Consider the following 144,179-nt stretch of genomic DNA (forward strand, 5'->3'; position numbering starts at 1 on the left):
CAGAGAGGCAGAGTCTTCATTGCGAGTTATAGCAGTTTCCTCCGACTTTGTCTGGCGTTCTCTGAGAACCGGAGAAACGGAAACCTCCGACCGCCAACTCATTCTGTACCTAACCCGTTCTTACCTTACAACAGCCTCGAAGAAAACATTCATCTATAGGCAAATGTTTCACAGATTTTGATATGAGACAGGTCAAGATTTAAAAATTATGCATCTGGGAAGAAAATAAAGTGAGTTTAACCCAGTACGTGTCTTATCTGTGTCATAGTCAAAGGTCTAATAAATTAATTTTTCTTTACGGCGTAGCAGTTCACTATAACCGATACGGAGAATATTGAGAGAAACATCATTAAGAACATTTTTGAGAAAACAATGCTACCAGCTTCCATTAAAATTTGCCACCATGCAATCAGGTATTCACAGAAGAGCTCATCACGATTTTTTGAGATCCACTAGTCGATACTGGAACGAAAAATCACCTGCGGCCAGACTATTGCCTTACGACATCAGAGTCAAACAAGCAAACAATCACGTTAATGATGAAAGGACTGTCATTCACGTCTTCAAAGTCAGACTGGTAACAAAGTGTTAAAGATATTTTTTAAAATTACACCAAGTACCTGCAGTAAGCCTCATACATGTGTAGAATACGATAAAGCCGATGTTAAAGTCTTTTCAAAACCTAAATTTACAAAATGGTGCCATAGCTTCATGTGAATGGTTGCTACATTTGAATCAAGCTTCAATAGCGGTCTTTGCGGGATATGACAAATTTCAGTTTCACAGGAACACCACTGATAACAAATACATATCCAGAAAAACCTATGTAATGTGGAACGGATCACTAGATGTCACAAGATGTGGCTCCACCAGTGTAAAAGGATAAAAGGAGACTGGAAGTATTTTTTCAGTCGTCAGTCTTCGGACTGGTTTGATGCGGACCACCATGAATGCCTCTCCGGTGGCTGCCTTTTTATCTCACAGTAGCACTTACAATCTACGTTATCAACTATTTTCTGTATTCCAGTCTCTGTGTTCCGCTACAGTTTTTACCGTCCACAGCTCGCTCTAGTACCGTGACCCTGATGTCTAACAGATGTCTTATCATCTTGCCGCCTCTTCTTCTCAATGTTTCCCGCATGTTCTTTTGCTCTCCGATTTTGGGGAGAAGTTTCTCATTTCAGGATTTATCAGTCCACCTGATTTTCAACATTCTTTCGTAGTATCACATAGCAAATGCTTTGATTCTCGTCCTTTCCCGTTTTCCCACTATCAATTGTTTACCAAAATGCAATGCTGTGCTTCAAACGCACATTCTCAGACATTTCTTCCTCAAATGAAGTCCTATCTTTGATACAAGTAGAGTTTTGCCAGTGCTAGGCTGCTTTTTACTTCGTTCTTGCTCCGTCCATCATGAGATATTTTGGCTCTGAGCACTATGGGACTTAACATCTGCGGTCAACAGTGCCCTAGAACTTAGAACTACTTAAACCTAACTAACCTAAGGACATCACACACATCCATGCCCAAGGCTGGATTCGAACCTGCGACCGTAGCAGTCGCGCGGTTCCGGACTGAGCGCCTAAAACCGCGAGACCACCGCGGCCGGCCCATCATGAGATATTTTGCTACCTAGGTAGTAGAACTCCTTTACTTTATCTGTTTCGTGATCACCAATTCTTTCTCGCTGTTCAAATCACTGCCACTTCTAATTACTTGGGACTTTCTTAGATTTACTCTCAGTCCATATTCCGTACTTATTAGGCTGTTCATTCCGTTCAGCAGATCACGTAATTCGTCTCCATTTTAACAGACTCTGTTATTCGTCTGCATTTTCATTGAGGACAACAACGTCATCCGTGAATCTTATCACTCCCACTCCCACTCTTGCTTCTTCGACAAGAGATTGAACAGCAGGGACGAAAGGATATCTTCCTGTCTTCCTCATTTTTTACTCTGAGTGCTCCCTTGTTGGTCGTCCACTCTTATTGTTCCCTCTTGGTTCTTGTACATATTGTATATTACCTATCTTTCTCTATAGCTTACATCTATTTTTTCGCGATTTCAAACATCTTGCACCGTTTTACACCATCTAACGCTTTCTCCAGGTCGACAAATACTATGAACATTTATAAGTTTTGTTTTCAATCTTGCTTTCATTACCAACTACAACGCCAGAACTGCCTCTCTGGTGGCCTTACCTTTCCTACAGCCAAACTGATCGTCGTTTGTCACATCCTCCATTTTTCTCCATTCTTCTGTATAATATTCTTGTTAGCAAATTGGGTGCATGAGCTTTTATGCTGACTGTGAGATAATTTTCGCACTTCTCAGCTTATTCGAAAATGTATGGATGATGTTTATCTGAAAATCTGATGGTACATCATGAGCCTCATACACTCTAAACACCAACATGAATGGTCGTTTGCTACCAATTCTCCCTATGATTTTACGAATTCCGATGGAATATAATCTCTCATTGCTGCTTTATTTGACTTTAAGCCTCCAAAGCTCTCTTAAATCCTGACTGTAATACTAGATCCCCAATTACTTCCCTATCGACTCCTGTTTCTTCTTCTGTCACATCAGACAAATTATCCCCTTAAAAGAGGCCGTCAACTAAATTTTTTCATCTATAGGCTCTCTCCTCTACATTTATCAGAGGAATTCCGGTTAATATTAATACGCCTGCTTTTGGTTTCACCGGAGGTTGTTTCGACTTTTCTGTATGATTAGTTGTCAGTAGAGAAGCAATAAAACCAGAGTGGATCGGTCGTGAGATCTCAGTGACTCAGTACACCGGTAGTGATTGGATGTCACTTGAGAAACTAATCCATCAGTGACATTTCAACCCTTCTAAGGATGCCAAAGTCGACTTTATGTGATGTGACTGTCATGCGGAAAAGCGTAGGAACAATCAGCGAAACCAAAGGCAGTCAAACCTCATGTAATGATGACTTTCCGGCATGGCGGGAAGGGGGTTATAAATATCGCATGAAATCAGCAAAAGGAATTACTCGTGAGTTCCACGGCGGTAGCAGCTGTCCAACGAGCACAATCGCTGTGCGTAAAGAGCTAAGAAAGATGGAATTAGTTTCTCGTAAGCGTTGTTTGAGATGGTGTAATGGGCAACTGTACTGGACAGTGGACGAATGATTTAGAAGTGACGTGATGGAAACATCTGAGTTTGGCGAATGCCTGGAGAACGTTACCTGCCACCATGTGCTGTGCCAGCAGTGAAACCAGAAGAGGGTAATATTATGACGTGGGATTGCTTTCGTAGTTAGGGTGGCCCCGTATTAAGCAGAAAGGAAATGCCAAATGCGGAATGACTCGAACACTTTTACACCACTGTGTACTACATATAGTAGAACAGAGACTGTGTTTGTTTTCACCGGTTTAACAATGAATTCTGTCATAAAGCATCATCTACAAAGCAATGTTTTGTGGACCATAACATTGTAGAAATGGATAGGCCTACCTGGACTCCTGACCTGAGCCCTTTGGAATGCCTGTGGAGTAAAAAAAATAGACTTTGCTCCAGATTCCAACGTCCAACTTCAGTACATTGTCTGGTTCTGGTGCTTGAGGAAGAAAAGGGCTACCATTCCAACAGAGACATTCAGACACTTGATTGAAAGTGTCTCCAGCAGATTTAAAGCCATTATAATGGCGAATAATCGGTACAATACTTATTAACGTCCACCAAAAAGTGTCCAGATAGTCTAAGTAGGATGTTGGGATGTTGCTCTGATTTCATATGTCCTTAAACACTATTTGTTTTGGCAAACTTCACCTTCAATACTATTATTGCTTTCTCAATATACACACTGAATAATATCAACCTAACTATGGATTTCATTTCATGTCCTTCGTCTTACAGCTGTAGCCTAGTTTTTGTAACGCAGTCTTTTTTTTTTTTAGTGAAGACTTACTCAAGAGGTGATTCGGAAGTATTCACACCTGTTATCACTTTACCTCTTTTAACTCGCATTATTCAGTTGCTGTTAAAGTCTGGAAGAATTTAGCCTACGTCGTACATCCGATATACCATAACGAATAGTTGCGTCATGATAGACTCTGAAAAGGATCCCAATAATTCTGAAACAATGGTGTGAACTCCATGGATCTGGTTTATTTGCCTTTAAATTTTCTTTTATATTCCTTTCTCGCCGTCATTTCTCTGCTTACTTTCTCTAATATTATCTTCAAGCTAGTTCAACATTTATTAAAACCTGGCGCTTCTTGATTCAAGTATTTCCAGGACGCCCTTGTTCAAATATCGGTGCAGTCTTGCAGGTTTTGGTGTTCAGTTGGTGTCTAAATAGCTCAAGTCAACTGCTCACAGGATGGACTTTTATGTGTTACACCCTGATTTCCTTCATAAACAGTGTTCTGTTTGAGCTATGGCATTAATAACTGATCGCCAATCTTTCAACTGTCTGCGACATCACTAACAGCATGTAGTCTTATTCTGCAGGAAATAGTGTGGAAATTTTAAATCCATATAATTTTAGCTGCCTTGAGATTGAAGAATATTCGTTTAGTAGGATAATGAAGTGTATAACAGCGATTTTATGGGCCTGTTTCTTATTTGCAAAAGGGAGAGGTTGTATCTGGACATATAGCAGAGCGTTGTAGTTTTTGTCATTGACTTTCCTGGCGAAGAGTGCTGACTGTTTTGTGGTGATGTTTCAAATCTTCCAGTAATTGAGACATTTAAAACTCCATCTAACGCAAAATAAATTGTTATTCCTTTTTCTAATCCATACCGTACCCAAACCTGTTTCGATATTTGTCGTATTCAGTGGGTTGCATGGGGGCTTAATTAAATAAATAATTGAAAATATTTTTAGTTTAGTAACTGTATGTCCGATTACGTAAGTCTCGTAATCGGTTGGCCCTGACTAGTATTATTACGCTATCTGACTGCAACAAACAATGTAAGAAAATTTTCGTAAACACAGTTAATTAATTAAGTCCCCAGCAACTAAAAAACCTACAAAATCCAAGCACAAATGTAACTGTTCTGTATGTGGGAGTGTGACTCAACGCCCACATCTGGCACGGTTCTTTTCCAACAAGACAAGAATTTTGATACCAATTATACTGACGTGACAAAAGAAATTTAGAAAAACTATAATTACGCAAGAAAACCAAAATTCACTCTAATACAAGAACACGAGCCAGATGCTTTGTTGACTGAACCTGTAGTGACACATTATTTCAGATACACAACTAATAAAGGAACATTATAAATTTTACCTTCATATATATTGACGAAATGCACTCATTACAATAACATCTGCTATCTCTCCCATCAAATAACTGCATAAAACATGGAACACTCTTTACTACAACATCTTACTCCAACTTCACGACAACCACGAGCTCTTAACACACACTGTCCTCTACGAGCTCTCTGCTAGCACTGACTGCTATGAACTCTCGACAACCACTGACTGCCACGAACTCTAAACACGCACTGTGGAGGCGGCTTAATAGTACTCTTTGGCGCACTCTCTGGCGCAGTGGCACAGTGTAGCCACCTTTCATATGCCCCTCCTCCACAGGCCAGAATTTGATGGTATTTTTGCCAGCATTGGTGGTGAAAATACCACCAAATTCGTTCACAAAAATACAGACAAAAATAAAAGATAATATTAATACCTAAATATCACATAATTAGTTAAAAATTTTGGCTTTGCACTGACCTTACAGTAACCTAATATATAAAGTACAGTAGGCAATACAAATTCTTTTCATACACGTGGCTTTACATAATAGTTTACACAATATACAAAAAAAAACAGTTTATACAAATGTTCACATAAAATGCTTTCAACGATTAGTTAATACAAAAAAGAACACCAACAGGTAACATCTTTTCAGTAGAAGCAGTCCATCAGTTGCACCCAGTAAAGTTTAGCAGGTACACCCAGCAACAAGTCACATTAGTTCAGTAGAAGCAGACCATCAGTGGCACCCAGTAAAGTTCAAGAGGTACACACAGCAACAAGTCACATTAATTCAGTAGAAGCAGTTCATCAGAGGCACCCAGCAATGTTGAGTAGGTGCAGACAGCAACAAGTGACATTATTCAGTAGAAGCAGTTCCATCTGTGGCACCAGTAAAGTTCAAGAGGTACACACAGCAACAAGTCACATTAGTTCAGTAGAAGCAGTTCATCAGTGGCACCTAGTAAAGTTGAGAGCAGGTGCAGACACCAACAAGTGACATCATTTCAGTAGAAGCAGTCCATCAGTTTCACCCAGTAATGTTGAGTTGGTGCAGACAGCAACAAGTGACATTATTTCAGTAGAAGCAGTCCATCAGAGGCACCCAGCAATGTTGAGTAGGTGCAGACAGCAACAAGTGACTTCATTTCAGTAGAAGCAGTTCCATCAGTTGCACCTAGCAATGTTGAGCAGGTGCAGACAGCAACAAGTGACTTCATTTCAGTAAAAACAGTTCATCAGTTGCACCCAGCAATGTTGAGAGCAGGTGCAGACACCAACAAGTGACACCATTCAGTAGAAGCAATTCCATCTGTGGCACCCAGTAATATTGAGTAGGTGCAGACAGCAACAAGTGACTTCATTTCAGTAAAAACAGTTCATCAGTTGCACCCAGCAATGTTGAGCAGGTGCAGACAGCAACAAGTGACTTCATTTCAGTAAAAACAGTTCATCAGTTGCACCCAGCAATGTTGAGTAGGTGCAGACAGCAACGAGTGACTTCATTTCAGTAAAAACAGTTCATCAGTTGCACCCAGCAATGTTGAGTAGGTGCAGACAGCAACGAGTGACATTATTTCAGTAGAAGCAGTCCATTAGTGGCATCAGCAATGTTGATCAGATGCAGACAGCAACCAGTGACACCATTTCAGTAAAAACAGTTCATCAGTTGCACCCAGCAATGTTGAGAGCAGGTGCAGACACCAACAAGTGACACCATTTCAGTAGAAGCAGTCCATCATTAGCACCCAGCAATGTTGAGCAGGTGCAGACAGCAACAAGTGACATTATTTCAGTAGAAACAGTTCATCAGTTGCACCCAGCAATGTTGAGTGCAGGTGCAGACACCAACAAGTGACACCATTTCAGTAGGAGTAGTCCATCAGTTGCACCCAGCAATGTTGAGCAGGTGCAGACAGCAACAAGTGACATTATTTCAGTAGAAACAGTTCATCAGTTGCACCCAGCAATGTTGAGTGCAGGTGCAGACACCAACAAGTGACACCATTTCAGTAGGAGTAGTCCATCAGTTGCACCCAGCAATGTTGAGCAGGTGCAGACAGCAACAAGTCACCTCTCTCAGCAGAAGCAGTTCGATAAAATTCACTAGCACTGATCACACTGTTCATCAGAGTTTATGAGCAGAAATTAAACATGTCCTAGTGGCACCAATCATGAAGGAAAGGTACAAGTAACAGTCCATAATTTTTTTTTACAATCACTGATCACACAGTTCATCAGCAGAAATTGAACATGACTAAATGTCACACATCATGTTGAAAAGTGCAGGTAACAGTTCAGAATATTTATCTTCACTAATCAGACAGTTCAGGCATGAACAATAGTTTGAATGCACATACAAATGCTTTTACAGTAAGATACAAATCATAACAAACACACAAATGATGTCAGATAATTGTCCTATTAACTATTACAATACACAAATACCAGTAAACCTATAATATTCATGGGTGTCAGTGCAAGCCACTACAAACAAATAAATAATGTTTAGGAGATAGGTGGGTAGGATTAGGAAAGGAAAACACACAGAACACACTCACTCATCTCTCATCCACATTAAGTACTACTGTGTAACTGAATAGTGTTAATTGTGTAAATGAAATTCTGTCTAAATCTGATGTTCATCATGTGTATCAAGTAGTACTGGCAGCAATGTATAACAGTCAATAATAGTTAGGTCAACGTCATAGTCATCATGTCAAGACCAATGTTTGCCAAGCCAGATCAAAATGTACTGTTGCTGAACAACTGTCAGTGAGCCAAGATATGCAATTACTTCCTCTCTTCAAAAAAAAGTATATACTGCTTAGTGATATAACAAAGTGTGTGTATAGACTATCTTCCTTCTATTTTAGTGTTTTAGTCTGCTCTCTTCATCCTCCTTGTTCCATAAGACCAACAAAAAAAAAATATGCTCCTCACTTACTTTACCTCTTATACACCAAAACTCCAATAATCATACCTCAATAATACCTCTTCAATACGTCTTATCATTAATATCATTTACCTTACCTCTTGTCCACAAAAACTCTAATAATCAACAACTTAATATACTCTCAATACCTCAATAATACGTCGCTACATATAAACCTCAGCACCAATATCATTTCACTTCCATAACAACTCTTTCCTCTAGTCAGTCTCCTTGAACAAGTACAGATAAAATCCTAATGCAAACCTCATCATCTCATACAATCCGAAGACACATTGTCAACACACAACCTCTGTGTAATCCATCTGACCCAAATTTTCTACTCATTATAAATTATAAGATACATTTTGGTTCCTTGTCCATCATTAAATAAAAGAAATGCATACCTGACCTCTAACAGACTTAGTTCGAATAACTCTCAGTAATTAAGTACGATTACGGAGTGTGAATAATCATAATGTTTCACAGTGTGTACACCACTTCAAGAATCATAGCAGAAGCAAACATGTGGAGTATTTTTTGTGTCAAGTGTCACTTCCTATTTCAATTGCTCACGAAAATGCAGTGTAATAACTGTTAATGGTCTAAACCTAGTGTTGGTATGTCATGTCGTTAGCTTCCTTCCTATTAGCATAAAGTTATACAGCTTCCATAAAACCTCAGCTCATGTGACTTCTATGACTTTCTTGTACTAATGTTGTTCGTCGAATTATAGCAGTTCATTCTCTTATCTTAAAAATATAAGGCACTGCGTGTAAGCAAAACAAGCAATAGCGAGTAAATAGACCAGTAAAGAACAGAATGTCTACAAGTGGATGCAGCACAATCCCTACAACGAGGCTCTGCCAAGCGAACGATCTATAATTAATCCAATAGTGTGACCTAAACTCTATGTTTATACACAGTATATCAGCATTTCTATACACCAAATTAAAGAGCAGTTATGGCAACAAAACAGAAATGTGTAAATATGTAATCCATACAAAAAGCAGCAAACATATATCTTACGTAATAAACAGGTCATTAGCATCATATCAGCATAAGCAAATAAATGTTCATATGTCATCTTAGCAAGTAAACATGGAGGCGCAAGCAGATAAATCACAAGGTATAACTTACATACATAATCACAGTCAGCACAATTAATCAGGTTACAATTATGTAAATATGTAATCCATACAAAAAGCAGCAAACATATATCTTACGTAATAAACAAGTCATTAGCATCATATCAGCCTGAGCAAATAAATGTTCATATGTCATCTTAGCAAGTAAACATGGATGCGCAAGCAGATAAATTCAAAAAGTATAACTTACATACATAATCAGAGTCAGCACAATTAATCAGATAACAATTATAATTTAAATAAATAAGCACAGCAGGCACATAATAGAAAAATATGACATCAGTGAAAAAGCAGTGCAGCCAAGCGATGCATAATATATACAAGTTACAACCCAGTTCATTAATCAATAATTGTCAAAATCAGTAAATGTACGCAAGCACGTCGCTTCACAAGTAAATTCATAGAACATGAAATTAGCACAAAGTATGAATCACGTAATCGCGAGCAGCAAATTACGTCTAAAGTACGTACCTAAGTGGAAATTTGTTACCTGAAAATAAACTCAATTAATAGTTACCTTTTTTTTAGTTTATTAGTTTCTTCTTCGAAATTACATTCTTCCTGAAAATTTCTCGATAGCAAGTCGTCTTAACGTCGGACACGCACAGAATTTACCTGAAGGTCTTAAATATTTTATACAACCGTATCCTGCAAATACTGAAGGTTAATAACACAATTCAACAAGTCCTTATAGCTTTATACAGAATTTAGTCGGAGAAATTAGACTGTGTATTTGTTTACGTCTGTCAGTGTATCCGCACTGAGCGCTCGATCAGCTGTAGCCGCGTGACGTAGGAAGCTATTGTTCGCGGTCAACGACTGCCTTGTGCGGCGCGCAGACTTGACTGTTGCTTTGAGTATGTGCCGCCGCCAAAACACAGCGCGGTATCCTTGTACTCTCCGCATGTTTACATCTAGCTGTTGGTTCTCTAAAGTATGTCATTCCACAAAAATTTTAACGTTTGATATGTGATGTATTCCTTTAGAGCGCCGAGATTTAAGAGTTTCTACTTCAACAGTGTTATCATGAATGATTTTACGAATTCTATATGGACCGTTATAAAGCAGAAAAAATTTGCGACACAAGCCTTTTCCTTTGTGAGACAAACGGTGGGACTTAATTAATACCTTCTGACCAACTGACAAGAATTTTGAACGACCAGGACGCTTAGCTGATTTCTCTCTTCTAGCAGCCGCAGATGCAATATTTCGTAGAGCCAGGTTGACAACTTCAGAATGCCGCAGTTTCCGTGAAGGCGGAAAAGGAACTATTTCAGAAATGCGATTTGTTGGTACTTTATTTTTTAATATTAATAGAGGCGGTAAAGAAGTTGAGTCATTAGGAAGTTCATTCAGAATGTTTTGAAAAATATGAAGATACTGATCCCAAGTTCTGTGATTCTGATGACAATAAAGACGACACAATTTATTGATTTCCTTCATCCATCTCTCTGAAGCATTAGATTGAGGGTGAAAAAGTGAGATGAAGATTGGTTTAATTTTACGACGCTGTAGAGTACGAAGCCAAATTTTAGAACGAAACTGTGATCCATTATCTGATATAACCTTGTCAACATGACCAACTTCTTTAAGAAAATGTTTGAGGAAAGCATTAGATACTGAACGAGCTGTTGTTTTGCGTAAAGGTGTGAAACACACATATTTTGACGTCAACTCCACTGCTACGAAAATGTACGCAAAACCATTAGTAGAACGAACCACTGGACCAAACAAATCGACTGCAGCCATCTCCTTTAATTTCGCTGGAATGACGGGAAACAACGGTGCTCTGTGAGAAATCGTTGGAGGCTTAGCCATTTGACATAATTTACATTTGGCAAGAACAGATCGAATACGTTTTTCCATATTACTGAAGTAACAATTTTCTCGTAATTTGTGAAAGCATTTTCGGGGACCAGAGTGTGCATAAATGAGATGCGTATACCAAATCAATTTATTGACCCACTCATCAGGAATACAAACTAACCAAACGGAGTTGTCGACCGATTTCCGTTTAAAAAGAATGTCATTGCGAACTAAATAGCATCTAGTTTCTCTGGATCAGGAAGAATACCTTCAGTCGAAATAATGTGACCGACAAATTTCACCTGAGAACGACCAAATTCAGATTTTTCCAAGTTTACTGTAATGCCAACTTTTGCAAAGATACGTAATAATGAGTCCAAAATTTTGTTGTGTTCACTCCAAGAACGTTTAGCGATAAGAATGTCGTCAACATAAGAAGCAATATTGTCACGAAGATAAACAGGTAAAATTTCATTTAAACTACGAATAAATGCTGCTGAAGATACAGTAAGTCCAAACGGTAATTTCAAAGTCACTTTTGGGTAAAACAGTCATATCCGGTTATTGTTCTTACTCACTAGATAGATTGATAGTCGAAGAGTTCGTTTGACAGATGCAAAGAATAGTAAAAGAGTAGGCAGCGGTACAGAAAACTAAAAGAGAAATAGCACCACTACAGCTCGGGGCCCTATGCTCGCTACGGCACATATTCACTTAGAATAGTGAATCCCCTGAGGACATTAATAGCTGCACATAATTTCTAGTTTGTGACTTAATGGCAAATTTGGCGGAAGTGCGTACGTAGATTGATCTAGCCATGAACATGGATGTATGTCGTTCTTCGAATTGCGAAATATCTTAATCTTCCGAGCAGTTAAGAAGTGTTTATAGTCAAAGTTTTCGCCCCGTGGCGACAAAGACCTACCGTGTCTGTCCCGGTCCGAATGTCGATTATTGTAAAGTTCGCGCGCCTGGCGCTCTCTTGTTGCATCCCGTAAATGAAACAAATTATTTTCTTCAAACCCTTCTGCTACCTGTGATTCTAAATTTCTTCTGCTATCTTTTCCTTCGATCTGCTTGACTTGCTTTCGTAATGCCTCAAATTCCCTTTTCACGCGTTCATTAAATTTTCCCTGATTTTCAACATGCTTATTTATGTTCTGATACTCTTCGGTTTCTGCAAATGGTAATGGAGCTGTATCATCCGAATCTCTGTCCCCATGTAAACTAAGATTTGTCAGTTTATCTGAAATTTCCTCCACTCTTTCCGATAAGTCACCAAATTGTTCTTTCTGTTTATTTACGTCTTCCGTAAGTGTCGCGACTCGGGTTTCAGTATTGACACATTTGGTAGCTAGCTGTTCATATTGTTGTGTTAGGTTATTTAATCTGTCATTTGGTACGGATTCCTCGATTCTCTCAAATATTTCTTCCTTATCGTGTGCACGTTGTAAATTTAATTCTGAAAATTTTTGGACTATCACGCGATCTTTTTCTTCCTGTTCTCTGTCCTGTTCCTCTTGTCTGATTTCTGTTGAAATTAAACTATTATTGTGAGCATTCAAAATCGGTTGTACTTCTTCTCTACTTTCTTTCTTTAATTCATCTTTCATATTTTTGAAACATGTCCCTGTTCGTGAGCATAACTGTGTTTCCATTGTTCCCATATCAGTTTCTAATTCAGATCGGAACTGTGATCCCACTGCTTTCATCTCGGTTTTAATTGTTCCTATTTTTGAGCTTAACCGTGTTGTCATTGCTCTTAATTCAGATCCCAAATTTAATATTGCACTCATCAACTGCTCCATAGTAACTGGTTCGAAACTCTTTTCACCCCTAACATTTCCCACAAAATCGACTTCTTTCGTCATAGCTGTAAAGCTATCTTTGTTCGATACTATTCCAGAATCTTCTGTCATTAATCTCGTATTCTGTGAATTTTCTGATTGAGAAAAATTTTGAAATGGTTCCTGACTATTTTCCCGACTTATTACATTGTTTTCAACTCCATTATTCATCATACTGTTTTCCTCTGTTGGCGAGTTCGCCATGTCAACAATTTCGTCATTCTCACTATTCATCATTTTTGCCTGTTTCATTGATCGCGTAATCATTTACAAAACATAAAAAAAAATTCGTCACTGTTCGAAAATTACACACAATGCCTCCTTATCTCCAACAATACTATTCACACGAGATGTTTCCCTCAAACACGATCAATCGAACAATTGAAATAATTGCACTAAATCGTCACACGCGTATACAAGGCAATAAAAATTAAATTTTGAAAAATATCATTAGAAGAATGCCAATTACCAAATCTACACATGCAAAATAGACTACAATTAATAAACTACAAATCACTACAACAATACTACAGTCTACAATTTTCACAATCAGAAGAATCCAAGGGACGATCCGAAGCAGCGGTCGCCACGTGCATGGGGGCTTAATTAAATATATATGATTGAAAATGATTTTTAGTAGCTGTAGCTGTATGTCCGATTACGCAGTGTCTCGTAATCGGTTGGCCCTGACTAGTATATTTACGCTATCTGACTGCAAAGAACAATATAAGAAAATTTCCGTAAACACAGTTAATTAATTAAGTCCCCAGCAACTAAAAAACCTACAAAATCCAAGCACAAATGTAACTGTTCTGTATGTGGGAGTGTGACTCAACGCCCACATCTGGCACGGTTCTTTTCCAACAAGACAAGAATTTTGATACCAATTATACTGACGTGACAAAAGAAATTTAGAAAAACTATAATTACGCAAGAAAACCAAAATTCACTCTAATACAAGAACACGAGCCAGATGCTTTGTTGACTGAACCTGTAGTGACACATTATTTCAGATACACAACTAATAAAGGAACATTATAAATTTTACCTTCATATATATTGACGAAATGCACTCATTACAATAACATCTGCTATCTCTCCCATCAAATAACTGCATAAAACATGGAACACTCTTTACTACAACATCTTACTCCAACTTCACGACAACCACGAGCTCTTAACACACACTGTCCTCTACGAGCTCTCTGCTAGCACTGACTGCTATGAACTCTCGACAACCACTGACTGCCACGAACTCTAAACACGCACTGTGGAGGCGGCTTAATAGTACTCTTTGGCGCACTCTCTGGCGCAGTGGCACAGTGTAGCCACCTTTCAGGGTCTCGTTCTATTCCAAAAAATGTAAACTACGATGTACATTTTTTATTTCGATAAGCATGAATAAAATTAAGTATCACCTGTTACAGATTTTAGACCTAACATAGAAATTAATCAGGAGTGAAAATTTATATAAGTTAACGCTATCTGACTAAGCTGACAAAGATTGAAGAGCGGCATGACATCCATATACTGCAGTGGAAGAAAGAGGGTATTAACCAGAATTTACCTAGAAGAATTCAAACTTATATCCACATCATAGACCTCCCACATCTACTGACTGTGTATGTAAATAAATTATACGTTATGGCCACAATTTCTGCAGTGCAACTGCATCGATCATGTGTACCCTACGCGAGCTAATAACCTCAAAACCTCGAGTTTGTGTAGCAGGAGAAATTATCTCGACGACTCTGTCTCCACCAGCACGTGTCTCGATGTTCCATATCGACAAAGATCTGTAAACCTGAAAATTTTTCATAATATACCTTTGGTGACTGCTTAAGTCAGGCTGCTTCACCTTTGTTTTACATAAAATTGACATGAATGGGGTATATTTCGAAAGCAGTTCCCGCGTGAACCCTTTGTGAAGGTATGGAACTTGTGGGAAAATTCCTTAAAGAAAGACCATGGTGTTGTAAAATAATTTTGAAAAGTCGCAACTCTACTCAAACGCTGTATAAGATTTTTGTCTAAAAGACGATGTAGAAGGATTATAAATCAATGGAATCACGATTATGCTCAAATGCAATGTACTGACTGAAGCGCATGTAGATGATATTTAAAAAAATGTTCAAATGTGTGTGAAATCTTATGGGACTTAACTGTTAAGGTCATCAGTCCCTAAGCTTACACACTACTTAACCTAAATTATCCTAAGGACAAACATACACACCCATGCCCGAGGGAGGAGTCGAACCTCCGCCGGGACCAGCCACACAGTCCATGACTGCAGCGTCTCGGACCGCTCGGCTAATCCCGCGCGGCTACATGATATTACGCTTCAGGGATACATACAAGTAAATCGACAACAAGCCATTCACGCCAGATACAACTGAGAAACTGATATTATAAAAATTGTTAATAATTCCTAAAACGTCGTGTTACGACTGGAAGAGTACCGAAATAGGTCACATGACACCTTAAATGACAAAATTAGAAACTGATATCAATCCTCACGGGTTCTAAAGAAGAAAGAGTAAAGACGTAACATTTGTAAGCCAAATACAACTGCAGACTGTAAACTGGAAAGAAGCCCTATTCTCCATAATTTGGATTGACCACGAAATCCATTCTCATGTAAATTCAATTGAAATATCCAGAGCCAGGAAGGACATTAACAAAGTCCAGAATGAAATCAGTAGACCAAGCGTTTGTAAGATGAAGAAAATTAGTACTTCCAGAAGTCATAGCAGTAGAGTGCAGAATGACCCTTCCTGCTGTGACCACGAGGATTCCAAACCGAAACGTGTAACACAACATTCTGACTGGTCAAAGCCTGAGAAAGTTCACTCTTCTCATAAAGCAATGCCTTGCAAGTCCTACCTTGAGGTGCCCGGTTCTAGCAGACTGCAAGGTGGTCTTTCAGGCTGACAAGTGACTGTCGCAGCGCGCACGAACACGCTGGTTAAAGGTATTCGCTACAAAGCAGACACCTTTCGAAGTCTTGTATAACGCATTAAAGAAATAAAACGAGACGCACAAGCTTTGCAACGTGCGTGGATAAGGACTTAATAAAAAGGAAGGCAGAGTTTTAAGGTTCCAAATTTAACTGCCGAACACGGAAAACCGGTATCGGGAGCTTTCAGCCTCAGCAATAAATTAGAGGAAAGCACCCATAATTCAGTAATGTCTGATGCATAAGTTGTAAGAGAAAACAAGCATGTTTAAAAACTTTTAGTAGTAAGCTCATAATGAGTAAAGTCACAAATGTTAAATATCTTCGCAAGGTGCTACCTTTATATTCACGACAGCAATTCAGAATGGCAGGTGGTGATACCGGTGAAAAAATTCATGTTCTACCTGACCGAACAACTCTGGTATTATCCAAATAACGTCAAAGGCTGGGAGAAATCTCACCGGGATTTTCTCTTCATTCCTGAAATGTATCTCGAATGTACCTCCTTTCAAAAGATCCAATAAGTATAAAGGAAACGAGAAGATCATGTGATGAGCTATCCATCACACAGAACCTTCTCTTCATACCTACCTTTTACGTAACGTCTGTCACATGTGTTCACGAGCATGATGTGTTAAGTGCGCTGCGGATCTGTCTTGTCGGAACCACATACGTGAATGAATACTGAGTTGCAGTGCCTATGTTTTTATAATTAAAATGCAATGTTCCTTGACACGTATATATGTCGGAAGGTACATTGTATAGCAATTCTGAACAACAAGGCAGACACCGGGCAAGTGACTAACAATTAAAATTTGTCCTCTGTACAGGGTATATACATAATAAATAAACGGCGGCAATTTGTAGACACATGATTGACGACATATGGAAGTTTGGGTCTGGCCGTGAAGCATGTTGCGATAACATAATGGATGCCTGGCTTTAGCGGCCGAGCATTACGGACCTCCCACATTTACGCCTGCGAAGCGCATGTGAAAGTTTTGTTTACTTTCTGCGGCCTTTACTTGATCGCCGTCTAGTACTCCAGAGGAATGGCGAACCGACTCCATAAATCAACACAACTCTTCACGTTCTGCTGTAACTATACAAGACGAAAGGCATTCATGGTAGAGCGCTTTCTTTGTGGTGCAGCCAAAATGCAGGCAATAGTGAACAGTATGTTAAGTAACAGATGACGCGACTTGCGAGAAGATCCTTCGGAACACGCAGCAGCGGCTCCGTTCCTGCCAAGTTTATGGTAACGTCGGGTCGGTCACGCAGGATTAGGCCTGCGAACAACTCGCGTCTTTGACCTGCCGTTTGAGCTCCCCACGGCCGATGTTATGGACGTCTTTCGTCCTTATGCCACCGTTTACAGCAATGTAGCCTAACGGTGGGCACAGTTTCGAACGTATCTAGTCATCAGTGGCGTCCACCAGATAGACCTCCATCGTCAGGGGTCATCCTACCTCCAGATATGCGGCTGCTGCACGGTCGTCATTTACGGTTGCCGATCGCGGACTTGTTGAGGATGTGGCAAGAAAGGACCCGTTCGATCAGAATACCTCCAGCGTCGCAACACACAACTGCTAGCGTCTAACGTGACCCCCGCACCACAGCCGACGTCCCTTCCAGTCACCTACGCAACGGCTCTCGTTGTTGCCATAGCTTCGCATCAACGACTGGCTCCTGTATCGGCGCCCTAGATACCACCGCTGTACAACCTCCACAAATAAATGGGCGTGGCGACACCACCGTCATCACCACCTGCGGAAGTCGACCATGCCTCAGATGACCCGATCAGCAACAGTACCAATGACAGCCTTTGTCTTGGAACGATGCGACTCCCTCCTGTCTCCCAACGTGGAAGATCGGTCACGGAAGCAGGAGTCATCCAGCACCGTAAACGCAGACGTCGCAGGTCCCACATCGAATGCCTCGACAGCAAATCAGAGTTTTCGAACCGGAGAAAGCGTCCGTCTCTCTCGACGCTCCTTCATCAGTGAAGCGCCCTATATCGCCGGAGGGAATGGATGATGCACCAGGACTCCACACCTCCGCGTCGAGCGACTTCATAGAAATCGACCCTGACCCTCGGTGTGCACCGGAGCCACCGGCGGCCACGACCTCAACATACCTAACCTGCAACTCTGGAGGCTGGACGGGACGGTCTATGACCTCATTGTCCGTCCTAGAGTGTCTACAACGTGACACCGCACTATCTCCTACCACGTCGCCAATCATACCGGATTGCAACGATCAACACCAACTGCGTCAGTTCGCCCCTGAAATTGTCTCTTACGAGATATTATCTGGGCATCTGACGTTGACATTGCACTCCTGCCTCAAGTTGGCGGATACATACCATACACCTCTGCTGTGACCCCTTTCGCTGGGGCCTCACTGCATACGTTCGTAAACGAAGCCCCTTTACGAATCTTACCATGTTACGTAAGATCGTAAGTTACCATTAGATAATGGAGGTACAGAGTGACAGCCGATGACAAACACATCGCTGTTGTCAATGGCTACCATGATGGTGTAGTAGATAATCTGTACAGGAAGACTGATAAAAATATAGTAAAAAATAATTCAGACAATGTGCAAAACAAAACTACGTATAATCAAAATTTAAGACAAAATTTGTTCCTATTGCTCATAGGGGAAAGTGTCAGATAGAACAGAACGACCGTTTCAAAAAGTAACGTAAGGCCTGCGTTTAATACTGCTATCACATTAAAATAAAAATAGCGATTCAACATTGAGAAAGGCCAAGACAAATATACGAAAGCTGGAGTACAGAAATTACACTGTGGCCAGTGATTTTATGTTGCGCAAAGAGGTAGACCCTTTTGTTACACGGATCAAGGAGCATACCAGTACTCACAACAAAACGGCCATTGGAGACCACCTATGTTACAGGGAACATAATATTACAAATATAAGGCGCAACATGAAAGTCGTACGTAAAGCTCCTATAGGTAGGAGGTTAGACGTTTTAGAAAACTTGCAGATAGCAAAAGAAATCGTCGTCCGGGACAATCGTTGAACGATCTGTTAGAACTTAGTCAAACAACCTTTTTTACAATTGTTGATGAGCTGTTATGATTTTAATTAGGTCCAGGCGCTTATTAAAACTGACGATAGCTTCGACTATGCGCGTTTAGGCGTCGTATGTCAATAGATTCTTGGACTTCTTTTAGTTGCAAGCGTCACTAATGAGAAGAGAAATACTTGTCGATCTACCTAGACCTCGGGTTGCAGTGTGCTTAATGCTACTACAGCTATGTAGCCTTCACAAGAAATGTAAAGTACATGCAGATTGTAATCGATACAAAATTTAATTCCGTAATGAGAAGATTAGTGAGTAGTAGATTTCGTTCTACTGACGGTGATATAAAATTGTGCAGCTTACACTTATAACTTTTCGTATTCAATAATTTTTTGGTTGGTTTCGGTCACATAGCTCTTACATGTATGTCGTGACGTCTTATAGTAATAACTATCATGAGGCGTAGAAAGAACAGCCTAACTATCCGTCATACTGTATTTCACGACAGCACATTTGATACTAGTTATCTAAGGAGACTATCACTCGAAAATATGTTTGAAGAGTTAGTAATAAGAAATCCTGGGGTACTTTAAGAGCAGTTAAAAACCTAGGTGGGTTTATAAATACGTGTTTGTATCAAACAATGGAATGAATTTACCTATACATCGAGAGACGACGTGTTATATGGGTTTATGACATCGAGATTTCACCCAGTCGCCTCACGATGCATTGTGATAGGTAATCACGTTTATGTATCACATTAAAAAGCAAATAAATGTTAAACAGACAGATCGCGGGTTCAATAAGAGCTATTGCAGTTTCATATGATAGAATAGTGCATGGCGATTGAAATAATGGAAGAGAATTCACCTAGACTCGGGTGACGAGATTACATGTAGAAGATGGATAATGAGATCTCACCTACACGTCAAATGACATATTGTGGAAATAAGCTCGTATCAACAGCATATTTGTTAACAAAAACTGTAGAACATTATCTAAAGGACCATGTTGTTTGTGTAATTTTAGCCCCTGATTCCGAGCAATTGTGGATGTGATACAGTTAATGAAAATGATATTATTAGATATATACTATGGCACATTGATGATGCTCATCCAATGAGAATACCTATGAATATAATAATTATTACATACAGATATCTGTGAAAGAGTAGTAACATTAGATCTTGGATTATATTTACGAGCTCTTGTAACGCCAAGGGGCTTGTATTAGTGCGTTGATCATATCAAACAATGTAAGTGATTTCACCTGGACATAGTGTGACGAAATTGCAGGTATACATTGGATAACGAGCTCTCACTAGACGTCGAACGACGTATTGTGTAGGAGGCTAATACAAACTGGTTGTTCGTTAACAGAAATGCAAAACAGTAATTGTAGTTTCATTGGAAAATAAGCATGGTGTATAATTTTCCAGATGAATAGTGTCATAATGTAATAAATGCACCTTTGACTTCGAGTAGTTATGGATATTTTTGTGTATTCATTGCCAGTGTAGAGTCTTGTGCCATGGGAAGCAAGGAGAGTATGTTGTTTGGTGGATGGTATCCTACTTCTACAACACAACTGCACACATGTATTACTTAGGTTCTTTATTCATAAGAACAAGAAACTGCTTATTATCTTTTAGCAAGTTGTTGTGGTACAAGCTCTTCCGTATTCGTCCACATTAGCCTCACTCCTGGTGAAGTACAAGTCCCACTATAAACACTACTCTCGTAGCCGGTGATGTGAACTGACAGATGCCATCTGGAATGGTAACTCCTCTAGTAACTGAGCTGACTGCAGCTACGACTCTGACTGTAACTGACTGGCTAACTGCCTGGAACTGTGCCTTGGCCTCAGGTCCGAGGCGGCGATGTAATTACTGGTGGTCAAGAAAGTGTTGGTGGCGCTTTGCTTGCGAGTCTGTCTTTGGCCTCTCTCCCGATAGGTGTGCTTGATTCAGCGCCTATTACTGACCTATTACTGATCTCCTTGTAACCTCTTTGCTGACCAGTGTACTGGCGACAGCTTACACCAAAACATTCTTCCTCCCCGAAATGCCGCACCATTTGGAAACTAGTAAGTGGTGCTGATGTCTTATTGGATAAAACTGCTGAGGTCATCGGTCCCTAAGCTTACGCACTTCTTAATCTAACTAACTAACACTAAGGACAACACACACACACACACACACACACACACACACACACACACACACCATGCCCAAGGGAGGACCCGAACCTCTGACGGGGGGAGCCGAGTGGACAGTGGCATGGCGCCTGAGGCTTCGCAGCTACCCCTCATGGCTCCACACCTTTGTCATGTAGGGAGACTATGAACGACAACAGAGAGTGAAGCAGGACGCTGGACTAGAGATGAGCCAGGAGCCATGACTGTGGTGAATGGCATACTCCAGACTGTACCCTGCCATCTGGTTTGAGAGGCAACTGAGGCAACAGGAACATCCGACAGGAAGCTGCTGCCATGGCACACGTCTGGGCCTGAGGGCGTTTCCTGGGATGATGACAGCAATGGCGATGAAGATGGTGGGTGCAGATCCATGGGGTCGGCGAGTGGGGACAGAGGGACCGAGGGCGCATCGTCCAGCCTCTCTTCCTGGAGTGTCTTGGTGACGTCAGTAGGCAGCTATGAAGGCCACTCAGTCCTGTGAAGCCAGGAATCTGGGGGACTTAAAACAGCAGGATCAACGGGCAAATGTCATTCGTTAACTTGGTTCTGGTGGCATGGCTGAAACCATTGGGATCTGCAATGAAATACATAGAAGAGCCAATGTTTTCCTGGATCACGCCCCTTTCCCAGCGCCCACGGTTGCCACAAACCCTGAAAAGAATAAGGTCGTGCGGCGCAAAACGATAATTGCCGACAATTGGCGGCGCCGGATGCTGCATTGGGCGTATCAAGTGTAGCAGCGACCGATGGCGGCAGCCATGCAGAAGTTCCGGCTGTGATGGTCCGTCTCGTGGGTGTGAGTGATAGGAGCCGAGAAAGAGTTGCACCACCTGTTCTCGTGTGTGGGTGGAGTGGAACTTCGCCATCTGTTGTTTGAAAGCGCATAAGAAGCGTTGCTTCTCCGTTGGAATGGGGGTGAAATGGAGCACTTGTTACAAGATGAATGCCATTTCGTTCACAAAAAGTGCTAAAAATCAAGTGGAGTGCACTTTGCTGCATTATCTGACAAAAGTACTACTGGCAAACCTTCGGTGCAAAATATAGAGGACAGTGCTTGATTGGTGCTACGCAATGTCATAAATGCCATAGGCACAGCAAATGGAAACTTGCTAAAAGTGTCTACCACTAAGAGCTAACGAGTGTTCCAAAATGTTATTGCAAAATTAATCTGCACTCGTTGCCATGGCTACTGAGTCTTTGGCCAAAATGAGGATGTTTATGGAGCAGCAGATCGGTTTCTCGCGCGTGCATGACTCTGTGACATCATCCGTTCAATGTGGGCGTCCATACCCTGCCAAGTACAGTGCTGATAGGCTAACTGTTTAGTGCTAACAATTCCCCAATGTCCTTGTTTGAGCAATCACAAAACATTTTTTCCCAACTATTTGGGAATACGGACAAGCGATTGTCCACTGTCGTTTTGAACTAGAAACTTTCCTTTTACCGAAAGGTTATGCCGACAAGCAAAGAATTGGCGCACAACTGAGTTCTGGATACTGCTCAATTAACGAGGCCAAGACGTGCGAATGCAATGCAACAAAAGCTTGAGGCCTGGGTCTGCTTAAGAGGCCTGGGCAATTTTTCTTTAGTCCAAGAGAAAAGATTTCAGCAATTCTGAACACCCCGCGCATCGATTTGGCAACAAGATGTGCCAGATACATCAAAATCAGAGTCTGGGCCAGTCAGAAGGCGAGATAGAGTGTCTGTATTGCCATGCTCTGCCGTAGGTCTGTACACAATTTCATACTGATACAGCAAAAGCAACAAAGCCCATCGTTGCAATTTTTGAGCGGTGCGTGTAGGAACCGGCTGTGACGGATGAAACTAGTGCTGCAAAGGCTTGAGATTTTTCACTAAGTAGGAACTGCGGCCATACAAATCGTGATGGAATTTTTTCACACCATACTCAATAGCGAGAGCCTCTTTCCCTATTTAAGAATAATCACGCTGAGTTTGAGTTAACAATTTTGAGGAAAAAGCAATAGGCCAGTCCAGTACATCAATTCTGTGCGAAATTACAGCGCCGATTCTGTAGGAAGAAGCGTCGACTTGCTAAACTTCTGGCTTGGCATGGTCAAAATGCACTAAATATGTCACTAAGAAAAGCATTTTTGAGTTTCTGAAGTCCACACAACATGTACATTTTTGCGATGCAAGTGATGCAATGAGACTGCGATCTGAGCGGCATTTGGTATGAAGCAACACACAGAGGCACTATATGAGTTGTCAGTCGACTTAGAGAGCTTGTAGAAGCAAGAGCTATACTTTCTTTGTTCGGATGAGTGCCACACAGCACGCAGAAACGTGATTTTACTGGCAGATTCTCACCACTCACTTCATTTTTTATTACGTTTTTGTTCCGTAAAGCACGTCAGGAAGCAATATAGACATGCCATTATTATATGTATAACTTTTTCTAATTTTTCATGCATTCGATAAATCTTGAATAAAATATTATACAATAAATGGTGTAGTTTCAGAAAGCAAAAGTGATTGATCTATCTGAGTCTAGTCAACCAGACTTTGGTGAAAATGGTATGCAGTGGTGTAGTGATATTAACAAATGTTGCAATTGTTATTCAAATAAATCACATGCACATACAACCATCTATAATGATGTAAATATTTTCATAATCATTTACTGGATTTGTATAAAACTATTAGTGATCGGATGAGTACATTAATGTTCAAGAGTGATGAAATGGATGTACTGAAGACTCATTTGAAATATTTAGCAGACATATAAAAGGCAAAGCTTTAACAAAAAAATATTTTATTGTAAAGATAGCTGAGTTGTTAAGTATTGATTATTAAATAAAAGTAAGTAATACAAAGCGTAATGTTAATTTATGACTATAATTTTTAGGCATAAATCCCTTCCATATAATTTAAAAACAAAAAAAAAAACTTGATGAATACATGGAATCTCAGTTAAGATTTCATACAATACCTGTAAAACATAAAGATAATACATTAGAAAGCCTAGATGGATCAGTGTTAAAAATTTTTGGTTAGTACTATGCTGGGTGGTCCATTCATCATGACCGGCCAAATTTCTCACGAAATAAGCGTCAAACGATAAAAATACAAAGAACGAAACTTTTCTAGTTTGAAAGGGGAAACCAGATAGTGCTATGGTAGGTCCGCTAGATGGCGCTGCCATGGGTCAAACGGATATCAACTGCGTTGTTTTAAATAGGAACTCCCATTTTTTATTACATATTCGTGTAGTATGCACAGAACTGCCACTGTTTTAGTTGGACAACTTTTTTCGCTGTGTGATAGATGGCGCTGTAACAGTCATAAACATATGGCTCACTATTTTAAACGAACAGTTGGTAATAGGTAGGTTTTTTAAATTAAAATATAGAACGTAGGTACGTTTGAATATTTTATTTCTGTTGTTACAATGTGATACATGTATCTTTGTGAACTTATCATTTCTGAGAACGCATGCTGTTACAGCGTGATTACCTGTAAATGCCACATTAATGCAATAAATGCTCAAAATGATGTCCGTCAACCTCAACGCATTTAGCAATACATGTAAAGACATTCCTCTCAACAGCGAGTAGTTCGCCTTCCGTAATGTTCACACATGCATTGACAATGCGATGATACATGTTGTCAGGCGTTGTCGGTGGATCACGATAGCAAATATCCTTCAACTTTTCCCACAGAAAGAAATCCGGGGACGTCAGATCCGGTGAACACGACCAATACATCTGTCGTGAAATATGCTATTCAGTACCGCTTCAATTGCACGCGATCTACGTGCCGGACATCCATTATGTTGAAAGTACATCGCCATTCTGTCATGCAGTGAAACATTTCGTAGTGCCATCGGTAGAACATTACGTAGGAAATCAGCACACATTGCACCATTTAGATTGCTATCGATAAAATGGGGGCCAATTATTCTTCCTCCCATAATGACGCACCACACATTAACCCGCCAAGGTCGTTGATGTTCCACTTGTCGCAGCCATCGTGGATTTTCCGTTGCCCAATAGTGCATATTATGCCGGTTTACGTTACCGCTGTTGGTGAATGACGCTTCGTCGCTAAACAGAACGTGTGCAAAAAATTTGTCATCGTCCCGTAATTTCTTTTGTGCCCAGTGGCAGAACTGTACACGACGTTCAGGGTCGTCGCCATGCAATTCCTGGTACATAGAAATATGGTACGGGTGCAATCGATGATGATGTAGAACTCTCAACACAGAAGTTTTTGACAGTCCCGATTCCCGCGCAATTTGTCTGCTACTGATGTGCGGGTTAGCCTCGACAGCAGCTAAAACACCTACTTCGGCATCATAATTTGTTGCACATCGTGGTTGACGTTTCGCATGTGGTTGAACACTTCCTGTTTCCTCAAATAACGTAACTATCCGGCGTGTCCTGACACGTGGATAATCTCGTCCAGGATACCGACCAGCATACATAGCACACGCCTGTTCGGCGTTTTGATCACAATAGCCATACATCAACACTATATTGACCTTTTCCGCAATTGGTAAACGGTCCATTTTAACACGGGTAATGTATCACGAAGCAACTACCGTTCACACTGGCGAAATGTTACGTGATACCACGTACTTATACGTTTCTGACTATTACAGCGTCATCTATCACAAGGCGAAAAAAGTGGGCCAACTAAATCATTCATATTTCTTCTCATACTACACGAATATGTAATAAAAAATGGGGTTTGCTATTTAAAGAAAACGCAGTTGATATCCGTTTCACCTATGGCAGTGCCATCTAGCGGGCCAACCATAGCGCCATCTGGTTTGCCCCTTCAAGCTAGAAGAGTTTCGTTCTTTGTAGTTTTTTCGTTTGATGCTTATTTCGTGATATATTCGGCCCAGTTACTATCAATGGACCACCCTATATATTGGGGACATTAAGTGAGATTTTTCTCTCCATACATTATTATGTAGGCAAGTTATCATCCAGTATTTCGTTATTAAAAGTACCTCATAACATCATTGTTGTTGTTTTATGTGTGGCAATGACATTTTTTTACATGTCCTTATAACATAGATAGAATGTTTTATCGTAAAATTGTATGACCTATATCAGCAATTTCCTTTCTGTTGTGTAACATATTTAAATTCGCAAAATGCACCATGAGCTTTCAGACAGTCATACAGTCGATCTAAATTCCACACTTCTTGAGAAAATACTTCATTTCTTCCAGTTTTCATACATAGTGTATGCAGCATTACATGATCATACAATGATGAATCAATCAACAACTTTTTTTTTAGTTTGAAACGCAACAAATATGAAGTATGGCATAACGACATTGAATTTTAATAGTTCATGGTACCTAGCTCAAAGATTTTCCTACCACTCTATCCAGCTACATCTGTAGTTTGTAGTTCATAAAATAATTTGGAACTTTATTTTTCACTCATATATTTTCTCTTCTCTCTAGTTCATAATTAGGATCATATTTAACAATTGGTACAAGACTTTTCATATTTTACCTTTATTTGGTAATGTATCTTTCACTTCAATTCCAACATCATTACAATCAGCCAATCTTAGTATAGCATCTCCAGTGCTGGATCTTCATGTAAAGAGTACAGTAACATCACTGCCTTATAATATCTGATAACTCCACCCAACATTTCCAGTGTACATAGTACTTCATTTTTCTTCTTCATTACTTTACAATTACTTACTATATGTCCTCATATACATTTTTTATCAGTAACAGGTGATATTACAGTCAATAAAACTGATGATAAAATATAACGATGTTCAGTTCTGGATAAAAAATTATTCTTCTTTTTTATGGTTATGAAGTCAAACAGTTTTGTTACATAGTTATCAGTCTTATAGAATTTTCTATCAGATGTTGGATAATCTGTACCATCATCTTGTACATTTCTAAAATTCGTGTACAACTGAGAATGATTAGGGTAAACCCATCGATCAACATTATGTATGTTAATTACTGTATCCTTGCTGGGATTACTTAAGGTATTTTTTGTATTCTCATTCACAAGAAATGAGTAATACTGGTAGCTTTCAATCTTGTTCATTTATTATGAATAAAATTCTAAAATAACTGTTACATTAGCACCAGTAATCATTATTTTCATTAGTTATAGTTATTACTATATGCAGATTTTTTTTCTTGACTTGGTATAGATAAAGGGTGATTTGGTTCATATTTCATTGTCACAACAAACACTACATTAGGCGTGAATGATCCAATAATATTAGTTTTATGGTGAAAATGCTTATTATCCTTTATGAAAATGCTATCAGCTAAATTAAAATTTACGTTCTTTAATTCAAATGGAACAATTTTAGGAACATCATTAGCAATAGACATTTTATTGACTTAATAGTTCTATTAAATTCTAACACACTCAAAATACTATCTTTTATATCCATATAAAATTTAACATCACTAACAATTGTTACCCTATTTAAGCAATCATCTGGTTTAATTTTTTTATCTGACTTTCTTGTACCAATAAATTTCTCAAACTTGTTCTCACCTACATCTACATCTATGTAATTGCTATGCTATTCACAATAAAGTGCCTGGCAGAAGGTTCAATGAACCACCTTCAAGCTGTCTCTCTACCATTCCACTCTCTAACGGCATGTGGGAAAAACGATAACTTAAATTTTTCTGTGTAAGCCCTGATTTCTCTTATTTTATGCTGATGAGAATTTCAACAGAATGTTTTCGCAATCAGTGGAGAAAACTGGTAATTGAAATTTCATGAGAAGATCCCATTGAAACGAAAAACGCCTTTGTATTAATGATGGCCACTCCAATTCACGTACCATGTCTGTTACTCTATCTCCGCTATTTCGCGATAATACAAAACTAGCTGCCCTTATTTGTACTTTTTCGATGCAATCCATCAGTCCCACCTGATGTGGATCCCACACTGCACAGCAATACTCCGGAATGAGGCTGACAAGCATGGTGTAAGCAGTCTCTTTAGTAGACACGTTGCCCCTTCTAAGTGTTCTGTCAATGAATCACAGTCTTTGGTTTGCTCTACCCACAACATTATCTATCTGATCATTCCAATTTAGGGTAATTGTAATCCATTAGTATTTAGCTGAATTTACAGCCTTCATATTTGTGTGACTTATCGCATAATCGAAATATAGCTGATTTCCTTTAGTATTCATGTGATTAACTACACCCTTTTCTTTATTCAGGGTAAACTGCCACTTTTCGCACCATACGGATATCTTATTTAACCCTGCGGCACGCGCGCTTAAGATTGTTGGGTCAGCAGACGCGTGCACCACTCACTGCCACCTACATTTAAATATGAAAAAGCAGTTTTTTAAATTTATTGGTGGAATTAATTATTTGTTGTTTATAACATCATTGTTAACAGCAACTTTTAATATCATCTGTATACATATACGCAAGGTGCACGGGAAAATTAAAATTTTTACAGAATATCTGACAAAAGTTTCCAGGATATTTCCTATGCGCTGTTTTAATAACAAATTCTAAATAAATTAAAACCAGAGATATGATTCGCTTGTTTACCATTGTTAAAACAAGTTTTACAAAAACGTATAATATGTATAAAAACTTTGTAGTAATAATAAGGAATAAGGCAGTCAGTAAATACATATCAAAAATCACACACTTTCTTCCTCTGGAGAAGCTCTGCAATCATTATTTGAGACAACATTGTGGCAATGTTGCTTGCAAACGAATCTTTTGCGGCTACTGCAAGTGACAGTAGTTTTATTACTTTTTTCCCACCGCAAAGATGACACCTCTCTCATCTTCTTACAGTCTCATCGTGATTGGCAGGAATTGATTGATGAGGTGACAGAAATCCTTGAATATCTCGTGGTAGAGTAGAGAGCTGAGCCCTTTCTTTCAAATGGCAGTCCATCAGAGCCAAGGCCAGGTTTGTTAGGTAGGTTCTTCTTCTGAATATTTTCTCTGGATTGATTGCAAAAAAAAAAAAAAAAAAAAAAAAAAAAAAAGATAACAAAAGACCTGGGAATTTATCGAAGCAATATCCAAATAACGAAAAAACAATGCTAAGGGCCACCTTCTTGTGGTCCTTTGTGTTGAGTAGGATGTACACATATAATCCACAATATCGACTCCACCTTTTGTTGCATTGAAGTCCAAATTTACAACAGACTTGAATGTAGTGGTGTCGATTTCAGCAGTTTCATGCACTGACGACAGGAAAAGCACAGCCTTGTTCCTTATTGTTTGGCACAAAACAAGATAGAAGTCATCTTGAAATCCGAAAAGACAATTTCCAATTTCTCGCGATCTGTTGGGTAAAAATTCCGGAGGAATTTCCTTCTAGTTCTTTTTCAATGTTCCAATGAACGTTAGCCCATTTTCTAAGAGATGCTTGGCTACAGGGTAAGTTCGCGAAATGGGACAAGCATTTCGTCTATGGTTGTGAACTCCCCTGGACTGTAGTTATTTCTGCAGTTGTTCAGAAATGCTGAGTGGAGATTGCGGATGGCAGCAAGTTTATCAGTTGCTAGTCTTTCTTTTCTTGTAGAAGTCTCGTCAAACCTGAGTGACCGGAGCAAGAACAGAAAGCGCTTGTAGCTAAATGCTGCCCTTAGAATAATCATTCCTGTTCCATTTGATGCCCACAGTTCTAATACATTTGTGCGTCCTCCTTTCCGTACAGCAATGAGAAACAGTGCACCTAAAAGAGCCGTTATTTCAGAAGCAGAAGTGGTTTTGCCATCTCTAGCCCGTGAATAATTCACAGATGATCTCTTGTTATTTCTGTACTTGTATCTCACGATCAAACAATTTGAGAAAACTTTCAATTTCAGTTTAGCTTCTCTACCATTACGTTTCGGACCAGGTTAGGACTTTGATTACATTCTTACGTTTTGGTTTCCCTTGTAGTGCTAACGGATTATTTATCCACAAGTTTCTTGGTACTTACCAATATAAAAATGGCAGTCATCATGTGGCATTCCTTTCACTTCATTCCCGTCAACGCATGATTGCTCAGATTCGCTGGAATGATCTGCATTTTCTATTATTTCTGCTTCCTCATCGCTGTCAGAGAAATCTGCGTAATATTCTTCGGCAGATAATTGCAGAAGAAGACGCTCCATTTCTTGTGGTGTTAGTCCTTTCCTTTGTGCGGACCTGGGAGACAATAAAATAAGTCTAATACCAAAGCAGTGTTAAAAACTAAATAATCATTCACCCACAGAGTTGTAAAACAAAGCTTCTAATCAACAAAACATTCAACAGTGGTACGGCTACATGTACTTACATTACCGGGCGCGTGCGGTACGCAGTGCCGTTTCGGTGCAGTCATCCACTTCACAGATGAGTCACAGCTGTTATGGTGGGTATAATGAAGGCGCAGTAATGCAGTTAGGCGCGTGACTAAACAATCGAAGCATATCTAGCACCACTGTTGTGTGCTCGGCGCGCTGACGTAATTATTGAACGAAAACAAAATTGACGGAACTGTATGCTGCCACGCGCCTGCCGTGGGGTTAAATCATTTTGCAAGTCGTTTCGATCATCTGATGACTTTACAAGACGGTAAATGACAGCATCATCTGCAAACAGTCTAATACGGCTACTCAGATTGTCTCCTCTGTCGTTCATATAGATCAGAAACGCCGGTATTACTTCTGTTTAACTACATGACTTTCCGTCTATTACTACGCACTGTGATATTTCTGACCTGAAATCACGAATCCAGTCGCACAACTGAGGCGATACTCCGTAGGCACGCAGTTTAGGTTGAAGACGCTTGTGAGGAACGGTGTCGAAAGCCTTCTATAAAATCTAAAAATATGGAATCAATTTGACATCCCCTGTCGATAGCACATATTACTTCATGAGCATAAAGAGCTAGTTGTGTTTCACAAGAACGATATTTTCTAAATCCGTGCTGACTGTGTGCCATTAAAAAGTTTTCTTCGAGGTACTACATAATGTTCAAATATGGTATTAGATCCAAAAGCCTACTGCAAATCGAGTTTAGTGATATAGGCCTGTAATTCAGCAGATTACTCCTACTTCCCTTTTTGCGTATTGGTGTGACATGAGCAATTTTCCCTTCTTTAAGTAGGGATCCTTCTGCGAGCGAGTGATTGTATATAATTGCTAAATGTACAGCAATTTTATTAGCAGACTCTGAGAGGAACCTGGAGGAATATTTACTTCGTCTTCTTTGGTGAAGGAGTTTCGCAAAACAGTGTTTAATAACTTTAGTGGTACTGTCATCAGTGAGTTCACCGTTGTTATCGTGCAGTGAAGGTATTGATTACGTCTTGCCACTGGTGTGCTTTATGTATGATCAGAATCTCTTTGGGTCTTCTTCCAGATTTCGAGACATAATTTCGTTGTGGAAATTATTAAAAGCATCTCGCATTGCAGTATGCACTATGTTTCAAACTTCTGTAAAACTTTGACAATCTTGGGGAATTTGCGTTCTTTTAAATTTGGCATGATTTGTTCGTTGCTTCTGCAACAACGGTCTGACCCGTGTTGTGTACAATGGTGGATCAGTACCATTACATAATAATTTATGTGGTATATATATATCTCTCTCAATTGCTGTCAATACTATCTCTTTGAAAACATTCTATAACCTTTCTACACTTGCATGATCGGATCGGAAGGAGTGAAGACTGTTTCTTAAACAGACATTAAGAGTATTTTTATCAGCTTTTTTGAATAGATATACTTTGCGTTTCTTTTTGATGGTTGTAGGTGTCACGGTATTCAGCCTAGCGGCAACTGCCTTGTGGTCGCTAATCCCTGTATTCATCACAGTATTCACTATTTGTCCAGGATCATTTGTTCCTAAACGGTCAAGTATGCTTTCGCAACCATTTACGCTTGGAGTGGGCTCATGAACTAATTGTTCAAAATAATTTTCTGAGAAAGCAGTACAATTTAGGATGACGTTTTATGCCTGCCACCGGCTTTAAACGTATAATATTTCGAACATATCGAGGGTAGATTAAAGTCACCAACGACTATAATTGTATGAGTGGGGTACTTACTTGAAATGAGACTCAAGTTTTCTTTGAACTGTTGAGCAACTATGTCTTCCGAGTCGGGGGTGGGGGCGGGGGGTCGGTAAAACAATCCAATTAATAGTTTAGTCCAATTGTCAGGTATAACCGGTACCCATACTATTTCACACGAACTATCTACTCCAATTTCGCTACAAGGCAAACTCCCTCTGACGGCAATAAATACTCCACTTTCAACTGCATTTAATCTATCCTTTCTGAACACTGTTAGATTGTTTGAAAAAAATTTGGGTGAAATTATTTCCGGCTTTAGACAGCTCTCTGTACCTACAACTATTTGAGCTTCAGTGCTTTCTATTAGGGCTTGCAGCTCTGGTTCTTTCCCAACACAGCTACGACAGTTTACACCTACAACACCAATCGATTCTACAACTACCTTTGCCTGCCCACTTTCACACGGACGCCCTTCTGTTGTTCCCTGAGACCCTCTAACCTAAGAAACCGCCCAGTCCCTTCCACACAGCCCCCGTTACACTTGTTGCCGCCTCATGTGCGTAGTGGGCTCCTAACCTATTAAGCGGAGCCCGGAAACCCACCACCCGATGGCGCAAGTCAAGGAATCTGCAGCCTACACGGTCACAGAACCGCCTGAGCCTCTGATTCAGACCCTCCACTTGGCTCTGCACCAAAGGACCACAGTCGGTTCTATCGACGATGCTGCAGATTGTGAGCTCTGTCTTAATCTCGGAAACAAGACTGGCAGTCTTTACCATTTCCGCTAGCCGCCCGAAAACAGATAGAATCTGCTCCAATCCAAAGCGACACACGTCATTGGTACCAACATGAGGCACCACCTGCAGTTGGCTGCACCCTGTACTCTTCGTGGCATCTGGAAGCACTCTTGCACACATCTGGAATGACTCCCACCAGAATGCACAATGGCTTTCTTCCCCTCCATGGCAGCCATGTTGCTAAGGGGCCTCATTACGCGCCTAACGTTGGAGCTCCCAACTACCAGCAAACACAGCCTCTGTGAATGCTCAGACCTTGCAGGCAGAGAAGCTTCTTCTGGAACAGGGCGGACGACCGAATCCGGCTCAGATACATCGGCAGCCACAGATAACGCCCGAAACCTGTTCGTCAAACGAACTGTGGAGGCTCTATGATGTACCCATCAGAAAGTTTTTCGCTGCCTGCCAGACTTTGGAATGATCCCCACTCGACCTAGCGCGGTCACAGCACTGCACCGAACGGAGGACATGTGTGACGTGCTCGACGTCACTTGCATCTCCGCGTTCGATCCCCCACAGTGACTCCTTTAGGCAGCAACTTCAAGCTGTGTGGCGGAAGGCAACGCAGCCTGGAACTGTGAGCGAAGGGTCACCAACTCACCTCGCATCTGTACACAACAATCACACTTCCTGCCCGTTACTGCAGTCGCTGCTGTTTGAAGCTCGTAAAAATATGTAACAAATGGTAGGTGTACTCGCCTTATTAGCAGCGGAAAATCGAAGTGCTCCCTCAATGGCCGTCTAACTGACACTGAGCTGTTCTAACCAAACAAACATATGCCTGTACGATACGAAGGTCAATAGCAACGGCAGCACTATACACTACACTGTTATTGAAGTAAAAGATTGTGCCTAGTAATCAATCGAACACGCAAGAAATTATAAAAATAAAATAGTAACTACACAGACAACTGAAAATAAGTAGCTCCTGTCTGAAGCTCGTAAAATATGTAACAAGCGAATGGTGGACTCGCATTATTAGTAGCAAGAACTTACGGTGCGCTCTCGCTGATGGTCTAAGGTATATTGATCAACAGGAATTATTATTGTTTCATTATCACAATATAGTTTAAAAATTTGATGCGATATTTGGAGTTGAAAATGTAGTCTAAAAATAATCCAATTACACTTTTAAGACCATCTCTTGTAGAACATTTAATCTTTTTCTGAGCACTGATGAATTAGCACTCAGTCTATTATTCTACTGATTTATTGGTAGTTAAATGAAGACAAATAGATTTCCAAAACTAACAGTTCTGGAAAAGAAGTGAAAAAGTAAACATATTAAATTATCACTTACTTCTATTACATGTACTGTTATTCGACAATGTGGATGAGGTAAAACAATATTAATTATCTATAATTACGTTTTAGCACCAAGATGGTTAAAGTGGGGAAAAAACATTTACCTACATCTATTCACAAAGTGTATATCAAAGTATAAAAAATTTATTGGAACATAGAAAAAAGAAGAAAAATTAGATGCTGAAATAGCTACGTTTGTTAGTAGATTGCAATATTTGTCAGTCTGTCATTTTAGTCAAGATGACACAAATCTACAGCACATTTAATGTAAGTTCAGTTTTCGTGATTTAAGGTATGAAGAGTTGAGAAATATGTGCGGTAATTGTTGGAATGAAGAATTTGGTTTTATGACAATAGATAGGACATATAAATCAGACTATGGTAAATATAGAGGTACAAAAAAACATAAATGTCCAACATGAACACAAACATAAATAATGTATGTTTGCACATTATATACATGTTTGCAAAATATGACCAGCAGCATGTTAAAGAAGCTAAATGAATGAGAAGCAAAACTGAAGAAATGCAGGAAGACTTAGAAAATAGAATAAAACAAGAATGGAATGGGAAATATTTAAAAAAGGTCTACCAGTTATCGATGCAGTTCAAAAATTTAAACAAGGAATCGAAGAATAAGATGATGATGTGTTAAAAGAAATTGACAGAAACAGAGAAGCTGACAAACAAATGATTCATTATCATCAGCATAATTTAGAAGAATTTCACGGTATTCCACCAGTTAAGCAATATTAAATTTCACAGTATCCTTATGTCTTAAGTGAATCTTAAATACAAGGTGTATTGAAAAAATATGAAGAAGAAATTAAAGATAGAAAAAAATTAAAAGACAAAGACCCATGTGGAGTTGATAGTCTCCCATCGAGCGCCTCCCCAGGTGGCGGATAGGGGAATGCTCTCCAGATATGGAGGGTACTGGGGAAATAAAATACACAGGGTGGACCAAAACTATCAACCGAAATCCACTAACGTCTGCTTGGTATCCAGCAGTTATAGGTCAGCGTCTGTTCGCCTAGATGGTGCGGCTGCAGCAACCTTCTTGATCTCAACAATCGTCGTATTCCTCGTGATCTTTCCTCGGAAGGACCACCAGCAAGTTAGTTTTCAACTTGAAAACCAAACATGATGATAACACAAGGAATGAATCCACTATCCCGGGCACCAGTCGCAAGGCTGGCTTTACCTGGTCATCGGATTCTGGGGGACCAGGAGCATCATGTTACGCCTAAGGTTGAGAACCAGACGACGTCCAAATTATTACACACAAAACAAAGAAACTTCATCGGTACACTTAATACTAATACTCTTTTCAAACTGGGCAAGATCAAACATCTTACAGACGTGCTGCAAAAATTCCAGATCAAAATCCTTGCAATCCAGGAAACACGATTTACGGACGAACCATTTTGATACAGACAACTACAGGATCTACAAAGGAAAACCAGCAGTTAAAACTAATGAGAAAGGACAGTTTGGCACAGCATTTGCAGTCCACAAATCTATCAGTGACTCTGTCATTGACTTCCAGTCTGCCTCAGAACGTATATCAATGCTCTCCATCAAATCGGCCAACAAAGCATATACCTTGATCAACGCACATGCACCCACAAATCACTATAACAAGAAGAACCGCCAGAAAGTGGATGACTTCTGGAATGACCTTGAAGAGACGACAAACAAAATTGCCAAACACCATGTAATAATCTTGTTAGGCGACTTTAACGCACAATTAGGTAAAGAGAAAAAATACAGGAAAATCACCGGAATCCATACAGCTCAGAAGAGAACTAACAAGAATCGGGAAAGGTTTATAAGTTTTAGCGAAAATTTCGGCCTCGTAATCATGTCAACACAATTCAAAAACCCAACAAGAAACTGTATACTTGGAAGTCGCCCAACACAATGTTGGGTGAATTACAGATAGACCATGTGGCCATCTCCAAGAATAACACGGCAGAAATTCTGAATGTGAAAACGAGAAGAGGATTTTGTAACTCAGACCACCATCTTCTACAGATAAAGACCAGATTACAACCGAATAGAAAAAAACCAAAACTAAACAAAGTGCTGAGACCAGACCCCGAATACATAAAACCCAACAAGGAAAACATCTTACAGGAAATTAGTCAGACAAACACCACAAACTGGACAGAACTTGTGGACGTCCTCAAATCCACGATGAAATTGGGTCAACCCCCGAGAAGGAGAAAACACAGGTGGTGGAATATAATATGTGACCAAGCAATAGAAGAAAGGACCAATGCCTGGAAAAACTTCAATAGTCACAAAACATCAGGAAAATGGCAACAATTTCTAGTAATCTGAAAACAAACATCGAAAACTATTCGGAGGGAAAAAAGAAATTATGACAAACGGCAACTAGATGAGATAGAACAAGACTTTAAGAAGAACAACACCAGGAATTTTTATAAGACGTTTAAAGAACATATTGCGGGATACCAGCCACCAATCTTTGCTTCAAGATACCGGATGGTTCACTAGAAACTAACACGAAGCATAACTGCCAAATCCTCGCAGGCTATTTGAACAAACTTCTCAACTGCGAAAGACCTACAGAGGATATTCACTACGAGACGTCTACACCAAATCCTGACGCTAAACCGCCAACCATCAACGAAATAGTAGAAATTGTCAAGACACTGAAAAACAATAGAGCCCCAGGAGAAGATGGAATTATTGCAGACCTATGGAAACTAAAAGATGAAAGATTAATAGGAAAAATTCACAAAATCATATTAAACATTTGGGAAACAGAACAGATCCCTTCTGAATGGAAATACGCACTCATCCATCCACTCCACAAAAAGGGGGACAAAACTGAACCAAATAATTAAAGGGGTATCTCAATCGTACCGGTCACATATAAAATCTTATCAAATGTTCTCATGAATAGATTAGAAGAACAAGCTGACCCACAAGTAGGAGAATATCAGACTGGTTTTCGCAAGGGAAGATCATGCATAGAGCAGATCTGGAATCTGAAAATGATTCTCCAGATGAGAAACACCCGAAACACAGTGGTTACTTTTGTAGATTTTAAAAAGGCCTACGACTCAATAGACAGAGTAGCGCTCTGCAAGACGCTGGAAGAATTCAGCATTGACAGAAAGACAAGAGAAATCATTCGGGAAACATTAACTGACACAGTCTCCAAGGTTAGATTTATGGGGGAACCATTTGAAATCCAACCTGGAGTGCGACAGGGTGACGGACTTTCACCATTACACTTAAATATCATTCTTGAAATAATTATGAGGACGTGGGAAAAGAAGTCAAAGGAATCCAAATTGGCATTAGAAAAGATAATAGATTCAATGTGAAGTGTTTAGCTTTTGCGGATGACCTTACAATCCTCACAAATAATAGAAAAGAAGCCACTAACGCCATAGAGAAGTTACACGAAATTGCACAAATCTCATATGAGAAAACCCAGTACATAGAAAGAGTGCCACAAGACAAATTGCCTATTGTGACAACCCATGGGAAAATCGTACAAGTACCACATTTTAAGTGCCTGGGAGAAATCATCCAGCCATCAGGGATCAACCTAAAGGCCAATGAGGAAAGACTAAAAAAACTACAGAAAGCATATAAACTCACATAGAACTATTATAACAAAAGGTCTATATCCATTAACGCAAAATTGAGGCACTACAACACTGTCGAACTTCCGGAGGCACTGTATGCATCTGAAACAAAACAAATAGGTGGGCAAACTAGAAATCAAAGAAATAGAGAAACAATAAAGGAAAATTCTGAAGAAAATTTTAGGCCCAATACAAGAGCAAGGAATCTTGAAGAAGAGACCAACATCAGAATTATATAAATACACAGGCGAGATTACGGATACAATAAGGAAAAGAAGAATGAAGTTCTACAGACATATCCACAGGATGAATGAAAACAGAATTTCAAAGCGAATTCCTAAAGTCATCAACTCAGGCAGGGGAAAAACAAAATGGATAAAAGAAGTAGAAGAGGACCTCAGACAAACACACATAACAGTAAACGATGCAGAAAATAGAACTGAATTCAGGAACATTATCAAAAAACATAAATTTGACACCACAACACAGAAGAGACCAGGATGCAAATGGACAGCGGAGCGAAAGAAACAACACAGTGAACACATGAAGAAAACTTGGGCTCAGAAAAACCATAAACAATCATCATAAAGGAATTCAAGTTCAAACACTCTCTTAAATGGGGATAATCGAAAATAGTAATAATAATAATAAAAGACAAAGAACAAGAATATATTTTAAAAGTAAACGTAACTGAAAGAATGTTAGAATATATTAATCAAAGTGAAAAAAGAATTGGTTTAAAACCTGTTGGTATATTCAAATTAGTTGTTCAGTTAACAGCAGAATTTAAAGCAGATAAATTAACTACTGGTGACAGAACACATGAAGGGACAGATGGACCATCATCAACAGTGCTAAATAAATACTATATTTAATTAGATTTCTGAATAATTTACCACATACAGTTTGGAAAAGTGAAAAATATGGGAAAAGATTACTAAATACTTTGATTAACAATTACCATTTGAAATGCATCTTTCCAGTAATAATTATTGTGGTTTTGGAATAAGATTGAAAGAAAGACTACCTAGAGGTAATAAAGGAATTAATCCAATGGAGGAAGCTTGTAAGAAACATGGTATTACCAATATAGATAATAAAGTGAATAATCACTGGTAAAAGACTCAAAGTATATAATGAACTTAAGTTAGTTGCAAAAGAAGTAATGTATTCTGAAGATGTTTCAACTGGTGAAAAATTGGCAGCACCCACAGTTAGAGCCATAATGTATGGAAAACGAGAATTAGGAATCTGTTTGGATGTCGATGAAAATGGATGGAGTTTGTAAGAATCTTAGTACCTTTTACCTATATAAACAAATAACTTCAGCATTAATTACAAATTGCTACCTAGTGGCAAAACTAAACCAAAAACAAATATAATTAAATGAATTTATGAACAGTTAAATGGCATCAACTATTTTTAAATGATGTAAAAAAAAAGAGAGATAAGAAAGCAAGTGGTAAATTAATCACAACATTAGGTATACCTGTTGCAAAAAGTATTATTGAATATCTAACAAAAAACAAAGTAGGTTCTGGATTAACAAAACATGAAGCCAGATATAAATCATTTCTACTGGCCACATTACCAACTAAGCAACTATTGGTTCGCTAACTCCTGGTTCTGAAGCCATTGCAAATGCAACAATTAATAAAAAGAAAGCTGATAAGGAATTAGAAGAACAAAAAGGACATAATTTGGCAACGGTAAGGAGAGCTTGCACTGGACTGAAAGAAGTAAAAGAACAGCAAAAGTAATAGATCTCTATAAAAATCCATTAACTAATTTTGATGTAACAAAACTTGCTACTGAATTAAAAATCCATTTACTTTTGTTGAGTATTCATGATTGACGAATTACCCAATAATCCAAAGAATCTTGAATGTAGAATAGTAATTTTAGATAAATGTGATCATGTTAGTATACACTGGATTCGTTATTGTAAAAATACTTACTTACTTACTTATTTGTGGCTTGGGACTTATGGACCATATGCCTGCTCCACACTCCATGTTATCTGACTTGCACTGTAAATGAAATTTTGTTGTCTGCTGCGAGGCCTCTGATTAAGTGACTTCGTACAAGGCGTTTTCTATTTAACATTTAACTTTAACATTGTAACCTCATTCTAAGTCGCTGTACGTTTTTTGATGTTAACCTTTTGTGGGTCTGCCTAATGTTTTCAAGAGATTTATCTAGAACTGTTTTAATTATTTTAATTGCCTGGTTTTTAAAGAAATCTTAATTTAAAAAATTTTAATAACAGATAACGCTAAGGTCCCGTTTCTTGAAATGGTTTGCGGTTACTATAATTGTATATCAACGGGTGTCTTATTATTTCAGACACCTTCAGCTTTGTAATCAACTTTAATTTTCTTAATTGTTTTTCTAAGGGTACGTGGTATAACCAAAAAAGTATATAAAAATAGATGTTGTCGATCAGGAATAAGTGATGTTAAACGGGCCTAGTCTTTCCATTTAATTTCATCAGCATCCTGGTAATTCTCAGTTTTGTAGTAGTTGTAATTTTCTATTGGGGAAGTAGTTCAATCCAGCACTTCACGTTAGTACACCCTGTTTCCATTATCCTCATCTCAGCAGAACTATTTAAATCTACATTCACCAGAACCTGCTTAGTTTAGTAAATCCATGGATGTCTCTCTTCAGTTTTTACCCCTCCGTTATGAAATGAGCTAGTCCTTGATGCCTCACGATTTTTCCTGTCAACTGATTCTTTCTTTCACTTAGGTTGTGCCATAAACTTCTTTCTCCTCGACTCATGCTGTACCTCTTCATTGGTCGTTCTACCGAACCATCTAACCTTTAGTATCTGAATATAACACCACATATCAAAAGCTTACCTTCTCCTCCTGTCTAGATTCCAAATGGTTTCAGTAAAGAGCACCCAAGCCTCCCATTTATATTAGATCTTATATCTTTTTCTGTTTCAGAGAAATGTTTTCATATTGATATTCTATATTTTCTATCCTGTTTACTGCTACCTAGTCAACTTTCTGCCCATAAACCTCAACATCTCCCATCTCCGTATTTGATTCCAGTACCATTCTTCACCTTACAACCTATCAGTTCCGTTCAGCATTTCATAAGGCTGTAGCCTTCCCTGTGAGAATGTAATCTTGTCAGTTAAAGATAACCTTCTCCCTTTACTAAATTTTTCTTAGGTAACCTGTACTGCTCGCTCTATTTAGTGTGGAAGATAGGCAGCAACTATGTATCACTCCGTTTTCAACAACAACGTCTTTTTCAAGAGTTTTAAAAGAGCAGTCTGGTTTATGTACAAGTCTAATACCTTCAGCTTTTTCTAAATGTAGAAATGCTACAAATATATAGGTTATTGCGATTTCTGTACGACGGTAAACTTAACGAACAAAAAAGTCACGTTCACCCAAATAAAAACTACTTTTTCGCTTTTAAATGTCAGAGCAAAGGACATGGCTGAAGACAACGCTTAACTACACTCATATACAATAAGTTATGATTGTGTACTCAAAATGTTAAACGGACTTCTAAATATGACTAACTGAAGAAATATGTCTATAAATTGTCTTATGCATCCACTGTGAATATTTATAAAACTTTTATCTGTCTTCATTAGAAGCGTTTCTAAATAACCCAAAATTGAGCAGTACTGGCAAGGAATAGCAGTTAGTATGTTAAGTTCTCTTCGCCTGTCTTCTTAATGCTATTGTTGTGCAATATCCGATTATCACCGACAATATTTTAATTATTTAACTACTGTGCGAAGTTTTTCTGAACTACAAACGACATTGAAGAACTTTATATGAATAATAGGTGTTACATTCGCTGCAGACTTTCACCTGCGTTTGACCACGTAACATTAGTCATCTGCGTTGATGAAACAATTTCACTTTTTCATTAAAATTTAGAACGGTTAACATATTTATGACAGTCTAGAAGACTGAACATTCTCAATTAACATATCGCGACCTCAGATGTCACAATCACGAATAGATCTCTGCTTGAAGTCCATTAATGACAATTATTTTTTGTCTTTTGTGATACTGAGAAACAAATGACATTGTCCACTTTATTACTGGGCCCATTAATCAGGCGTTTAATGCTCCAGGTTATCAGTTTTATACCCCAAAATGATGCACATAATATGAATTGACGTTAGAGTTGAATCTTGCTGAACTAAGCACCAAACCGAGAGTCATAGGCAATTATTTAAGCTAAGCTATACTGCGTAGGGAAGTTTCATTAGGGTATAATTCCTGCTGCAGAGCACATGCTTCTTAAAGTTATCAGTACTGACACAAAAAGAGTTTGTGCGAATACACATAGATGAGTTTCACAGTTATTGCTCTATAGTTGTTTATCAGCTGGATACATATCTTGTTTAAAGGACTGCGATTGGAAAACAGACAAAAATATGTTTGTTTCTCTGCATATGATAAATTGAAAAAGCTTAATACCATGTTACAGATGCATGATCGACTGACTGGTGTGGCTTTTCACTAATCGGAGAAAAGTAACAGCCTGCAGTAGGATCCAATAAGATACAGATCAGCTGCAAACACTCTAAACTGACGACAGTTTTAGTCTGGTCTTACTCACAGAATTGTATTTATTTCACCGTTATCATCTTTGCAAATTAAAATTAATAGTTGAGATGCGTTTGAAGAATGTTTGTTACTTCTAGTGACCGCTATGGATGGAGTCAGACAAGTGGAGATGACAGCATTATGTGACCACGGTTTGTTCCTTTACAGTTGGCGCTTCTTTGATGTCCCGTATCATACTGAATTTTGTGTCCTCCCCACATTTGGAATCAATGAAAATGCGTAGAAGATTAACTTTTTCTATGATAACAAATACATTAAATAAATATTAACGTGATGGCTTTCTAGATTTCAGGAAAATCTTGTCTACAATATGTAGTCACGTGTTTTATATTTATATTAAATCGAGCACAAATCGGCGCCAATATGAAATATGTATTGAAACTTCTGAACTATGTACCCTTTTCCATGTTGCAAGTAATTTTAGGGCTGATGGTCAGCGTTCACAGAATTTCTCCGACAGATTGTGATGGTTCTGGAAGCGTCCACAATATTTTTGTGTAAATCGCAGTAAATTTGTAGCTGCGCAGAGGAAAGAAGGAATATTTCCTTATTCCGATGCACATACATTGGGGAACAGACGGCAATAAAACCAGACAGCGCAGTTTATGAGCAGCTCAGACAGTAAGGCGCTTCCGCTCGCGGGCTCTCGGATGCTGCCTACGTGTGTGGAATCCTCCTTCATCGCGAAACGCGCTGTATTGCCTCGATTCAGACCTGTCGCTCCCAGTAAGTAAAATGCGAAGAGGCAGACGACGATACAAAAGGAGAAGACTGGATTTGCTTTGTGCGTGCTAGGGAATCTCGGAGGATTTTTCAGTCGGTGCCTTTACAGTGGTCAGTGATTGTGCCTCCAACTCGAAGACGCTTTCTGTGGATGAAAAATAAGTTATCTTCTGAATTGTGGTTGAATGTAACTAAATATCCGCAGCAATTTGCCGGAGGAGAATTTTAGCATCTCTCATTATGAAATATGAGTAATATTCATGCCATTAAAAATATTTCATTTAGGGTGAAATGTCAGTGCATCATCACGATTTTTGTCAGAAAAAATGAAGCCACAAGTGACCGAGCTCTAGGTCCACCTTAAGTACACCACTGGTCATCTAAACTATAACATCTGGAAGACAGCATGTCACAAACGACACGATACTGATGCTCGTATTGGTCGGTATCCCATCACTGTAACGGTCATATGGAACCGACGGGGTTAAGAAGATTATATTCAATGATACACGCGATGTTAGAGGCCCCACTCTACTAGTGCCTGAGAGAATAGCCATTCTTTGCTTGGACGTGTGGGATACTACAGCCATGCCACGAACCTTGAATTAGGATAATGATAATACTGGACGGAGTAATGGCACCACGTCGTCTTTTAGACAAGTCCCAGTGCCGCATACAACAAACGATGAAAATATCTCTGTTTGGGAGCTTCGAGGAGAAATAACCTTTCCAGAATGCGTTCTTATCCTCATGATGGCACTGCACCTGGCGTGATGCTATGCTGCGCCATTGAACACACAACACGCTGACGTCTTAGAGGTTTCAAGGCCCTTGGCTCTTTGACGGTATCTTTCACCACCATAACACATGGTGCACATGCACTCCTAATCGACTTGTTATCTGGCCAGCAGATTCTCCACATCTCTCGATTACTAAGAGAATTTGGTCGTGGAGCGCCAATAGAAAGGCACGCCAACCCTAGCGAGATTTCTGGCACTTCGTAGTCAAAGGAGCAGGGAATGACGTACCATCCAAGCTCTGCTCCAGTTGATCGCCAACAGCATTAGAGCTGTTGCAGCTACTACATTCGACAGCTATGTATGCTAAATATCATTCACTGTAAATCCATTAATTACCTAAAAGCATAATCAAATATTCTTCCTACTGTTGCGACCCGCGCGTTGGGTGCACTTTGTGATCAGGAGGTAGAGTGTATGTAGATGTAGAGTAAGGGTAAATGGAGCAGTTTGTGCACGGTGCGTCATTGACACAGCGGTAGCTGTAAAACACTCTTTTATCACGGAAGTGTACGATGTTATAAGTGCCCTTTGAGCTGCAGTCAGCTGCCGAGCGTAAGCACACGTCATGGAGGCGTGCTTACGCTTATCAGGGAGTCGTGAAGTCGCCACTACCGGTCAGTGCCACGACTGCGTTTTGTTCTAGCGATGGTGACGGAGCGAGGAAAGCGCTGACCCTCCAGAAGTTCCGATGTGACGTAGAACAGCTGCCACCTCAGCACGCTGGAAGACAGCCCAGCATGTACCCAGATGGAAACTGCCGGCTATGATCCAGGATGTCAGTAGTCGTGATCGAACAAGATTTCAGTAGATGCTCACCAACAGGCCAGGAGGCTGTGCGGACGCGTTCCACCTCGACGGCGTGAAGACGGCAGCCTGCAGATCATCCGCAATAATCCCACATTGGAGGAGGCTTTGTCAACTTTCCGCTTATCTACAATGACGTCAGCCACCGGTACCTGAGTGGTCAGCGCGACAGAATGTCAGTCCTTAGGGCCCGGGATCAATTCCCGGCTGGGTCGGAGATTTTCTCCGCTCGGGGACTGGGTGTTGTGTTGTCATAATCATCATCATTTCATCCCCATCGGCGCGCAAGTCGCCGAAGTGGCGTCAAATAGAAAGACTTGCACCAGGCGAACGGTCTACCCGACGGGAGGCCCTCGTCACACGACATCATTATTATTATTATCTGCAATGACCCAGTAGGCAAGACGGGCAGACCACAGCTGTGGTATGTACCAGATTCGCTGTGTCTCATTACTGAAGTCAGCAAGAAAGTAGGTCTGGCCCTCATAGGTCAGCTTGTTAAAATTTCTGCGAAACTGAATAGACTGTCATTCTCTCTAGTTCTACCCACAATGACATAAAGGCAACACGATAGAAAGCTCCGAAGGCCTTTCTATTTAACGGGCCGAATCCGTGCCTATGATACGGTAGCCCTGAGTGTATGAGCTCATTTGTCCTCAGTTACCGGACCGGTCAGCTCTTTGGCTCGCTGTGGTAATTCAGAAATAATTCTGGATCGTTGATTTTGTAGTGGCGCTCGTTCGATGAAGTAATGTAGCGATATCTCACGGCAGTGCTTGCGTTTCTGTCAGCCTCGTTCTGGTGTCTCTTACATAGGCGGTACCTCATGTTCACATACTGAGAGGCGCACCAACTCAGCGCTAGCCTACTTCGTTCCGATCTCACCGAGTACAACGTTTAAGACATTTAACATCTACAGCAAAATCATTCTGCTGCGCATAGATTCAGTGAACATGTAATAATTAAAAGCTTGTTATTTTGTGTCCTTCTTGGTGTTACAGTCTTAATGGTGGAAGTATACGTTTAATCTCCGCTGCCGATCAATTACAGGAGTTAACAAACCTACCTTTAGTTGACAGAAACAGCGCCGATAGCCTTTACTCAGAGCATAAAAATCACCGTCTGCAGTGGTACACCACATCTAATTAACGGTATACATACCCTGCAACAATTGCATGCATAAAAAATTCCAATTATTTATGTATATGTATACACACAATTATGCGGTTAGCTAATTTCGACTATTTTGTTAGCCACATTTCTAACATCTGTATTTCGTGTATTTTCAAATCACTCTAGATTACAAGTAAAAAGTAGTCACATTGCGTTATTTTTAGACAGAATCCGCACTGCGGTGACATCTTTAGAGATCGTATTCTGAACTTTGATCTGTGTACAGCAAGAGTTACCATGTTGCTGTACACAGAGCGAAGTTAGAATACGATCTTAAAAGGTGTCACTGTAGTGTGGATCCTTTCGTAAAGTTACGGAATATGGGTACATTTTACTTATAATTTAGATTGATTTATAAATACATGAAACGTAGATGCTAGAAACAAGCTTGACAATGACGCTCAATCGAAATTAGCTAATCGTAAGATTAAATTAACACCACAATACAACCTACTACGAACCATATTTACGTTTATTAAGAATCTGGAGGCTGTGGATCCCTCCAAATACTATATGCTGTTGATTAAACTTTACAAAATTCTTGTTACTCATACGTCATATAATGAATTTAAATAATTAAGAAACTCCTTTATTATGTCCAAGGATTAAGAAGACCAGTCAAACACAAAATAGGACACACCACGTCTTTACATCAATAAAAGGACGAAGATATGAAGAAGACGCTCGAACTTCCTTTTCGGTGAAAGTCTGCTTCGTCAGTTAACATTTCTTTAAATTAAATACTTCACTGAAGTACGTATCATTTCCATTGAATAGTTGCAAGATTCCCCTGGCGTGTCTTACAATAGAAACTATGGGACCAGAACTTGATGTATGTACTTCTCGTCACTTGGGGATTTATTTCCGTTGAACTTTATCACCTTTATTGTTTCTCTGGATTACAGTAAAAAGGAGTGCCCAACTACATATTACCATTTCAATTATTTTATGTATGTACCGTACACACTGTGCACTTACGGGAGGAATAACTGGTCGTATATCGATATACTTCCATTTTCACATTAAATAACTTTAAATAGAAACTTATGACCTTATTTTTACATCACATATATCCTCCTTAGGAATCTTTATCAGTAGCCTTATAATACCATTACCTAACAAGAGAAGTACTTAAGTATTTCCTAACTGCAGACGTACCTGGATTCCACTGATCGTGTACAAAGCTTTAGAGCACACAGTCCATGAAGAGGCTACTGACTGCATAACCTCAAATAGCCTTTCTGTTTAACAGCAGTACAGCTCCGGAAATGTATCTCAAACATAAAAATCGATACTAGACGCGACTTTTATGCTCTTGTTATATTTACGGTTTTGGGTATTGCAACCTTTGACAATCTTTTTCCAGATTTCGAATCAGAAATGTCATTCACTCAGAACCGTCACCTGATAATAAAGTGTGATGCTCAGGATAACGAAATTTAAATGGAACGTTTTATAAGCCCGAAGGGCAGTCAGGCTCAAATTATTTCTTACCGATTCCTAAGTACTCGTGGCCAACTTATTAATCAAATAGTGAATTGGAGAATTCTTAAGATAAAACATTTAAGTATAACATTGTTTACCACACAACTTATATCTTAGAAACTAGAAAAGTATTCGTTTATACTGATCAAAATTACTCTAGGCAAACTGGCAGGGTGTAGTTAGGTGGAACTATACCACTGAGATGTTAAGATTTTCACTCACTTCAAACCCGAACCTGAACAATCAATACTATTCTTAAGGAAAGGTTTCCCCTTTAAACTAACGATAAGGAAATGAAGATGGAAGATCATGTTCAATGTATCATCTTATAAACGACATTTTATTTGAACAGCATGGCACAAAAGCCGTCCGTAACATGAGAGAAAAATTGCCTCCATCGCTTCAATTAGAGAGACAATTTTTGACGTTCACGTGGATCAGAAATCTTACACTAGAACAAAATGAACCGCAACGAGAGAGGTATTATACAATAACACAATTCGAAGTCGCTATATGATTCTTATTGTACTACAATAATTACATTTCGCTGATATGTAGTCGTAGCCAAAGGCTTGGTAAAAGCATGAAAGTCTTTGAAAATCTGTGCTGGTCATATAATATGACGCAGTGTGGTATTTTTTCCATTTCCGGAAGTCAGATCTGCACTAAGGGGCATGTACTTTGTTAAAATAGAAAAAGTGGAGTCAAAAGTGGCGCAGTGTCTGCGCACCCTCATGGAGAGTGATTGAGAAGAAAAATTTGGGCATTGAGAGAAACGAGTTCAGGTACTTGTGGAATGAAGAAGGCATTATTTTAAGGTCACCAAAAACTAGTTGGACTTAACTGGTACGTATACTCTACTAGAGCAGCAGTTCAATGTTTGCTAACATATCTAGTACACCAGTGCTTGTCATGTACACATCGTCGTACATGCCTGAGATGAAATTCCCTCGGGTTACTTGTTGACTCAGAAGCATTGCGCTAATACAGGGTGTTTCGAAAGGAATATACGCATTACAAATTATTATTATGTCTAAACTGTCGATAGATGCTCCTAGCCTCGGCCATTGGAGAAACGCATACATAGCCTAGTTTATTTTAATAGCCGCTAGATGTCAGTTGTCTTCTGTTTTGCTTGGTAATCATCATATGTTTAAAATGACTACTCCACAGCGGAAATCAGGAAATCATTTAGTGTCCTCGAGTTTGCGCAGTGCAATTTCGTGATTACAGTGCGAAGACGTTTCTGGTTAAGGTACGAAATTGATCCTCCGAATGGGTGGATCATTCGCAGGTAGTATCGACAGTTTCTAGATGCAGGATGTGTATGTAAAGGAAAGAGTCGTGGCCGCCCTCGTGTACCTCAAGAAAATGTTGCACGAAGTTAAACTGCTTTCCAACGTAGTCCTTCAAAATCAACTGCCTACAAGAACTATTTGGCGTGCTTTCAGACGTCGGTTGGTTATGAAGCTGTACGAGTTACAGTTGTTTCAAGCTCTGCGTCCTGGTGACAAGTGCAAAGGTGTAGCATTTTGTAATGAAATTCTTGATGCTATTGGCAATATAACACTTTCGCACAACGCATCGTGTTCAGTGATGAAGCGATGTAAGTGGTCAGGTAAACAAACACAGTGTTTGAACATGTACGAAATTCGCCCAAAGTCGATGTGTTTTGTGCGATATCCCGATCATCTGTTTACGGCCCATTCTTCTTTGATGAAAACACGGTTAACAGTCAGCAGTACCTTGCTGTGTTACAAAACTGGTTGTTTCCGAGGCTACACGAAGACAACTTCATTTTTGAACAGGACGGAGCACCCCGTAACTGTAATCGCCAAGTGCGTGAATATCTGAGTGAAACTCTACCGAACCGTTGGATTGGTCGTCAAGGAGCTGGCGAATTAGCAAGTCTCAGCTGGGCTCCACGGTCACCGGATTTAACACCCATGGGGTTTCGTTACAAATGGTTCAAATGGCTCTGAACACTATGGGACTCAACATCTGAGGTCATCAGTCTACTTGAACTTACAACTACTTAAACCTAACTAACCGAAGGACATCACATATATCCATGCCCGAAGTGCCTAGAACCGCTCAGTCACACCGGCCGGCTCGGTTTCGTTACAGACAAAGTTTATGTGCCATTACTTCCACAGCACCTAGAAGAGTTGAAGAACCGGATCCGTATTGCCATAACATCTGTGGCGAAGGTGAGGCTTGGTATGAAGTCGGCGTTCCAAAACATCCCAAAGATGTTCTATAGGATTCAGGTCAGGACTCTGTGCAGGCCAGTCCATTATTGGGATGTTATTGTGGTGTAACCACTCCGCCACAGGCTGTGCATTATGAACAGGTGCTCGATCGTGTTGAAAGCAGCAATCGGCATCTCGGAATTGCTCTTCTACAGTGCGAAGCAAGAAAGTGCTTAAAACATCAATGTAGTCCTGTGCTGTGATAGTGCCACGCAAAACAACAAGGGGTGCCAGCCTCCTCCATGAAAAACACCACACCATAACACCATCGCCTTCGAATTTTACTGTTGGCACTTCACACTCTGGCAGATGAGGTTCACCGGGAAACCGCCATACCCACACCCTGCCATCGGATCACCACGTTGTGTACCGTGATTCGTCACTCCATATAACGTTTTTCAGCCGTTGAATCGTCCAATGTTTACGCTCCTTGCAACAAGCCAGGCATCGTTTGGTACTTAACGGCGTGATGCGTGGCATGTGAGCGGACACTCGACCATCAAGTACATTTTCTCACCTCCCGCCTAAATGTTATAGTAGTTGCAGTGGATCCTGATGCAGTTTGCAAATTCTGTGTGATGGTCTGGATACATGTCTGCCTATTACACATTACGACCCTCTTCAACTATCGGCGGTCTTTCTCAGTCAACAGACAAGGTCGGTCTGTACGCTTTTGTGCTGTATGTGGCCCTTCACGTTTGCACTTCACTATCACATCGGAAACAGTGGACCTAAGGATGTTTAGGAGTGTGGAAATGTCGCATGCAGACGCATGACACAAGTGACACCGTATCACCTGACCACGTTAGAAGTCGGTGAGTTCCGCGGAGCACCCCATTCTGCTGAGATGGCTGATATGAAGTACCTGGCAGTAGATGCCAGCACAATGCACCTAATATGAAAAACGTGTGTTTCAGGGGTGTCGGGTTACTTTTGATCACATAGTGAATGTATCTCATAGCTAGCATGTATAACGATGTATACATATACTTTTGCCATCTACATCTCCTTCTAGTTTCATGAAAATCATTCCCTGAAGTCTTAACATATGCCCTCTCATCGTGTTCCTACCTTTTCTTAGAGTTTTGCCACATGTTCCTTTTTTTGCCTGTTCTGCGGAGAACCTCGTTATTTCTTATTAGTACTCCTAGACACGAGGCCCACGCCTACTACAGTACTAAAAGTTTATATGCCAACTAGCTCTGCAGATGACGAAGACATTGATGAAATGTATGATGAGATAAAAGAAATTATTCAGGTATTGATGGGGGACAAAAATTTAATAGTCATGGGTGACTGGAATTCAAGAGTAGGAAAAGGGAGAGAAGGGAACATAGTAGGTGAATATGGATTTGGGATAAGAAATGAAAGAGGAAGCCGCCAGGTAGAATTTTGCGCAGAGCATAACTTAATCATAGCTAACACTTGGTTTAAGAATCATGAAAGAAGCTTGTATACATGGAAGAACCCTGGAGGTACCAAAAGGTATCAGATAGATTATACAATGGTAAGACAGCGATTTAGGAACCAGGTTTTAAATTGTAAGACATTTCCAGGGGCAGAATGGACTCTGACCACAATATATTGGTTATGAACTGTAGATTAAAACTGAAGAAACTGCAAAAAGGTGGGAATTTAAGGAGATGAGACTTGGATAAACTGAAAGAACCAGAGGTTGTACAGAGTTTCAGGGAGAGCATAAGGGAACAATTGACAGGAATTGGGGAAAGATATAGAGTAAAAGAAGAATGGGTAGCTTTGAGGGATGAAATAGTGAAGGCAGCAAAAGATCAAATAGGTAAAAAGACGAGGGCTAGTAGAAACCCTTGGGTAACAGAAGAAATATTGAATTTAATTGAAGAAAGGAGAAAACATAAAAATGGAGTAAATGAAGCAGGCAAAAAGGAATACAAACGTCTCATAAATGAGATCGATAGGAAGTGCGAAATGGCTAAGCAGGGATGGCCAGAGGACAAATGTAAGGATGTAGAGGCTTATCTCACTAGGGGTAAGATAGAAACTGCCTACAGGAAAATAAAAGAGACCATTGGAGAAAGGAGAACCACTTGCATGAATATCAAGAGCTTTGATGGAAACCCAGTTCTAAGCAAAGAAGGGAAAGCAGAAAGGTGGAAGGAGTATATAGAGAGTCTATAGAAGGGCGATGTACTTAAGGACAATACTATGGAAATGGAGGAGGATGTAGGTGAATATGAAATGGGAGATATGATACTGTGTGAAGAGTTTGACAGAGCTCTGAAAGACCTAAGTCGAAACAAGGCCCCCGGAGTAGACAACATTCCATTAGAACTACTGACAGCCTTGGGAGAGCCAGTCCTGAGAAAACTCTACCATCTGGTGAGCAAGATGTATGAGACAGGCGAAATACCCTCAGACTTCAAGAAGAATATAATAATTCCAATCTCAAAGAAAGCAGGTGTTGACAGATGTGAAAATTACCGAACTATCAGTTTAATACGTCACAGCTGCGAAATACTAACGCGAATTCTTTACAGACGAATGGAAAAACCGATAGAAGCCGACCGCGGGGAAGATCAGTTTGGATTCCGTAGAAATGTTGGAACACGTGAGGCAATACTGACCCTACGACTTATCTTAGAAGAAAGATTAAGGATAGGCAAAACCTACGTTTCTAGCATTTGCAGACTTAGAGAAAGCTTTTCATAATCTTAATTGGTGTACTCTGAAGGTGGCAGGGGTAAAATACTGGGAGCGAAAGGCTATTTACAATTTGTACAGAGAGCAGATGGCAGTTATAAGAGTCGGGGGGTATGAAAGGGAAGTAGTGGTTGGGAACGAAGTGAGACAGGGATGTAGCCTATCCCCGATGTTATTCAATCTGTGTATTGAGCAAGCAATAAAGGAAACAAAAGAAATGTTCGGAGTAGGAATTAAAATCCACGGAGAAGAAATAAAAACTTTGAGGTTCGCCGATGACATTGTAATTCTGTCAGAGACAGCAAAGGACTTGGAAGAGCAGTTGAACGGAGTGGACAGTGTCTTGAAAGAAGGGTATGAGATGAACATCAACAAAAGCAAAACGAAGATAATGGAATGTAGTCGAATTAAGTCGGGTGATGCTGAGGGAATTAGATTAGGAAATGAGACACTTAAAGTAGTAAAGGACATTTTCTATTTGGGAAGAAAAATAACTGATGATGGTCGAAGTAGAGAGGATCTAAAATGTAGACATGCGATGGCAACGAAAGCATTTCCGAAGAAGAAAAATTTGTTAACATCGAGTATAGATTCAAATGTCAGGAAGAGGTTTCTGAAAATATTTGTATGGAATGTAGCCATGTATGGAAGTGAAACATGGAAGATAAATAGTTTAGACAAAAAGAGAATAGAAGCTTTCGAAATCTGGTACTACAGAAGAATGTGGAGGATTAGATGGGTAGATCACATAGCTAATGAGGAGGTATTGAATAGAATTGGGGAGTGGAGGAGCTTGTGGCACAACTTGACTAGAAGAAGGGATCGGTTGGTAGGACATGTTCTAAGACATCGAGGGATCACCAACTTACTATTGGAGGGCAGCGTGAAGGGTTAAAATCGTAGAGGGAGACCAAGAGACGAATACACTAAGCAGATTCAGAAGGTTGTAACCTGCAGTAAGTACTGGGGGATGAAGAAGCTTGCACAGGATAGAGTAGCATGGAGAGCTGCATCAAACCAGTCTCAGGACTGAAGAGCACAACAACAAAACAACTCCTAAATTTCAACCTACGTATATAACATCATATCTCAAGAACATGTGTACTGTTGTTTTTCGGTTCTCACATAATCCACGCTTCACTACCATGTACTGTTCTGCTCCAAACGTACCTCTCAGAAACTTATTCCTCAGATTAAAGTCTGCATTTAGCTTCCTTAAAATTCTTCGTTATTTGACGTCTGTCATTTCCGCTACGCCGTTCCCACACTGACTGCTGCTCAGTTAAAGGTGGCACGTAAACACGACGAGTCACTTCGAAAGTGCTGTTACCTACGTATGACTTGGGACATTGTTGGAAGCGGCTCTCGTGAGACGTGGAGGGAACGCTAATGTTCTGTCGACAGTTCATTTTAATTGACCAATGACTGAACTGTGACAGGCGACACGTTTTATATCCCCGAATTTACACTTATATCCTAATCTAACCAGAACTTCATGATGAGCAGTGTATCTGAGAAAACGGCGGTCAAAAGCCTGAGTCAAACTTATTATTGGCGCTCGCCTTGTTCATGGCTATTATAGTTTACCTCCACGAGCAAACTGAAGACACAAATAATTCAGTTTCAGCGTTAAAAACAAATTGTAATTTCTTGGGTTCCTTGGTTACGTGAAACTACCCCCGCACTCTTAAACGAGTTGATGCTTTACAATCCCATCATCAGTCCTTATTTTGCACTATGTTGTAGTTTGTAGGTGGCGGAGGAAGATTAAAAACGAGATGACAATGATAGGAAGAAAAAGTAGCACCAAATAATAGAAAATTATGATTGAAAAGGAAACATCAAAGGGTTAGAAATGAAAAAGTTACATTTAAACCAATTAACTGATTAAAATAGTTATCGAAGTCATTTTTATAACTATTTAACAGTAACAAGTTTCAAAGCATCAGGTGAGATACGAAACAAAGACTATCCATATATCAGCAAAGTTTCCTCGCTAGTATGATTCACCAGCACTTTGCATTACATTGGAATATTTCTGACGCTGCTGTACCAGTCGCAACGATGATTTGCTGTCTTGAAGTAAGTAGGCTTAAGGGAATGTCGTAGAAAGTTATTTAGTGTAGGCCAGATTCAGTGACGACAATAACAGTATATGTGACGCTGATTCGTTTCTTATGGTAAAGGATCCAGCAGCGTCTGGGTAGTAATTTGCATGAAAGTGCGCATTTAGTTGACAACGTAATTGTGTGTGTGTGTGTGTGTGTGTGTGTGTGTGTGTTTGTGTGTGTGTGTGTGTGTGTGTGTGTGTGTGTGTGCACATCGCGTATGATGAGAAGCGAAATAAGGGACAGATCCCGGTTTAGAAATTCAGACCCATCTTGGGATAAGGCCGGCTACGAATTGAAAAAGATTCGACCATTTGTTGTGACAGTTTGGCTTCGTCGAACAGTTCGGACGTAACGTTGAGCGTTTCGATTGTAGAAAACCAGTTGCAAAGCCTTAAGTGAAAACCAACAGGTAATTTAATAAGATTTATAGTACAATTCTTATGGCCAGAAATGCTCTCTTTGCCTGTGCTACTCTATTTCTTAAATTCTCCTCTCTCGATCAGTCGCGTAGTTTTCTTCCCTGGATGCAGAATTCGTATACCTAACCAATCAGAGATTAGATTAGATTAGATAAGATTAGTACTTGTTCCATAGATCATGAATACGACACTTCGTGATGATGCGGGAAGTGTCATGTTAATAAAAGGTGTTTATACAAGATATTACATTACACAAAACATTAAATGACACTTAATATTTTTAATTTTTTTGGAACCAATATTTATGACCAGTTCACCATTAATCTCATTTCTGTTACTCCTCATTACTTAGGTCTATCTTCGGTTTACTGCCAATCCATGCTATGTACTCATTAGACTGTTCATTCCATTCAACAAGTCATCTAATTTTACTTCATTTTCACTTAGGACAGAAATTTCATCAGTGAATCTTATCACTGGTATACTTTCACCACATTTCTTAGTAACACCTTTGTACTTTTTTCCGTCATTTCTTCTTCGATGCATAGACTGGACACTAGGGGCGAAAGCCTGCATCCCTATCTTGCAACCTTTCTGATCCGAGCTGTTAGTTCTTGGTCTTACGTTCTTATTATTCCTTGTTAGTTCTTGTGCATATTCTGTGTTACCCGACTTTCCTATATTACTCCTACTATTCTCAAAATATCGAACGTTTTGTACCATTTGGATTGTCGAACATTTTTTTCCAGATCAACAAATTTTATAAATATGTCTTGAGTTTCCTTAAGCTTTTATTTTATTATCAAGCGCAGTATCAGTTCCGCATCTCTGGTGCCTTTACCTTCCCTAAAATCGAACCGATTGTCACTTAACGGCTCCTCAGTTTCCTTTTCATTTTTCTGCATATTATTCTCATTAGAAACCTGGATGGATGTGCCGTAATCTGGTTGTGAGACAGTTCTTGCACATTTTTGCCCTTGCTGATTTGGGAATTTTATGGATGATATATTTTCAAAGGTTTAATTGCATGTCTCTAGTCTCAGAAGTTCTACACGCAAACTTCAATAGGTCTTTGGTTGTCACATTCCCAAATGGTTCTAGAAATTCCAACGGAAGGACATCTATCTCTGTGCCTCATTTGATGACCTTCCACAGAGCTCTGTTAAACTTTACTACGAGATCTCCTATGGCTTCCACATTGACTTCGGTATCTTACGGCAGGAATGGTCGGACTTATTTTAAGACGTAATGGAATAACTTCCATGGCACCAGAGGGAGCTGTAGGGTGTAAAAATTATAGAGGAAAAGAGATCTTGGAATACATCCAGCTAATAAATGACGCCTAAGTTTCAAGTGCTACTCAAAGATGAAGAGACTGGCACAGGACAAGAGTTGGTGGCGGGATGCATCAGGTAAGTCAGACCAAAGGTTGGTTCAAATGGTTCTGAGCACGATGAGACAACATCTGAGGTCATCAGTCTCCTAGAACTAAGAACTACTTAAACCTAACTAACCTGAGGACATCACACATATCCATGCCCGTGGCATGATTCGAACCTGCGACCGTAGCGGTCGAGCGGTTCCAGACTGAAGCACCTAGAACCGCTCGACCATTCTGGCCGGCAGGCCAAAGGTTGTTTCGACTTCTCTGTCAGCAGGAATTGTCTTCACAAGGGCCTTTCCTTTTTCAATTTCTTCACATATTTCCTGCAGCTATTTCGTATTGGCTTCTCTGTACTTCCTTCTTACTTCATTCTTAAGTTAATTTAGTATTACAGAGAAGAGCGGAGAGTTACAGTTGTACAAGAATAACAAGATAATTTTTTTTACAGAAAGCAGGTTAAAAACGAGGTACCTTGCGGTAGTTATTAGAAGACTAGCTCTAGAGCTGCATCAGACGAGTCTTCATGTTGAAGACTACAGGAACTACAACTGCCTTACATTGCTACGTTTCGGTCTGTCCACGAACATTTTTTAACTTCCTTGTTCCGTTGATCAGTTGGAATGTTTCTTCTGATCTCCAAGGTTTGTTCCCTGTTACTTATATTGTACCTATTTTTGTCGATCCAGCTTCCGTGATTGCGCTTTTTCGGGGATTTCCATTTCTTTTTAACTGAACTGCTCCTACGACATTAATTACCGCTGCACCTACAACCTTAGAGGGCATCGAAGATATCTCATCGCTCTTCAGTCGTTCACTAACCCACTTCCTTACACAGCGATTCTTCCGAAAGATTCTCTTAAACTTGAATCTACTCTTTATCGTTACGAAATTTTAATCTGTTTATACATCTGCTTTTCAGCATTAAAATGCAAAATGTAACTTCAGAATGTCTGTCTGACGATGACGTAATCTTGTTCGAATCTTCCCGTGTCTTCAGGCCTTTTCCTGCTACATTTTCTCCTCGTGTGTATTCGCAATTATTAGCTAAAATTTATTAAGATAGTCTATTCTCAGTCTCGTTCTTACTACCAAGCCCATATACTACGTAGAGTCGTCCTATTACTGAGCTTTCCACAATATTTCGCCGTCTGCTCTGCTTACCTATTACCCTAGACTCATTTGACCAGAATTCATTTTTCTTTAGTTCAATGACCGTATTATGATTAGACTTGGCCTTTTGATTTCTCTTTTCAGATTTTCTAATGTACCTACCAAGTTCAAATTTAAAAACATTCCACATTCCAGTCATAGAGTTTTACTGTCTAGTGTTTTATTCACTGTATTTCGCATGGGTACCTCCTTCCTAGCAGTCTCCACACAGAAAGCCAATTGGGGGCTTACGCAAACATTTTGTCATTGAAGAGATTACCCGGACACACTTCAGTTAAAGGAACGCTATGTGTTTTTAATGTAGTGTTTCCATTGCCTTCTACATCCCCTACCTTTCATCGCTGCTGAGTATTATGCGCTTTAGATCTACATTACCACCCGAAAGGGAAGAGATTGGCTCGAAACTTAGCCCGCTCACCTTGGAAAGCCGTAGACTGAACGAGTGAGACTTCTTTTACCGGAAGTCTTCAGCGCCGTTAATTTTTATTCAAAATTTAAGCAGAGACTGGTATTGAAGAACTTTGGACGCGTACGTACTAATCATAGACGGTGCCCATACACCAAGGTCTAAGAGATGCATTCAGTTCTATATATTGCAGTTACCCTCGACGCGTAATCTCCGTACATGTAGATTTTCAGCCACAGGAAAAAGGTCGGCTCCCTTTGAAACACAGTGTTCACGGGCAGCGGAGGAATCATAAGAAAAGCTCTGATGAAACTGTGGGTAGAAAGTGAATATTTTCTTTAGACTGGGTGAAAATCGTAGGGCGTTTACCATCGACATCAGATTTCAAAGCATCAACAAACAATTATACTACTCAGTTAGCGTACACTAAACAAATGCATTTAATGGTGCTGCAAAATTTTGTAAGGAAATAACCACCAAAGAAACTGGAAGATCCCTATTTCATTCGAGGGGGTGAAGGGGGAGGATTTGATGAGATGAGGGGAGTGGCTACGGAAGTGGTAGTGGTTGTGATAGTGCGAATATGCCTGACGCCACAACAGCCTGTTGAGAAGTAGGAGAGAAAACTGTGTCATTATTGCCGTATTACCTTTATGATTAATGTTAGAGTTTGAGGCCACTAAAGAACATTTTCATAATGCGTTCGTTCACATTTTCCATTGCGGGTATTTAGAGAGCAGTGTCGAAGATGTGCTTAATTGATCTCACAACAAATTGCTATTAGTTACTCATCACATATTACTTTGCTGATATTAGTTTACAATTTTCGGGTAGAACTAGTCTTGAAAGGGGATTGTCCTGTTTGCCATGACAATTTTCAAGACGTTTTGGCCATAAACGTGAATGAAATTGCCAGTTTGATAAATGCACTCAACCTCTGTAATATCGATATAATCATATTCATTGTATGACTGTGAAAGCAGAGAAGATGGACAAAGGGAGTCAGTAATAGCAGAATGTGTTGGACAGTCTAGCAACGTACTTCGTTTGAAAAGGATGGGAACCGGCCTGCCGTGTAGTGGTGGCAACGTTATTTAAAAATTACTTTGTTCTAATATTCTGAGAAAAGAAAATCTTATCATATTAATGGCAAAATGTCGAAAGACCACTTTTCAAGGCAATCCTTTTCTTTTACATTTTTGTAACTGTATAGCTTCTCATTGTAACAATATTGCGAGTGGTTGAAGTCTACCGTAGAAATCTTATAATACAACACAAGTTTTTGTCTTATAGTTGAAACAAGTGACAAGGAAAGTAAGCGTACACCGAAAAAAATTAAAAATTATTTGGGTGTGAGAACGTTATGAAAAGGTGTATTGTTATCATAGCTTAAGGGGAGACGGAAGGCGTGTGGGCTTGAAAAATTCGATTTCTATATTTTAGCATATTTGAAATGCCTGGTCTTTCCTGCGTGAAACGGTTTTTGTTTTATATAAATACGACAATTTTTTTCGTGAGATATGATGGTTTTCCTGTGCAATCTGGCATTTAAATGCCACGCCTTCCTTTTTGCACCATGCAGAGATAATGCACAGCATTCTTTTAGTCCTTGTATATTATTTCATGCTTCTACTGTTCTATCGCTTAAAAGCTTCCTACCCTGTATCCACTATCTATACTAGTTTTTCCGATCGTGATTGTTATTGTTATCGACAGTTAATGGTTGTACTTAGCGAAATTTGTTGTGAGTTATGTACGTGTTAATTAGTATTTTCTTTGGTTCAGCGTGTTTTCATAAAAATGCTGCTAATAAAGAAATTCTCGCCTAAATTAAAATTCAGAGGAAATCAATACCTAAATTGAAATTCAGAGAAAAACAATACTTTAAGGTAAATGAGGTTAGTGGGTCAAAGGACCCAAGAATGTTAGACATACAGAAAATCAGCACATCAAGAAAGAAACTGCAGTGTTGTCAAGGCATTTCCTCCCAGTCAACTTGTGGAGATGAACGTTCGTTTGGAAATGTTATATTAAACCTTAGCATGTTCTGTGATTTCATTTCCAAAAATACAGTGTGAAGAACATGTGGTAGTGACGTATCTTTCGGTGGGAATCAGCATCTTCGTAAAGGGATTATGTCAAACCGGACAATGAGTTGCACAAAATGTGGTGCAGTTGCTACAACAATGACATCAAAAACAGCAAGTAATAATTTATATGAGAACAGAAAAAGGCAAGTTTATGGTTTCAGAGATATCGATAAATGGATGGAAGCAGGCAAACTCTCACGTGCATTACTTGACATTCCAAACCCTCCTACAAAATTTATGACTTAGAATAATGTTGTTGGTACTGCTGTTGCTGAAGTTTGTAACATCTCAATGAAGGAAGCAGCTGAAGAAGCACTCAAGGAAAGCGATGACAGTGAAAGTGGTGATATTTGTGCATGTTTTGATGGCAGCTGGAAGTAACATGAACACGCTTCACTAAATGGTGCCGTGACAGCTACATACTAGCAACGTAACTGATGTAGAGATTCTAAAGAACATAACTGACAGTTGAATTATACTGGTCCAAGTGGTGGGATGGGAGTAGTAATTCTCAGGATTCTAATCGTTCAGTGGAAAACAGGGGTGTCAAATACACACAGTATTTAGGGGATGGTGACAGCAAGGCTTATGACTGGGTATGTGCAGAAAAAAACTATGGCCCTGATGTCACAATTTCTAAATTAATGTGTATTGGGAATGTCCAGAAGAGAATGAGGTCCAGTTTGAGAAGATTATAGAAAGAAAAGTCAAAAATAGTATTCTAAGATGGTAAGAAGATAAGTGGTAAAGGTCGCCTGACAAATGTAAAATAGATTACAGGGTTATTATGGCTTGGCCGTAAGAAGAAATGTAGAGAATTTAGAAAACATGAAAAAAACTGTATGGGCTATCTTTTTCCAGAAGGTTTCCACAAATGAAAATCCAGTGCACTGTCTTTGCCCAATTTATCCTGACATTTGGTGCAAATACAGGAGAAGTACCAGAAATGACCACAAACATTCGTTACCTGCATCAGTAATGAATGAAATTAAACCCATATTTAGAGACCTTTGTAAAGATACCTTGTTGAAGAAATGTCTTCATGGGAAAACCTAAAATTTAAATGAATGTGTGAATTCTGTCATTTGGAACCGGTTACCGAAAACTGTATTTGTTTCGCTCACAAACCTCAGATTTGGAGTTTGCGATGCTATTTTATGCTTCAGTGATGGTGTAATTAGAAAACTGGATGATTTGTAATTATTGGGCATAAGCTCTAGTGGAAATACTGCAAAATCCTTGGTGCAAATGGATAAAGAGAGAATCTGCAAAGCAGATATTGCTAATTTAAAATGCACAAAAGAAGCCAGACAGAAAAGAAGAGTGACCAAGAGAAGAAACGAAGATCAGTATTAATCAGATGATGCTCATTATGGTGCAGGAAAAGGTTGGTGGTAAGTAGTTCTCAGAAATAACTATACTAGAATTGCAATATTAAACTACAAATGGATTTTTCTCAAAATTACATATTTTTACTTTCAGGTAACATTATTTGCTAAACTAAGAAAAAAGAAAATTGGTCAATTTGTACTGCAGATGGTAATAAGCTATCACAAGTAGATTGGGAACCACCAAGCAATCAGAAAATGTTTTATAATAACTAATGTACAAAAAAAGTTAAATATTACTGGTGACAGAATTTGTTTTATTCAAAACCATAAGAGGAATGTTCATTTTACTTGTAAATTGAGGCATATATGCAGTAAAAATTTCATTGTTTTATCACTTACAGTTTTTTGAAAAATGTACCTATTCAAAGGGTACAATGTCATTGGCAGAACAGAGATACAAATTGCCTTCTGTCTCTCCTTAATGAAGCATAATCAAACTTCTAGTCTTTTGTTTTATCAGTCATTGATATAGTTTCCTATTTTCATTTACTTCGATAACTGTTTGCACACTAGCACTGCACATCTCGAGCTGTGTTGAGGAACATTTACATGAAAATTGGTGAGATACCGTATTGCGTTACACATCGCAAATACGATAGAGGAAATTTTGGTTTTTGACAGTTACATCACCATTCCTAATAGCAACAGGTTGCAGAGCGGACGAGCGTTTCGTGCGCACAGGTGTATCAATACATTTAATTACCATCAAAGTTCATGTCCATTGCAAGGTGCAGTGATGTCAAAGTATTTGTGCAAGGAATATGAGATGAGTGGCTTGAAAGCAGTATAAGATTTCACTGATAGTGCTATCTCGTGAATTTTCAAGCAGTTTTATCAGATAGTCAGCTTGTAACCTCCCCCTCACTTATCGACCTTAATGACAGTGAAAAATTAAACCGCATCTACCTAATGGGAATTTGGGAAAAGCAATCATCACCGAAGTTAATCTGTCGGTAAAGAAGGAGGAAAGGGTTACATCTAAATGAAAGGAAAAATTCAAATGAAACTGGTGGAAATTAATTTTGAAAAGGGGTAAAGTTAATAAAGAAAGTAAATGTGCGGCCGTTACGTTAACAATTAACTAGCGGTAATTAGATATTTGAGGTTTGGGGGAAATTACTGTCGCCAGTCCTATGGACTATTACTATAGTAACTGATAAAGAAAGGTTATTACACATATAATTAGCACTAGAAGCGTGGCAACTGAAGGTTGACACGTGTAGTGTGAAAACTGAAAGTTTGTCAGAAGTAATAAATTTCGCTACACTCTGACTTAATTTAGCAAAAGAATAAATAAAAACCGAAAAATTGAAAGTTAATTTAGTGACTGAAATTAATAGTGAACTTTGTTTCTGAAGCGCATCGAAATTCAGTAAAATACGGTTAGTCTTGGGCTACCTCAACTACCATTTCAAAAGCTACTTGAATCTACGCAATTTAGAAATAAGAGATTTAACTTTGGACTTGAATTAAATGATTCTGAACAATTAACAATAGTAAAATTTAGTACATACCAAGCTGAGCTGCAGTCACAGGTAAGCTAAAATATGGTAACAAAACTCGCACTCTTAACTTCTGCTTGTATAATCTAAATATTGTAGCCAGCTATGAATACTTTAACTGAACTCTGAAATTAAAGCAGTGAAATGGAATGATATTACTTTAATGCTGGCGTATGAAATTCAACGACACTCGGGTTCATTCCAGAAAAGGAAGGGACCCTACTTGGTAATGCGATTGAGACAATGAGCAACAAAGGTTCATGCTACGTTGCTGTAATTTAGTGAAACAAATTTAACAGTTTGAAACGCTGAGGTCTGCCATACAGCTCTAAAACTTTACGTTCTTCCAGTCTTCCTTGTTGGTTGATTGAAGGTTTGAAGTCGTCGATCGAGGAGGTGGCGACAGTCACCCATTGTCGGCCGTCGCTGTTGCAGAAGCTGGATGTTGGCGCGCCTTCTTCTCGACACGGTCACCAGGCGAAACGGGCTCTTGATGTGCGCCAGCTAATGATTCCCGTCCGCGACACCGTGTCAGAAACTATCATAGAAAGTCGAGCGCAATTCCATGCTGCCAAACCCCAAAAGCGCAGCAACTCGCGGGAGCGTCACACAACACACTCGCTCCACTGCACTACTCCAGCCAGACTCCCTCTGCTCTGCCCGCGCTCCACGCGGCAGAGTTAACCCTCTCAAAGATCGTAAACACTTTGGTTCTCCACACGACCTATCGATGTAATGGTTGATAGCATAGTTTTCCCTAGGCAATACCCAGCGTAAAAATACAAATAATATTTACAAATCAAACCAATTGTACATCGAGATAAATGCATATATATATATATATATATATATATATATATATATATATATATATATATATACAAAAAGTAAAACAATTACAATATATACAGACACAGAAACGTCATATCTTCAGGTAACAAAATAAGGAAAAAAATTTATAGTACAATAGATGGAAATAGGAGGATATGCATTTCCGGCGTTACAAGCTGCGTTAATTTTTATATCCATTTGCTCTGTAATTACAATAACAGATCTGTTCAGTGACTGTTTGCAAGACTAAAGATAAAGATTAACAATATTCAGGACCAACATTTTGATCTGAGTCATTTTGTTCTGCAGTCAGATTGCATATGTAAATCTCATTGAAAACTTATATCTGTCTGGCAGACGAATTGCTTGATGTATCGATTAGTCTGAATTTCACATCGTTCAACGTGAGCTCCACATATTTCCATTCAAAAGAAAATTTTAACCCAGTTCTGTTGCTTTACTCAGTGCACTGGACTGAAAGCCGACTTTGCTTGCAATGTGTGGTAGGAACATGGAACTTTTGGTGTTAAAGACGTGAGAGTAACATTGTTAATTCTTGGTGCATTTTAATCTGTGCGTTTGACCTGCATTGGGCTCTTTTTTCCAATAGCTTATGTATTGAGATGAATTTAATGCGTTGTACAAATATTGAACTCAGTTCTCTTATGAATCTATAACTTATTTAAAAGTTCTTAGTAAATAAGCTGCTTGCATTTTAATAGTGGTCTCACCAGCTTAGCATAGTATTTCAGCTAAGACGTATGTTCAGCAGATAAATGTATGTTCAGGTTAGACATTACATCATCGATGCCTTAGGCGTAATTTCTAATCAAGACTAAGTTTATCATATTACTTGCATTTCTTTCTGCGTGAAAATAGCTTCAGAGAGCTTATTTTGGTGCTAGTAGTTATATTTTAGGCACTAACTTGATGAATGTGTATGTGCAAAATAATCTTGGGATAGAATTCTTTCGTTTGGAAAGAACTTTGTGAGACTTTAAAAGCATCAAAGATGTAGAAAACAATTTGAGGCTCTGTTGTGTTTTGACACAACCTTGGTAGTCAGATCAGCCAATGAATGTTGCCATCCACTGGTAACTACAAGCTTAAATCAGTAACTGATTTAACTTAACGTATAAAATTTGGAGGATAGTATTTAGTGTAAGGCTCATCTGAGAGCTACATGTTGCTAATCCAATGATTACATTCCATAACAAATGGTGTTTATGTAGAGTATCTTTGATAGTGGTTCTCACTTTCCATAAGAAGTTTACCTAGCTGTTTAGCAGGCAACGTTCGTTTGGGATTGTAAACAGCTCTAAAATATTTACTTTACAGCTTGCACTCACGTTTTTCACACCAGTCAGATAAAAAAAGGGCACTTTTTTGTGTTATGGGGCGCTTTTATAGACTTGGAAATAATTTTGTGACATTTGACATGCATCACCGGTGCAGTAAATCGATTTCAGGCTTTGATGTGTCTTACATAATGGCATACCAATCATTTCATCAATGCAGCCATTTGTTCAGAAAGACACCTAACAGGAACGTAACGTTAAAGTTTATTTTATTTATGGTTTTCGAAGCTTTGTGGAAATGTATTTAAAGTAAACCTTATGTTCGACTACTACATATTACAATTTTTTTAATTACATTGGATAAACAAACTTCGACTACTAACCATTTTTGGAGAGTACATTGTATACTCATTATAACATATCATAGTTCATGATATAGAGCTTTGGAAATGCGGTAGGGAGCTGGTGTTGAGTGGAAAGGTGCTGAGCCATAATGAATTTATTAAATTTTATAAAAGCACTAATGAATTTATTTTTAAAAAGCAGAACTCCAAGGGTAACATTAACAAATTGCCTCCAGAACTTAAAAGACTAAATTTCACTAACACAACTGACAGACACCTCAAAACGGCTAAGGTATAAAATCACATACTTTTAGTAAAGAATATTGAATAAAGTAAAAACAAATTTACATGACAGACAGCAAAACATTTGGTCAAGTGAATGTCACAAATATCAACCATAGGCTATTGCCACTAATTATCGAAACGCCAATGCCTTCGAAGTAGCGAAAATGACTGACAAAAATGTGGTTAAAATTTATGATAGAGGCAGGACCAGAAACCTTCATTAAAAATTTCAGTCATGGTACATATGCATTTTTAACTAGGCCACAGTTGACGAGAGACATAATCACCTAACCTGTAACACAAACAACTCTTTAATTATTTAGTAAAAATTGAACATACAAAAGCAGAAAAGTACGAAGGAAACTGACTTGACTAATGAGGCATAAACTTTTTCTTCAGATTTTTTGGTAGGTGCAAACAATTTAGTAAGCAGCTCGAGCTCGTGATACTAGCCAATAGGTAACTATAGGCATGACTCAGAAATAGGGCCGCTAGACTAAACAGTTTTCACTGAATAAGTACAATTCACAAATAAGAATTTCATCTGCTTTCTATACCCTTAGATTCTAAAATCAGTTTGGAATAGTGACAGCCACAAGCCCACACACTGAAAGAACCAAACTCAAGTAGTACCAGGCAAAAATCTTCTTAAGTAACAGATTTATATATATAACATCGGCAATCACGATAAGGGGTCAAAATAGCCACCATGCGACACCAATTGACGTGCACACTAATCGGATGCTCACGGTGATTCCTCGTAAAATCCAGCGCTGATTGACAAACGCTTGCTTAGACGGCGCCGAGAGAAGGATGTAACTGAGGTTACGCTTAGTCAGAAACCCACGGGTATCATCAGCAGATGCCACCGCGTCCAGTACTTCCAAAGCTGAGACCGGACTCCAACCTGGCACCACAATGGACACAAACTGGCCGGCTGGAGTGGCCGTGTGGCTCTAGGCGATACAGTCTGGAACCGAGCGACCGCCACGATCTTAGGTTCGAGTCCTGCCTCGGGCATGGATGTGTGTGATGTCCTTAGGTTAGTTAGGTTTAATTAGTTCTAAGTCCTAGGCGACTGATGACCTCAGAAGTTAAGTCGCATAGTGCTCAGAACCATTTTTTTTTTTCACACAAACTGTTTGCAACTTCAATACTAATACTGTGCGTCCTGCCGAAACAGCATTTAACGACTAATGTTCACGGATGCGACCAACACTCTGCCCCGACAAATCCGCAGTAAGCAGAGGCACAACTCTAGCTTACAGGCCACGGCAGACGCTTGACCACAACAAAACGCCACCTCCCTTGCGCTCTTCGCCACCCGTGTCACACACTGTTTTTCTCCAGGTCGCCACAGGTCTTAACTACCGACTCCTCCGACCTGCTCTCTACCGGCGACAGTAAAGCTCCATGCGCTCTAGTGGCCACAGGGATTCCAAGATCCGCGGGAATTACGCGAAATTAAACGTGAGCGCACCGCACAATTCTCCCCGCTTAAGCTTGAACAGTGAGGAGGGTCAGTTCGATTCTGTTTCACAATCCTTGTTACCCTCGCCCGCCTTGAGTTGGCTTAAATGGGCCCTTACAAGTTTCTGGGAAGACGGATCCTGGATCAGAAAACTGACAGGGGTGATAAATCTTATGACCGTGTAGGGCCCGACAAACCTAGGAAGCATTTTAACAGTGACCTGAGCACCTTTACTTTGTACCCAGAAACTCTTCAAAAATACAGTACTACCCACTGGTAACGAGACCAGACACCGTCCCTGATTGTTGTAAACAGCCACACTATTGCGCGCCAGCTGAATATTTTTCTTAGCAGCCTCCCTATTTTTCGTATCACTATCCTCAAGGGGCAAACCATTGATCCCCCTTAAGTTAGAAACATGAGAGTTGATAAGAAAACAACTTGGTAGTAGTCTCCTTGTGGGCCTCTTGCACACCAGTATTCAAAGCCAAATTTAACCACCCAATAGATCGATCCCACTTGGTTTGTGAGTGCGAGTGGAAGATGGTAAGCACCGATTTCAAACTGCGGTTCACTCTCCCAGGGAACAAGGGCTGCGGGAATGGTTGGTAAGTGAGATATCCCAATACCAAAACAGAACCTTTTAAATTCTTTTGAGGCAAATGCAGGTTCATTATCCCTCACTAATACTTTGGAAGGACCAAACAAGACTAACATCCGAACCACAAGTTAAATAGTGGTTCTCGACACTCCTAACTTGCTCGGCATTAACCACACAAATCTAAAGAAGCCGTCAACCATGACTAAAGTTTCCATGCCGGGTGCATGCCAAGGGTCCAAGGTAGACGACCAAAGATTTTGTCCGCGGGGTTTTGCTCCCTGGTCGAAGTTAGTTCAACTTTATTCATATTCTGAAAGGGTTTCACTTTACAACATTCTTGGCATTGGCCCACTAACTTTCGAACCTGGGCCAGGTAAAGTATTGCTTTATCTTCATGATTGTGTTAACACCCAAATGACCCCCACACAAGGACCTATGAAAATACTGACATACAGCCGGCACATACCCCTTGGGGAAACAACTTCTTTGCCGTCATAACGAGTCCTAAAACACAGAATTGCCCTTTTAACGGAATATCCCGGAACATCCACCCCTTTCTGCAGCTTGCACTTTATGGGAGGTAACTGAGGATTCTGATCCTGCTGCTATCTCAGATCGCCATGAAAGACCGGAGCCGGCCGAAGTGGCCGTGCGGTTAAAGGCGCTGCAGTCTGGAACCGCAAGACCGCTACGGTCGCAGGTTCGAATCCTGCCTCGGGCATGGATGTTTGTGATGTCCTTAGGTTAGTTAGGTTTAACTAGTTCTAAGTTCTAGGGGACTAATGACCTCAGCAGTTGAGTCCCATAGTGCTCAGAGCCGTTTGAACCATTTGAAAGACCGGAATCTCTTTTAAAGCTGCTCCCACACAAACATTCTCCTGGTCAAATTTGCTGGATTTGCCAGAATCGTCTTCAGAAAACAGCCGAATTAGGACATCGGCCACTTTATAGTCCATGCCTTGATATGACGCACCTGAAAACGGAACGCGGAAATTCTCGCCGCCCACCTGGCTATGGGTCCTGTTTTCCGTGGCTGGGCCCAAACCCACGACAGCGCTTGGTTGTCGGTCTCGAACAGGAAAGATTTATGTTCAAGATAAAACTTGAATCACTGCAAGCTGAATAACAGCGCTAACGTCTCTAACTCATACCGAATATTTCTTTTCCTTAGTGGACAAAGATCTCGAGGTATAGTCAGTTGGCCGTCTTTCACCTTCGTTTTCTTGCAAGAGGAGTCTGGCTATCGCAGAATTAGTAGCATCGGTTTGGAGAACGAAATCCTTTTCAAAATCAAGTATGGCTAAAACCGGCACATTAGAAAAGAGACTTCCAAGCATCGAAGGATACTTGCTGAGATTCACCCCGAACAAATTTCTCCCCCTTCCGCCTCCGTTGATGAAAAGGGGCCGCCAAATGTGAAAATTTGGCACAAATTTTAGAAAAAAATTAGTCATCCCGACGAATCTCGCAACATCGTATTTATTCTGAGGCACCGGAAAGTGATGAATGCCTTTGTTGTGTTCTTGATCAATTCTTACTCCGTTGCCCGAAACTATGTGACCCAACAAGGAAACAGCAGGCTATCTTTGATGACGTGACCCTTAACCACGCATCCCACAACTGGCCTTACACCTGACCTACCTGACCTAAACGACGTAAGTGTTGCTGAAAGTTCTCGCTGTAAATCACGACATCGTCAAGATAATTATACGCACACTTAAATTTTAAGTCCCCCACCACAGAATTTAAGAGATGGTACATCACAACAGCTCCCGTAGCCAAACCAGAAGTGTCACTATTATAATTCAGTTTAATTCCAGTCAGTACAAAACGCAGTTGAGGGCTTTAACTACTCCGCTAACGGTATCTGGTAACACGCTTGATTCAGATTCAGGATAGAAAAATGCTGTGTACCTGAAAACCAGGATCATGCAGATCCGGAAGCGGGACTGATTCAAAAATTACGTGGTTCGAGTGGCGGTAATCAACCACCTGACAGAACCCTTAACCCCCGGACTTTGCCACTAAAAATGTTGGAGAATTATACGGTAGGTGAATGGACGAATTACCCCATTGGCCAATTGCTGATCGATTATCTTGCGAAGTTCTTTCATTTCATGGGTTGATAATCGTTAATGGGATTGCCGAACTGGCATCACATCCATTAACCGAATGGTGTATCCAGTCTTATTAATGGCGCCCAACCTATCAGTGAGTATTTCCCGATGCTAATTTAACACCTGTAAGAAAGCATTGACCCTCTCCGATTCAAAATGCGAAAGCTTAAAGAAGACCAGTCTTCCGTCACAGCACATTCGTCGTGATCGCTGATTATCACATAATCGCTATTTGCTTCCAGGAGAAAATTTAAACAATGTCTCGACCAAGGTAATTCAACATGGAGCCGGTACCTTCAAAGAAATCACACCTCAACAATACATCGGTACTCAAACCCTGTACCACCATAAACTTATTAGGCCATGACCACCGTTCGATCTTGAGATAGAATAACACATTCCGTACGACTGAAATTACCCGCCATTGACACTTCGACACCTAACTTGGGGCTTTTGGAGCTTAGGAAATTTATTAATTCGAGAAAACCTACGATTCCAAGATTCACTAAGTAGCAAGATGCTGCTACCAGAATCTAACAACTCGCAAACCGGCTCAAGGCTTGAAGTGGCAGATTTCCGTAGCAGAAGCTTTGATTTTATAGTTCCTCTTAAGTTACTCAGGCTTCCGCAGAAACGTGAACCCTTTTACCGTTAGCTCTTTTCCTTTCTCTCGGGGTGCCGATCATTCACGCACAAAATGTCCAGGCTGATTACAAAGATAAGAAGTACCCGACTTCATGCGTCTTCACCCTATCAGACTTTCTCTATTGACAGATCTCTCACTTACTACGTTAGAATCATTAGGCATAGGGCCCCGCCTCTCATCATTAAATCGAAATTTCTCTGTCTCAGTAGATAACCCATCAAGGTCCGAAAAACTTGGCAGTCTCTTAACGAAAAGCACTCGCGACCGATCCACAAGACGCATTCCTTCGATAATATTGTTCACAACTTCCAGTTCGGAAACTTTAGGACACAACTTTGAAACTGCCGTTCTAATTTCCTCAGTATACCGGGCCAAACTCTCCTCAGGACCCTGGACACGATAAACATACCGATTAATGAGCTCATACCGAAACCTACAAGACGAACTATTTTCTAACAACTTTTGTGTAAACTCTGTGAGTGATGTCCACCCTGCAATAGCGTCAGCAATTGCTCTGCTAAGTTTGCCCTGGGGTAACGGATATACAGCCTGAAAAATAACAGTATTAGCAAGTTGTAACACCCTGCCCTGAGTCTGCAAACAAACTGTTAACCTCAACAAGGCAACAATTTTCTCATTTGTCTTCATACCAAAGTTAGAAGTGCCCTGCCGTATAGTCAGAAGAGGATTAGGTAACTTACTAAATAATTTCCAATTATGACAATTATCCCCCTCTGCAGTACCAACTACCTTAGATCCGATACCCCTGGGATGAGAACCCTCTTCCTTGGCCGCATTCACTTGCCAGTTCAAGACTCCCGTCTACCTGAAGCTTAGTTACTTTACCCATTCTTTCAATAACTGTTTGCTGCTTAGGGTCTGAATTAACTGCATGAAGGTCGACAACGCGATTAACGAGAGACACTTTTGCACTCGTGGACACACTGCCCTGCAATAACTGAAGGTTATTTTCCCCAGGCACAACCATCTCAAATTTGATTTGTTGTTTTGTCAAATTCCAAGCAGTAAATTGGTTCACACGAATTTGATCATAAAATTTTACCCTTACCACTAGACAGAATCAAAACCCTACCACTCTTTTACAATCACGCTCTTCTAACACTGTAACGCGGTAGGGAGCTAGTGCTGAAAGAAAAATTACTTAGCCGTAATGAATTTATTAACGTTTCTGAAAACACTAATGAATTTATTTTAAGAAAGCAAAAACCCATTAACATTAACAAATTGCCTGCAGAACTAGAGAGCCTACATTTCACTAACGCAACTGATAGCGAACACCTCTAAACGGAAACAATAGAAACCACTTCCTTTTAGACTTTTTCTGGTGCCTTTGTCCAGCATTGCCGCAGGATCGGCATGGTTATGGTCGGATTTGGCATGGTTAATGTAAGGGGTGGCCGGATAAGAAGATATGAAGACAACGTGACACCCAGTCCCTGAGCGGAGAAAGTCTCCGATCCAGCCGGAAATCGAGCCTCTTTGCACGGCACTCCGCTGTGCTAACCACTCAGCTACCGAAGCTGACAAAATCACTTCGTTTTACTAAAGAATATTACATAAAGTAAAAATACATTTACTTTACAAACAGCAAAACATATGATCAGATGAATTTGTCACAAATATCAACCATCGGCTATTGTCAGTAATTATCAAAAACCCACTGCCTTCGAAGTAGCTAAAATGACTGACAAAAATGAGGTTCAAACTTACGATGATAATGGCGATGGCAGAGGCAATACCAGTTGCAATAATTCCTTCTCCTCTGCTAACACAGGACGGCGGATGCCGCTACCACAGTACTAGAAACCTTCATTAACACTTTCAGTCATGGTACACAGACGTCTTTAACTACAGTTAAGTAGACATACTATCACCTATCCTGTAACACAGACGAATCGTTAATTATTTAGTAAAAATTAAACATACAACAAATGCAGGAAAGTACGAAGGAAACTTTTACTTGACAACTTAAGCATAACTGAAGTCAAGTAGTACTGGGCAAAACCTTCATAAATAACACGTTTACATATATGATAACGGGCAACCAGGATACGGAGTGAAGATAGCCAACACGCGGCACCAAATGGCATGCACACCAATCGGATGCTCACCGTGATTCCTCGCTAACTGCAGCGCCCATTGACAAACGCTTGCTTAGACAGTTCCAGGTGATGGATGTACCGAAGATTACTCATAGTTGTAAACCCACGGGTATCATCCAACAGACGACACCGCGTCCACTACAAGCAAAGGTCAGGCCGGACTCCAATCCAGCACCACAGCCGGCCGCGGTGGTCTAGCGGTTCTAGGCGCGCTGTCCGGAACCGCGCGACAGCTACGGTCGCAGGTTCGAATCCTGCCTCGGGCATAGATGTGTGTGATGTCCTTAGGTTAGTTAGGTTTAAGTAGTTCTTAGCTCTAGGGGACTGATGACGACAGTAGTTAAGTCCCATAGTGCTCAGAGCCATTTGAACCAGCACCACAATGGACACAAACTGCCTACAACTTCAATAGCAGAGGACACTCTGAATACTGTGCGTCCTGCCGAAGTAGCTTCTAATGAGCAATGTTCACTGCTACGACCAACACTCGGCCCCGTCAAACCCGCAGTGAGCAAAGGCACAACTCTTGCCAGCACGCCACCTCACTTGCGTTCTTCGCCGCTCGTGTCACACTCTCCTTTTTCCCGGTCGCCGCAGCCCTTAGCTACCTTCTCAATAGACGTGTTGTCTACCGACGATAGTTACGCTCCATGCGCTCGTGTGGCCTTAATGATTCCAAACTCCGTGAGAATTACGTGAAATTAAATGCGGGCGCATGGTACAGCTTCCAATGAAATTTATTGATGTGACTGATCAGCCAGCCTATGAAAGATTTTTGAAGAGACCAATGAATGGATAGTTCGCAACAAGTTCGTCATATCAAGCAGTTCAGATATATTTTTAAATGTGTGAGGTATTTTCTATAATTGATACAGGTATTTCATGTTCTTTTGCCCACAGTCCAAATGTGGTTACATTGTAACTGTTCCATTCATTTTAATTACTTGGCTCTGATTGTAGGAGACAATGGTGCTACATTATGCAGTTTATGCGCGCGCGCGTGTGTGTGTGTGTGCGTGTGTGCGCGTGCGTGCGTGTGTGTGTGTGTCTGTCAAACATCTTTGCCATTTTATCTGAACTCGTCAATTCATGCCTGATTTTTCTAAGAAGCTGTGACTAGATGGAAAGGAGAGATGAGGAGTGAAAATGTGACTCTTTTATTATTTAGTTTTCACACCAGCACAGTTGGACTAGTGTCACCATCTTGGATTTATGATTGGCTGTTTCATTTTAATGTTAAATTGTGATGAGATACAGGGGATGTGACATAGAACCTGATGGGGGGGGGGGGGAAGGGGTTTTGGAGTGTGGGAGGGGAGGAGTGTGGTTAGACGATGTCGTTGTTGCACATGAAAACTGGCTAGCCCATACGAGCAACCAAGACACTCTTGAATGTCACATCGACGCCGTCTTCAATTGTGAGGTCACTGATACAGCACATTTCTGTGCCTCATTCAACTGTGAGACAGTTATCCCCTATGCCAGAGTTAGCAATGTACATTACACCGAACGCAACTTTTCATAAATGTCGCCTTTTACCTTACAGAAAATACTGCCAGCCTATTTCATCCCATCTTCTTATAGTTCGGTTTGTAACGTACAAAACGATATATTTGTGATATTTCAAAACTCAGCGAAGGGTTGTTCCACTAAGCTAATACTGCAGAGAGTAGTAACGAATGAAATGGAAATGGTAAAAGCGCACTTGTGTGTCATACGCGGAACTATTCAGCAGTTACAGTGCCATATTGATTCTTTAATTTCGTTATTTAGTGAATGGATGAGTGAAAGATGAGAAAATAGGGAGATTTTCATCTGCTGCCCTAATGCAAAGGTTTTCTAATCTTCAGTGACTCACATAAACCATGTGTTCGCTGTTGTCCAAAAGCTCAAACATGTGTCTTCGAAAGTGCCCTCTATTTGGTGTTTTCACGGTACAAATTGAAAGCTACTAACTGCCACTCACTATCTCAGATAATTCTTAATTCAAAGTAGACCCTTTAACGATGCGGGAGAAGAAGATTAATTACAAGATAATTAGTTTCTTGCCTTTTTACAGTGCATCATTCGTCTTTCTAATTCAGTGAAGGTGTCATCATAACAATAATATCACGTAAACCATGATCCTTCAATACAAATCGGCCAACTTTTCACCACAGTGTGCTCACAGTTCAGTAAGCAGGCGAAGCTCCGAGTTCTGACTTCGACTGACCAATCGTGACAGCCGACCGCCATGTCGTCCTCAGCCTACAGAGTTATTGGATATGGTACGGAGAGATGTGGGTTTAGTACATCGCTCTTCCAGCTGTTGTCGGCTTTATTGACAGTGGAGCAGCTACTCCTCACTTAAGTAATCCTCAGGAGATAACATGTGGCTGACTCTCCTGTTCCTGCTCTCCTACCAAGTAAAAATCTTTGGCAGTACCCGGAATCGAAGCTGGGTCCTCTGCGTAAAAGCCAGGAATGCTGACCACTGTGCAACAGACGCTAACGCTTACAATTTTGTGATAATTCCATATTAAAAGGAAGGTTCAGTACGGAATATATCTTGGATATATGTGTAAGAAAGTTAATTTCCCCTCCTACAGATCAGATAATGTTTACGTCACAAACAACAGGCCCCTGATGGGATAGCAGTATTTAAAGAATTAAATGTTAATTTGTTGTGTGGTATGTGTATATTCGGTATGAAAGGAAAGAAAATGGTATTATGTGCTGATTTTAATTTAGAAGTACCAATTGAAACTGTATTCAGAAATTAATGTTTGTTTACGAGAAATAATCCTGGCATACGAATGCATCACAGAAACGTACCCGGCTTTGATGTCATGTGTATGTCCATCTGAGAGTGTAATACACGTTGTCAGCCTCCGGAACTGAGGGATGGAATCCATTCGCGTGAAAAAATATCCCCTCGGGTGTCAATCCTTTTTCAAAGAAGTCGTCTGATGTGATTGAATAATGTTACGTAAGTACGCGTTCAGAAAATGTTCTTTATAATCCGCTAATACTTAATAACGTCCTGTAACCCTAACGACAATCGGTATCATCAAAACTGAATAAATTGGTGGCGTTAATTCATATTACAATTCTCTCATCACATTAGTGCTTCTAAGAATATAGGTAACAAATTCGTCTAGCAATCTGCCTTACGTTGTACATATACGAACTATGAATGAGATAAGAAATGTTCTTCGAAGACAAAATTATACAGACTACAGATTATTCAAAACTGAGCACCTTGAGATCAGAGAATAACGGTAGTAAATGTATATTTTAAGCTAGTCTCGAATGTTTAGTGCATTTGAGGCAAGTGATTGCAAGCGGTGTCTCTGTATTGATAGTGGTGGAGTTATCTTTGAAAATCACGCACGGTAGTGTTTGCTGTGTCCTTGGTGTACTTTTGTACTTTTTCCTATGTTGTTACATGCGGAAGTTGGTGAATTAAACTCCAGTAGGAACTGACGAAGAACTGGATGATGGTAACGTAATTGCCAGTCTGGCTGGGGAGACGTATATTTTGGACTACCTAAAATTTGTACTCTGTTATAAAACGTGCATTGAGACTGCCAGCTGCTACTTTGGAGAGTTGCCGAAGTTGTGGCTATAAGAAACGGATCATGTTAACAAAAATCTTAATACTCTGTTACGACCATTAATACGAAGGGGTGAGAAAATGGAACACTTTCAGCCGTTCTTACGATGTTATGTGTTGTGTAGCTACCAGTTTCGGCGCTTCAATGCATCTTCAGGCCTTAGTTGATGCTGAAGGGGTTATCACGATCGATGTATAAGCTGCATCAGTGGTCGACATAACTGCTTTACGCAGACTGTCTGTAACTGTGAAGTCGTCTCCAACCAATGGCTGTAGGTGTTTCATTTTCTTACAATCAATGAACGGCCGTGGTCCCCCAGGCCTCCACTCAGACGGATGGACATAAAAAATTTTAATAAGTAATTTCAGACTCTTCGGTTATAGATCGTATGCGCTGTGCATAATTTAGGCTTTTATGTGGCTCGTCAACAATTGATAGTAACTTTTTTTATCAACAGTCTTTTGATTTCATAAGGCCCGCTACAGCCTCGACACCTATGCCAAACTCATCATCTCTGAGTAGCACTAACGCTCATCATCTTCAGTTATTTGTTGCACGTATCTCAATATCTGTTTTTACCGGCTGAAACTCCCTCCAGTACCACGAAAGCTATTCCACAACGCCTTACACAAGTTCCATCATCCTGTCTCTTCCTCTTGTCAGTGTTTTCCACGTATGTGATCCCTCATCGATAATGGGGAGAACATCCTCGTTCCTCATCAGCCTATCAAATTTTCAGTGTCCTTCTGCAGTATCTGACCTCAAACACTCCTTTCCGTTTCTCTCACAGTCCACCATTTACTTCGACACAATCCCATGATCAATACGTACAGTCTCAGGAATAGCTTTCCGAACTTACGTGCCTTGCCAGTCTCATTGAGACATAAGTGCTGTGTTTGATACTTCTTGTCTTCTTTTGGCCATAAATGCCCTCTTTGGCTTTGGTAGTGTAAATTTTTATGCTGTAAACTCTGCAACATATTTCCTTTATCCTAAAAATTCATCACTCTTACATTCCTTTTCATATAGTATGTTTAAATGTACATCACATACCCTCCCGATAATGTGCATCAATTTTTCCCTAAGCGTACTGCTACAAAAGTATTAACACGTGAGCTATTCGTACCATATCTTTCAATAAGTAGCAGTTTGGTTTACCGTTCAGACGTCTAAAAACACCTCGCTTGCGTGTCTGGCTGGTTTATATGACAAAGATAAATTACCCCAAGATTTTAAATCACATCTTTGACTCGAATCGATCTTAGGACTTAAGAAATATGACATGGAGTTTATCCCTTCGTGTCAGATTTTCCGTTATTGTACTGAGGATTTTAAGTGGAAGTCAGAAAGATATGATTTTGCCTTCGAAACAAATAACACAATTTACAATTTCACTTTCTGACACCAGGGTCGGCTTCACTCATCAAGTCTATTTTCAAGTGGTTAAGGGCCTAGTGTAATGGATGTACACAGACTACTACTGTAACCTTCAGCCACGTTGTCGTGAAGTATATTTCCGTGTACATCCACTTATATACGACGCTAGCCACCGTATGGTGCGCGGACTAGACATTTATTCTCTTGTTTCACTGGCCAATAGCGCAGAGGAAAACGACTATGTCTGCGTAAGAACCCTAATCTTATCTGAATGGTCCTGACGAAAAATGTGTGCTGGCTGCAGTGGATTCGTTCTGCAGTCAGTCTCAGGTGGTGGATCTCAAATTTTTTTTTTTTCAACAATGCTCCTCGTAAAGATCGTCGCCTTCTCTCCAGTGATTACTATTTGTGTTCCCGGAGCATCTCCGTAATAATTGCGTGTTCTTCTAACCTACCGGTCAGAAATCTAGCACCCCCGCCTCTGAATTGCTTCGATGTCTTCCTTGAACCCGACCTGGTGCGGATCCCTAACCCTAGAATGCTAAACAAAGGGTTGCACTAGTGGTTTATATGGAGTATCCTTTACAGATGAGCCACACTTCCCTAAAATTCTCTCAATAAAGAAGGCAACCACTCGCTTTCCCTACTACAATCCTTACATGCTCATTTCATTTCATATTGCTTCACAGCGTTACTCATAGATATTTAATGGACGTGGCTATGAAGGAGCACGCTAATAATGCTGTAATGAAACATTATACGTTTCTTTTCCCTGCTCATCTACACTAACTTACACTTCCCTATATTTAAAACTAGCTACCAGTCATCACACCAATTATAATGTAGTTTGTCATCTTGTATCCTCCTACAGATAATTAAGGACTACATCTTCCCATTCAACACAGCATCATCAGTGAAGAGGCCTGCTCACCGCCAGACCATTTAAGTATATAGAAAACAAGAGCGGTCCTATCACATTTCCTGAGGCACTCCTAACGATATCAGTGTCTCTGAAGAACACGCGCAGTCGAGGACAACATGCCGGGTTCTGTTACTTAAGAAGTCTTCGAGACACTCACATACTTGGGGACCTATTCCGTATGCACGTAACTTTGTAATAGTCAGCACTGTGGCATCGTGACACATACTTCGCACAGATGTAGGAAAGTGGAATCCGCCTTTTGCCCTTCATCCATGGTTCGCAAGAGCTGATGTGAGAAAAGGGAAAGCTGAGTTTTGACCAAGAAATGCATCGAAAAATCGTTATATGTGGACAGAAACTTTTCCCTCTCAAAAGAAATTTTATATATTCGAACGCGTAATATGTTCAAGGATTCTGCAGCCACACGATGTTAACGATAATTGTATGTAACTTTGTGGGTCCGTTCTTATACCTCCTTAGATACAGCAGTTACATGAGATTTCTCCAGTAGCTTGAGACTTTACGCTGGGGGAGAGATTCGCAGTAAATGCAAGCTAAGCAAGAGCCAATGCTGTAAGACCGAACAGGACCTGGCGACCTACTTGCATTCATGTCTTTGGTTCAAATGGCTCTGAGCACTATGGGACTTATCATCTGAGGGCATCAGTCCCCTAGAACTTAGAACTACTTAAACCTAACTAACCTAAGGACATCACACACATCTATGCCCGAGGCAGGATTCGAACCTGCGACCGTAGCGGTCGCGCGGTTCCAGACTGAAGCGCCTAGAACCGCTCGGCCACTCCGGCCGGCCTTTCATGTCTTTCAGTAGTTACTTTAAACTATGTCCTCTATACAGGAGTCTGTGCGATAGTCAAATAACAGTATGTCTGTGCGATTCTCCTCCGTGAATAACTTCCTAAATTCATAATCTAAAACTTATGCTTCACTTTTGCTACCCACTACCGTCACAAACTGGTCAACGAGTGACTGGATGGAAGTCTTAGAACCATTTGCTGATTTGAAGTAGGACCGCAATTTCTTGGGTTCTGGGCAAGATCTAGGGCTAACGTATATCGGTGGTAGTTGTTGTAAACTTCTCATACTGATCTTCTTACAGGCGCATGAATATCTATCAACGTTTCCCTGTCGTCATTTGCCCATTATCTTTTGAATGCCCATAGTATAGGAATTAAATTATGTCAGTTAATTATCTGAGGGGGATGCCAACAACTGTCTATGGCCCATTCTAGCAGAAATACTCTCATAGCTTTTTCGATTTATTTATTAACGTTGGTAACCCAAGTCGCTATGATAATATCATGGCCACTAATACCTGTCCGCATACTGATGCTGTCGAGTAGGTCAGGCCTGCTTATAGCTACGAGATCCAAAATATTTCCATTGGGAAAGGGCTGGCGAATTACCTGCTCAAGACAGTTTTCGGAAAACATGTTCATAAGAACTTCGCAAGACTGTCTGTATCCCCTGCAATGAATCAACGATGCCTTACCGTTAGTCTATTACAATCGGCAGGTTAATGTCCCATGAATGGTCTGAGTAATGTCGCACTACTGACCATCAACTTTCTGTTAACGACTAAAACCGTCGCAGCGGATTTGAGTATCCTGTAAAAACATGGAAAAATTAATTTTATTTAACCAAGACCTGTTCTACGTGACCAGATAAATTCGCTATCACACTTAAATTTGACCTCAAGAGACAATGCTTTTGACAACTGCAATGAACACACTCCCTTCTATGGAATATAATATGTCTTTCAGATATACCTTCCATGAATCACTAAATATCTCAGAGCTTTTCACTCCGAGTTTAAGCTAGCTCTCGTTCACAAGAATGATTTGAGAGCGAGAAATTTCCTGGAAAGCAGTATATTTGGGAAGTTTGTTACGGATACTTCGACAGTCTACTGATAGAATAGTAACAGACGAAATGTCTTTACTCTGAACATGGTCTGATTTCACTACCTGTAAGTCGTCTGCCGACAGTTCATTACAGAAACTCAACCTACCGCCTAGCCTAAGAAACCGCCATGAGCACTCCACAAACTCTCTGCTACCTGAGTTGCTGCTTTCTTTGTGTAGTGCATCCCTCTCAAGGGGGTCTACAGTTCTAACCCTGATAACACATGTCCAGAAATCTGCAGCCAAGACTGTAAAAGCGTTGACAACGCCTTTGGATGACACCCTTCACACAGCTATAAGGCAAAGGACCCCGATCGACTCTGGGAACTATGCAGCAAATGCTAGCACCCTGCGTGCGAGCCCATCAGCCTTCACCGCCTCCGACAGCCGACTGTATGAACTGGGGATGGTCACAGGACTCATGTAACAGGCATCGTCTGTGCCGACGTAAGCCACAACCACACAATGAATACATCCAGCACTCTCGATCACAGCAAACAAGGCCTCGTCCACATCTCGGATGAGGCCCCCTGGCAGACATACCGAATGCACATTCGCTCGCTTTCCGGCCCTGAACGCTGTCCACCTAAAAGGCGTCAGAAGTCGCCTGACGTTGGAACACCCAGTAACTAGTAAACCGCTCCCTCCGTGTGTTTTCTCAAACCTGTCGACTTGTTCATTCACAAGATCTGGCGACCATCCTCCACAATGGTCCTCCACGTCGAGCGACGCGAACGCGTTACCAGCCACATACCACTCATCCTGTGGGGGTGGATCCACCACGTCCGATACACTGGGAGGTGTTTCGGCAGCAGAGACCGTGGGTAAAACAAGCGAAAACTGAAGTTTCTCATACCAAGTCCCGGACTCTCCGCCACCGCCACGTGCCGAGCCAGCAGCATGAAGTCCACTGACCGTAGCCAAAAGCCCGTTCAGCTGCGCCCGTACACAGCATGCACACATCCCACCCATCTCAGTATTACAAACTTAAGAACTGACAATAAAAGCAAAGCGCAGACTAAATCCCAAATAAGCGACTTCCTGACCTCATGAGGTGTCACAAGTGGAGGCTGACGCCTTATGAGCGGTAAATCTGCCGCTCATAAGAAATGAAAATTGCATTACATACTGCCTGACAACACTATATAGTTCCTCGAGAATAAACCTCTTAAATGGAATACAAACATGCAGGAAATTTAAGAAAAACGCAGAAGAAGTTGAATAAGTAACTTCCCGCTTTCCAGGTGCGTACCAGATGGCAGTAGGAGTCTGACTGACGCCTACTAGGCTCAGAACGGACTGTTCCTGGCTCTTCAAAACAAATAAGTGAATAACTAGTGCAGAATTGACTGTCTGGATTTACACCTGGTTACAGAAAGCGAGAATAACAATCGATGCACTAGGAAACCAGAAAACAAAGTCTAGGAGAGAGTCGTGCAATTTCTGCCGTCTTAATTTTTGGCTTCATTGTTCAACTGTGGTGGTTAAGGGCAATATAGAACACTATTTTCTCAAGACATGCTCTAAAAACATATGAGCATAAAGATTTTCTTCTTATTTATAGTACGTAATTAAACCGAAACTAAAAGAGTAACAATTACAAGGCTTGTAGAAAGTGTCTGACATTATAGGCCATAGTCTTTTCTGTAATAAAAACGATTGTTAATGATACTCTGCAGTTATACTCATTAAATAATAACAGGACACATAATTATGGGAATGTCTTACTATTTAGCTCACTTGACCAGTGTCTAGCCCACTGTTGTACAGAGACAGCAGATGTTGTTGTAGTAGTCATCTTCAGTCCGAAGCCTGGTTTGATGCAGCTTTCCACGCTACTCTATCCCGTACAAACCTCTTCATCTTCGAGTAACAATTACAACCTACAACTCTCTGAACCTCCTTACTCTATTCGTCTCTTAGTCACCCTCTACGATTTTTACCACCCTAGCGTCCCTCCAGTACTAATTTGGTGATTTCGTGATGCCTCGATCCCTTCTTCTAGCCAGGTTCTTCCACAAATTTTTTTCTCCCCAATTCTGTTCAGTACATCCTCATTAATTACCTGATCTACCTGTCTAACGTTCAGCACTCTTCTGTAGCACTACATTTATAATGCTTATATTATCTTCTAGTCTAAACTGTTTATCGTCCACGTTTCTCTTCCGTACATGGCTCCCCTCCATACAAATACTTTCAGGAAAGACTTCCTGACACTTAAATCCATACTCGACGTTAACAAATTCCTTTTCTTCGGAAACGCTTTTCTTGCCATTTCCAGTCTACATTTTCTGTCTCCTCTACTTCGACCATCAGTTATTTTACTGCCCAAATAGCAAAACTCATCTATTACTTTAAGTGTCTCATTTCCTAATCTAATTCCCTCAGCATCACCTTTCATTCGACCACGTACCATTATCCTCATTTTGCTTTTGTTGATGCTCATCTTATATCCTCCTTTCAAGAAATTGTCCGTTCCCTTCAACTGCTCTTCCAAGTCCTTCGCTGTCTGACAGAACTGAAAAGTGATGGGCAAACCCTAAAGTTATAATTTCTTCTCTTTGAACTGTAACTCCTGCTCCTAAATTTTCTTTTCTTACCTATAGCGCTTGCTCAATATACACACTGAATAGCAGCGGGGATAGGCTACAACCTTGTCTTACTCCCTTATCAACCACTGCTTTCCTTTCGTGCCCCTCGACTTTTATAACTGCCATCTGGTTTCTGTACAAATTCTAAATAGCCTTCCACTTCCTGTCCGTATTTTATCTTGCACACCTTTAGAATTTGAAAGAGAGTATTCCAGTCAACATTGTCAAAGCCTTTCCCGAAGTCTACAAATCCTATGAATATAGGTTCGCCTTTCCTTAACCTATCTCCTACGAGAGGTCATAGGAGTAGTATTGCCTCGCGTGTTCATATATTTCTCCGGAAGACAAACAGATCGGCTTCTACCACTTCTTCCATTCTTCTGTAAAGGATTCGTGTCAGTATTTTGCAACCGTGATTTATTAAACTGATAACTCTGTAACTATTTCACCTGACAGCACCTGATTTCTTTCGAATTGGAATTACCATATTCTTCTTGAAGTCTGAGAGTATTTCACCTGTCTCATACATCTTGCTCACCAGGTGGAAGATTTGTATCATGGCTGCCTCTCCCAAGGTAATCAGTAACTGTAACAGAATGTTGTCTACTCCCAGGGCCTTGTTTCGACTTAAGTCTTTCAGTGTTTTGTCACATTCTTCACGCAGTGTCATATCTCTCTTCTCAGCTTCATCTAGACCTGTTCTATTTTCTTAATATTGCCCTCTAGTATATCTCCCTGGTATAGACCCTTTGCGTACTCCTTCCACCTTCCTGATTTCCCTTTTTTGCTTAGGACTGGTTTCCCATCTGAGATCTTGATATTCATACACGCGGTTCCCTTTTCTCCAAAGGTCTCTTTAACTTTCCTGTAGTCAGTATTTATCTTACCCCTAGTAATATACGTCTCAGCATTATTACATTTGTTTTCTAGCCATTCCTGCTTAGCCATCTGGCACTTCCTGTAGATCTCAGTTTTCAGACTTTTGCATTCCCTTTCACCTAACTCATTTACTGCATTTTTATATTTTCTGCTGTCATTTATGAAATTCAGTATCTCTTGTGTTGACCACGGCTTCCTCTTAGTCCTTGTCTTTTTCCCTGCTTGATCCTCTGCTGCATTCTCTGTTTTATCCCTCAAAGCTGCCCATTATGCATCTACTGTATTATTTTCCCCAGTTCTTGTCAATCGTCCCCTAATGCTCCCTCTGAAATCCGCTACAACCTCTGTTTCTATCAGTTTAACCAGGTCCCATCTCCTCACATTCCTACCTTTCAGCAGTTTCCTCAGTATAATATGCAATAAATTGTGGTCAGCGTCTACTTCTGCCCCTGATAATGTTTTACAATTTAAAATCTGCTTCCGAAACCCCTGTCTTACCATTATATAATCAATGAATGCAGCTCCATCATCTTGTGGAGTATGGGACTACGGCTGTAAACGTTCAATAAAAACAATACCAATCGCCGTTATATAGGTTTATTTCGAGGTAAACGGTTCCGACGTTTAACTACGTCATCTTCAGGACTAGAAATAAACCTATAAAACAGCGATTGGTATTGTTTTTATTGAAGATTATATAATCAATCTGAAATCTTGCGGTGTCTCCATGTCTCTTTCACGCATACACCCTTCTTTCATGATTCTTAAATCAAGTGTTAGCGGTGATTAAATTATGCTGTGTGGAATATTCTACCGGGCGGCTTCCTGTTTCGTTCCTTTCCCGCAGTCCATATTCACCTGCTATTTTTCCTTCTCTTTCTTTTCCTACTGTCGAATTCCAGTGTCCCCTGACTGTTAAATAGTTTTAACTATCTGAATAATTTCTTTTATCTCATCATACATTTGTTCACACTCATCATCTGCGCAACTATTTGGCATATAAACTTGTACTACTGTGGTGGGTGTGGGATTCCTGTTTACCTTGGCTAAAATAATGCATTCACTACGCTGTAGTAGCTCCGCGTTCCTATATTTTTTTATTCGTTATTAAACCCATTCCTACATTACCCCTATTTGATTTTGTATTAACAACCCTATATTCACCAGACCTGAAGACCTCTTCCTCCTGCCACCGAACTTCACTATCTCCCGCCGCGCGGAGTGGCCGCGTGGTTAGGGGCGCCATATCACGGATGCGCTGCCCCTCTCGCCGGAAGTTCGAGTACTCCCTCGGGCATGGATGTGTATGTTGTTCTTAGCATAAGTTATAGATAGTTTAAGTGGTGTGAAAGTCTAGGGACCGATGATCTCAGCAGTATGGTCCCTCAGGCATTCACACACACACATTTCACTATCTCACACTATACTAACTTTATCATATTCGTTTCCTTTTTAAATTTTCTAATCTACCTGTCCGATTAAGGGATCTAATGATCCACACTTCTATCCGCAAAACGCCAGTTTTGTTTCTTCTGATAACAACATTCATTTGGGTAGTCCCCTGTTTGATTTTGTGTTAATAGCCCTATATTCACCAGACCATAAGACCTGTTCATCCTGCCACCGAACTTCACTATTCCCACTATACTAACTTTAACCTATCCACTCCATTTTTATATTTTCTAACATACCGGTCCGATTAAGGGTTGTAATGATCCACACTCATATCCGCAAACCGCCAGTTTTGTTTCTTCTGACAACGACATTCTTCTGAGTAGTTCCTCACCAGAGATCCGAATGGGGGACTATATTACCACCGAACTATTTTACCCAAGGGGATGACCTCATCATTCAACCATACAGAAGAGATGCATGCCTTCCGGAAAAATTACCGCTATATTTTCAAGTGGTTCAAATGGATCAAATGGCTCTGAGCACCATGGGACTTAACATCTTAGGTCATCAGTCCCCTAGAACTTAGAACTACTTAAACCTAACTAACCTAAGGACATCACACACATCCATGTCCGAGGCAGGATTCGAACCTGCGAGCGTAGCAGTCCCGCGGTCCCGGACTGCAGCGCCTAGAACCGCACGGCCACCACGGCCGGCTGCTATATTTTCCCCTTGCTCTTAGCCGTTCGCAGTATCAGCGCAGCAAGGCCGTTTTGGTTGATGTCACAAGGACAGATCAGTTAATCATCCACACTGTTATCCCTAAAACTAATGAAGAGGCTGCTGCCCCTCTCCAGGAACCACACGTTTGTCTGGCCTCCCAACAGATTCCCCTCCGTCGTGGTTGCATCTACAATACGACTATCTGTATCGCTGAGGCACACAAGACTCCCCACCAACGGCAAGGTCCATGGTTCATGGGGGGAATATCACAAACAAAATACAAAGTATTGTCGTGATCCAAACATCCAAAATGTTCCGAGCTTCTGCATATTTTATACAGCACACAGCCTTCTTTAAATGGTTCCAAACACGCAATGCACTTCTCAGTCTCTTCTGTTGATTCATCATTTTCAGTAAATTCCAGATTTTATTCATCTCTTTTAATTGGCTTTGCATGGTTACCATTTGCGTCATGATTTTACTTTCTAATACCCGAGTTATGTTCATCTTTCTTCAACTTCTTTTGCTGTTTAATTTTTTCTGATTTTAACCTCTTCTCTTTGGTGGTTTTATTTCTCTTTTTGAATTGTTGAAAGGGCTTTAGTTGCCTCCCTCGTGGTCATTTTTTAGAGTTAACCCATCCGGCAGATCCTTTCATGCACTCTTTATTATAATTTCCTCTCACTTTTCTCTCGTCTTTCACCATTTCAATGTAAATAGAAGTAAAGAAGTATAAACTATAATTTGGAAATTCCAATTACTACTGGCCGATACTGAAGACGGTTGGGTGGCCGGTTCAAAAATGGTTCAAATGGCTCTGAGCTCTATGGGACTTAACATCTGAGGTCATCAGTCCCCTAGAACTTCGTACCACTTAAACGTAACTAACCTAAGGATATCACACACATCCATGCCCGAGGCAGGATTCGAACCTGCGACCGTAGTGGTCACGCGGTTCCAGACTGAAGCGCCTAGAACCACACGGCCACACCGGCCGGCTGGGTGGCTGGTACTGACAAACCCGCAGTGGGAATACTCATATAGTATGGTCTTTTACAGAAATAATTATGAAACGTTTATTATATGTCATAACTTACATAACGTAGATTCGTGAAATACAGCAACTAAATTGATCAGTTATCTTAATAATGGGTACCACAGGTCTCAAAATACATTCCCTGCGCTAACAACTACAGCAACACTATCATGCACTGAAGATGGGAAGAAGATTTCTGACTCCAGTGTTCACGGATAGACAAGCTTGCTTCTGCTTACTGAACAGTTCGGACATTTGCAGACGGAATGGGACATCCTAATAGCTGCCGGTAACCTAAGCCGGCCGATACTGCACGACTCTGCCCTAACTACTTCAATGATCTTCTACTCTTGCAATGTTTGCAATGGATTTCCAGGAACCGAATTTTTAACATTTCATTCCCACTGACAAAGGTAAATGCAGAATTCTCCTTACCCTACTCTGGAGATACCCTCCAAAATGACGTACATTTTTCATGTTTTCGTTGATGGGTACGTAATCTGTTACGGTGAAAACTGAGATAATACAGTATCCGAGGAAAGGCAGGCCGTTATTAGCGTGACTGTTGAAACGCATCTAGGTCCAGTCGCTGCTCTTTGTGGATATTGAAATTTGCGATCAAAGCCTGGCAGTGTGTGGGCGCCGATTCATTAGCTGGCAGCCTTTTATCTTTCCTAGGCCGGCAAGACCGGGCAGTGGGCGGCCGGGATATTATGAAAAATGAATAATGCAGTTAGGGTGGCCTGACGGCTGATGACTCCACCCGCATCCTGTTGCTGACAGCAGCGCAGAATTTCCGCCATTAGGGGCACACGAAGCGATTGACCGCAAGGTGGACACATAATTACCTTTGTAAAGTGATCAGCGAACAAAATCTATCACTGGAAGTGGAGAACTGTGCTTGAAAGCCAATTACTGTTGATTTAATCATCCTGAATTTTAGTCAGGAACTTCCAGGAACTTTTAATGAGGAACTCTCGTATACCATGGTGTATGCGCACATAATGGATTTTTACTTGACGCTCAAATGACGTTGTCGCATCACTCAGTGTAATTGTATTGGTTTAAATAGTGTCTTCGTTTACTGGAGGAACGGTAATATAAATCACTTTCGAGCAAACTATGTTAAACCGACGAAATATGGAGAGCGTACTTCGTGCTGGGGGCTTATATACAAGCATGAGTCGAAAGCTGAAAAAACTAGTAACAGTTAGTATTTCATTCGCTATTCAGTAGTCTAATTACGTTGTCTTATGTTTCTGATTTTTTGTTTTTGTTTTGAACTCCGGCTCAGGTGTCGTTCGGTGGTAGAACCCATGTGCTCTCCTCTCGCTTCCCCACACAACCACAAAGTACTGTAACAAGTGTAAACTCAAATAAGGTGGCCTTGCAGCCTCCAGTCAATTTGAGGATCGATTGAGTAAAACTTGTCGCGGTGGCTGTGACGCAATCAAGCCTGATACACATTTTAAACCCACTGGTGCCGTTGGCTACCGATAGTTTCGTTTGTATGTAAAAATCTTCATGTAAAACATGTATTTACTAAAAATGCATTGTTTCATGCTTTACTCTTTATATTTTGAGTAATTGTCATAATCGTGAAGTTTTAAGATGAAAATATATAAGTTTATCTTCACTACGTTTTGCTAAGTATGCATCATTTATTCGAAACAATGGCTTTGACAGCGATATAAATCATTTAAAATTCTTGGCTTCAAATGTAGTCTCTGTTCTTTGCTGCATTTCGTGAGAAGAGTTGTAAGAAGGCAGTTGGATTTTAGTAACCACAAGAAACAGTCAAGTTCTGTTGTAAGTGTTGTAAAGTGTAGTCATGTTTTGTATGTAGTTAAAGTTTGGAAGTTTATGTTTGTAAATTCTATCAATCATTTGAGTCAAGCGTTTGAGAATATCCGTGTTAAATGTGTCAAAACCTTTCATTTTGTAGTTAGTGTCATAACGAACATTTAAAATCCGGAGAAGCTCTGCTTTCTCCAGAAATAAATTACTCGAGAACATCATACATTTCAAAAGAAGACAATGAGGCCAACAGCAGAACCCAGCAGGTAACAAAATTATAGTAGCGGAATATGCTAATGAATTTTTTGCTTTTCTCTATTGACTAAAGGTTAAGTCATGACTCTATCAGTGATGTTACTTGCATGTCTTAATTTTTCGTTCTTCTGGTGTATTTCCGGAATTACTTTGTACCTACTACGGATTTGTCTTCTTCTATCTCATTCATAGATTGCCCTTTTGTCCCTAAACTTTCCTGGAACAAACAGGTGTTACATTAGAACTGTTCGTCTTGTCTGTATTTCTTCAGATCAAATAGATGCTGTAATGATTACTTCTTCATTCTCATATTAATGCAGACCATCGTTTCATTAAGTATTTAGGTGATCATCCTGTTGTACGTCTTTTGTGGGGTACAACACTCATGTCTCACATTTTCTAGAGCCACACCTGCCTTGTTTATTATCCGTTGCACAACACCCTGTATGAAATACATTTGAGCAGTTGGGGGACGATCTCACTACTGCCCAGTCTAACTGATCTGTATCGTATGTCAAAAGCTCAGATGTACCCTCACACTAATGGCAGGAAGTAGTCTACAAAAATTAACAGATACAATAATAACGAAAAACGAGTACTGAAAAACTTGAAGCATGTGGAATAATGAAATACATTGTGAAACACTTGGAAAGTGTTCCAATTTATACCTGAAAATTATGTGCTACCCCTTTATGACACGTCTGAACACTTTCAAGGTTTATATCTTAAGAAATATCATATGGGCTTGATACATTACTTTACTTCACCTGCTCTGCTGAAAGCATTACTAGAGCAGAGTTGCAGTTTATTGGCAGAGATTGCCACTGTTCACGCAAACATGATGTTGCAGACAACAGAATCGTGGCTAGCTATGGAGACAAAATTAGAGAATCTTGCATTATACGGTATACTGCGAAGTGACTAGCCTTTATAAGTGAATGATTTTGCAGTATATTCTAGTGTCTAGTTTTGTATGGTTTTCTTCAGAGAGTGTTGAAATTTGGCGGTTTTCCGTGATTTCTCCTCCTATACAGCCTTGTAACTAACAAAGGAAATTTATACCATTACGTAAAATAACGGAACAAAACGCCTCAACGATATGTGAGAATGTAAAATTGTTTTGCATTGTACTGCAAAGAAGCATCTATAGTCCTGAGGAAAGTCCTTAATTTTCATTACATTCTTTCTCTCTTGCTTCGGGGATTTACCTCTTCTTGCAGAAAAGATATGTCATAAGCAACAATAGACAGCGTTTCCCTTCTTAAATAAAGTAACAGCATTCCTACAGAATATAACAGTTTGTTTTGCGGGTTGTTTCAGTAAATTTCCATCTCCATTTATCCTTCAAAATATGCTGAATGAACACGAAACCCAAATCATTCGACAGAATGAAGCATTTCCTGAGACAATGTTAATTAATTCAAAACACATAACTAAGATCTATTACTTCCCTGATGTTGCAGGCTTATAGGAATTTTAAAAATGGAAAATTTAAGTAACTTTTCTATCCTTCACTGAAAATTTTATCAGAATGTGCTATTAATTTAATCATAAAGCATTTACCTCGTTACTTTTCTTCTTTCATTGCTTAATCTGTAAAACACTAAATTCATTAAAACAAGTTTCAAAGCTTTTTACGTTCAAAATTATTTCTGAAATAGCTACATTCCTATAAATGACTAAAACGATTCTCTAGATATTTGTATAATTGTCCAAAATCAACCTGTAGCTCCTCGAAATAAAAATCCTAGAAACTCAAAAATCTGACTGAATGATAGGGAATATCAAACTTTTTGATGTCACAGTTTGAATGATAATTTATTGTTCAGTACAGAAAGGTTCCATGACAATATGAGTCGGTAAGTCATTACACAAAGTTAGACCGATTCAAAACACACTAAACAATACAGTACGAGATTCTTATATGTTTGTCTCACTGTAGAAACAAAGCTATTCCGTTGCATCGACCGAAGGAAGCTGTGCAGAAACTACAATGGAATCTTTACTGAGGCAAAATTTTGCCCATTCTTAACTCAGTGGAACACCTTATCGAAATAAATTTGGATTTTTTCATGAAAACATAACAAGCATGATACATACAAAAGACGAAATTCCTTTGAAACTGAAGGGAATTGAAAAATCGAAAGGCTGTACTACAGCTGTATTATGTGCAATGAACCATCATTTGGAAGTCATATTTAACAGGTGGACCTAAAAGGATAACAGGCAGTATCAAACTACTGCAGGCATGATATCAGGAGAAATGGCTATACACATAAAAAGTGGAATAAAATTCCATTCCATAGTTATAATGAGTACGGTTGTTTTTTTAGTTTTGACGTCCATAGCCACACAAAATGGCAATTTTTAACCATCACCAGCTGTTAGTAATACTTAGTGGAAGTAGCTAGGAGGTTACTGTATGTGCCTATTACATTATTAATTTCATCTTGGACAGCAGTGATTCATTACGTTTTTCAGGTCTGTGTGGGTGAACTCATTCTTTGTTGGTTGACTGAATTGTCTGATGATTTAACGAGAAGTAAAAAAATTGGATGAGTATTTACTTAATTCTCGCGGCGTCTGTTTGTGTGCAGGAAAAGAGCTCAGTTGTTCATTGGATTTCGGAGTCACGTGTAGAATAATAATTATTATTCTTAGAAATTTATTTTCAAAGATGAATTTCACCGTGTAAGTTGCACGTTCTCAACGATTTTCCAAGACAAATCTAGCCGGTTAGTTTAAGTGAGTCGTACACACATCTGTGAAGTTGTTTTGCGCATGGAGCGTTCTTTAGACCATTGTTCATAGAATACCCTACTTCATTAATCCCCTATTCGTCTTTTTTTACTAAGACTGTGCCGGCCGCGGTGGTCTCGCGGTTCTAGGTGCTCAGTCCGGAACCGGGCGACTGCTACGGTCGCAGGTTCGAATCCTGCCTCGGGCATGGATGTGTATGATGTCCTTAGGTTAGTTACGTTTAAGTAGTTCTAAGTTCTAGGGGACTGATGACCATAGATGTTAAGTCCCATAGTGCTCAGAGCCATTTGAACCATTTGAACTAAGACTGTATCAGTTCTCAGAGCTGCTAGTTCCGCCAGTGACTGGTTACATTGAAACTTCGGGAGCTGTTTCCAAAGGAAAGTCCTGTAAAGCGTCGTAAATAGTCTCGTCCGCCTTAGTTAAAAGTTAACAATTCACTTGTGACCTAAATACTGTTGTAACAATTATTGTGGATTGCAATAAAACATTGTGATTAGTCTCGCTAATAGGAAAGTACTGTATGCAAGCATTAGAATCATAGATATAGAGTTATATATTATTATATATATGATCTAAGTTCTTTTCAGTACTTGTCACAATCTCTGGTGGGTGCAAATTCCCTCACGTAACGTTAGAACTATTTATTTAAACTTTTCAACGGTGAAGTAGGTGCGGTCGGGAGCAGTTGACTGGAGGTCGGTTTGAACAGATTTGGGTACGGATTTCAGATGGAAGAGTTGGCAGAACCTTTCAGAACGGGGATGACTGAACGCCCCCGATCGCTGGTAATAAATGCAAAATATTTTGCAGCGTCCATTAGTACTGAACTACAGTACAGTTGCTAATAAACGGATTAACAGGTATCATTGGCAAATGACTACCGAAATTCTCGGGTTCGCATGGTTTGTTCATTCCCGTTGTAGTATTTCGACTACCCTCTCCCATTTACATTTTCGTATTTTACATTTTACTAGTAAACGGTACTACACTAGGATATATTTTTGTGTTGTCCTGGGTCCATCACAGTTCTCCATACTTTATCTGCACTACGGACAGCATTTTCGGGAGTCGTTTTGCAGTAACTTTCTCTGCTCCTATGCATCACACTTCCAGTATTACTTAACTTCGCATCCTGAATTACTAGAATCTATCCTGTTGTTACTTTCTATCGCCGTTTATGGCTCTTATCGCTTTCTATACGTTTCTTCATTCGAACCACATGGAGGATATTCTTGCTTCGTATTCACTTGGAGAACGATTACATCTTGACCATTTATACCGTATTTCAGACTTGATTTAATGATTAAAAAACTTTAATTAAACTACAACATCCGAAACCTCGAGTCAGAGAATTATGGATGACATTTGATATAAATTCATTACACTCTGAAACAAAGTTCTGAAGTACTAGTACGACGCTCAAAGAGTCATAAGTCTCGTATACATGACACTATGTATAAACTTTAATTGTATTCAGTCTGCATCCCTTGAGCCATTCGTTACTCTGCCATAGTTATGTATAAAGTTATTTCGTGAATAATCTTACATTCAGAATCTCTATAATGATGTAAAATTCTTAATATCTATATTTTGCTGAAAATTTAAAAAAAATAATGGATTATTCCATAATATGTTATTAGCTCAGATCTGAAATAAATAGACTAGTTATATACAAAAAATCACATACATATACATGAAATATTTTCAATTAACGTTACTAGGTATAATATAAGTTTTCTTGAAATGAGCAATTATTTCCATTTTCAGCCAACATTTTTATTCGCTTACATACAGTATTAAGTTAGTTGCACTTCCATGCCCTTTGTATATATACACGCTCATGTCTTTGTCGAATTCACAGTTCATTTACGGTTACTTTCATGTACTTCACTATTACTTGCCAGGTGTCTTCTGAGTATAAAATTTCTTCAAGTCTTGATGGGACTCAGCTCTTTAAAGCTTGGAGTTCCTGGATAAACCAGCAAATACTTCTTATTATTTCGAAAGGCCCCATACACAGAAGTAGCACTTCTTATTCCGTCTGTAATGAGGCACGTAGGTATGTCCTCAAACGCATCTTTTGTCCAACGTAAATTGTTGTTTGTGTTCGACGCTTAGGTGCTCTAATAGAGACACCTTTTGATGTATTTGCATAGCCAAAGTTATTACTTCCACAGGATTTACTTGGCCCTTGCGGATACGCAATGTTCTTCCATGTATTACATATGCTGATGCACACTGCTAAACCGCAGGACATGGCAGGCAATTTACGTTGTGGAAAGGGGCCAAAATAAGCAGCTGTCAGTTACACACGAACATACAACCTTTTATTTGATCAAACATTACAATAGCCAAGAAAATTTTACAGCTTTAGTTTTGGAACTTAATTAGCGGCTGAATGCGCAGTACAGTCTCATGCCTTAAGGGCAAGACCACATTAATTTAAAAACGGCTGAAAGCCAACAACTTAAAGCTCAACCAAAATCAGAAATTTAAAAGGCAAAGCCTTATCTTAAAACAGTTCCTTAATTAGGCTGAAGGCCCAAGGAATCTGACACTTTAAGAGCAAACAACTTAAATTCAAAATCGACTGAAGGCCCAACACTTAAGACTCAATTATATTAATTTTTAAAATGCCAAAGGCTCTACGTAATAAAGTTCTTAAATTAGGCTTAAGGCCGAAACCACCTGACGCCTTAAGGGAGAAACAACCTTAATCTAAAAATCGGCTGGAAGCCATACAAGTACAAACAACAAGAACAAAAGACAAAAGACAGTAAACCCAATGGCGCACGGAAGTTCCGAGGGTCGGCCTGGAACTCAAATACAAACGCTCGCTTAGGTGAGAAAAGCTGTCGGCCCAACCGTTGTCGATCCGACGACAACCCAACCGACAGACAGTCAGCAGACCCACCGACAAGCTGACCACCGCTTCGCCTGACCAGCACACAACAGGGAGTTCAATGGAACAACGTAGAAGGTATTTGCGCTCACAACCAATTATACATTGAGCTGTCAAACTACACACGGTGCTGGACAGCGACAACATGATGAGGAGAATACACTGCCTGAATTTACGTCAACGGCCAGGGCAGGTAACCGGAACGTTAACGGCCACAAGCAGAAGATGCCGCTGGTGCACTTCAATTCAAATAACCAAGTACAGTTAAACTCCACCGGAGGGTGGCTAAAATTTGCTAACTTGAAAACACACGTTGTTGCTCGCGGGAATATCCCACCAGCCGACAGCGGACTCCAAACGCCACAATGTGAGCAGTCGTGACTTGCTGGTAGATTACCTCAAAACTCAACCTTCATGTCCAGGATCGGTGAGCCACGAACCTCGTAGCAATGGGAACAACACCACACACTCCGACACTGCATAGAGGCCGCCAGCGGGCCTGGACAAACCACGCGCCGCGGAGATTTCCTCCCTGCTCCACGTCATCCTACCAACTGCCAAGCCCGGAAACGGTGAAAAGACCCAATATACGTCAGCCGATGAGACCACCAACCGAACGACCAACGAACGGACGTCCCGCTCCAACCTCCCTCCGTGGGGCAGTTCATGTGTGTCGCCAGCGGCCTGCGAGCACTGCCTATCTGCGCCTCACCGGCGCTCCGTCCCCGACCTCACTGCTGCTGCATCCCGACTGCACTGCTTGTCCGTCTCCAACGCACTGATAGACACACAACTACCTGGAAATACTATCGGTCGCTCCAGATGTGGTATGACAGTGCACTTATCGATACGCGCTGCTGCTGCCGCTCACGGGCAAGTAAGACAGGAAGTTAGTGATGCCAGTAAATGGAATAAAAACACGAGGCTGCAGTACCGTAATAGAAGATGAGAAACAATAAATGGGATGAACGCGTGCCGTACACGTGTCATATACCTTTCCTCCTCTTCAATATTTCCCCTGTTTACCAGCTCTTCTTACTAAATCTATTGAAGTTACAGCTCTATCGATCCTGAATGTTACTTTCCCCTTTTTGAAACCCAATTATGCGTCCTCCTCTAGGGTCCATTCTACTCTCGAAATGGAGTCGGCCCAATTCCTTACTGCCGAAAACGCGCCTTTCATTGTTGCAAATATAATCAAGACCTTAGAGAGAGTATCTAAATTCTCCTCTGAAATATTAACCGGGTTTTTTCTTACATCCAATGACAATTTAGATTCCAACGTTCGAAAAACTTACCTTTGTGGAAGCGGATCGTCCCAACACCTTGCTTTATTCAGATATTTCTCAAAGTACCAGCATAATGTGCAGTTCCTAAACGAAATTGGTTCCGGATTGCACACTTCTTTCCTAACACGTTCCTGTACTCCCCTGGACCAATATTTTTCGAGGAATGCACGGTCAAACTGCTCCTAAATTTCGCATGAATCTATGGTCTCTGTGCCGGCCGAAGTGGCCGTGCGGTTAAAGGCGCTGCAGTCTGGAACCGCAAGACCGCTACGGTCGCAGGTTCGAATCCTGCCACGGGCATGGATGCTTGTGATGTCCTTAGGTTAGTTAGGCTTAACTAGTTCTAAGTTCTAGGGGACTAATGACCTCAGCAGTTGAGTCCCATAGTGCTCAGAGCCATTATGGTCTCTGTCTCTCATTCCATTACCTCGGTAATATACCGTGAAAACTGAGTATAAACACCACTGGATTTGCTTCCTTTTCATCCTTTAAGAACAGTTGGGACTGTCCGTGTTTTATTAACTCTTCTTCCATTATTAACATTGCCTTGCAAATATTAGTGGCCGTGATGTGCCCTGAACGAACTTTCTGTTATTGCCGATCAGCTGATGTTACCGTTCCTCGGTTGTTTGCGAACTGTGGGACGAATTCTGTTGCTCAGTTAGACTTTCCTTTACTGCTCCCCTGCATTTGTCCCACTTCTCCGCTTGTGTTCTCCGTCGAATCTGATGTATGTATTTTCCAGTCCAAGAAATCTGAGCTGATTCAGCCTTTGACTTCTTATAGTTCGCGGCTTATAAAGCTTTTATCAGGTAAATTATCTCCCGAGAAGTTCCCGACTGCTTCAGATATGCTTTTATTTACTGCACGCACTGCATAACTTGTCTTTCCTTTGTCCTAGCCCAAGCATTTATTTCCTGCGAAAAAAATGCTTACGTACATTGAACTTCTATTAGCTTTTCGTTTACCTGACACAATCCCATTACCTTTTGTGCACTTTGTTCAAAGTTTCATCTACATCTACATCTACATTTATACTCCGCAAGCCACCCAACGGTGTGTGGCGGAGGGCACTTTACGTGCCACTGTCATTACCTCCCTATCCTGTTCCAGTCGCGTATGGTTCGCGGGAAGAACGACTGTCTGAAAGCCTCCGTGCGCGCTCTAATCTCTCTAATTTTACATTCGTGATCTCCTCGGGAGGTATAAGTAGGGGGAAGCAATATATTCGATACCTCATCCAGAAACGCACCCTATCGAAACCTGGCGAGCAAGCTACACCGCGATGCAGAGCGCCTCTCTTGCAGAGTCTGCCACTTGAGTTTGTTAAACATCTCCGTAACGCTATCACGGTTACCAAATAACCCTGTGACGAAACGCGCCGCTCTTCTTTGGATCTTCTCTATCTCCTCCGTCAACCCGATCTGGTACGGATCCCACACTGATGAGCAATACTCAAGTATAGGTCGAACGAGTGTTTTGTAAGCCACCTCCTTTGTTGATGGACTACATTTTCTAAGGACTCTCCCAATGAATCTCAAACTGGTACCCGCTATACCAACAATTAATTTTATATGATCATTCCACTTCAAATCGTTCCGCACGCATACTCCCAGATATTTTACAGAAGTAACTGCTACCAGGGTTTGTTCCGCTATCATATAATCATACAATAAAGGATCCTTCTTTCTATGTATTCGCAATACATTACATTTGTCTATGTTAAGGGTCAGTTGCCACTCCCTGCACCAAGTGCCAATCCGCTGCAGATCTTCCTGCATTTCGCTACAATTTTCTAATGCTGCAGCTTCTCTGTATACTACAGCATCATCCGCGAAAAGTCGCATGGGACTTCCGACACTATCTACTAGGTCATTTATATATATTGTGAAAAGCAATGGTCCCATAACACTCCCCTGTGGCACGCCAGAGGTTACTTTAACGTCTGTAGACGTCTCTCCATTGATAACAACATGCTGTGTTCTGTTTGCTAAAAACTCTTCAATCCAGCCACACAGCTGGTATGATATTCCGTAGGCTCTTACTTTGTTTATCAGGCGACAGTGCGGAACTGTATCGAACGCCTTCCGGATGTCAAGAAAAATAGCATCTACCTGGGAGCCTGTATCTAATATTTTCTGGGTCTCATGAACAAATAAAGCGAGTTGGGTCTCACACGATCGCTGTTTCCGGAATCCATGTTGATTCCTACAGAGTAGATTCTGGGTTTCCAAAAACGACATGATACTCGAGCAAAAAACATGTTCTAAAATTCTACAACAGATCGACGTCAGAGATATAGGTCTATAGTTTTGCGCATCTGCTCGACGACCCTTCTTGAAGACTGGGACTACCTGTGCCCTTTTCCACACATTTGGAACCTTCCGTTCCTCTAGAGACTTGCGGTACACGGCTGTTAGAAGGGGGGCAAGTTTCATTCGATGTCATCCTCCTTTAACTAAATATCTGAGATTTCTTGATTTATTATCTGTATTACCTGCGGAAAACTCTCCTGCGCTTTATTTAGTTTAGCTAGCTCCTGAGAGATCTAGTTTCTGCACTACTTCTGAAACCTGACTTGAAACACCTGCGACTAGAGACTTGAGACTACATCACCGTTTGTTTGGTTGACATCTCTGTTTGTTTGGTTGAGATAGCTTCGACAAGAGTTACTATAAGCGATAAATTTTGCAAAATAATAGTCAAACTGTCTACCTCTCCTCGATTAGTTCTGGGTAATGGGCAGCTACACCTGTATCTTCTATTGCTTATGTATTAGCTAGCCTTTCGTTCTCCATTTTATATTGTTGTCTAGTTAGTACCATAATCCTCACTAACCTTCTCACTTATCCAATAATACACTTCCTTATATCTTTCACTATTATAATTAGCTTCGAGGTACACATAGATAGTTATGTAAAATTTACATACATAAAAAACTTCAGTACCTAAACTAATCAAGAGAAAGAAGTATGATATTTATTACACAATTCTGTGGAAACTACAGGTTCCAAGTGTACTATTTCTACTCAGTGCTGATAGCATTAGTGTTCAAACTATTCAGATCGTGCAGAAGAAAAATTCCTATGAATGAACCTGCCTTTCTGATGATCACTACGACTGAAATTCGTTTGTGATTGATCTGGCTGCTCAGTGACTTGTTATTTGTATCCACCAGATGTTTACATGGATAACAATATATCTGCATTAGTACATCCACGTCATATACATACAGTGCATTGAAAATCATTAACTTCTGTTTGATTCTCATATAAACACATTTTTATGTATTTCTCACTTTGTTGTTATCATTAAATTCTTTTTTCACCGTTACTTTAGTCTACACTTCTTCCTTCTCGTCGTCCTGCACAAAGTCTACATTCTCCTCTATTGTGCAGATCGCTGTAGGTTGAGCTCATTCGTCATTGGTTGACTGACTTGTCTGATGACTGAGCTAGAACTCAAAAAGTACGATCAGTCATTACGTGAACGTCACGGTGTCTCTTCTTGTGCCGTAGCAGAGCTCAGATGTCTATTAGATTTCATAGGTCAAGTACTTACGTGTAAAACAACTATTCATCTTCTTGGAAATTTGTTATCAAAGATAAATTTGACCGTGTTAACTGCAGGCTTTCCCTGAGTTTCCATACGTATCTTGTTGCTTAGTTTACGCTAGTACTTACGGGTCACCGAAATTAAACTCCAACGTACCTTTTATTCCTTTGAGTGAACATCGCTGTATTTGGTTAGTTATTTACAGTTTAAATCTTTCTTTTACAGTCGTAATTTATTCCTCTTTCTATATATATTTTAACATAAAAATGTCAGTAACTGAAAATTACAACATGTCTGCCGTTAGCAATTCACGATCCCATTTTGCACGTATCTATAATACGCTGTCCCCTCTGACATCTCCAACAAAAGTAGTTTATTATGACTGTTCATCCGTAACTCATGGCTTATAGCAACACGGAACAATCACGCGTGCGACACCGATTTGTTAGGTGTCGCACTCGCAGTAGAATATAATTGTGTTCTTACACCATTTTACTCCAAGACAACACTTTCAGTTTGTAACCTGTCTTTTCCTCACCCACAGGACGTAATCTCCCCTTCATAGGCAGTCTCATGATGTACCACACTGATTGTACTAAAAGTACTGGTTGGAGGCATTGTTGTCCAACTTCGTAGCCTTCTCCATAATAATAATGGAAGTTAAATAAAACACATAGATTAAATTATCTATCACTATTGCACTAATACAAGCTGTCTTAATGAAACAGTTGTGTACTACGTAGTAAATGATTTACCTGTCTATGCTAGTCATGGGGCAGCAATAATCCATGTCCATTAGTCATGTTTAGTTAAAGCAGAGATCAAAGACAAGCGCCAGAATCTTAACTTCTGACTCAGCTTCACCATTCAGAGAGAATATACTACATGAACAATGGGAGGATGTTAACTAGGGACGTACAAGAGATGAAAATTAAATGTGTCTCTAAAAATATATTTTTACAATGTTATGAATCCATTTTTCCTTTAAATTATTCCGGAGATAAATGAAGTGGAAATGGAGAGGTAATTGCTAGCATTCTTTCAGTATAAAAATCTAGCATGCCACTGGGAGGTATCAGGCAGAAATCAAAGTCTTGGAAATGAGGTACATAACTTCCAGTTCACATGGTTGCTCATATTAAGCAGTCTTTTTATTTCAAAATGTAGATGATGTTGATCTCTAGAACGAGTCAGGTTACATAAATGCTTAGCATGAAGTTGAAGATAAAAACAGAAGCGGGGTATCACAAAAAGAATGAACAGACTTTTTTTCAAATCGACTGATTTTCTTCTGCCACATATAATCACTTAAAACGTATCAATACAAGAAAACCAATCAGGAAATCCAATCATATCTCCCCCAATCTGCTCTCATCACAGCAAGGTTTGTAGCAGCTGCAGTTGACCCTGTTAACTGTGGCTAGTTATGGAACTTTAAACAAAAGGAGCTAACAATTGACCAACAGTTACCTGGCGCTATAATTGTGTATTCACAAGAATGCTCATAAATAAGGAAACATGAAGTGCTTTTCAAGCAGAACAATCTGCATTAGAATGGCAGCGTGGATTACACGAAAAGGCACCAGATAACGAATTTCAAAGGTACTTCCAGACCATTGAAAGCAAATTTGACTACGCCTATCCACAGAACACCAAAAAGTGTCCTGCAAGCATATCATAATACAGGTAAAACTAGTGAAAGAAAAAGTGTGGTATATAAATGAACTGGAAGAATTAGAATGCATCACATTGGTAGTTACATGATCGCTTCAAAGCACAAGCTCTAGTTCAAAGAAAATGTTTCACCGTAAATATTTACAGATGTTTTCGAGTGCGTGTTTAAAGAATAATAGAATAATACTTGAAGGAAAACGATGATAGCTTCACTGAAGGAGCTCACAAATCATATAAAGCAGTCGGTTGTGTAGCAGCATTACTGGAACAGGCAGATGAAAAGTGATTGTACTTGAATGGAGCGTTAACATGTTTGCAAATTCCATCGTGACCCTGTAGGCAGCTGGAGAAATAATTTGGTCAAGAGAGAGAAACAACAAATCCTCTAGTTTTTGCCTTAGTCTGTGCCTGCTACACAGAAAATGTAATTGAAGCTTTACAAACTGAGAGAGAGCCTTTATCATCACTCTTCAATAAGCATAGCTAAAATACCTGACATATCTCTAACAAGCGATATTTATCTTCAAAATCTGGAGATGCACTGTTTTCAACAGACTTCAGCACGCTTTCAGTATCATAAAAATAATTTACTGTCGCAGGAAATGTATAAATGTTGACACGTTATTTACTGCTGCTCTGTTACAACGCTGCAACTTCCACCTTTCCGTTAATAAACACAGAATAACGCCACTGAGGTACAGATCATAGTGTGTCTACGTTAACAAAAATTACATTCTCTCTCTGTCTTTCTGATAACGGTCCAGAACGAACAACAGTTAATTTTATGTCCCTCTCCTGCCCCCACCCCCTCTACTAAGTGAAATATATCAGTTTACTTTCACTTTCATGTCATTCAGCTGATTTCACACTAGCATTCATGTCTTGCTGAAGGTTGTGCTGCTTACAGACGCATTCGCCTTGCTTCAGGCGATTACCGGAAAGCCAGCTGCGATGGCGGATATACAGCCAGAAAACATCAATGAGACCCATTCTTTTTTCATTACCGGTCTTTTGAGATAAACGGTTAAAATGCGTTCTTCCTTCTCGTAATAGCAGCGTGCTGTCCAAATATTACTTTCCAACAGGAAACTTCAGTGACAAATACGTAACAGCACAACAGGTAACAGCACAACGGTCAATTTTAATGTGCTTTTTAAAAACAGGAAACATTGGAAAACATTATACAGCCACCTTCATAATAATCTTGTCAGGTATGTTGTTGGATTAGTAAAGGAATGACCTCGGTGCTTTACAAAGAATTACTTTTACAAAAACAACTGGCATACGTGATTCAATTAAAACAAACAACACATTGCAAATTTATCATCATTTATTTATGTGATGTGTAGGTACAAAATCCTTTCTGGGTCTTGCGACGAGGAAGTAATTTATAAGCTTCGCGCACATGTAAAATCGTAATACGTTGCTTTAATTTCTTCTTGAGATATATAAAATTCCTTGGCAAAAAAGAACACAGCACTTGTTCCCGATGGTTTAAACAACTACAGGCACATAATGTGTTAACTATGACTTTCAAGTGGCACACATATTCACATAACGCACTCGCGAACTGAAACGTCTTACAACAAACGGCCCATTACTAGAGACGTCACGTTTTCCAGTATGGCCTCCGTGCGTAGACGGCGTTGGCTTACCACCGTTTTGGAATGTGATGTCATTGCAGAAGTATGTAGGCAACCCTCAATAGCCCTTTTATTTCATGTCAGTGGTATCGCAAGATTCAATACCGCATTTAACCCTCTGGTGACCAGTGGGACTTATCCGTAACTCATACAAATTTATTTCCTTGAGTTCACAGGGATACGAAAGTCCTTCGTCCGTGTGGTGTTGCGTTGAATGTGTCAAACGTTCGGAGGAAGAAGGTCTCATTGTTCGGCGTATAGTGTGCGAGATACCGTTTTGTTATTTCAGATGCTGATTGTTTACCTTGTGTTTTGAAAATTTCATGTAATTTTTGATCATGTCAGTAACAGATAATCATAGTAACGCTATTTATAGTCTTTCTCTACACTGTCTGCTGGAAGTACACAGCTTTGTGGATATATTTATTGATAAAACAGTTTCAGATTCGTTTAGTGGTTTTGCCTTGCGACCAGTGTGTGTACAGAGTTTCTGTTTGTCCCCCTTTTTGGTATATGTGTCTAAATTTTTACATTTATATATTGTCTTTCGTGTTGTAGTCCTATTTCATTTCCCTTGATCTGGTATGGAATGGAAAAGTCCATAAACATATGGTCTATTTTTTGGTGAAGAATGCTTGCCTTCCCCTTCTGTTTACATTTCTCTCAGTTGAAAGCTACATTACGAAAGCAAGCCGAAAAGGGCTGGACATATTTTATTTCATTATCACAGTTTCACATTGTTAAATGTCTACTATTCCAGCGTCCAAAAGAGAATAAGAAAGACAATACCACCATTTGAGTCATCTAGTGGCAATCGCATATATTTCTCACCTATAATTGAACCGGACCGTAGCTCCTATTACGGCTGTATTCTCTACTTTGGTTGAAAGGCAGGATATAACTGAGGTTCTACGACCGCTATCTTCACTTGTGGCTGATCATACTCGTATATCATTCGTGTGCTGAGCAGTTGGCAGAACTGTAACGGGTTTATTATCTTTAACTTATTTGACATAATAATAGTACCTACAATCCTCTTTTTATTGATCCACATCCCTGTTGAAAAAATTATTTTAAGTCGTAATATATGGTATGTCTCGCTGGAGTTGAGGAGTAATACATTTCGGGAACGATTTCATCCCCCTCGATTCCAGCGAGGCATATACATACGACTGACAATAATTATAAAACTCTAGCCGACAATCAAAATTTGGAAACACAGCCTCGTTCAGCATCCATTCAGAAACAGAAAACTAGTTTTTAGAATAACCTGACAAATTTTAATTAATTTACTTTCGAAAGGGTGGGTGCAAAGTGGGTTGGAGTTGGCATAGCAACGCTTCTGATATCCTTGATATTTGACGTAGTCTTCTTTGCCTTTGATAATTATGAGTACTATCAAAGATAGCTTTTTCCGAAATAGCCTCACGGGTTTTAAAATTCTCCCATCTCATACTACTTGACTTTAACTATTTGTTTATCGAACAGCTATCGTTTAGATGGGCGATTCCACATATTCAGACCACTATGAAGAATAGTTGTTGGCAGAGCATCAGGCAGCCGGATGTTTGTATAGAACATTAGAACATCTAGAATGTCTTTATTGACTTCGTAAGAAAACTTCTTCGAAAATGTCGATCGATCGTACATGCCGCTTACCTTCGACTGGGGATATGACATGTTCCACAGAAAACGATGTACCTCGCCACACTGCTAGAGTTGAGCAAAAATGCTTTTGACAACAAGGCCACCAATTTTAAATTTAACACAAATCAACATTTGTTAAATCCTTCATTATGTTTTTGTTTTGTTTCATGCCCTCCGACGGAAGTGGTTAGAAAAGTTAAATTCGAGTTTTTAGGTATCCAGTGCATGTATCGACAAGAGACTTGAGAAAGTCCAGGTTGCGCAGCTGCTCTCACTAGTTGTGGTTACCCAGAGGAAAGATGGAAGATTATGGTGTGGCGTCCCGTCGATGAAAAGTCGTTAGACACGAAGCACTTCATCGGAAACCACGGAAAACTAAAATTTCTATTGCCAGATAAAGGTTTGTATCCCGCAACTCCCAAACGCAAATGCGATTGCCCTGGAAGTTAGGTTGTGGTGATAGCGGTTAATATTCGTTGCAATGGTGACTGTTTTGAGGCGGCCCATATAGCCAATCAAAACTTTCGTAAACAGCACGTACCAAAAATTGTATTTATTTATAAATTTTTTAGAAAGATAGTTTAAGCAGACAGCTTATTTGTCTAAAGATATGACTTAAACAAAAAAGTTTTAAAGAATGAGGGATAAAAGGCTTACAACTACCTACCAAACATCCATTCGAAACCACAGCGAAAAGAGTGTACCATTTAAAGATATTTCATACTGACACAGGGCAGAAATTACGTTTTCATTACTAATTGAAAATTTTGTAGAACCACTCTCGCGTTGTTCCTGATCTTTCATTTACTATTTTTGTGGGATCCTTAGGTCGATGCACGTGGATTTCAAGATCTACCAGAATATGAAGGCTAGAGCGCTTCCGTTCTACATGCAAAGTTTTCAAGTATATTGAGATGACAGAGATAACATGGTCCTCATTTTTAAGATGCAAACTCAAGACGCTGCTATTTTTGTAAGTATGTTTTATAAATCGAACTCTGTCTGTATTACATAAGGACAATCACAAGTAAGACTCACTTGTGATATTACAGACACATGGTCTTGTAGCTCTTATGACTGTGCTTATAAAGCTCGGACGGTAAGGGACTATGAAATCCGAATCAGGGAACAAACGACTAAAATAGTAGCAACGAGGGTTTTGGTTAACTATATGGGTGTCGAGGTGTGCCCATGTGGCTCAGTTTTCGATTCGGTAGGTGTACACTGCGTGAGTTTCATAACCACATTTTGATTTTATGAAAGAGCTGTGCACCAACAGATACAGCTGTACCCACTCTCTACCCACAACTTCCACCACCTGGATGGCCCTCGTTTGATGTACTGCTACTGTAGGCTGTTCTATTTTCGTTATAATGTCGTTATTTGACACTAATGATCACTGTTGCCGATGAAACCTAGTGGTGTTATTTCTATGTGAGTATTTAACCAAATAGTGATCTTTACGACACGTGGTTATTTCCTGTACATTAAATTACGCTCATGTTTCTGGAATTGTACCTACATATGCTACTATCCTTAGATTTAATTTCTCTCTTCATTTGCCAACTTCCTTCGATGGTTGTAAATTTACGTTGCTTGGATAACAATGTACTAAGAGGAAATTATTTCCTGTGCCTGAATTTGTATACAGGCGACTAATGTATGTGTGTTTTATTATATCTATTTCAATCATAAGCATTGTGTTATAAAAAGTAGATTTTTCGTGTGAACTCATGGATTGGTTCCCACCACCTTAAGCTACCTGGCGTTCCTTTACAGGTTTCCCTTCCCTGCAACATGAGATCCGACTTTGTGTGTAACATAGTTGTTAAAAATAGCACTCCCTCTTCAGGCCACGAGTGGCCTACCAGGACCACCCGACCGCCGTGTCATCCTCAATGGAGGATGCGGATAGGAGGGGCGTGGGTTCAGCACACCGCTCTCCCGGTCGTTATGATGGTATTCTCGACCGATGCCGTTACTATTCGGTTGAGTGACACCTCAATTGGCATCACGAAGCTGAGTGCACCCAGAAAAATTGCAACAGTACATGTCGGCCTGGATGGTCACCCATCTAAGTGCCGACCACGCCCGACAGCGCTTAACTTCGGTGATCTCACTTGAGCCGGTGTAGCCACTGCGGCAAGGCCGTTGCCTGTAACATAGCTGTAGCCTTATGTATTTTATGTTGTGTCGGCTATTGTGGGAGCCTGCAATGACACAAACAAGGAAGAAGAGAAGTTTCGATGGCCAGTGCCGGGAATTCTAAATTATCTGTATATAACACTTCTTAATTAATAGTTTTAAAAAGAAAAGAAATATAACTTCTCGTTATGAGGTGACTTGATGTGCTCCTGTGCCTCCTACGTGCAATTAAATTTACCCTCTATTAGTAATCGCAGAATGCAGGCTAAATATCGTCTTCCTGTTACTCAGTACTGATGCTCTCCAAGTCTGCGACCGAATTGGAGCGACCATTAATGGGCTGCTGGTCAAGTCAGCGGTGACAGGGGCGCTGAACTCTGTCTTCCTGGAGGTGTGGCGCTGCCAATGCTCTCCATTGGCGCTAGGGTCAGCAACTTTACGATGCTGCTTCGTGGCGTTGGGCCGGTCGGTGCATTTTAGGGCTGCACGTTTTGATATGACGTACCGGGTGATCAAAAAGTCAGTATAAATTTGAAAACTGAATAAATCACGGAATAATGTAGATAGAGAGGTAAAAATTGACGCACGTTTTTGGAATGACATGGGTTTTTATTAGAACAAAAAAAATTTAAAAAAATACAAACACTCAAAAAAATGTCCGACAGATGGCGTTTCATCTGATCGGAATAGCAATAATTAGCATAACAAAGTAAGAAAAAGCAAAGATGATGTTCTTTACAGGAAATGCTCAATATGTCCACCATCGTTCCTCCTCAATAGCTGTAGTCGAGGAATAATGTTGTGAACACCACTGTAAAGCACGTCCGGGGTCGTGGTGAGCCATTGGCGTCGGATGTTGTCTCTCAGCATCCCTAGAGATGTCGGTCTATCACGATACATTTGTGACTTCAGGTAACCCCAAAGCCAATAAGCGCACAGACTGAAGTCTGGGGACCTGGGAGTCCCAGCATGACGAAAGAGGCGGCTGAGCACACGATCATCACCAAAGGACGAGCGCAAGAGATCTTCCACGCGTCCAGCAATATGGGGTGGAGCATCATCATGCATAAACATCGTACGTTCTAGCAGCTGTTTATCAGGCAGGCTGGCGATGATGCGATTATGTAACATATCGGCGTACCTCTCACCCGTCACGGTAGCAGTTTTCTGTCCAGCGCCAACTGTCGGACATTTGTTGAACTTTTTTTTTTTTTGTTCTAATAAAATCCCATGTCATTCCAAGAATGTGTGTCAATTTTTACATCTTTATCTACATTATTCCGTGGTTTATTAAGTTTTCAAATTTATACTGACTTTCTGATCACCCTGTATGTATGTTTTGAAATTGCGCACGATCTGCAGGTCACATCTCTGTCTTTTTCGTCGTTTTTAAATCTTAAGTAGGAATGCCCTCCAGTACTACCACCTGGTGGCCCAGTTGTCTTCCTGAACATCGCAACTGCCGTAAGGATTCAGTTTCACTCTGTCTTATGGATAAGACTGATGACTACATACCTACGTATGACGAGTTCCCCCGAACCTAAGATGTTTTCACATTCTGTTTCAACATACTTCAATATTTTAGTGGTCAAAGTACACTATTTGTTATTTGTTGTTCCATATGGAAATTTTTTTCAGATTAATCTGATGATGATGTTTACATCGAATTGCGTAATTAGAGAAAAGAGTCACCACACATCCTGTGATATCCATGCCACCGAGGTGGCTCAGTTTGGATAGAGCGTCTGCCATGTAAGCAGGAGATGCCGGGTTCGGGTCCCGGTCGGGGCACACATTTTCACCTGTCGCCGTTGACGTATGTCAACGCCTGTAAGCAGCTAAGGGTGTTTAATTCATTGTAATTTCATTCTAACGTGCTGGATGGTCACCGATGGTATCTGTTCTTTCGGACATGTCCTAAAGAACAGATATACATATAGTGTTAAGGCTCACCGGCCACTTGACCATCTTCTTCTTCTGTGCGAATGCACGAACAATGCCCGAACTCTTACAGGAATCGGCAACGCGTCGCAAGTAATGAATATAATGGGCGGGGGCACTACGAATGTAGTGCGGGACAATACGTTGATAATGTGTGTTTCGCGGGAGACGTGCCAGAGATAAATCCCTGCAGTAGCGCTATCCCCAGTGTCCTCGGTGGCTCAGTTGGACGTGTGAACCCGTGGTCTAGCGGTAATCTTCGTGCATTTTAAAATTAAGCCGGCATGGTAGCTCAGCGTGCTCGATCAGAGGGTTAGACGACCTCTGTAATAAAAAAACTGAGTGACTGGACCAACGCTCAATTTCAACGGGTGTCATAGGACGCCCGCCCCGAACAAACACAGCGAAGAAAACCGAACGAAATTACATTAAAAAATTAAAAAAAAAAGTGGGATAGAGCGTCTGCCATGTAAGCAGGAGATCCCGGGTTCGGGTCCCGGCCGGGACACATATTTTCATCTGTCCCCGTTGACGTACGTCAACGCCTGTAAGCAACTGATGCTGTTTATTACATTGTAATTTTTACTGCCAGTCCATGTTCTGTACTGATCATATTGTTCTTTCAACAGGTCCTATACTATTTCTTCTCTTTCATTGAGAATACCACTCTCATTTTATGATATATCTCCCTTCAACTGTAATACTTATCCCCCTCCTAAAGGTTTATATCGTTGCCGTCGCTACTTTTCAATGTATATATTTAAGAGCAGGGGCAAGAGCGTATGTGCATGCATACACCATTTTTAATGGCCAGCTAAATATTATTTCTAAACGTCCACCGTCCTACCTGATAACAAAATGTTTCACCTAGCAGATGTATGCTTCCAATTATATGTGATTATGCGCTCTCTTAAAGTACCTACAATTGTATATTTTCAGGCATCATTCCACTGTACATTAAGTAAAAGCTTGTTACTTATTTTGACAGAAATCACAAGTTCGTATACAACTAAGTGGAGCATCTGATTTAATTCCCCAGGAAACGAGCCCTACTTAATTATCACTTTCTTCTTCTTCATGCTACAGTAAGCGAATGAGCTTTAAATACCAGCAGGAGCTGTGATCGATTTTTTTGGTGCTTTGCACGTCTCATCTGATATTCTGTGTAGTTATTCCATTCATGCGGCGTGCCCTTAACACCACAAACAATCTATAATACGTAGTCGATCGTAAAATTTAATTATCTCACAGCAGTCAGAGCGAAGGAAACACGCTATATGTATATTTAAAAAATTTGAAAGGGGATTATCTTTTGGTAGTTAATAATAAATGAAACAATCAAGCAATAAATGGCTTTTTCTAGTGGTCATAAAAACGCCAATACAATTCGCGTTACTTTAAATTTTTTGCCAGTTTTGCATGATGTATTGAAAACACATACCGGCTGTGAAAGACAGTAGTTTATTTATGAATTCCACCAGCATTTGCATTCATTGCAGCCGATCGCGTGAAAATGAGGTAAAATCATATTGCATCCCGGGGAGAGAGGCGATAACAGCTCAGTGGGGAAGCTATTTTTCGCTTAACTCGCCATCAGCAATGCGAAATGAAAAATAATGGCCAGTATTAATGTACAGTCAACCTTCTCACTACATCGCAGACTGAATCTCTAGTTGGTCTCTCAGATTTCTATGCTGACCATGATTTCCCTCGCAGATAATCATAATTACACGCTTCTAACCAATCGAAACTTCTTCATCTATATTGTTACTTATGAAACCAATTGTGTGGGCAAAAATTTATTATCGTTTCGAAAATGGAAGAGCTCTTTTGAAAAGTGGAGTAGCTGCTAGTTGTTAATGGTAGTTTTATATGTGGACTCATCTGCTCTGCTGTGTCGTATAAGATACTAATATAAATAGTGTAACCTCCTAATAGTAAACAGTAAAAAAAATAAGTATAATAATCACATTCAGCGTAATATCCCAACAGAAAAAATATACCTTCCAACAGCAAAAAAATAAGTTGTGTAACCTCCCTACAGAAAAAAAAAATAATAACCTCCCAACAGTAAAAATTATAATTATATCATTCACATTTAGTATAACCTACCAACAGATAAATTCCGTGACCTACCAATAATAAAATGATTAATCTCTCAATAAAATTGCGGCTCACTTATAACCTTGCAATAATTGACTGTGAATTTAAACTGGTAAATTTTGGACGTCAGCAGTGCTGCGTCATGGCCCTGAAAGATCATTCTGAAAAAACTGAAAATTCTTACCTCAATAAGGTCGCCAGATAACTCGTATATATCTGCTCCTATAACAAATTTTTCAGGCACAGCCCAGTGCAATGCTGGCCGATAGATTTGTCATGTATAAACAGAAAAACAGATTTTTCTTTACAATAATCGGGATGAGTATGGATTGGAGAAATTAGTAAATTCTTTAAATAGAGATGAATGATTGTCAAAAGTTAAATTTTATAAGAAAGATTATTATTAAGAGATATTTTTTATATACATGGGACTTGATATAAGAATAGTACATATGCACGAGGCTGCTTTTACCTTATACTACATCGCTCAGGCACCGCCATCGCTCCCCACGACCGGCCCAGCCAACTCGATACACACGACTGCTAGCTACTACTTACTCCTACTGCTACACAGTTCCTACTGCTGACAACACTGCTCTCTGGTCTGATATTCTCTTATATCTTACATATCGCAGGCAGCGCGTGAGCAATCCATCGAAATTACATCTGCTCGAGTGCGCTAGCAATAAATTCCTTAATGCATCGAAATTATATCTGCTCGAGTGCGCTAGCAACAAATTCCTTAGTCATGGACCTCTTACAATAGCTAGTAAATTAGCAATGATGAGGACAATGGGAGAAACACGATATTCAGTTCTGTTCAACAAATAGTCGTGCTGGCAACTGATGTAGCATAAGAACAGAGGTCGGCAAAGAGTGTAGAATTCACAAATCTCCGGAAGCACACATTAATGAAAAGTTGAAGTGGAAGAAATTTATTACTGTTATCAAACAAGTTTAACTACATTTGCTCTTCGTATGAATGCTAGCCTTGGAAACAAACGAATCGATCTTCCGTCATATTTTGCATATTTCAACTCAGTAATACCTTATGAAACTTTTTTTATAGAGTAACTCAGCAACAGAAAGAAATTATTAATAAGCTAGCAGTACGAATAATGTATAGCGGTGTCCACCTGTGGTCGTCAAGTAGGAACCTTTTCAAGGAGTTGGGCATTTTAACTGCACCATCACAGTACATGTATTTGCTAATGAAATTAGGAAATTAAAAAATTAAAAGTAGTCCATCACAAATTTAGAACAACAGTGATTTTCAAACATCCAACACTAGAGGAGAAAATAACCTTAATTCTCCACTATTAAAGCACTTAGTGGCTTAGAATGGAGTTAAATATAGAGCAACAAATTTTTCGATCATATGCTCAATAACATAAAACGTCTGACGGGTATCAAAACAAGTTGAAAATCCAGTTTAAAATCATTTCTCCTGGACAACTCATTCTGTTTCAGGACAACTTTATAAGTAAAATCTGGTAGCCTAAAAAAGTAACCCTTGCTTCTTAGTGTAGTTGCTTGTGTATAAATAAGAACTAGTGCGTTCATTAATGTTAATACTAATTATCAATACGAATTCCGTAAACTGACTCGTTCCACACCATTTCAGTAAAACAGCCTTTGAAATGATCTGCGCAGTATGTCGCTAACTAACTGCATTTAGCATGTAGTCTCGGATACAGGTGTCTGCCATGATGATGTAGTGTCAGTTCACTACGTGTAACGTACAACCCAGTGTCAATTATGTGGAAAATGAGGTGTCATAGCAAAGATGATCTTACAAAGGAACTTGAACATTTCGTAATTTTGGGCTTCGTAATACAGATTTACGGTCAATGAAAGAAATTTTTTTCTACAATTCAGTTATAGCCATACTGTCCCTGAATTTAAAATTTTCCCGGCGAATGTTCGAAGAGAGTGCGGGACTGCAGCCGTTCGTCGTAAACTTGATCATATTTAGACTGGACGCCTGCCAACTGCCTTCAGGTGAGCCAGCGAAGACTGACGAAGACGTTCTACGCACCGCACTTAACAGCGCGTTGAGAATATTGCCGCGCATGCGCAGTCCCGGCGACAGATGGACCACACTGCCCTGCGGGCTGCGGCAGCGCCCTCGCTGGTGGAACTGCGGTGTTGCCCGCTCGCCGCAGCCGTCGGAGTATTGTGGCGTCTTCATCCGAAAGAAAACTCAGGAGATGACGGGATTCTACGCATTATCCAGCTGGTAACTACTGTCACGGTTCATTAGATTTTCCGCGATGCGTATTTCAACTGATTCTTTTGTAATGGACTCCCAAAAAGATGTTGCTGTGGCCAAAATTAATGTTCTGTCATGCTCCATTGATGTCCGAGTTCCGCAGTTGCAGACTTGCTGGATCGAAAAAAGCGAGTGGCACGTTATTTTCGGTCCAACGTTCTTCCAGTGTGCGTGTTCTTTGTCCTATATAGGGCAGACAACATTAGCAAGGTATTTTGTAAATTCTCGTCTTCTGCAAAAACCAATTATCCTTCAATGATCCCAGCACGTCCGAAATCTTCGATCGTGGGTGAAAAATCACTTTTACTAGAAAACTACTAAGGATTCTTGATAGTTTGAAGGAAACATTTCCAACGGAAGGAAGAACTGCAGGAGATTTCGATGCCGCTTATCCTCCATAGCCAATTCCTGGAGTTTGGTTATAGCTGAGAATGCCCCTGTTAATCTGCCATGTGGAGAATACATTACAAACTTTCTGTATGCTACACTTTATGGGCTCTGTATACAAGGGTTTTGAGCACACTCATGATGTGGGATGTGTGATGACAACTTGAAGGCTGTAAGTACAAATAAGTTTGAGCGGATTTACGATAAACGGAATGTCTAAAATAGCCGTCAATCTTCCGTCTAACCAAAACATTCAAGAATGAGTTTGAGCGAGGTGGCGCAGTGGTTAGCACACTACACTCACATTCGGGAGGACGACTGTGGAAACCCGAGTCCGGCCGTCCTGATTTAGATTTTCTGTGAGTTGCCTAAATCGCTTCAGGCAAATGCCGGGATGATTTCTTTGAAAAGGCACTACCAACTTCCTTCTCAATCTTTCCCTAATCTGATGGGACCGATCACCTCGCTGTTTGGTATCCTCCCTCGAATCAACCAACTAACCAGTAATGGGAGACAACCATCTTTCTCTAACTCCATAGTAAGTAGAATGTTCTTATGAATGGAGTTAACATGATGTAAAAACACCAATAACATATCTTCTCCGTGGGGTCACACTGAGAAAGTATCATTGATATATCTCAAAGAAACAGTTGGTTTAAGAACCGCTGATCCCAGTGGTCTTTCCTTAGGATGCTCCACCAGGGAGACAAGGCGCTGCCCATGATGACGATGTCAGTCCGTTCAAAATATCCTTAGTTAGTCATTTATAATGTAGTATCTCTTTTTAAAAAGGTTCCTCTTGCTGATTCCTTGGCACTAATTGGTAAACAGATTCAGCTGACATCACTATGACCCCGATAGAACCCAAGTGGGAACAGCTCGAACGTCATCTCCATCCCATTGCTAGTATCCAAGACATCAACGACGAGTTAAAATTGCCTCAGAAGAGGATACAACAATTTATGACACCTTTCCGAGCCGAATTAGTGTTCGTATCCAGGCCAAAGGGTGTGTAACGTCATACTGATAAGTGGGTTCATACATCCAAGTCTTTTGTGAATTTGATTTTCTTATGTAATCATTGGAATTGCATCAAATAACCTTTCAAATATCAATTATGGGTACTGCGCTATTTTTGTCAGCCAGCACGTGTAATATGAGGCAGATTGCAACAGTAAGCATCGTCATGATGAAGGTTCGTTTATCGTGTTTCCTCATCACGTTGGTACGACATGTAATAAAACATTTATCCATAACAGTTACTTTAGTTGTATTGTAATTGTAAGTCTCAGAGATGGTTGCCTGAACAGAAAATGTCTGTTACACTGCATTGGCAGAGGACAGTAACATGTTTTCTGAAGAGTTGTATCTGTCGTGTACAACTACTGTCATATGGCAGGTTTACCTGTCATTTGCTTCGCTGGCTTGGTTGGAAACATCTGAATTCGTAGATTATTTATATCTCCATTTTAGTAGCACTCCATTTACCTGCACAGGTTTGCAGCATGTCGCAGCATGTCTTAGCCAAGAGAGACTGTTTCATTTCTAGGTTCCGCTTCGAACAGTAACTGCAGAAAGAATCTAAACTGTTTTGATAATCAGAGTGTCATCAGTAATAGCTGATCAGCCTGGTCATTATTAGTGACAGTGCTGTGTAAAACGCCACTCTGGCGTTTCATTTTTTTATGAAATTTACAGCTGTAGTGCTGTCTATGTCCTGCAACAGGTAAAGCTAACTTCTCTAAGAAAACTTTTCTAGCTAATCAACGTGTCTCACACACTTACAATAATTTGTAAATTTATACAAATTATGCCTGTAACTATTTCCTCTCAAGTGTCATGAGAAACTTGTAAAATCAATAGCAATCACAATCATAATTATGATGAAGCCAAACATTACGACCATTCCCCGCCATGAGATTGATTGCCACGTGGTGGCGTCCTGGCTACATGACAATGCAACAAAAACACGTAAGTGGATCTCAAACAAATGGGAAATCATTCCAGTGACGATACAGGCTGCAGTTGGTGCAATCCACTGATATAAACGACTCTGACAAAGGGCAGGCTGTTGTGGCCCTACATCTGGGAGCAATGCAACTGTCTTGAGTATGTATGCAAAGTGGATAAAGGGCGATGAAGCCACTGGGTGGCGACAAGATGTCGGACGTCCAAGCTTCATCACAGAACGTGATGGTCGGAAGCTTTCCTACTCCGTAAAGCACGGCAGTACAAAATCTGTGGCATATCTGACGGCAGAGCACAGTGCTGGTGCAGGCACAAGTGTTTCGGAATACACCGATCAGCAGACATTGGGCTCCACAGCAGATTACGCATACGTGTTCCCATGTTGTCCCGACTACATCGTCAGTTGTGGCTGCAGGGGGCATGGAGCCATCGCGACTGGATCGTGGATCAATGGAAACGCGTACGTGATCGGCTGAATCACATGCACGTTCGCTCGACACATTTACTGTGCCACGGACGCAGGACTTTCACCACGGCTCGCTGGAACTTCTAGCAATAATGCAGTCATCATGACGGCTGTGTACTACGTGTACATTATGGTAGCCTAGATAATTATTCGTGTCACAAGTCAGGAGTCGTGCTACGGTAGTTTGAGAAACATTATACTAAATCATGATACTGTCTTCACCACCATATTCACCTGATCTGAGCTCGGTGGAACACATATTGCACTTCATCAGGCCAGCTGTGCACCCACTAACAGAGAGAGCATAATTTACTGGAGTTGCGTGACCTGTGCGTAGGCATTTGGTGTCACAAACCTCCAGACGTAACAAGGAGTTTTTGAATTGATGCCACGAGGAATCGCTGATGTGATCCGTACCAAACGTAGATCAGGGGGCTATGAAGCAAACGATCATAACATCTTAACTCATCAGCATAAGTAAGCTCCCACTGTGTATAACAAATGATCATAACGCGGTATGACCACTCAATTGGACGCCACTTCAGTGACATGCGCACCCCTTAGATAGTGGTACCAGGCATATTCAAGAGATCACACACACAAATATGATCATAGACCGACGAAGCTCAACAATGTGCGGTAACTAACATTTCCAGAGCGACAGTGCCGGTCGCTAAGACGAACATCGGTCTGCGATTTGTTTATGACGTTCCTGCCTATGAGAAAATTGTCATGGCTACGTGGACGTACGCGTAGAGACTATCATAGCCTGTTGTTGCTCTACGGTCTCAGTCATTGCATTGTGTCTGATTGATATAGTTATGCCCGCCCTCAAAAAAGCAAAATCCTTATTATTCCATTATATACAACAGGAATCTTATCTTTCTATATCAGGAACACGACTTTGGAATGACAGTCTGGAAAATCTTTGAGAAGTTGCTGTCCTTTCCAACTGAAAAGGACGGTTAACGATCCATTTTACAACACGATAGACATCTCTTGCGAAAATTTGTCTGCAACTCACACTACCTCGATGACTCATTAATGTTCTCCTTAACGAAAACGATCAGTGTGGATCGCAAATAGTGTTCGTGATGTAGGCTGATTTTTTTTGTAGAATTACTATAAAACATCATTATTGTTCTAGTTATACCTTCAAAAACATGAGATTACTATTTCAGAAGAGGTACTGTCATTCCAGTCTCCTCCACTGTCATCATTCGTACTGTTTCGATCCATTTCTGCTCATTCCAGTGTCCTCCGCAGTCACCATTCGTACTGTTTCGATCCATTTCTGCTGATGTTAAACATGGCTTCAAAAGCGCTAAGCAAAGTACCCTTAATGCTAAATATAATCTCTTCTCTTATAGCTATTATTATTATTAGTAATAGTATTACTGTTAGTAATATTATAACGTTGGACCTGGTGGTATATTGGTAAAGTGGGTACATAGTAACCGAAACGTTGCGGCATCGCATGCCGAAAGAGAGAAGGAGATTTTTCAGTCTGCCTTTAACTTAGCCTTCATTTCACCATAATATGAAGATCTACCAGGACGTTACGTAGTTCTGACTCCGCATTAAAGTAAGGGGCTGTTTTCCCCGGTAGATCACTGGAGCAGGGCAGAAACACACACTACAGCGAAGTGACATCGAAATGAAATACTTGCACCATGTCGTTGAGCCACTCGAAACTATAATAATAACTACTCCGATTATTATTATATTCACTTTTAGTGTTTCTACTGACAATTTTCTTCATGATAATATCCAATAGATAATGGCACTACTGTACTCAGATAACAATTGTCACTGGATAGTTATATGCACTTGCACAGATGGTTGTAGAATCGCGTACAGTAGGTACAAAAGGGCAGTGCATTGGCGGAACTGTCATTTGTACTCAGGTGATTCATCTGAAAAAGTTTCTGCTTGATTATGGCAGCACGACGGCAATTGACAGAATTCGAACGCGGAATTGTAGTTGCATATAGCCTCATGAGACGTTCGATTTGGGAAATCGTTGTGGAATTCAATATTCCGAGATCCACAATGTCGAGAGTGTGCCAAGAATACAAAATTTCAGGCACTACCTCTCATCACACGCAACGCAGTGGCCGACGGCCTTCACTTCTCTACCGAGAACAGCTACGTTTGCGTAGAGTAGTCATTGGTAACAGATAAGCAACACTGCGTGAAATACCCGCGAAATCAATTGGAACATACGGTGAACGTATCCGTTAGGACAGTGTAGCGAAATTAGGTGTTAATGGTGTATGGCAGCAGACAGCCGATGCGAGAGCCTTTGCTAACAGCACGACATCGCCTGCAGCGCCTCTCCTGTGCCCGCGACGTGATAGGTCGGACCTCGACGAATGGAAAACCGTGGTCTGGTGAGATGAGTCGTAATTTCAGTTGGTACGAGTTGATGGTAGAGTTCGAGAGTGGCGGAGACCCCACGAAGTCAGCGGAAGTTGTCAACAAGGCACTGTGCAAGCAGGTGGTGGCTCCATAATGGTGTGGGCTGTGAAACACTGGAATGGGCTGGGTTCTCTGGTGCATCTAATCCGATCTTTGAATGACAGCTGTAATATTTGGCCACTTGGACATCATTTTCAGCCATTTACTGGACTTCACGTTCCCAAACAACTGCGGAATTTGTATGGATGTAATCACACCATGTCACCGGGCCATAACAGTTTGCGATCGGTTTGAAGAACATTCTGGACAATTCGAACGCATAGTTTGGCTACCTAGATTGCCATACATGATCCCATCGAACATTTATGAGAAGTAATTGAGAAATCAGTTCGTGCACAAAATCCTGCACCATTAAGGCTTCCACAGCTATGAACGGCTATGGAGGCAGACGACTGAATATTTCTGCAGGGGATTTCCAACGATTTGTTGAATCCATGGCAAGTCGAGTTGCTGCACTATGGCGGGTAAATGGAGGTCCGACACGATATAGGGAGATCCCATGACACACAGACAAAAAATGGCAAATGTGTGTGAAGTCTTATGGGACTTAACTGCTGTGGCCATCAGTACCAGTCCCTAAGCTTACACAATACTGAACCTAAATTATCTTAAGTACAAACACACACACACATTCCCGAGGGAGGACTCGAACCTCTGCCGGGACCAGCCGTACAGTCTGACTGCAGCGCCTTAGACTGCTCCGCTAATTCCGCGCGGCCATGACACATAGATATCGAGAATTTACTGAAATAACTTTTGATATTAGTTTCTGTTCCCACGCAGGTTGTTTCAGAATTCTGCGATAAATCTTCAGGAAAGAATTCCTCACGTATCAATAAGAAAAAGGTCCAGTAGACATGGGCTCTGAACTTGATACGTCAGGAGCGAAGAACACTTGTTTCTTTTCGATACTGTAAAACACATTTCTTCTACTGCATGCTCTTTGCTTTCCGTATGTTGGGGGGAGACTGCAGGGACCAAATCAAACTGGAATAAACATAGGCTTTAAAATGTGTGCCTTAAGACCGACGAGCACTTGGTTGAATAGAAGAGATGTGTTTCACTTCAAAAATGGCTCTGAGCACTATGGGACTTAACTGCTGTGGTCATCAGTCCCCTAGAACTTAGAACTACTTAAACCTAACTAACCTAAGGACATCACACACATCCATGCCCGAGGCAGGATTCGACCCTGCGACCGTAGCGGTCACGCGGTTCCGGACTGTAGCGCCTTAAACCGCACGGCCACTCCGGCCGGCTGTGTTTCACTTATTCGAAAATCAACAAGTGCCATAACACTTAAGGCACGCTAATTAGAGGCAGTGTTTACTAGACCTTTTTCCTGAAGTGTTGCCATCGCGTTTTGAAACACTCTGTGAAAGAGATGGCTTAAAAACTCTAATCATCTCAGGCTAAATAATAAAATAAAATAAAATATATACAGGGTGTTAGAAAAAGGTACGGCCAAACTTTCAGGAAACATTCCTCACACGTAAGTAAAGAAAAGATGTTACGTGGACTTGTGTCCGGAAACTCTTAATTTCCATGTTAGAGCTCATTTTAGTTTCGTCAGTATGTCATGTACTTCCTCGATTCACCGCCATGATTTCATACGGGATACTCTACCTGTGCTGCTAGAACATGTGCCTTTACAAGTGCGACACAACGTGTGGTTCATGCACGATGGAGCTCCTGCACATTTCAGTCGAAGTGTTCGTACGCTTCTCAACAACAGATTCGGTGACCGATGGATTGGTAGAGGCGGACCAATTCCATGGCCTCCACGCTCTCCTGACCACAACCCTCTTGACTTTCATTTATGGGGGCATTTGAAAGCTCTTGTCTACGCAACTCCGGTACCAAATGTAGAGACTCTTCGTGGTCGTATTGTGGACGCCTGTGATACCATACGCCATTCTCCAGGGCTGCATCTGCGCATCAGGGATTCCATGCGACGGAGGTGGATGCATGTAGCCTCGCTAACGGAGGACATTTTGAACATTTCCTGTAACAAAGTGTTTGAAGTCAGGCTGGAACGTTCTGTTGCTGTGTGTTTCCATTCCATGATTAATGTGACTTGAAGAGAAGTAATAAAATGAGCTCAGACATGGAAATTAAGCGTTTCCGGACACATGTTCACATAACATATTTTCTTTCTTTGTGTGTGAGGAATGTTTCCTGAAAGTTTGCCATATTTGGAAACAATCTAAAACGAAAGCATATGAGTTTTTTAACACAAACTTATGTTTTTTTAAATGGACCTCTTATATTTTTTCTTCAGCAATCCATAGGATGACAAAGCACATACACAATAGCGTTGATTGCATCGCAATATTCCCATTACATCCCGAGATATTGAGACGCGAAGTTGACGCTTGAAACACCCGAATTGCGCTGCTAGCGCACGTCCCGAGGCTCGGGCATCAACCCCATGGTGCCCGTAATCGCAATGTGATTGACATGCGTAATCACACCTCCATACTTATCAAGAGGTCCGAAACGAATAATACGGTCATCGCGATTACGGGCAGCATGGGGTTCACGTCTGAGCCTCAGGATGTGCGCTAGCTGCGCATGTCGGGTGTTTCAAGCGTCAACTTCAAGTCTCAATATCTCGGGACGTAATGGGAATATTGCGATGCAATGAACGCCATTGTGTATGTTCTTTGTCATTCTATGGATTGCCGAAGAAAAAATATGGGAGGTCCACTTAAAAAAACATAAGTTTGTGTTAAAAAACTCATATGCTTTCGTTTTAGATTGTTTCCAAATATGTACATTCATGGGCCCCAGCCCTACATTGATACCGGTGAAAGTCGTTTTCCAATAGCTGTTATTGTTCCAGAGATATTTAGGTTGGACAAGATAGCTGGGACACCCTGTATATATACGTAAGTTAGCAGATTATCAGACCAGAAGAAGGAAGTATGAACCTAGTCTAGTAACGATTGGTTTAAGTTAGAGTTGTGGTTTCCAGACAAAGCGTCCTTGCTTCTTACATGAATGAACTGCTTGTAGCTGTCACCACACCCTCGTACTCCCTCGCCAGATGAGGCTGTTGTGCGCGCCATTTCTCAAAGGTCAAATCCGTGCCGGGGCGGCGCGGTGCTGTCCGGCGCAGGCGACATGCGGCAGGCAGTCAAGTCACGCCTCCCGGGAGTTGGAGCGCAGCACGGCGCACCCTGTAGCCTGGCCGTCGGCCGCACGAGGACCTCCTCTACCTTCGACCGCAGGAGCTTCCCCCCCCCCCCCCCCCATCCGCCGCAGGATTAATGGCACATCGGAACGCCGCACTCTGCGGAAGGAGCCGCTGACTTACGCCTCGCCGACTGGAATATTCACGTCCTGAAGACCGACCACGTGCTCCGGCACAGAGCTGAGGAGAAAATTCCGGTGCATCAAAGAGCACTCGTCGGTGAAACTGCAGAAAATATTTCAGTTCTTCTCTTGGTTATCAACCGAGTCTCAGCATGTCTATAATCACAGTACGTACAGAGGTTGAGGTTTCTCGCTTCGTCATTCTTGTATTAAAAATTCACAGTTTACTTGTGGCATCAAATCTGAGTAAAACTGAATCTTTCGATGCTATCCTCCGTCGTCTTCTTCAGGGTACTGTTGGTTTTCGTTTCTTATCATTTAATATCATTTGCTCCCTCTTCCCAGAAGGGTGAATGTATGCTGGCGGCGGAACAGTACTCCGCTGTGCAGCCAAAACAAATGGAATAAAGTTTTGTTACAACAATGACCGGTATACGGATGGTTTAAAATGCATAAAAGGCACTAAAAGTTGATAATATTTAAAATAACGTTGTGTGACGTTTAAAAACAGTGAGTTGCGAATAGTTAAATGTATTGAGACTTCACTACCACATGATGGGAGGGACCTGATCTTATGAGGAGCAAGGAGAACAGGGAGGGGTCATACCTTCAGAGTAACTAAGATGTATGTGAAGCTACGTCGTTTCTGTTGGTAATGTTGGGCGGAGAGGTACAGAGCGGGAGATGGCTGGTAGGAAAACATGGTAGTTGCGAAATCTATAGATACGACAAGGTCAAGAAGAGTGAAGAAGCAAGGATAGGTTGAGACGGGAGCCCCAAAGAGATAGGGAGTGCCGGATAAAATCTGATAGAAGGGATACATATCCGGGCAAATACCGTTGCCGTGAAAATTACGCTGTGAGAGGATATGGAGGGTGTGTAAGTGTAAGTGTTGCAGCACACCAGCAGTTGTAATTAAGGGGTACACAGTGAGGCTGTAGGAGTCGACTTTATGAACAATGAATAACTTTTCAGCTGCCAAGGTCACTAACATCATTTATTCATACAGATTGCCGGTTTTTGGAATTCTCTGTTGCCATCTTCGGATCTGCAAAAGATGAGATCGAAAATGCTAGGTCACAGCAACTAACTAAACAGCATACATAATTTTATCAGAGATTTGGAATACATAGAATAACAATATACATGTGGTTACATCATTACACAACTTCTCCTTCGGTACAGAAAAGGGTGCATTACAATGTATGTTGATGTTGGTATCGTGAGCTATACCAGAAGTCGGCCTCTCAGTTTCAAAATAACAGCTATCCACACACATGTTATTACGCCGGTTGCAAGTGCTGACATTCATCACCACTTTACAACTGACAGATAGCAGCGTAACGGCTTTCAGTGATACATAAGTACATTAGATGGCGCAGTGGTAGTTACAAATTGATTTCATATTCTCACGTTAGATTAAGGCATGAATCTACTATTCCATACAATTACATGTGCCTAAATAATTGTCATAACGTATACGCCAAGTCAATATTGTAAATTTTTTAAAAAGCCGTTTCTAAAATTCTGTGCTGAATTCATAAAACATACTTTATACATAAATATTTTAGAAAAATTTTTGAAAATATTTTACAGATATTCTGGATAATTATTTACCAAATTCTCCTTTACACAAAATCACAACCAGTATGGTAACCTTGCTCTCCATGTACAGCTAATGATATCGTATATAGGTTGTTCCTAATACATCCAGGAACAGCTCGACATCTACGGCCACAGGTATGAAATTGCATGGAATATACATTCAAAGTATGTGTACAACAATGGAGCCATTTGAAGTTTGTACTTTTGTTGTCGCTTATAATGATTACGTGAGCTTAAACCACGATAACAAGCCACTAAAGTCTAGATGAAATCTCGTCACCTGACGCCAATGTGCCATCTGATTATCTTATATCTGGATGAACACTGTTCCAGTATGTAATCAATGTGCAGTTACTACACCATGAGGGATTGCAGTCACTCTTAATATGAACTCATGATCTAGCATTACCAGCACACTCTTACATACGCCTGTAATTGTATGGAATAATACATCCATGCCTTAAGCTAAGATGAGATGATAATATCGATTCGTACTACCACTGCGTCATCTCATGTACTTGTGAGCACTTGTAATCGGCGATGTACTACGTGTATACATAGCTGTTACTTTAAAATTGACATGCCGAGTTCTATTAGCTCACGATACCAACATGGACATAAATTGTATATCACTGTACTGAAGGAGAAAATTGTGTTATTGTGTAACAATAAGTACGTTGTTACACTGTGTACTGCAAACCTTCAATATACGAGTAATTATGTATGCTGCCATGTTAGTTGCTGTGTCCTAGGTTTTCCGGTACTTCCTCTTGCAGCGCCGAAGATGGCAACAGAGAATTGTCAAAAGCGGCAATCTACATGAATAAATGATTTTAGCGATATTGTCAGTTACAAATTTCTTGAGTGTTCATAACACAGGGCTACTCAAAATGAAGGTACAGCTTTCAAACATTTACTGCTTCCGCACTACAAATGACAGAAACACAATTCTAGCGTTTCTGGAGACAGGAAATTTCAAATTTTTATGCATTCTATGTACCATGTGTTACACGACAAATATCAAAATGGTGGGTCATTTCTTGCCACATATGAATCAGCTGGTCTCTCGTTATCGAATTTACTATGCGATGTCACGGACTATAAAGAGTGTCCAGTGTAGATGGAATAAAAACACGGTCTTTTACGCAAACCCACAGATAAAAGTCACATGGTGTGAGTGTTTGAAGACCTGAGAGGCCAGCGTCGACGATGTTTATCTTTTGCTCCTCCTTTTCCAATCCACCGTCCTGGAATGGTGTCATTCAGGAATGTCAGGCATGCTTTGGGATAATGGAAGCAAGACTAAAGAAAACTCAAGACACGTTCACAGGATTTGTCGACCCGTAAATTGCGTTCGACAACGTAAAATTGTGCAAGATATCGGAAATACCGAGAAAAATAGGGTAATATATTGGGAGAGACGAGTAATACACTATATATACAAGAGCCATGAAGGAATAGAACGAGTGGACGACAAAGAACGAAGTGCTCGGATTATAAAGAGTGTAAGACAGGGAAGTAGTCTTTCGCCCCTGCTGTTCAATCTGTACATTGATGAAGTCATTATGGAAATAAAAGAATGGTTCAGGATTGGGATTAAAATTCAAGGGGAAAGGATATAAATGATAATATTCGCTGATGACATTGCTATATTGAGTGAAAATAAAGAATTACATGAGCTGCTGAATGAAATGAACAGTATAATGAGTAGATGATATGGATTGACAGTAAATCGAAGAAAGACGAAAGTGATGATATATAGCAGAAATGAGAACAGCGAGAAACTTAACGTCAGGAATGATGGTCACTAAATAGATGAAGTTATGGAATCTACTACCCAGGCAGCAAAATAATGAATGACGGATGGAGAAGCGAGGACATTAAAAGTAAACTAGCGCTGGCAAGAACGGCACTCCTAGCCAAGAGAAGTCTACTAGTATCAAACATAGGTCTTAATTTGAGGAAGAAACTTCTGTAATATACGTTGGGAGCACAGCATTGTACGGCAGTGACATGGACTGTGGAAAAGCTAGAACAGAGGAGAATCGAAGCATTTGAGATGTGGTGCTACAGAAGAATGTTGAATATTAGATGGACTCATAAGGTAAGGAACGAGGAGATTCAGTGCGTAGTCGGAGAGGAAAGGAAGAGGTGGAAAACAATGACAAGGAGAAAGACAGTAGAGGGCAAAAACTTGTATCGGAAGCAGAGATAGGAATACATCCAGCAAATAATTGAAGACGTAAGTTGCAAGTTCTACCCTGAGATGAAGAAGTTGGCACAGAAGAGGAATTCGTGGCACGCGCATCACACCAGTCAGAAGACTGATGAATGACTCAAAAAAATGAGATAATTTACTTACATAACTTGATCTTGAAAGAGAAATTGAGACGGAAGCCACGGTGATTTATAGGTAGAGGTAGGTATTGGTTGCGTTGGGAGTGGGTGGGTGGAATAAAAATACTAAATAACAAAATGAGGCTGTTAGAGACCTAGGGGTGCATTTCGTTTTAGGCTAGTCAGTATTATGGACGTGTTCTGTGTTTCAGCATACTGTCATGTGTATAGTGTTGTAAAGAATTTGAAGGGTTGCTGGGAAGGAAAGGGGGCATTCTTTTCGAGTCTTCGTTACTTTTCCTGTGGAGAACGTGTTTAATGTCACGTGATCTGACCCCTATTTTCAGTTCTGTCTGTCTTCGGTTGTCCAAATACTGGAAACTGGCAGCAAGGGGTGGGACAGTTTTTTCTGTACGTTCGTGGGCTGTAGGGAATAAGGCGCAGTCAAACTCGATATATTCCGGAATTGCGAGGATATCGGACAAGTAGAATGATAGTGGATAGTTTCACACGGGTTGTCGGGTAATGGATGGTTGTTGTGGAGGAGAGGTTAGTAATGAGTAGAGTTATTACTGGTGAGTCGGTGGGAAGCTTTCCAGTACTGGGAGTAGCTTACAGGGAGTGTATTCCGATGCCTGTCTAGCGCCAGCCTGCGGACTTTCTTAACGTTTAGTACGTTTCTAATGTATCTCTGTATTTGCTAGTGCCATGTGAATGTATTACATTCACGAATCAGACAAAAGGACCCATAAAATCGACGGGATTTCTGGAGTAGTAATACAGCTTGTGTAGAGAGACTGGTCCTGACTTCTTCTTCACCTTGACAGATTCCGATTTACTACTGCTGTTCAGTGAAGATTGTTTATGAAAGTGTCGCAGATACTGTCATGTGGCTACGTGTTCCGTAATGATCAACACAGTGTCCTGCAAGTAAATACGCAGCGGATACCTTCCCCCAGCTCGTGAATTAATGTGTAAAATTTGAAAGTACCTTATTGCACATATCACATAAAGATTATGTAGCAAAACGTTCACCTTAACAACTCGTAAACTATTGGAATTAAAACACCATTCACCAGTCCTTTTACTCCAACCCCTTAACAGCCTATTTCTATCCTGGACTATTCTGTCTCTGATATTATCTGGTAGATGGAGTGTATCTCTAAGGAAGATTCACTGATATTGCAGTTATGGGACACAAGTACACTTCAGTTACATACTCATACAACACAAATACATTTAAATGAATATGTAAACGGATAAAATATCCACAACTATTATTTAGCAAGAGCTACTGTAAGAGTAGCTCTGCGTTACGTTTGCTGTCGAAGATGAATATGTAGGTAGGCAGTTCAGTCTTGTTGTACGAGAATGTCTATTACAAAATTGGTTGCATATTGGCTTATTGTTGGTAGCAACTTAGATAAATCAGAAGTTGGAATATCCACGTTGGGAATCTTTGGTTATTAAACAGTGTATTCAATAAACGAGTAAATGACCCCTGAGTGATAGAAAATTGTCAACACAGAAGAATGCGTGATGACTTGGCTTGAAATAACGCAGCTGTAAACATTTCCGACTTCAGGTCATTCTTAACTAATTATGAATGCCTCTTTTGTTTCACGAGCACTATCTCCTATAATATGACTTCACAGTATTGAGAGAACAAAATTATTTCGCTTTTATCCTTAGTGTCCACAAAATATCGTTGATGAAATTACACTGAAGCGCCAAAGAAACTGGTATAGGAATGCGTTATAAAACTTAGAGATATGTAAACTGGCAGAATAAGACGCTGCGGTCGGCAACACTAATTTAACATAAGTGGTAGGCTCAGTTCTTGGATCGGGTACTGGTGCTACAATGGCAGGTCATCGAGATTTAAGTGACTTTGAACGTGGCGTTATAGGCGGCGCACGAGTGATGGGACACACCATCTCCGAGCTAGAGATGAAGTGGGGATTTTCCCGTACGACCATTTCGCGAGTGTGCTGTGAATATCAGGAATCCGGTAAAACATCAAATCTCCGACATCGCTGCGGCTGGAAAAAGATCCTGTAAGAATGGCACCAACGACGGCTGAACACAATCGTTCAACGTGACACAAGTGTTACCCTTCCGCAAACTGCTGCAGATATCCATGCTGGGCCGTCAACAAGTGTCAGCTTGCGAACCATTCAACGAAACATCATCGATATGGACTTCCGCAGCCGGAAGTCCACTCGCGTAACTTTGAAGACTGCACGACAAAAAGCTTTATGCCTCTTCTGGGCCCATCAACACCGACGTTAGGCTATTGATCACTGGAAACATGTTGCCTGGTCGGACGACTCTTGTTTCAGATTGTATCGAGTGGATGGACGTGTACTGGTATGAAGACAACCTCATGAATCCAAGAACCCCACATGCCAGCAGGGGACTGTTCAAGCTAGTGGAGGCTCTATAATGGTATGGGGCGTGTGCAGTTCGAGTGATGTGGGACTCTTCATACATTTAGATACGACTCTGACACGTGACACGTACGTTAGCATCCTGTCTGATCATCTGCATCCATTCATGTGCATTGTGCATTCCGATAGACTTGGGCGGTTGCAGCAGGACAGAGCCACCCCACACGTCCAGAACTGCTACAAAGGAGCTCCAGGAACACTCTTTTAACGCAGACGCTGGCTGACATACTGTCCAGACATGAACACAGTTGACAATCGACATGTGACTGCAGAGATGTGCGTCCGGTGGCTTCCTAACCATGCAGGTAAAAAATAAGGGAAATGGCTCTACAGGCTTACGCTGTACGTTGCTTTCAAGTCAGAGTGGGTGGGACCTGGCACCATCTTAAACAGCCCAAAAGATTAGCAGACTACTGTTTACGGTAGCTTCTTGTTTAGTATTATTGTCGTGTGCCTGCAAAAACTGTTTGAAATATTAAAAATCACAGTGTTTACATGAATTAGCAATTTCGTACGTTTCTCTGTTCTTAAATGTATCTTTGCTCCAGTAATACGACACATTTGACATCGTTAATGTAACTTGTATTTTGCCGATATATTACGAATAACCAAAACGAGAAGCAAGTGATGTGAAAAGCACGAATTTGTAACCTATTTAATTCCACTCTTACAGTATTTGTGCCGATAGTAAATGAAGCTGGAACTCCGAAACCAGTGTCTGCTTGCTTTCGGGTACTGCTTCTTGTTCGTTACATTTTCAGCTTTCCACTCTTATGCATAACAGTTTTAACTATCACGTTTGCAAGAAACTTACTTAAGTGTTATTTGCTAGTCCATAAACGTATGCAATGGGTTGCACGCATACTATTGTACTACGTATGCATACTATTGTATCTTTTGCATGTCAACAAAGTGAACGATTATTGAAATGTCAAAGAATCAGAGCTGCATAGAGGTGTACCTCCAAGCTGAACAGTATTCTTGTTTTATTAGATTGTCAGTGCATTAGTTTCCCTGTAGTTTACAAATCTTCGCACTGAAATTTGCCTATGACGTGCTATTGAGTGTGTGACCATAATAACAATTTGTAAGGTAAAAAGTGTGGGTAGAATGTGATATAATTTTAATAATGTTCCCGTCTTGTGCAATACTATAAATGTGATTAATGTAATGGTCTCAAATGCTTAAACCCTGAAATATGGATCTTTTGCCTTAACATGTGTGTAAGTCAATTTTTTGGTAATGGGTGTCTAACTTTCGTAACATATAGGCTTACCTCTCCAACCGTAGCCTGTCTGCTTCTTTCGCGGAATATTTCTGTGGCTTGGTACTAAAAGGACCAATGTCAATATTTGTGAAAACTGGTTTTATTTGTATACGCCATATAGTTTCACGTGCTTTTCATAATGTTAAAACGGCATATGTATAAACCAAACAGGATGAGAGACGCTGGGGTTTTAAGATGGAAGCCCCAAAATGTTTCATCAAGTTTCCAGTCGGCATAAAAGAGTCAATCTTGACATTCGCCCTCCCACTTATTTTACATTTCTTGTAAGAAGGGCCAATTTCGACATCTGCCTTTTTTGCAGACAGATGGTTTCAACAACTGTCACAGTGCTGTGACATTGGACTTAAATCTGGCGGGAATACACAATAACAATAGTTGTTCCTTTAACAATTCCCCTAACCATTCGGCGCACTGTTAGTGAGAAGTCTAGACAGTCTTGGGGGGCACAAACATAATGTTTCACAGAGCCTATAAGTAAGAGCTTCAGGAACAAACTGCCCCTGAAATGTCACTGTTGAAGTCGTCACTTCGTCTTGAAGGTAAGGGTACTAAAACAAACTAGTGTCAGGAGCATTCATCCCCAATTTTTCCAGCACAAGACCATAAATTAACTGGTATCTCACTTAATGCCAATCTAAAATATTATCAACCACCTATTAAAGTTACATTTTTATTTTCTTTAAGGTCATCCTAGGATCAGTACAGAAGGAAATGCATGTTTCTCATTATTGCCAGACGTGATTTCAAGTTCTTATGAAGATGTATTCGTAGATTCTGATGAATATGTTCCAAGTGGTTGCGAAAAGAGTGATGAAAGCAATGATGGAGGGAATATACCTGTATGAAAGACAATTAAAAGATCCAAGGATTGAAGAAATTGTTCTAATTCAACGGCAGCCTGGCAATGAATCAACAAAGTTCAACGGAAGGGGGTGGAACAAATGTGATCCAGAAAAAGGAAGAGAAACGAAAAATTATGATAGAAAGTTTGGAGGAAAGAACTGAAAACTTCAAGAGAGGAATATGTGACATCGAAAGGAAAAGTTATAGCTGCGAGAGTTCTGAAATCATCGTGGAAGTGCTGGAAAATTTGCGGAGGAAAAGTGAATGACGATGAGAGAGAGAAAATGTTGACAGGATATTACAGATTGTAACAGAAGTTAAAAGTTACTTCATAGCTAATCATGTGTCTAAGGACAAGAAACTTGTGGAGCGTTTAAGGAACAAACCTGAAGGAACTGCAAGAAAGCAAAAATATTCCAGGAAGTACTTTCTTTGCCGGCCGTTGTAGCCGAGCGGTTCTAGGCGCTTCAGTCCGGAACCGCGCGACTGCTACGGTCGTAGGTTCGAATCCTGCCTCGGGAATGGATGTGTGTGATGCCCTTAGGTTTAAGTAGTTTTAAGTCTAGGGGACTGATGACCTCAGATGTTAAATCCAATAGTGCTCAGAGCCATTTTATTGAAGTACTTTCTTTACAGTCCTTCTTTGCAGACTAAGATAGAAGTATGTCAAAATATGTTTCTTAGTACATTTTTCTTAACACAAAAGAAGGTAAGAATAATTGTGGAGAAAAGACGGGGCTCTGAAGGAAGAGTGTGTTCTGAAGATGGACGTGGTAAACATTCTAATCGCCCGAAGTTCAACCTGACGACATTGATTTAATAAAGGAAAAAATTAACATGTTTCCTTCCTACGAAAGCCATTATTCTCGATCTCATTCTTCTAGGAAATATTTACCTCCAGACTTGAGTATTTTAGCAATGGACTGGCTCTATCAAGAATTTGCCTCACTTAAGGTATGATACCAAGAAGTGAAGTGTGTTACCGAAGAGTTTTGTGCCCAGTTTCAATCTTAGCTTCCACAAACCGAAGACTGACTCTTGTGCAAAATGTGACAAACACGTCATGTTACTCAAGAGTTGCACTGATGATGCTGAACGTTGTAAGGCTGAAATGGAAAGACAGCAACATTTGGATTTAGCCCACGCTGCTTACGATCTGAAAGACAGTGATAAAAAGAAATCTGAGCAGAATTACAATGCAGCAGCGCTGGTCTTTGATTGCAGAAATGTCTACCCACTCCTTTTCTACGATGTGGTGTGGCTCTTACAAAAGACAACTTTGGACCTTCAACTTGACCATCTATGTACGGAGACATAAAGAATGTTGTCCAGTATGTTACATTTGGAATGAAACAGTCGCAGGAAGAGGTGGCCAAGAAATAGCTTCTTGTCTATATGATTATTTGATAAAATGGTCAACGAAATTGTTGAGGTACACCTGCACAGCGATTCGTGTACCGGACGAAACAGAAATCCTTTTATTGCCATCATGTTTCTGAGAGTAGGGGAAGAATTCGTGATTCAGGGAAGACGTTTGTAAATCAACCATAAGTTTCTTGAAGTTGGACATATTCGTCACTTGGAAACTGACTCAATTAATACATCCATTAGGGAGAACCCATCATATTCATTTCAGAAAAGAAATTAAAGGACTTAAGGGATCTCCTTCCGTACATCAACGTAAGCAGTCGGCCATTCAACATGCAGTTTATCAGTCACCTGAGAGCCAATATACATTCAGATGAAAGAGATAAACAGATACCTTAAGAAGGGGAGGGTGAGGGTGGTGGTGATGACGTAAACGGGTAATATATTTTTTCTTTCCCCTTGTACAGTATCAAGTATAGCGTATGCAAATTATTTGTCTGACATTAAGAAATGTGAATAAACAGTTTCCCCACTGATTACGAGACCAAACAGTGTTTTCATGATTTACGATGATAAAATGTGAATTGTGGAACATGCAACAGTTGCTATCAGTTATTAAATTCTTGCGGAATGGATAAAATGACTTAATTAATGAGTACAAGGAAATATTTATCTTCAAATTTCCTGTTTCTGGTTATTTAGTGTACCTGGCCCTAACGTCCAAAGGGCGAATGTCAAATAATTTAAGAGAGTTCATGATGTTAAGAAGGGCCAGAGTCCTCTTAAGTCCTTTAATTTTGAAGTTGAAAATCCCAGAAATTTATTATTTAAAAAATAAGATTCAGTTAAGTTGATTTACTATAGTGACACCAACAAACAGCCTCAGATATATTGTTAATTGTTGTCATAAAATGACAGAAAATATTCAGAAGCTTATTACTGAAAACTAGGATTATTGACATTGACCATTTTAGAACCAAGCATCAGATTTATCGGCGGTAACTCTGTTACTTTTTCAGGAATAATCAAACATATCACAATTGGAATGTAAATCTACTTCGACCATCTGCTTCACTTTACTTCGAATTTCATTTTGGGGTTTTCAGAGTATAGAAGTTTATACCATACATCGTGATATACAAATAGTTAGCATTATTTTCACGATAAATCTTGAGTCATTTTATGTTAACATCAATTCTTTTTATAAATATGCCTCCATGCTGATCATTTCTTTGTATTTTTTTCAACTAAAGATAGGTGTTATTAATTCCTAGTCATCATCATTTCTTACACATTAGAATAACAGATATTCTTCAGAGGAATAGGAGGTGTTCTCAAAGAGACACGGTTTCAGTTTAGTTCCAAATTTTACTTTTCTCTCCGTCAAGCAGTTTATATCACTGGATAAGTGGTCAAAATATTGGTTGCAGAACTTTGAACCTCTGTTTGTGCTACAGACAACCTAAATGTAGGGTAACGAATGTATTTTTTCCTTCTGGTGTAGTAATTACGTGCATCATTGTGGAAGTGCAGACTTCGCGAGGTAATAATTATGCTGTGGTACGGTTAGACTGCTACTAACGCGCCGAGCAGGAGGCAGCACGACTAAAAGAGAGTTCACATAGGTTTCCGGTGAAAGCCTTCTTCAGAAAGGAAGCAAACGAACACACAAAATGCACACACACACGCGCACACACACACACACACACACACACACACACACACACACACACGTTCATACAATCACACACACCGAACTCACACACACACATATGACCGCTACTGCGACTGTTCTTGCCAGATTCTCTTTTAAAGCGGGAGTTCTGTTAACAGTGAATTATTATCGGGGGAAGGAATTTAGGGCATGACATACTGCAGCAACAACCGGAGCGGTCACGTAGCTCTCTGTGCTGTGCGGGCACGAGACCATTGTTACACTGCAGCTCGGATGTCGGAGCGTTTGCGGTTTAGAAGGCAACGGGAAAGAACAAACGTACACTGCACGATGATTATTCATCTTAACAAAAGAAAATATTATTTGAATCTCTGCACTTGAGGCTAAAACGTAATTCCTTTAAACTTTAGATTACCATGGGATCGATTAGTATACCCGTAAACGACGTAAGCTGACATTTTCGATGAATCAGATACGTCTCCACACAGTCAATGAACACGATATTATTTTGAATACGATCAAAACAGTCGACAGATATCCCCACCTGTCGAAACTGGGCACGGGCAGGTCAGAGTGATATCAGGGGGAAGTGTCACAGCATTAAACCGTGAAGATATAGATACAGTGAGCCTAATGCTTTGGGTAAATTAAGATGGAGGATGTCGGCTTCAAGTTTGTGACGTAATGACAACTCCTTTTTTACCTCCATGTTCCTACCTGAGACGACTGCTACTACGTCTCTAATGTCGACGGTCCGTTGTCTTGCAGATCGCCAGTCCGTCAGAACCCACCATAAACCAATCTCACTATCCCACTGGTCCAAAATTAGAAATTTACAGAAACAATAGTAAACGACAGACCCCAACGCGCACTCCGCCTGTTTATTTCTCACTACCCCAAAATTAAACCATTCAGGAGCTCCGTGCTCCCACAGATTTCATTACAAGTTTTAGCATACCAGTACAGTTCACCGCTCAAGAGGAGTACACTCCGTTTGACTAGTAATATTCAACCTAACTCGTAGTTGCAACGCAGTATAGTTCCCATCGCTCCACATCTGCCTCTTCCTAACATCATTGACAGTTATTAATTTTCATGACTGGCTGAAGCTCCCAAAATTTAAACGAAGTTACATAGGTACACGGAACTAACAGTACACAATAAATAACAATATTGATTCTACGTGTTACATTATATTGCTGCATAGTTTCTGTCACGTTGGACACTATGAACTGTACAGATATCACTCGCAATAACAGGGCTTGTGTACACGCTGTATATTAAACAGAGGAATGGGAAAAAAAGGGAAATAGCGGGTGAGAAACTAGCGACTTCTAGCCGCACAAGGAACTGTGGAAATGCAAGGGTGAAAGCTGAAAATTTCTGCCTGGCGGGTACTCGAACGCGGATTTGGCGATTCTCACGAGCAGCTGCCTTAACTTCTTCGGCCATCCGGTCACAGTCTGTTCACCCACCCAAATTTCCAACTGATCTCACGCTGCAATGTAGCCTCCTGCGTCCATTAACTCCCTACCAGCAAATTTTTGATTACTTAGTGTGCCCCATTAAATCACTCACAACACTGAGTTTTTCATCACCAGTCGAAACCTTAGCGAATTTCAAAGGCATCTAATCATCCCTCAGTAAATCAGTTCCCCACTTCCTTACACACCGATTCCTTTGAACGATTCTTTTATACTTCGGTCTAAGCTTCTTCGTTACTGAATTGTAATCTGAGTCCGTATCTGGTCATGCGTTCGCCTTAAAATACCGTATCTAATTTCTGAATCTCTGTCTGGCCAGGATGTGATCTAGCTTCAATCTTGAGGTGTGTCCTTGTATTTTCATAGTACACTTCCTCCTCTTGTGATTATTGAACGGACTATTTGCTTTTCCTTCTGAAATTTATTGCAGAATTCAATTAGTCCTTCTCTTCTCTCGTTCCTACTTTCAGTCCCATATTATCCTGTATCCCCGTTCTCTATTTTTTCTTCTACAACAGCTTTCCAGTCTCCCACCACTATCAGATTTACGTCACCATTTAAATACTGAATTACATGTTCAGTATCCTCATATACTTTCACTATCTCTTCATCTTCTGCTAACGACGTCGGCATAACCGGCCGGGGTGGCCGAGCGGTTCTAGGCGCTGCAGTCTGGAACCGGGCGACCGCAACGGTCGCAGGTTCAAATCCTGCCTCGGGCATGGATGTGTATGTTGTCCTTAGGTTAGTTAGGTTTAAGTAGTTCTAAGTTCTAGGGGACTGATGACCTCAGAAGTTAAGTCCCATAGTGCTCAGAGCCATTTTTTTTTTGACATCGGCCTAAATAACTGAACTTCTGCTGTCGGCGTTGGTTTGATGTCGAATTTGAAATCTCAAAGTGGTTAACTCTCTGCCCCACTTTCCTTTTCAGAGCATATCCTACTTTAGTTGTATCATTTTCTGCTGCTGTTGATGTTACCCTATACTCATCTGATCGAAATCCTTATTTCCTTTCCATTTGACTTTTCTGACTCCCACTATATATAGATTAACATTAATCATTTTCTTTCTCAGATTACTTAGCTCTCCTAATACGTTCAGACTTCTGATAATCGAGTCTTCAATGATTACAATGTTACACATCCATTGGTTATTTCATCTTTTTGTCAGGGTCACCTCCCTCTTTGCAGTTCCCTTCGGGAGGTACGAATGATGGCTATTCCGGAATCTTTTGGCAATGGAGAGATCAACAAGAGGTCACATGTCCTATGGTTACATCTTAAGTGACTGTAATGTAGTAGTTTCCACTGGTTTCTGTACACTCAGGCCATTGATCTTGCTGACCCTTCCGTCTTTTAGAGACAGTTTCCCGCCCCAAGGGCAAGAGAGTGCTCTAAAATTTTGTCCGCATTTTCGCCTTCTTTGACCAGTCTGTTGACAGAAAGAGGGTGTCTTCCTATGCCGGAAGACTTCGGCCGACATGAGATTATTTATATTTGCCTTTCTCCTTTCATTTTAGTACCCTCCTTCCCTTCAGCGACACCTTACGCCATAAAAAAATGCCTCAATCGGCTTAAATGCGTAGTTCGTGTTATCCAAGTATATCTCCTCCTCTTGTGATTACTGAACACAGTATTAATAAATTAACGATATTTTCCTCTGGGAAATTGTTCTGAGATGTCTTCCTGACTCCGTAAATAAATCATCGTGGTAGACAAAGAGCTTCTTCGTGAAAAACATAGAAATAACTTCTTATTGTAAATGAATGAAATAAGCACCTTGTGAGAACAAAAATAAATAAATCTCCTCTTAGGAAGCAAAGAAACGTCATCTTGGGGAGCAAAGACGTTATGATAAATTACTCTGGAAAACAAAAGGAAATAAATTTCTTTAAAAAAATTAAGTCACCTTACGAAAAAGTTACTACATGTTGGGAAAAAATACGGCGCAGTGACTCATTATGGGAAATGGTGGAACTGTTCCGGAGAGAAACCAGTAAGACCATCTTCGAAGAGTAAGGAAAAAAACAATATGTTGGTAAAATCTTCAGTCTACGTGACTGAGATATATTTTCAAAAGATTGCTGAAAACCTGCTTATATATGTCCATTGTAATTTGTTTTTTAATAGCCAGCGATGCTCAGTTAAATAGTTTGTAATGCGGGTTGTTACTGGAGTTGAAGCCGACAATACCTAAGAGAGGAGGCGAGTCACGTACCACACATAGCTGCTCTGCTTTGCAGTAGGATAGAAGTGGCACTCTGATCGGGACATATTTTCCAGAAGTATTTCTGAAGATGCCGTGTGGCTAAAATGGGCCAGGTTTTTACGTCCCCACGTCCACGTTTTGTTTTGATCGGGGCACAAGAAATGGTGTTCTAGGGTGTCTTGTAGAGCAGGTTGTGCCATTCTGATTCGAAACAGTTCCTCTCATGTCACCAGTTTGTCACTGGCAACGTCATACCATTTCAGCCTGAAGCGGGTGGGTAGAATTTGTAATTATTATACGTATTGTAATTTTTGTCTTGGATATGTGGGAGCTTATTCGAAGCCCCTTATGTACAATATTGCCGTGGATAGACGTTGGATAGATATAAGTTGTCCTCGTAGACACAAGTAGAACATAAATTTAGTCAGTGAGTGGCTGAGGTTGACACAATATTTAAAGAAATTACAGATACGTACCGAAAGCAGAATGCTTTAATTACTGAAAAAATTAATATAGTAGTTGTTATTACTGCGGAGGCAAATTTGCAGAGAAAATCACAAAAGCATTCCAGAGATACAGCATTTGGAAACAGAAACAAATAGAACTGACACCAGAGCAAACGAACAATTTATAACACTGAAAGCACTGTTGCGTGCCAACCTAGTATAGCGCAGTAAAAGTGGTAAAACGTTAGAAGTCCCAGAGCAAAGCTACCTCACTACGTTACGACAATGTTGATACGAGGCGGCAGCAATTAAAACATTTCGCCACCAGGACTGGATTACGGAAGAATCGCCGATTCTGGCGGCCAGGCAGCACACTTCAGCAGAATGTAGTTGGTCAGAGAAGCCAAACAGTGTCACGTCACCAACGTTATGTGACAAAAGAACGAAGGCGAATTCAGCAAACGGTACCAATAGCTTTTACGAATCAGTTCCATACAATAACAAACTCGTTAAGCAAGCACGAAAGGAGGAAACCGCAGTTACCTACGTGATAGCAAGCTCTGTGCAGTCATGCGGAATGACGTCGTTTAAATATGAACTACTACTTCGCTCCATGAACGCCCCGGCAGTTTAGCTCGTAAGGCAGTCTGTGAGACGGATCGATGGCGTAAATTATGTTCATACTCTATTCCATGATCACTGCGAAGTAACGTATGGCAAAAGTCCCTTACAGATTTCCTGCATGCTACAAACAACAGCCGCTGCTGGGAAAAATCTTTCCTTCGCCATAATCAGCAGTTCCAGAGTTCAACACTACAGTCTGCTTGTGTCGCAGATAGGAGAACCTGTAAGTCTTTCCTTCTCCTCCCCCTCCCCCCCCTCCCCGGATCAGGACACCACCGTTCCTGACAATCCGGCGGATTGAATAAGACCTACCTGGACGGCAGCCCAATATCGCCGAACTTCTCGGCTGCACAGCAACCGTCACGACGTTACGACGGATGGCGAAGAAGGGTGGGGAGCGGGAGAGGAGAGAGCGACTCCCAAGTCGGCGTGCGTAAATTCGATTCACACACCGCTGTCACTGCCGCGGCGGTGAACCGCCAATGCAACAGCCGGGTGGTACGAAGTGGGCTGTATCGGGGGTCTTGTGCCGGCTGAAGGCAGCTTACGACGCGCTTCCTCAGCGGACAGTTGTGACGTCCCCTCTCCGCCGCGTGCTGGTGTAGTCGACGCCGTGGAGCTGTTACTGCTACAGCTCGGTCGGTGGAGTCGAGGCGCGATGCGCGATGATGGATGTCTCCATCGGTTAACGAGAAAAAGCTCTTAAGAAATCGTTCCTCGCGTAATGATTAAAGTTTGATTGCGAGTCCGCACAGTTTCCTTATTAATGCGAACCACGCACTTTGTCTCTTATGGTTTGAAGTTGAATTATTATGTGCTCGGTTAACACCTTACTGCAGTAATTGATGAATCTTCTCTCATGCGCATCGTCCACATCACCAAAAGCGAGGAAAAAGTTCAATTGCAGATCGTATTAGTCGTTGTTTGTTCGTTGCTAAGTAAAATTGTTTGCTCTATATGACGCGAGATCCACAAATACTCTTTAACAATGTCTTAATTATCTTGCGTCGTAGTATTACGTCTGTCCAAACCTTCCTTGTCACAACTAACAGTAAAAGAATTTACTTCCAAGCTAAATAGTCGCTGTTCATTAAGTTTGATGAGATATTACCAAATATTCATATAATGATGGAAACGACACCTTGAATTTCCACTTTTGATGAACAATTTTATTGTTCCTTTTCGCTAAATACTTTATAAATATCGCGCCACATGCACACATGGTTAATTAGCACTGGCAGTTGTGTTAGTTTCAAGTATCGTGACAATTACGACCGCTTTAACCCTCGGCGTGATTGTATGTTCTTCATGTATTCGTGTCAATGTCTCCTATCGACATTAAACGTGTATTTTAGTCTTTTGAAACTTTGTCCATTCCTTCCTATATGTTCACTTATGTGAATGTTGAGTCCAATAGTGCCTACTAACGTTAATAAAGTCCAACAACTCGGTATACACAGTCAGCATACTATCTCGGTTCAAGTCTCTAGTCTGAATATCAGTTCACAAAATCCGTGCGTCTATGTCACGCAACAACGACTCTTGAAAGTAAAACAATCTCGTCGCGTTCCGTTAGCTCAACTATGGCAAGAGCTGCTCTCGTATGACTTGATAGCTAGCAAGCGACTTCCTTTTTCCGTGACTGAGTATTGCAGACGCATTGAATTTCTTCGTTGCGTTTATAGCTCTCTTCCACATTAAAGTTATCTCTGACCGACATTTCTTTGGACTTAACTTTCATGGTATTAAATTGCAATTATTACTTAGAAGTTTGGCAGATAACTAAAGATGACTTTTCTTTCTTCTTCCTTTCTAACAAAACACGCTCTGTAATGCTTAATGTGTATTTTATAAGTTGTAGAGTGTAGAGGGGGTTTTGTGACGTTTTCGCAAAAGGGCAGAAAATTCGCTGTTTTTCAGGACCTCTCTCCAGAAAACCAAATTCGATCACTGTATTTTGTTGTTGAGATATAAAAGAAAAATTGAGAAAAAAAAGAAAATTTTGATGTACTTTGCACAACATCAGTTGTTGTTGTTGTGGTCTTCAGTCCTGAGACTGGTTTGATGCAGCCCTTCATGCTACTCTATCCTGTGCAAGCTTATCACTGGACAGTCACAAGTTAATTAAATATCTCTCTTGGAAGAAATATGTCTAGAACCTGAGTTTACGGAAATAAATGCAATTAACAGCTAGGGTGAGTGGTATGGATCACAAAAGGTTGGATATTACTGTGGTAATAAGGTTTCGCACAGAATCAAACTGAATTTAACTGCAGGGTCGTCCTGATTGTGATGACTGCATCGTTATGGTAAACGTCGTGGACAAGCATGTGAGGAAATACAACGACAAAGTGTGACCGATTAATATTAAATCGCTTCTATTCCCTGAAAGTGTGGCTCGCTCGCCACATTATTCGTAAACTTACGCAAGTTAAACGGCGTCGAGGTCAGATAAAGTGGCGGAGAGTGATGGTCCTCTAAGTACACGTTGCACCAGCTTCTGCCATGCTGCCTCCTCCTCAAGTGTCTCCAAAGAAGGCTCCGTTCCTTTTGTCTCGGCAGACGAGTCCGTCCTTTTCTGTTTTTTCTTTTTGTTTCTAAATACTTGCGCCCCCGGTTGTGTCCTCGCGATGCCGCCGGTACTACTGGTAATCCAATCTAAATGAACGTCTCAAGCTCTGCCAATCTTCTAAAAGTGGCGCACTCATTATGCAGAATAGTCTAATGTTACCCGGGAAGTTGTTAGTGCGGACTAATGGTACCAACAGCCACTCTCGTTTCATCCTCTTGCTTAAGAGGTTGTTTATTGTGAAGTTTCTTGTCGGCATTCGGACGATTCCTTTGCTGGGACTTGGTGTATTGTTAGGCTAGTCTTTCATTCTTTTCTTTTCCATTGAGAGTTTTTCTCATTGTTTCTTATTCTGCTTCTCGTTCTGTAGCTGTTGCGATTTCTTGTATTTGTTGCCCATGGGTGTTGATGTGTTCGTTTTGTGACGCCTGCAACTTTGCATAATTGTTTTCTGCCAACGAGATGAAGCGCACGGTGAGGCGTTCGATGCCTGCAGCAAAGTGTTGGTCTGCCGGGGGGAAGAGAACTGAGACGTGCAGTGCTCGTCTAAGCTTTCTGTCTTGAACTTCCTGTAGTCGGTCCGTCGTTATCTGGCTGCGTACCGCCTTACAGTTTACCCTTATTTCGGCATCGTTCTAATTAGATTTCGATAGATTACTATACCTGTTCTGGCGTCGAGGGTGAGACGTGCTTCTGTCCGTCTCGTTTAAACACGCGCCCTAGATACGCCTTGGCCTCCCGCCGGCGCTTTTCCGCGCGGCGGCGCCGTCTGTTCGCGTCTCATGCCCCGCCCTCTAAGTCGTTGGAGTGGAGTGACTGAGTCGTGAAGCGTGGCAGTACGCCATCGACTCCGGAAGTGCTTCTTTGTCTGACTTGCGGTGGTTTGTGTGGTGTCGGCCGGCTCATTCCACCGTGAGGTTCTACGGCATAGCGTGTCTGACTTGGAGAAGGCGTTAGTTCCGATTATGCTTGTTCTTGTCGGAAGAGAATTGAAATAAGGAGCTGTGATGTTGCTGTTCCGGAGAATAGTGGGAGTCGCCGAGGACGGTTGCTCCGGGAATGTTTTGAGCACTGAGGGCGGCAGGTTTTCCTCCGGGACTGAAGTTGAGTATATTTCGCTATTGCCGTTGTGCTTTTCACTTGCTATTGCCTTGTATTAGGGTGGTGTTTCCGACTTCCTTTATGTTGATGCCGCCGGCATTGTGTGTTTTCCGTCCACCGGTTCAGCTCGCCGGTTCTGAATCTATGAAGGAAAAGTTTGAATGATAGTTCTGCACTGCGTTTGCGGAATTTGACTTCGAGTGTGTAGGTTGTTCTTGTACTGCTGGGCTGGTTCCTCGGTCAGGCGTCGACGTGAGCGTGAATTGCTTGGTTAAAATTTGCTGTAGGCACTCCGGGCATGGTCGATGCTGTACAACGAGGATAGTAGAACATGTTGAATCAAAGGCTGTGAATGTGAACTGTTGCTCTATCATGTCACACTAGGAGACTGTCTAATTAGGTACTGATGTATTGGTGGCTATCTATTGATTCTTGTGACCAATTTGGTAGTCAGTTCCAAGCCTACACGTTCTATGTGTGTGAGAGAAAGAAAATAAATTTGTGAACTACGTGGCTGTGCACACCTTAAAAGTTGTTGGTGCGTGTGTTTATGCTAAAGATTGTTTAAATATCGTATGCTATTATCGCACTCCTTTTAGACTGAAAATTTTACAGGGTTAGAGAATTTTATTTGTATGTTTGCCTATATGAACAGTGTCGATTGAGCTGGTGGCTTTTACGCCAGTTTGTGAAATGTGGCAGCTTTACGCGGCCGTTTAATGATTTGTAATTGAAGGGCATCATTCAATTCCTCTTTGGGGCTCACCTTGTATTTTTCCTGTTCCGTACTACCTGAAGATTGTAAATCATGATATTGGGGCACGATGACTGATTGGTAGCCTTGCAGCTGCTTGTATTTCATACTCAGCAACTGTGGTTAAACTTTTGTAAATTTGCTGGCCAGTTGGTGTGCGATTGTTCGATTTAAAATTTAGATTTTATGCAAGTTTACCTTTTCGAAGTATATGCATGTATTGTTGTCCGTAGGTTTTAAGCTGGATAGTATCAATTGATTTATTTAAGGTTGCTAAGTTTTAGGGAATTGCTTCGCTGTATGATACTTCTTAATGCTTAATGTGGATTGTAAATGTACTGTGGCCCTTAAGGCTCGAGTACTGATAAATTTGTTGATTTGCCCTCTAATTTTGAGAACTTGCCTAACCTTAACCATCGGGCAGCCCTTCGAGCTGAGCTGTTTATTAAGTACCTTGATGAATTAGCCCTTCAGGCCCCCCCTTTTGGAAGCTCTACAGCCCTTAAGGCTTTGAAATCCAGTTTTAATACTTAACGTCCCTTGTTAGTGTACTGGGCCCCTTAAGGCCGGCTTACTGATAAATTCCTGGTCATTACTTACTTATTGCAGAATTTGTTTGACTAATTTCATTTATTACCTGGCCATTAAGGTCGAGTTGTTAATAAGCACTTGTTATTTTCCAGTTCGTATTTTTAAGATTTTCTTATCTTGTTAATTTGGCCCTTCAGGCCCCTTACTTGGAAGTTGCACGGCCCTTCAGACCTATTTATTGTTTCACACTGCCTTGCCTAAACTGTTGGAAAATCTGCTCTTTTACTAAAGTCTAGTTAAATATTTTGGTGGCTATTCAGGATCAAACCTTCTGTTCATATGTTTATATTTGAATATTTTCTTTGTCTGTGGTATTGGCCTTTTATATCTTAAATTTTAAAGGGAAGTGAATTTTGGTTTGCAAATTTACTGGCCCTTCAGGCTGAACACGTTATATGTATTCTTGCTAAATTGGCCCTTCAGGCTTTCTTTGCGATTGCAGCCCTTAAGGCATACGCAGTACTATGTTGCGTGGTACAATGTTAAGTTGTTGATGAACTAGTATCTTAAGGCTTGATTCTCCCTATATTCATTATCTTGGCAGATTGTATATCGTATTTTAGCTAGTTTTAATAAATGCATTAGAAGTAAGGTGTTGCGTTACTTCTACCAGCACTTGGCCCTGCTTCCTCGACCGATCCTAGTGGCTCCTTACTTCCTTGATTGTTAGAATTTTTACCCGTTAGCCACTGCTGGAGTTAGAGAGTGAGTACAGGACGTGCATCCTGCCGCGAGCTTTTCTGCGAAGCTTCCAAGTCAGGTTCTTATCAAATGAGATGCATCTCGCAAAGTTCCTCCAGTGGAGAATTTGGCCATTCAGTTGCTACAAATGGTAAGGTCTTCTGGTTGGGTGATCTGCATTTACCATAATGTCTGACGAGCGTCTTCTCGGTGATTTGATGGAGATGCGCCATTGCTTTCGCCAGTTTTCCGCCCTTTTTATGGCGATTTTCAGGCTTCTTGTAACCAGGATCCTGTTTCTCGAACAGGACAAGAGTGCAGTATTGCTGCAATACTGCCTGTATATTGAGCAGTATGTATATGCTGCGTCTTTTGGCTGTACACATTGTAAAGGACGGGTCCCAGGACCGAACCTTGTGGCATACGTGCACTGATTCTTCTCTGGTCGACCTTACCCATTGATCGTAACCACGAAAGTCCTACC

The sequence above is a fragment of the Schistocerca piceifrons genome, chromosome 3 (assembly GCF_021461385.2).
Source record: "Schistocerca piceifrons isolate TAMUIC-IGC-003096 chromosome 3, iqSchPice1.1, whole genome shotgun sequence".
Classification (NCBI taxonomy): Eukaryota; Metazoa; Arthropoda; class Insecta; order Orthoptera; family Acrididae; genus Schistocerca; species Schistocerca piceifrons.